The following is a 135,017-nucleotide window of genomic DNA, read 5'->3' as shown; positions in this document are numbered from 1 at the left end:
TCATCTGTTACATCATTCAATTTTTCCCCCAATGTGAGTATAGGCTATTTCTTCTTATGTCAAGAAAAGTCTTAGAAATAATTGCTATCACATTTCTGGTTCCCGTGATTGTGAGTGGATTGTAGAAGGTCCATGGAGAATATTGGTGTTCCTTGACTATTCATAGTAGACTAGAATATCTCAACTGCTTCATTAGGTAGTATACAACCTATTTCACAACCACATAGCCACGTATGAAACATTGGGTTAGCCAGCGTGCTCACTTAGATATAAGTTGACTCATTCTCTCTCAGGTCGCACTCACATTGTAAGTCTTAATTTAAAGGGCTGACAGTTTTGCACTTGAAATGAGTCTTAAAGCAGAGAGAGGTAAAGCCAAGATGGCAGAGTAAGGACAGGGACACACCTGAACACTCCTCCAAACCCCTCCATATATCTTTAAATAACGACTCTAAACCAATTCTAGTGTGGCAGAACTCACAAAAAGAGACAGTGAAACTTCCAGCCTAAGAAAACATAGAAGGTCATCAAGAAAGTTCTGTTGCACCAGAGTGAGAAAGGAGTGCAGTCCAGTGCAGGCTGTGCCAGTGCAGACCACCCCCAGCAAACCAGTAACAGTCCTCAGGGAGACTGAATCAGTGAGAGCAGTGCAGATTTCCAGACCTCTAAGCCCACAGAAGGAAAGGGAATAGGACACTGAGTCAGAAGAATATTTACAGGGGTGTCTTTGCTGGCACCAGGGGCATGACTGTATTGTATTTCCATGTCTGGGTTGCCGTTGTGAGTCTTAGTCCCAGTGCAAGAAGGAACATTAGCACAGGAAAGCTTGTCGCTACAAGGGATCAGGGACCCCAGTCACAGTTCCTGGCTTGAAAATAGTACTTGTGGTCTCTCCCAAAGTAGTGTACAGTACAGAAGAGTAGTATGCACATCTCTCCCAATCTCATACCACTTTGGAAGAGCCAAAACATACAGGTCCCCATGATTATTTCTGAAAAAAACTGCATTAAAAACCTGAAGTTTGGGACAGTGCCCCCTCTATATGGGAAGCAGTTGCCCACTTTAATATGAAGTTAAAAGTTAAAAAATAGGCTGGAAAATCAGCAAACAACAGAAAACAAATTCTGACCATAGAAAGTTAATGTGGTGACAAGGAAGTTCAAAACACACACTGAGAAGAAGAAAACGATGTCAAAATTCCTGTATCCAAAGCCTCAGAGAAAAATATTAATTTATCTCAGGCCATGGAAGAGCCCAAAAAGGATTTTAAAAGTCAAGTAAGAGAGGCAGAGGGAAAATTGGGAAGAGAAAAAAGAGTGATGCAAAATAATCATGGCAAAGAGTGAACAGCTTACTTAAGGAGACACACAAAATTTCCCCAGTTGATAAATGGACAAAGGACATGAACAGGTAGTTTTCAGACAAAGTAATCAAATTCAACTCCAGAGAAAGAACTGATAGAGCCTGAATGAAGATCAGAGATACTTTTTCTTTACTTTTTAAAATTTTTCTTGTTTATTTTTGTCTGTGTTTTCTTTCACTGAATGACTTACATGGAAATGTGTTTTGAATGACTCCACATGTATAACCTCTGTCAAATTCCTTGCCTTATCAATGAAAGGGGGAGGGGAGGGAACTCAAAATTTTGGAAAAAATAAGAATGTTAAAATTGTTTTACATGTAATTCGGAAAATAGAATATTAAATAAGAAAAAAGAGATCAGTCTTAAAGGAAATTAAAGATTCTGAAAAACAGAGGAAAAGTGGGTATATGATCCAACTGTGGGAGATGACCATTAAAGAGACACAGGGGCAAGAGATGAAGTGTGAAAGACTGGTAAGAAAACCTGTTTCGCTGCACCACAGCATGCATAAAGGGGAGTAATGTTCTAGAAAGATAGATTGGTGGCGTGGCTTTTAGTATCAGTGAACTGTCTATGGGGAAACCTTGGACAAACAAGTATGCTTTTTGGGGACAAATACTTGAACCATGTTTGAGAGAGGGGGAAATTTCTGCCCTTTCATAGTAGAGGAGTGAAATGGTCAGATGTGTACTTCAGATAAATCAGCTTATATCTCATCTATTACAATAGATTAGGGATAGAAGAGACTTAGAGCAAGGAGTCCAGATGAGAGGCTATTTCAGTATTCAGGACAAGATATTTTGGGGTTCTTAAATAGAATGGTGGCTGAGTGAATGTAGGGAAATAATCATATGTCAGAGATTTTGAGGAAGAAATTCAAGATTTGGTGACTGATTTGACATGTTGGGTAATTGCAGATTCAGATTGCAGAGTCAAATGTCATTGAGTTTTAGTGAATTTGGGTGACTGGAAGGATGATGTCACATTGGAAATAAGTGAGGAAATTCAGAAGTGGAACAGCTTTGAGTGGAAGGAGAATGAAAATGAAATCTTCAAGAAAAATTGGAAACTGTCAGTCTCTGTTCATCTGGTGTGGCTTGCTCCATCCCTTTGAAAATAAAGGGGTAATAATTGAGGATTGGCTGTTACCATCCAAGGCTCCATAACCCAGAGTTATTTAAGGTACATTTGCCTGCTGTAGCCACTCTATTGGGCAAAGTGTACTTCCCTGTTGTAAGCTATATTTGTAAATGTGCAGATTCCTAGTTAACATATAAAATAAAAAAAACTTAGAGGTCATCTAGAATGATGCCCTGTCCCTTTATTTCATAGATGAGAAACCTGAAGCACAGAAAGATTAGGTGAATTTCCCAAAGTCATACAGTAAATGATAGAATCATGATTTCAACTTAGATTCTCTGTCTCTAAATCCAGAACTCTGTTCACTCTACCACTTCTACCTAGTGTTCTTTCATCTACATTTCAGCCCTATGCACATTAGATCTAACTCTTCGTTTACATAATACTAATTAAAACGTTTTGGGAAATTCCTCCATAACTCTATCTTCTCTTCTCCACATTGGACTGTAACCTTTTCTCTAACTTTTCCTTAAAGGAGATGGTTCCTGATCTTTGCATCCACTCTATTCTGTCAAATCCACCCTGAAATATCATGTATAGAATGTAACACATTATGGCAGTACTGAATAGAGTGGTGATTATTACCTAACCTCTCTTAAAACCATAAGATACTCAAAATGCAACTTCCTTCTTTTATGAGCTCAGGGTCTGATTCTGTATTTGTTTGCTCCTCTGTGTGTGTGTGTGTGTGTTTGTGTGTGTGTGTGTGTGTGTATGTGTGTGTGTATGTGTGTGTGTGTGTGTGTGTATGTGTGTTCACCCCTAGTGGACACATAATGAATGCTTCCTTGAGAAGAAAAATGGAATGTTTTCAGAAGACATGGTAACACATAACTCAGTGGATTCATCAGCTATACAGAATTATATAGTGTTAATAAAATACTGCTTCAAAGGTAGTATATGTTACCATGATGCTCACTAACAAAATGTCAAATTGACTTACCTCAAGTTAACAAAGAACTGATTTACTTCCCTTGCCTAGAAGTTCTTAATCCTGCTACTCTAGGAAGCACAATGTTACTTCAGTATTACCCCTTTTAAAGTCCTTCTTGTTCCTTCTCTTTTTCTACTTCAGGGCATAAGTCCACAAATTGGGAAGATTTGAAAGAGTGTTGGTCTAGTGTTCTTCTGCCCCTGACAGCCAACTTTATATTTTGCTACAGTTTTTCAAGATGCTAAAGGAATTCCTTGGCTGAATTTGTAACTGTGTTTGGAAATTTAATAATATGAATGCTAATAAAAACCTACACACAAAATTACCTTTTACAAATCTTACTTTTATCTTTTCATTCTTGACCTCAAGTTAACATATAGGAATTTTTTTTTATATTTACTAATATTTCTTTGTTTTCTAAATTACTACTGTAAACTTTGTTTCCATGTATCCAATGAATATATATCTGAGCATTTCACTATGATGACATCTACTTTACTTCTTGCAATTCTTATTTCATGCAAATGATTGAAGGTCTCTTAACAGATATAACTTTGTATTCTGATTTCCAAAGAAATCCAAAAACCTGGTTAGGAATGGTGACCAATGCCCCTCCAAAAATAAATCTGGTTGACTTAGGAAAAGACAGATGGTCTTGGGGATTTAAATTATTGAAATTAGCAAAATGTGGACAGCCTAAAACTCATCTTGGTTTTTCCGATTCTCATCTTTTCCTGGAAAGAGCTGATTTTAGAATACTCCTTTAAATACCAGTTGATAAACCTCATTTCTTCCTTCTGCAGATTTATATTAAGCATGTAACTTCCACAACCAGTAGCCTCCATTTCTCAGGTAGGTGATGGTCATGGTTTGGCCATCAATATGCTTGCCTTTCACTGGATGTGTTCTTTCTACTTTTCATAAAACAGTCAGTTAAAATTGTGTACAAACTATTTAGTGAGATGGATGCTTGGGCATGGTGATATTAAGTGTATTCGTATAATTTTATCTTTACTGCCATGACTTATGTAGATGTCCCTGGTTCTGGGAATCAGTTGATACTGATATCATTTTTGGTTAACAAGGCTGGGGAGTGCTTGTTTTGGGCAATAACCTCGAAGACAATGCTGGGTATAGGATTAATACTGCCATCTATGGAATTTTCATATGGAAAAAGTGTCAGGTATGTGAGTACAGATGTGTTCTGCTGCAAAACTATGTATATAAATGAAATAAACATATCTTGTTTCCACTAAGAAATTCCAAATGCTGTCCAATCACAAGTACTCTACCTGCAATTAGGAATTTGTTTAAACATATTTAAAAATTTAAAAAAAACTTCATCAAAATTGGGTTTTCTTTGTATTTGTGTTTGTTTTGTATTTCCTGTGCTTTGTGTCAACGTATGATATCTAACAAGTTGTGGTGAAGATCTGTTACAAAACTTGGAGGACACTTGGCCATATAAGTTCGGCTTAATAAACATTGACAATCACCTAGTCTGTCCAAGGTATTGTATTAAATGATGAAGCATCAACAAAGATAAAATATAAACCCTCCAACCTCTCTACAAACTTATTAAAATAATGCTTTTTAATTTTTTTGTTTATTGGGAAAATAAAATCTAAAGTTTTTGAGTTGTTTTCATTGCCAAGCATTTTTGAAGGGGTGTTACAGACCTGGCTTGACTCAGGCCAGTCCAGTACTTCAGTTTTAGGAATGGAATGAAATGAAATTCTCATAGAATATCTATCAGTTAAAAAAATGCTTACTTACCTATAGAATGGAAAGAATATTTAGCTGTGAAGAATGTATGTCAATTACTTGAGCCTTATCCCTTGGATCCACTGAATTTTAAGGACAATTCAAATAACTCATAAGGAAAAAGCTAGCAGAGATGATATTTCAAGACATTAGGAAAAACAACAGCAACAACAACAACAACAACAAACTAGCCCTGTCTATATGACAGGGACTGCAGTAGTTATTACTCCTACCTATGGGGTAAAGAAAAATTTATAGGATAAGAAGTTCATTTTTAAAATGAGTAAATTATGTATGTGTATGTGTGTATGTTTAAATAAATATTCCTAAACAGAATTTGTCTTTACCAATTCTAACACTTCTTTCTTCATGCACTTCTGTTTCTCTTCAAAGTGCTTTACTTTATTATAAATATGAAACAATCTACATCTTGCTATGATGAGGTGAATACAATCAAAAAGTAAGAGGAAGACTTATAACAGTATGCCAGATAGCATAAGAAGCTTGCTAGAATTACCTTGAATTGGCATACAGAATGCAATGCAGAGGGTAAAGGCAAAACCTAATGGTCTAGTATACTTCAGTCTCCAACCTCCATAATCTCCTGAAGTCTCTGCATATTTACAAACTGCTCAAGATCAAGATTGTACAATTTAAATGAGTTCTGATCTCATCAGACTTAGTTCAGTCCCTTAGGAGTTAATGTACTCTATTTGAATGAAATGAAACACCTTGATCATTCAACAGGTATAAGAAAGACTTTTACTTAGCCACAGTAGAACTATATTGAATAAGGACAGGCACTGAAAACACCTTGAATTGATACAGTTGAGTAAAACTCCATTGCCAGAGTTGCCTATATTATCCACTATCCATCAAAAAGCAACTGGAGCTCTAGGTAGCTACATTTGACTTAGGTGACCACAAAGTGATAACAGCAGCCTGAGATTTGAGTATTGCAACTGAGTGAAGTCTTTCTTATCCATTTTACCTAACTTGAATAATAGGTAATTGGAACTATCTACTGGTCAAGTGACCAATAGATAGGTGGATTCTGTTAGGCATTGCTGTTACAAAAAAGGTAATTTGAATCTCAATCGTCAAACTGATTCTGCTAATATAGCTATAATTCTTCTCCGGATAATTTCTGTTCTTCCTTTCAAGAAATCTTTTGTTGTTGCTGCTGTTGAATTTTATGTAAAGTATGACTGGATTTTTGTAAAGATGAGGAAAAAAAACACTAATTCACTATTTCATGGAAAATATTTTGTATTATTCCTGGAGCACTTAATTATCTAGTAAACCCACTGAAAGTTTGAGCTCCCACATTTTTCTCAATCCCACCTGCATATTTTCAAGGGTCTTATGTCAGGGTATAGTAGGAGTAATACTCTAAATCCCAGTTGAAGAACTCATGCTCTCTTTCATTTTTCTGCCATATACTAATCTGTAGAACTTCTCTGATTTCTGTTTATTTTTTGCTTGAATAAATTGTTTTTTTTTTTAAAGTAAATATTTGATCACTATGACCCATAGGTAGTTCTGGCAAGGTGTGCATCAACCTCATCATCTATAAATGAACATACCCACAACATTCAATATTTCTCCATTTGCTGTAACCAATAGCTCCATGTATGGATGGTGTGGTGTTAGCTTGTGGAGAATTGCTTCCATTTGAACAGTCTTAGAAAGATTCTGAAGATGACCTGGCAAGATAAGGTACCAGACACTGAGATAATCTCTGGAGCTGAACTGCCAATCATTCAAACTTTATTGCATAAAGCACAAGTCTGATTGGCTGGCCATGTAACCAAATGCATGCATGTTTACCTAAAAGACTGTTTTACAGAGAAATTACACAAGCCAATCACTCACATGGAGGTAAAAAATAAGTGGTACAAGGACACTTCTCAAGGTGTCTCAAAGAACTTTAGTATTGACAGTGAGACAATGGAGATACTGCCATAGGACTAAAAAGTGTGGTTTGTCTCTTTAAAAAAAGGCACTGTACTTTGTGAGCATAGTCACACAAAAACAATGTGAGATGAGAAAATCTAGTGACTTCTCTATCCCAAATTTTCAAACAAATTATTTCTGTTTGACCTGTAGTAGAGCCTTCAGAGGTTGTAGTGGACTGATCAGCCACAGTTGAACACACTATGTCTTGTACCAAACATTGTAGTGATCCCACACTATCAGGGTAGAAAGGTTGCAGCCACATTGGCCCTACTGCACTGAGGACTCAAGAAGCCCTTATTGTTATTGTTGTTCACCCTTCATTTCTGAAGAGGACCAATGACATCACAATGTTGGGGTAAATTAATGGATGATTGGTAATGTCTTGACTTGCGTATGAACTGAACTTAAGTGATGCAGAGTTGCACCAATTTATCAGCTTGACCCTACTTGACCCTAATAGCATTTTATAGATTCTACCTCTGATGCTATTACTCAGCATCCTTCTCTTTTTGAAGTCAATTCCTGCAAGTTTATCACAAAATATAGGTGGGATTTGATATGTCCTGTAGGTCTCCTTTTTCTTTTTATTTTTTTGAACTTTTTTCTTTTTTCTTTGGGGGGGGGACTAGGCATTGGGGTTGGGTGACATACCCAGGTTCACACAGCTATTAAGTGTTATGTGTCTGAGGCCAGATTTGAACTCAGGTACTCCTAACTCCAGGGCCGGTGCTCTATCCACTGTGCCACCTAGCTACCCCAGTCTCTCCTTTTTCAATTTAATATTTTACTCACAGTCTTCTTTACCACTATAACTCCATTCCAACTACATTTTTTTATACTAGGGCTTCAATATGCATGTTGATATTTCTACCAATGCTGTTGATTCCCAAATCCTCAATGTATTCAACTTTCTTGGTCTATGAGAGACCTACTCTCAAGTCTCCTTTCTACCTCACCTCTTCACAGGGCAGATAATATCCATGACCTCATATTGACTTGCATGTTTCATTTCTATTATCAAGAACTCAGAAATTCTTTTATCTAATCAGAAACTCCCAATATTCCTTATTTCCTACAACTTACTTTACCCAAAACTTTATTTCAATCTCATCATGAGAATTCCTCTGACCCTCAGTATTTTTGCAAACCAGTGATGGGAAGATTTATGTGAGGATGACCATGCTCTCACTTCATTTTCAACCCTTCCCAGTCGCATCTATATTTGACCAATTCAACTCTATGGTTTCCTATATCCTTGTATCTCTTGCCTTCTCATCTGACATGTCAAATACTGACTTTGGATTGCTCTCACCTTCCATTTCTTCTGTATTTCCTTGAATGCTGCTGAATGAAACTAGGGAATATCATACAACCTATTGACTGCTTAGAAAATGTATGCTATATAATTTAATTGGATTATCATAGTAGCAAAGAAACCCTATACTTCTAACTAATTATGTATTCAACTCCCACAAAAAGCTAATTTAAATTGTTTTTTTATATATCATTAAACTCAGATACTTCTTCCCCCACCCTTAAAGTTAAATATTTTATCTCATACCTTTGTGAGAAAATTGAGGCTATTTACCATGAAATATTTCTTTTCCCTTTCTCTTCATCTTACAACTCTTTGGCATCATTCTCCAATTTCTGATGTAAAAGTGAACTTCTCCTTGACAAGACCAACCCTTCTTTATGTATCTCTGATTCTATACCTTCTTCTCATTTCTAGGAAAATATTCTGGCAATTTTCCCTCTCTGTATTCTTTAATCTCTTTCTTTCTATATGCTCATTATGCCCAACTTTTAAAGATGTTTAACTGACATCATTGAAAGCTCTTATCTAATCTTATATCTGTCCCCCATTTATTAGCCATATCCTTGAAAACACTGTGTATACATGTTACTTTCATTCTTTTTCTTCTCAAACTCTTCTAAAACCTCTACAATTTGGGGAATAACATATACACTCAATTGAGTATAAAAATCCATCTTACCCTGCAGGAAATTAGAGGGGTAGAGGATGAAAGAAAAGGGGTAGGGTTGATAGAAAATGCAGATTCAGGGATGTGGTAGTCATAAGTAAAATACTTTTAAAAAGGGACAAGGTGAAAGGAGAAATAATAGAATAAATAGGGGAATAGGATGGAAGAGAATAGAATTAGTTAAACAAAAATGGGGAGAAAAAGAAAGGAAATAACAAAATAGGGAAATAGATTCAAGAGGATCCTACCTAGGCTGAGTCCATGGTCCTCCCCAAAACTTTTCACAGGCACAGACAGAAGTTCCCAGACTGCAGCAAGTGCTATTTTCTACCATTGGTTTGATGAGAATTAAGACAATTATGCCTTTAATCAAAGTTCAAAACAAAGTTCCAGTCATGGGAATTTTTACCTTAAATAGAAGAATTTCACTAATCACATCTCAGGGCTTGAATATCCTTACTGATGTTTCCCTAAATGTGAACCTTTTATTCATCCTTTAGTAATAACTTAAAACTACACATATTCTGGAGCTTCAGGAATACAACAAATAGCTGAAAGTTAACTCATCATTAATATATTGAACTAACTTAAATATTTAAACCACCTCATATACTTTCACAATAGCCCAGAGTTCCAAATAAAAATTCACTGTTATAGTAAAGCTTTCATTTGTATTATCTGTTTTGTAACAAAATATGCCATATTAAATATGTTTTGCAAAAGAAAACAACAAAAAAAGAAAAGAACATCTAAAAAAAGTAGAATTGAACAAATTGAAAAAAAAGCACAAAAGTGTACTGAAGAAAATAATGCCACAAAATTACAATTGGGCAAGTTGAAGCTAATGACTCCAAGAGACATAAAGAAACAATAAATATATGCAAAAAGAATGAAATGTAGAAGAAAATATGTAATAACCTTATTTGACAAAAATGTGTTTTTGATACTTGAACGAAGAAGAGTAAAAACAGAAGAAGAAAACTGTAGAACAATTTCTTAGATTAGCAAGGAATAGCAAAGAAACTATAACAACATATCAAAAATGACATATATTATAACAAGGAGAAATTTATACCAGGAATAAAAGACAAGTCCAATGTTAGAAAAACTATGAGAATAAATTATGTCAGTAACAAAAACAACAAAAATGAAATTATATCAATAGATACAGAAAAATCCTTTAAAAAATACAAAACTCATTCATATTTAAAAAAAACTAGAGAGCATATGAATTAATGGAGTCTTTCTAAAAATAAGTAGTAACTATCTATAACTAACAAGCAGTTTTTGTAGATCAACTTGAACCTTCCTCATAAAATTGAGGGTGAAATGATATATATTAGAACTGTTTTTGGGGGTGGAGCCAAGATGGCAGAGTAAAAGCAGGAATTTGCTTGAGCTCTCCCCGAAATCCCTCCAAATGCCCCATAAAAATCGCTCTAAACAAATTCTAAAGCAGCAGAACCAGTAAAAGACAAAGTGAAACAAATTTTCAGGCCAGGCCAACCTGGATAGTTTGTTGGAAAGGTCTATCATTCCAGACTGGGAGGGAACGCAGTTCAGCATAGGCATGCAGGAAAAACAGACCTCAGGGAAGCTGGAGCAGTCATCAGAGGACCTAATCACATGCAGCTATGGTGGTTTTCAGACTTCTCAACCCCTGAACACCAAAGAGAACTTGGAAAGTCAGTAGAAAAAATCTGTGACTGTGGTGAGAGAGAAGATTGGTCCAAACTCCAGTGACAAAAGAGCCCCAGGGTGGCAGCTGCTTCCAGAGCTCTCAGCCCATAGATGAAGGGGTAATTGAGTGACTAATTAAAAGGAATTGCAGGGATCTTTTTGCCAGTGCTAAGGCAAGATTATCTTGCTTTTTCCATGCTTGGATTTGGGTCACAGTTTTGGGCAGAGGTCCAGGGTGAGGGGGAGTGTGGTTGTGGTGGACCTTGTAGTGACAGTTTCAAGGCAGAAAAGAGTGCTTGTGGTCACTCATAGACCAGACTGCAAGCCAGGAAAAGAGTAAACATGTCACCCCTGATCATACGACCTTTGAAGAACTGAAAATTTACAGATCCCTAGAAGTACCTCTCAAAACAGCTGCACAAAATACCCAAAGCTTGGGATAGTACATTCTCCACAAGGGAAGAAGACCCTTACCTTAACAAAGAGTATAACTTAATTAATTGGCTGGGATGTTAAGCAAGTTGTTCAAAAAGGTCAGATCATGGAATCTTTCTTACGTAACAGAGAAGATCAAAGCATACAACCAGAAGAAGAGAAAAAGAGTCAAAATTCCTACATCCAAAGCCTCCAAGAAAAATATTAATTGGTCCCAGGCCATGGAAGAGCTCAAAATGGATTTTGAGAAGCAAGTAAGAGAAGTAGAGGAAGAACTGAGAGTGATGCAAGAAAATCATGAAAAACTTAATCAATACCTTGCTAAAGAAGACCCCCCAAAAAATGATGAAGAAAATAACACCTTAAAAAATGGCCTAATCCAAATGGCAAGAGGTCAAAAAAGCCAATGAGGAGAAGAATGCCATAAAAAGCAGAATTAGCCAAATACAAAAGGAAGTCCAAAAGTTCACAGAAGTAAATAATTACTTAAAAATTAGAATGGAGCAAATGATAGGTAGTAACTTCACAAGAAATCAAGAAACTGTGAAAACAAATAAAGAAACAAACAATCAAACAAAAAAAAGATTAAAAAAAATTGAAAACAACGTGAAAATCTCTTTGGAGAAGAAACAACTGACCTGGAAAATAGATCCAGGAGAGAGAATTTAAAAATTATTGGACTATCTGAAAGCTGTGATTAAAAAAACAACTAGACATCATCTTTCAAGAAATTGTCAAGGAAAACTGCCCTGATATTTTAGAACCAGAGAGTAAAATAGAAATGGAAAGAATCCACTGATCTCCTCCTGAAAGAAATCCCCAAAGGAAAACTCCTAGGAATATTGTAGCCAAATTCCAGAGTTCCCAGGTCAAGGAGAAAATATTTCAAACAGCCGGAAAAAAACAAGTCAAGTGTTGTGGACACACAATCAGGATAACACAAAATTCAACTGCTTCTATATTAAGGGACCAGAGGGATTGGAATATAATATTCTGGAGATCAAATGAAATAGGATTACAGCCAAGAATCATCTACCCAGTAAAACTAAGTATAATCCTTCAGGAAAAAAAATGGATATTCAATGAAACAGAGTACTACTTTCAAGCATTCTTGATGAAAAGAGCAGAGCTGAATAGAAAATTTGACTTTCAAAAACAAGACTCTATAGAAACATGAAGAGGTAAAGAGTAAAAAGAAATCATAAGACACTTAATAAGATTGAAATGTTTACATTACTGCATGGAAAGATGAGACATTTTTCAGTATTAGTGTAGTTGGAGGGAAAAAAATGTATATGTATATATACATAGATAAATAGAGGGCACAATGTGAGTTGAAAATGAAGGGGTAATACATGGAGAATAAAATTAAGGGATGAGAGAGGATTATACTTGGAGAAGGCAAAAGGAAGAGGTAGAATGGGGTAAATTATTTCACATAAAACAGAGAATCAAAGGCTTTCACAATGGAGGGGAAATGGGGGAAGGTGAGAGGTAATGAGTGAATCTTATTCTCATCAGATTTGGCTTACGAAGGGAACAACATACACACTCATTTTGGTATGGAAAGCTATCTTAACCTATGGAAAAATGGGAAGAAGGGGACAAGAGAGCAGGGCAATGATAAAGGGCAGGGCACATTGGGGGAGGGGGTAATCAGAAGCAAACACTTCTAAGGAGGGACAGGGTGAAAAGAGAGAATAGAATAAATGGGGGGGTGGGGTAAGATTAAGGGAAATATACTTGGTTTTTCACAACATGACTACTATTGAAGTGTTTTGAATGACTACACATGTATAACTTGTATTGAGTGCTTGCCTTCTAAATGAGGATGACAGGGCAAGGAGGAAGCGAGGAAATGTGGAATCCAAAATTTTCAAAACAAATGTTAAACATTGTTTTCACAAGCAACTGTGAAATAAGATATACAGGCAAAGGGATATACAAATCTATCCTGCCCTACAGGAAAATAGAAGGGAAGGGGATTAAAAAAAGGGGGGGAGGGTAATTCCTTAAGAGTCTACCTAAGATGATGGATGTTCTAATAAACCTTGTCTTTGGCCGAAAGAGGGTTTGGGTTGAATTCTTTTAGACAGGACCCATGTGTTGTGATTTTGGGGTCCCAGCACCTCTAAAGCCCTAAACCTTATCATTTTGGTGGCCCATTTGGGGAAACTGCCTAACCCCAAATTCTTCTCTAAGTAAGACTTGAAGGTATGCAAGCCTCCCCCCTTCTTTCTTGCTCTGCAGTTAAGGCTTGGAGATATTTTTTGGGCAGACAGTTACAAGGCTGTCTCTCACATGGCCTGATGCTCTCAGGCTCTCAGTCCACTAGTTCGGTTTGAGGCCATGGACCTAGGTACACCTTCCACAGCATAGAGGACAAGGACGGACTCCTGTGTAGAAGTGTATGCCCAATTCTGTCAGTTCTCACAGTGCTAGACAATTGCAAAATTGCAATTGCTTTTTGGCTCCCTGAAGCTTACTTACTCCCTTCCCTCTATACCCCTGAATCCTCCTTCATGGAGGTTATGGAGAAAAGTTAGAACAGCTAAAAATATCTTGTCAGATTCTGGAGGCTTTGTGATTGATCATAAAGAGTTTTAAAACTCCTCCTTACAGCCCTGGTCACTCCTTTCTCCCATTCCCTTCCCTTGAGTCAAGAGGATATCTGTTAACCCCTCTCATAGGACAAGAGAGTTTCACCCTTTACCCTTCACCTTTGTTTATGCCCTCCTCCATCTGGGACAGGAAGGAGGGGGGAGGGGCAGCAGCTGCAGTGTGGGTCCCATAGGCAATGGCCTTTGGCCCTGGGGCAGCCTTTGCCTGGAAACATCACCCAAGTTCAGCTTATCTTGCTCAAGGTAAAGAAGCTAGCCTCCAAACTTGGATAAGCTCTGTTAAAGTTATAGTTTTAATTGTCAATGATGAGATGTTGATTCTCTGTTTAAAGCAATTTAGAAATGCATTTAACAAAATGGAAGTCACCTGATTGGTAATGGGTTTCTTCCAAGTTTCAAATGGGTGAATTTTTCATATCAGTTATATCAAGCAACTTTTCATAAATTGGTTACCACTAAAACAATTTGGCTATTGGTGGTTATAGTTTTAATGTGCAAACTTACAAAAGTGCTTGTGTGGGTTTTCTCTTGCTGAGAATTTGAAAGTCTAATGATTGGCTTTTTACACCAGGACAAATTTAAATCCTGGAAGAGTTTTTCCTAATCTCTGATTAGTGGAACTTGCTATTTGAGGTAAAAAAGCTCATGATTTTATTTTGAGTTATCTAATTGGTCATAATCCATCAATAAATCAATAATTCACCATCTGAGATATGCCACAAGCTACTCAGAGACAATGTGATACTGGTGGGAAGTCAGCATTGGGAAAAGCTGGGAGCACAATTTTAGCCTCAGTCTAAGATGGGAACCTCCTGGCTCAGTTTCCCCATTATGTTCCTTTGAAAAGGTATGTTACCCACCTTTGCTATTCCAGAGTCTGGCTATGAGGTGGATTTGATACTGCATGTTTGGAAAATTGAATTTTCTGAATACTAACAGACCTGAAGATGTTTTATCTTGTCATATCTGGGCCCTGTAGTCTTTTCTACCAGATTTGTGTCTTCCATACTAATGCCATTCACCTAAAGTTGGTAGCAAACAGAGGATACCACCCAATGTCCCCCCATGGCTCCCTGTAGCCAGCCTGTGCTTGGTTCCAGTCAACCTCCTCTTTGGAATCCCATTAAGGCAGGTACAGCCCTACATCCCTTGCCAACAGGAAGCAGTTTCACAAGCCAAGACTTTTGCCACTTACCACAAAAGAATTTGGGTCCCATTTGTTTGAGGGTGAGATGATGATGATGATGGGATCTAGACCCCCAAAAGGAAAAACCCTGGACTTTACTCCATGGCCAAATCTCTGGCGTTTGCTTGAGGCTATAATCCCATCAACTAGCCTTTTGTTACAGACCTCCCTATGGTCCCAGGCTACTTCATCCTTAATCCTAGATAGCCTCCGTTCTCCCTTGGCCATGTGGTCCAGGTCCCTGGAGTTCTATTACCTCATAGACTACTTGCCGACTCCCAGATCCCTCCCATAGGCTTTCTGTATATAAGATTCATCTTGTCTCCATTAAGACTCTCAGATTCTTATAATCTAGCCACTGCTTGGATTTTTACAATCTAGCCAATATCTCACAGACTCTCAGATTCCTCAAGAGTTTGCTAATGCGGCAGAGCTTTAATAAACCTTGTTTTGGACTGAAGAAAAAAAAATACAATCCATTCCCCAATTGATAAATGGGCAAAGGTTGTGAATAGGCAGTTTTCAGATGAAGAAACGAAAGCTATCTTTTGGGAAATGAAGTTCTCTAAATCACTTTTGATTAGAGAAATGAAATTTAAAACAACTCTGAGATAACACCTCACACCTATCAGATTGGCTAACATGACAGAAAATGAAATGATAAATGCTGGAGTAGGAATGTGAAATTGGGACATTAATGCATTGTTGGGAGAGGTGTGAACTGATGCAACAATTCTGGAGAATAATTAAGAACTGTTCCCAAAGGGTAACCAAACTGTGCATACCCATTGATTGAGCTATAACCTCAATAGCCTCAATCCAAAGAGATGATAAAAAAGGGAAGAGGTCCTACATGTGCAAAAATATTTGTAAGAGCCATTTTCATGGTGACAACATATTGGGAAAAAAAGGGGATGCCCATCAATTGTGGGATGGCTGAACAACACATTGTATATGAAAGTAATGGATAGCTATTGTGCTATAAGAAATAATGAACAGCCAGACTTAAAAAAAAAAAGCTAGTATGAGTTGTACAAAGTGATTCATAGTGAAATGAGAAGAACCAGGAAAACATTGTACATAGTATCAGAAATGTGTTATGATAAACTATGAAATAATAAGCTCTTCTCAGCACCAGAATTATCAAAGACAAGTAAAAGGATTATTGAAGGAAAAGCTATCCATATCCAGATAAAGAACTGACAGACTCAATGCAGACAGAAGCATTATTTTTTGCACTTACATTTTATTTTTTGTGCTTTTTTTTCTATTTCTTCTTTCATAACTGTGACTAGTATTGCAATATTTTAACATGATAGTACACACATAAACTATATCAAACTACCTACAATTTTCTGAAGGGGGGGGAGAGCAAGGAAGGTAGAAAAATTTGGAACCCAAAATCTTGTAAAAATAATGTTAAAAATTTTCTTCACAGGTAACTGGGGAAATAAATACAGGAATACATAAAAAGAAATACAAGTATCCTCCTCTTGTCTAGCTATGTAAACAATTTAGCTCTATTAAATATCATGTTCTCTTTTCCATTTGTATCTGCTTATGGTTCTCCTGGGTAGCTGCTACTATAAAGCATCACAGGTCATGGAACATGTAATACAGAAGGCAAAGGAGCTAGGAAAATATCCAAAATTTACTTATCCATAAAAAAATAAGTATAATACATAAAGAGGGAAAATGGTCATTTAATAAAAGAAAAGGATTTCAAGTTTTCACAAGAATACCAGAACTAAACCAAAAATTTTACCTCCTATATCAAGATCCAGGAGAACCATGAGCAGATACAAATGGAAAAGAGAACATGATATTTAATAGAGCAAAATTGTTTACATAGCTAGACAGGAAGAGGATACTTGTATTTCTTTTTATGTATTCCTGTATTTATTTCACCAGTTACCTGTGAAGAAAATTTTTAACATTATTTTTACAAGATTTTGGGTTCCAAATTTTTGTACCTCCCTTGCTATGGTGTTCCTTGGAGATTTTATTGTGAGATCTGTTTCCTGAGATAATTGGTGGATTTTTCCCCTTGTTTTTTAAATTAATTTATTTTTAGTTTTGCACATTCACTTCTATAACAGTTTGAGTTCTAAATTTTCTCCCCATTGCTTCTCTTCCCCCTCCTGAAGACAGCATGCAGTCAGATATAGGCTATAAGTATACATTCTTATCAAACATGTTTTCAAAATCGTTCCTCTTATAAAGAAGAGTTACGACCAATTGGGAAAAATCATGAGAAGGAAGAAAGAAAAAAAAAGAGAGATTAAATATTATGCTGCAATCTAAATTCAGACTCCATATTTCTTTTTCTGGAAATGGATATAATTTTCCATCATGAGTATTTTGGAGCTGTCTTAGATCCTTGCATTACTGAGAACAGCTAAGTCAATCAAACTTATTTTTCACACAATGTTACTGTAACAGTGTACAATGTTCTTCTGGTTCTGAACACTTAACTTAGCATCAGTTCAGGTAAGATTTTCCAGGTTGTTGTTGTTTTTGTTTTGTTTTGTTTTGCTTTTTTTTTCTGCATTCCTCCTGCTCATCATTTCTTATGGAAAAATAGTATTTCATTACATTCATGTGTCACAATTTATTCAGCCATTCCCCAACTGATGGGCATCCCATCAATTTCCATTTCTTTGCCACCACAAAAAGAGCTGCTATAAATATTTTTGTACCTGTGGGTTCTTTTCCCACTTATATGATTTCTTTGGGATACAGATCCAGAAGTTGTATTGCTGGGTCAAAGGATATGCACAATTTTATAGTACTTTGAGCATAGTTCCAAATTGCTCTCCAGAGTGGTTAGATCAGTTCAGAACTCCTCCAACAATGCATTGGTGTTTCAATTTTTTTTCATATCTTCTCCAACATTTATTATTTTTCTGTTTTGTCCTGTTTAACAATCTAATAGGTATAATGTGGTACCTCGGAGTTGTTTTGATTTGAATTTCTTTAATTGATAGCGATTTATTTTTTTCTCTTCTTCCTGTATACTTTATCTTTTTTTTATTTTTTGAATTCATTTTTCATTTTCAAAATTCACTTCCATAAGCTTTTGAGTTTCAAATTTTCTCCCCCTTCCTCCCCACCTCCCTCCCCAAAATGGTATGCATTCTGATATAGGATCTACATATAGATTCCTATTAAACATTTCTTTTTCACATTAGTCATGTTTTAAAGGAGAAATAAAACCAACAGTGGGATCCACAAGAAGGAAGAAACAAAACAAAAGAGAAAAAAAGAGTAGTATTCTTCTATCTAAATTCAATATCCATAGTTTTTTTCTCTGAATGTAGATAATATTTTCCATCATGAGACTTTTGCAGATGCTTTAGATCCTTGCATTTCTGAGACAAGCTAAGTTAGCCATCACACAGTGTGGCTGTTACTGTGTACAACATTCTCCTGGTTCTGCTTATTTTACTCAGTACAAGTACACTTCACTCCATACAAGTCTTTCTAGGTTTTTCTGAAGTCTGCCTGCTCATCATTTCCTAGAGCACAATAATATTGAAATACATTCATATACCACGACCTGTTCAGCCATTTCCCAATTGATGGGCATCCTCTCAATTTCCAATTCTTTGCCACCACAGAAAGAGCTGCTATAAATATTTTTGTACATGTGGGTTATTTTCCCATTTTTATGATCTCTTTGGGATACAGCCCTAGAAGTGCTTCTGCCTGGTAAAAGGGTGGGCATAGTTCCAAATTGTTCTCCAAAATGGTCGAATCAGTTCACAACTCTACCAACAATGCATTAATGTTCCATTTTTCCCACATTTTCTCCAACACTTTTGATTTTACTGCTTTGTCATGTTAGCCAACCTGATAGGTGTGATGTGGTGCCTCAAAATTATCTTGATTTGTATTTCTCTAATTAATAATGATTTAGAGCATTTTTTCATATGACTGACTATAAATAGCTTTAATTTTTTCTTCTGAAAACTGCTTGTTCAAACCATTTGACCATTTCTCACTTTGGGAATGATTTGTATTCTTATAAATTTGACTTAGTTCTCTATATATTTTAGAAAGGAGGCCCTTATCAGAAATGCTGGCTGTAAAAATTCTTTCCCAGTTTTCTGCTTCCCTTCTAATCTTAGCTTCATTAACTTTGTTTATGCAAAATATCTTCAATTTAATGTAATCAAAACTATCCATTTTATACTGCATAATATTCCCTATCTCTTGTTTACTCATAAAATCTTCCATTTTCAACAAATCTGACAAGTAAACTCTTCCTTACTCTCCTAGTTTGGTTATAGTATCAGCCTTTTGTCTCTATTGTCTACCCACTTTTACCTTACCTTGGTGTAAGGTGTAAGATGTTGGTTTCTGCCTAGTTTCTTCCTTACTATTTTCCAGTTTTCCCAGCAGTTTTTGCTAAACAGTGAGTTCTTATCACAGAAACTGGGGTATTTGGGTTTATCAAACAACTGATTATTGTAGTCATTAAATATCAGTGTCTTTCCACTGATCTACCACTCTATTTTTTAGCCAGTAGCAAGTGGTTTTGATAATTGATTTATAATAAAATTTAATACATGGTATGACTAGGCCACCTTCCTTTGCATTCATTTTCATTAGTTCTCTTTACATTCTGGACCTTTTGTTCTTCCACACAAATTTTGTTATTATTGTTTCTAGCTCTATACATTAATTTTTGGTAGTTTGAATCCTATCACACTGAATAAGTAAATTAATTTAGGTAGAACCGTCATTTTTATTATTTTAATTCAGCCTACCCGTGAGCAACTGGTAATTTTCTGATTATTTAGATGTGACTTTATTCAAATGAAAAGTGTTTCATCATTGTATTCACATAGTTCTTGGGTTTGTCTTGGCAGGTAGACTCCCAAGCACAAGAAGCTTGGTACAGTGTCTCATGTCCTCCAGCAGCAGAGCTTGACTTTAAAAGCCAGGAAATAGGCAAACATCATGAACAAAAAGCAGAAGTGAATAATGACTACAGATTCCTTCTATGGGGATAGGGAAGATCAAAACACAAATTTAGAAGAAGATAACATTGTCAATACATCTATATTCAAAATCTCAAAGTGGGATAAGAACTGGTTTCAAGCCCAAAAACCCTTCTTAAATGTGTACGCGAGGGATTTAAAAGTCGAATAAGAGCAATATAAGAAAAATTGGGAAAATGAGAGATACGCAAGAAAGAGTCAACAGTTTGGAGAAGGAAGGACAAAAAATGACTGTAGAAAACAATTCCTTAGAAATACAATTAGCCAAATGGAAAAAAAAAAGTGGTCCAAAAAGCCAATGCTTTTAAAAAAGAATGTCTTAAAAAGGAGAATTGGCCAAATGGAAAAAGAGGTCCAAAAGTTCACTGAAGCAAATAATTCTGTGAAATTGGAATCAAGCAAATGAAAGCTAATTACTTTATGAAAAATCATGAAACAATAAAATAAAAGCAAAAAAATGAAAAAAAAAAGAAAACTGTGAAATATCTCATTGAAAGAAAAAAAAACTACGGCCTGGAAAATAGATGCAGGAGAGATAATTTAAAAACTATTGGACTACCTGAAAGCCATTATCAAAAATAAAGAACCTAAACATCATCTTTAAAGAATGCATCAAAGAAAACTGCCCTGATATTCTAGAACCAGAGGGTAAAATAGAAATGGAAATAATCCACTGATCATCTCTTAAAAAAGATCACAATATGTATACTGCCACTAATATTATAATCAAATTTCAGGGTTCCCAGGTCAAGGGGAAAATGTTGCAAGCAGGAAGAGTGAAAAAACAAACAATTCAAGTGTCATGGAGCCACAGTCAGGATAAATCAAAATTCAGCAGTTTCTATATTAAAGGATCATAGGGCATGATTTGTGACATTTTTGGAGGTCAGAGTAGCTTGAATTAGAACCAAGAATCACATACCAAGAAAAACTGAGTATAATGCATCAGGGAGAAAATGGACATTGAATCAGATAGAGGATTTTCAAAAATTCTTGATGAAAAGACCAGAGCTAAAGAGAAAATTTGACTTTCAAATACAAGACTCAAGACAAGAATAAAAAGTTAAAGAGGAAAGGGAAATCATAAGAGACATAATAAGTTTAAACTGGCTACATTCCTACCTGGAAAGATGACATTTATAACTCATAAGACCTTATTCAGTATTAGAATATATAGAAGGAGCACATATAGACAGAGGGCACAGGAGTGAGTTGAATATGAAGGGACAATATCTAAAAAAATAAAATTGAGAAGTTTGAGACAAATGTACTTGGAGAAGAAGAAAGGAAGAAGTAGAATGAGGCAAATTATCTCACATAAAGAGGCAAGAAAAAGCTTTTACAGTAGAGTATTAGAGGGGGGAAGTAAGGTGGAGTAAATGAAACTTATTTTCACCTGAATTGGCTTGAAGAGGGAATAACATACACTCTCTAATGGGCATAGAAATCTATCTCACTTAACCTACAGGAAGCTAGGAGGGAATGGGATAAGAAAAGGGCAGTGGTTGATAAAAGGGAAGGCAGATTGAGGGAGGGAATAGTCAGAAGCAAAACATTTTTTGTGGAGGGGCAGGTGAAAGGAGGGAGGGAATTGGATAAATAGGGACTGGGGGAATAGGAATACAATTAGCAATAGTAACTGAAAAAATGGAGCAATTTTCTCTAATAAAGGCCTCATTTCTCAAACATATAGAGAACTGAGTCAAATTTATAAAAATAAGAGTTATTCCCCAATTGATAAATGATCAAAAGATGTGATCAGTTTTCAGATTAGGTAATTAAGGCTATCTATAGCCATGTTTAAAAAATACCTTTACTCACTATTGATTGCGTAAATGCAAAATGAAACTTTTCTGAGGTACTACCTCAAACCTATTAGATTGGCTAATAGGACAGAAAAAGTAAATGACAAATGTTGGAGGGGATGTGAGGAAAACGAGACATGAATTCACTGTTGGAGGGGTTTTAAACTTCTTCAACCATTTTATAGAGGAATTTGGAACTATGCCCAAAGGACTGTAAAACCATGTACTCTCTTTGACCTAGTTGATACCACTACTAGATTTGTATCCCAAAATCAATAAAAAAAAGAATAAAAGGAAAAAGATCTATATGTACAAAAATATTTGTAGCAGTTCTTTTCATGGGGTAAAGAATTAGTGCTTGAGAGGATGCCCATCAATTGGGGAATGGCTGAACAAGTTATGGTATGTGCTTATGAAAGGAATACCATTGTACTATAAAAAAAAAAGGCAGGATGTTTTCAGGAAAAAAAAAACTTGGAAAAACTTGCATGAGCTAATGCAAAGTGAAATCTATTGTGTACAAAATAACAGCAATATTGCAAAATGATAAGCCAGAAATGACTTAGTTATTTTTAGAAATACAATGATTCAAGACAACTCTGAAGGACTTATGAGGACAAGTGATCTAAGGAACTGATGACACTAAAAATCTCTTCCTTAAACCCAACTGAAGACATTTCTAATTCAATTTCAATAATTAATTGAAAGATAACTAGGTCCCACAAACAGTCATATTGCACCCAATTATTGTTTAAGATATAGAATGACTACACATTCAGATTGAAAGCAGTATGATCTTACATACTTACATTGTGTTCATATCTTTTACTGACAACTTGGTCTGATTATAGAAATTTGTTATAAAAGGAAAAGCAGGGATATAATGGAATCAATTGATCCTTAACAACTTAACACATATACCACTGGATAAAGTATCTTTAGCTCTTTTTGATTTCAAGTATGTGTCTTAGTTTGACAACTCTTCATGCAGTAACAATTCCAACTTATAGCCAGACTCAGGAAGAGCCAGGTGGGAAATAATTCTGTTCAAATGAACACAACAAGGAAACTTAGTCAGGAGGATCCCACCTTAATCTAATGTCAAGGTTGTCCTCTTGCCTTCTTCTCAGATGCAAACCTCCACCTTTCATAGCTCAGGATCACATATATCCTCTGAGTAGCTTGCAGCATTTCTTTGAATGGTGGATTACTCACCTAATGATTCATCAGACAAATACACCTGCATTCAGACCTCAAAATAAAATCAGTAACAGTCCCAAGAGTTTTTATCTAAAATAACAAGTTTATTATTCACAGTTTAGGGATAGATACAGTCATTTTTTCCTCTCATGGAGTCGTAATGAGCAATAAAAGTTTACCAGGATTCACACACATAAGAAATTTCACTTAACACTTCTGACTTGTTTTTTTTTTCTTTTCTTAATCAAATTTATATTTGTCCTGGTGTAAAGACCAATCATTAGAAAGCATATCTATACTGTACATAAACTTGCAAATCCTCAGCAAGGGAAGTCCGTTGTTTAGGAACTCATGTGCTTTTTTATCCCCTGATGTTTTTGCCCACATAGATGGTTTCCAGGAATCTGGCAAGTTTACAAAATAGAGGAATAGATGCAATTCCCAGAGAAAATGATCCTGATGCTTCTGCCAGCCCACCAATATACCCTTAGAGCTGTTGCATATTTTGCTCCCTGACATCATCCCCTCATTCAAAGTGGAAGAAATTAACCCTGCTATCTCCTCTCTTATTCCATGGTGGTCTGCTCTAAATGGATAGAACCAATCAGGATAAGGCTTTTGCCTCATTCTCTCCTTTTCAATGATCAATTTCAGATTTTAAAATTATGACAAAAGCCACAAATAACTTAGTTAATAATCTTACAACTTTCATAAGTGATAGCCAAATAATTCTAGATGAAACTTCCTCTTAACTACAGGTAAAGGTGGAACTATCTGGTTCCCTAAACGGCAGTTACAAAACATTATAAAACAGGATTAGTAGGGCTGATAAAATAATAGGTAACATGTATAGTGTTTGCACTATGCCAGGCATTGTGCTAGGCACTTTACTATTATGTGAAATAAACTGAGGTAACTTACTTAAGGTCATCAAATTCTCAAATTTCAGATCCATACACTTTCCCAGTTCGTCTTAACACCAAATAATGTAATAAATTCTGACTCATCTTAAGCATTAAATTAGGAGTGACACATTTCACTTAAAATGTGACCAGAATGAATTCAATTACACAGAATCTGGGGTTATGATTTTGATAGTATATCATATTTTACAGAAATGCTATTTGTTACAAACATTTCATATTATGGGGTCCATTATTTTCAGCCAATCCACTGGTAGAGATTGCAAGAATTGCAGTCTGATATCAGGATTTCATCTACCCCAATTATCATATTTAACAGCATGTTTTAAGTTAGTTCAAATGTAGGGTTCCACAATTTCTAAAAGAACCCATATCTTATGAATTTACTCATAAATCTTTAGGCTTTCTTAAAATGAATAGGAGTCACATATAATTTACACTCTGGTTTCCATTTTTAACACACATACCAATTTGAACACTAATAAAAGTGGCCAGTACTAAACGTTATTTTGTAAGACTCCTTAAATTATAACTAGATGTTCCAATCAAACTCAATTACTTTTTGGTTGTTTTCTGATTCATACAAACTTTCTTCTCTTTTTGTGAGCGAGGAAAGGGTTAATTGCCAATTCTATTCTTAAGTGTATTCTCTCTTCACCTTGTAACTTTCGCTGACACAGCCCCCCAAATCCATGTCTCTATAATAACTAAGATGACCTTCACTTCTCAATAAATCCATCACTCTGGGGGTTATGGGTGGGTAAGAAATACTTTTAATTCTCTTAAAACAAATTCTAAAGAATATTAAACAATCTACTTGTTAGTATTTATTTTCAACATTTATAAAAACATTCCAATCACCACACAGTCTGGGGTGAAAAGATTCCCCCACTTTCTCTCTTTTTTTTTTTTTGCTTCTGTCCTTCCACACTCCAGAACCTGGTCACCGTTCAGGAATGTAGGGGAATAGAATAAGACACAGAGGGATTTGCCAGCAAAGATTTTTTTTTTCTTTTTCCCCCCGATCTGACATTTCTCTCACTTTCTTCTACTTGTTTATACCAATCATGTCTCAAATAATCTTCACTTCACTGAGTATATTCTCTCTCTCTCTCTCCCTCTCTCTCTCTTTCTCTCTCTCTCTCTCTCTCTCTCTCTCTCTCTCTCTCTCTCTCTCTCTCTCTCTCTCTCTCTCTCTCTCTCTCTCCCCCATCTACTTACCTAGGGTGCTGCAGTCATCCAGGGAGGGAGGGAGTGATAGAGAAAGAGAAACTCTCTTTAATGCATACAGTCCTGTAAATCTTCCAGGGAGCCCACATCTTTTTACTTTCTTGTACACATTCATTTTTACATTTTATTTATTTTTTATTTTTTATATATTAACTTTTGAATTTTTTATTAATATATTCAGATTTATCAATAATCACTTCCATATGCATTTGAGTTCAAAATTTTTCTCACCCTTCCTCCCCACCACCCTCTCCAGGATGGTTCACAATCTGATACAGTCTATACATTTACATTCCTAACCAAACATATTTTCACATTAATGATGTTGTAATTAAAAATTAAAACCAATAGGAAGAGCCATCAGAAAGAGAAAACAAAACACAACAGAAAAGAAAAAAAAATAACAATTCAAGTTCCATAGTTCTTTCCTTGGATGTGGATAGCATTTTAAATTACGGGGCCTCTGGAGATGTCGTAGATCCTGGAATTGCTGGGAAGGATTAAGTTTATCAATATTAGTCATCACACAGTATGACTGTTATTGTGCACAACATTCTCTTGGTTTTGCTCGCTTCACTTAGCATCAAACCATACAAGTCTTTACAGGTTTTTGTGAAGTCAGCCTGTTCATCATTTCTTACAGCACAATAGTATTCCATTACATTCATATACCACAAGTTGTTTAGCGATTCCCCAGTTGTTCTCCAAAATAGTTGGATCATTTGACAACTCCACCAACAATGCAGTAGTATTCTAATTTTCCCACATCTTTTCCAACATTTATCATTTTCCTGTTTTTCATATTGACCAATCTGATAGGTGTGATGTGGTATGTGGTGTGATTTACATTTCTCTAACCAATACTGATTTAGAGCATTTTTTTTCATATGACTAGAGATGACTTTAATTTCTTCATCGGAGAAGTGTCTCTTCATATGCTTTGACAATTTATCAATTGGGGAATGCTTGTACTCTTACAAATTTGACTTAATTCTCTATATAATTTAAAAATGAGGCCCTTATCAGGGAGGCTAGTTGTAAAAATTCTTTCCCAATTTTCTATGTTCCTCCTAATCTTAGTTGCATTGGCTTTGTTTGTGCAAAAACTTTTCAATTTAATGTAATCAAAATTATCCATTCTGCTTTTCATAATGTTATCTATCCCCTGTTTGGTCATGAATTCCTTGGTTCTCCATAGACCTGATAAGTAAACTATTCCTTGCTCTCCAAGTTTATTTAGCATTTCAACCTTTATATCCAAATCATGAACCCATTTTGATTTTATTTTGGTATATGTTGTGAGATTTTGTTTTATGCCCAGTTTCTATCATGCTCTTTTCTAGTTTTCCTCCCAGTTTTTTTCAAAGAATGGATTCTTATCCCAGAAGCTGGAGTCTTTGGGTTTATCAAATAATAGATTGCTATAGTTATTGACTAACTTGTCTTTCATATTTAATCTATTCCACTGATACATCACTCTATTTCTTAGCCAGTACCAATCAGTTTGATGATTGCTGCTTTCTGATATAATTTAAGATCTGGAATTGTTAGGCCACCTTCCCGTGCATTTCTTTCCATTAGTTCCTTTGATATTCTGGACCTTTTGTTCTTCCAAATAAATCTTGTTATGATTTTTTCTAACTCTATAAAATAATGTTTTGGCAGTTTCACTGGTATGGCACTGAATAAGTAAGTTACCTTTGGTAGAATTGTCATTTTTGTTATATTAGCTCAACATACCCATGAGCAACTGATGTTTTTTCCAATTATTTGGATCTGACTTTATTTGTGTGAATAGTGTTTTGTAATCATGTTCATAAGAGTTCCTTGGTTTGTTTCGAGAGGTAGCTCCTAAATATTTTATGTCTACAGTGAATTTAAATGGAATGTGTCTTTATATCTCTTGCTGTTGGGCCTTGTGGGTAATATATAGAAATGCTGATGATTCATATGGGTTTATTTGTAGCCTGGAACTTTACTAAAGTTTATTATTTCAAGTAGTTTTTCGCTTGGTTCTCTAGGTTTCTCTAAGTATATCATGATGTCATCTGCCAAGAGTAACAGGTTTGTTTCTTCTTTTCCTATTCTAATACCTTCAATTTCTTTTTCTTCTCTTATTGCTAGAGCTAATGTTTCCAGTACGATATTGAATAACAGTGGTGATAATGGACATCCTTGTTTCACCCCTGATCTAATTGGAAATGCTTCTAACTAGTCCCCATTGCATATTATGCTTGCTGAAGGTTTTAAATAGATGCTATTTATTATTTTAAGGAAAATTCCATTTATACCAATGCTTTTGAGTGTTTATAATAGGAATGGGTGTTGTATTTTGTCAAAAGCTGTTTTTTTCTGCATCTATTGATATGATCATGTGGTTTCTCTTAGTTTTGGTGTTGATATGCTCAATTATGCTGATAGTTTTCTTAATATTGAATGAGCCCTGCATTCCTGGTATAAATCCTATCAGATCATAGTGTATTATTCTTGTGATGAGTTGCTCTAATGTTTTGCCAATGTTTTGTTTAAAATTTTTGCATCTATATTAATTAGAGAAATTGGTCTATAATTTACTTTCTCTGTTTTGACTCTTTTTGGTTTAGGTATCAGCACCATATTTGTATCATAAAAGGAATTTTGTAAGACTCTTCTTCATCTGTTTTCCCAAATAATCTATGCAATACGGAATTAATTGTTCTTTAAATTTTTTTTTATTCACATGTAAATCCATCTGACCCCGGAGATTTTTTCCTATCGAGTTTATCAATAGATTATTCAATTTCTTTTGCTGTGGGTTTAAGTATTTTACTTCATCTTCTGTTAATCTGGGCAACTTATATTTTTGTAAATATGTATCCATTTTACTAATATTGTCAAATTTGTTGACATATAGTTGGGTAAAATAATTCAAAATTATCATTTTAATTTCTCCTTCCTTGGTTCCCTGACTTCACTCTTTTCATTCTTGTTATTAGTAATTTTGTTCTTTTTTTTAAATTAAATTAACCAAAGGTTCATCTATTTTATTTTTTTTCTTTTTTGGTTTTTTCCCTTTTTTAAATTTTAATTTATTTTGATTTATCAACAATCACTTACATATACTTTTGAGTTGAACATTTTTCTCCTCCTTTCCCCCCCCACCTTCCCCAAGACAGCGCATAATCTCATATAGGCTTTACATTTACATAATCATTAAACATAACTTTCACATTAGTGAAATTGTGAGTAAAAATTAAAACCAATAAGAGCAACCATCAGAAAGATGAAGCAAAACTCAGCAGAAGGTAAAAATAAGTGTTATGATTTGACTTCTATAGTTCTTTCTTTGAATGTGAACAGCATTTTGCATCCCAAGGCCTCTGGAGATGTCTTAGATCCTCATAATGCTGAGAAGGGTTCAGTTTAACAATCTTAGTCATTGCATAACATAGCTGTTATTGTGTATGAAGTCCTCTTGGTTCTGCTCACTTCACTCAGCATCAGACCATATAAGCCTTTCCAGGTTTTTCTGAAGTCAGCCTGTTCATCATTTCTTATAGCACAATAGTATTCCATTACAGTCATGTACCACAACTGGCTCAGCCATTCCACAATTGATGGGCATCCTCTCAATTTCCAATTCTTTGCCACCACAAAGAGAGCTGCTATGAATATTTTTGCACATGTGGGACCTTTTCCCATTTGTTTGATCTCTATGGGACATAGCCCTAGAAGTACTTTTGCTGGATCAAAGGGTATGCACGTTTTTGTAGCCCTTTGGGCATAGTTCAAAATTGTTCTCCAAAATGGTTGGATCATTCTACAACTCCACCAACAATGTATTAGTGTTCCAATTTTCCCACATTTTCTCCAACATTTATCATTTTCCTGCTTTGTCGCGTTGCCCAATCTGATAGGTGTGACGTGATACCTCAGAGTTGTTTTGATTTGCATTTCTCTAATCAATAACTATTTACATCATTTTTTCATATGACTATAGATGGCTCTAATTTCTTCATCTGAGAACTGTCTTTCATATCCTTTGACCATTTATTAATTGGGGAATGGCTTGTGTTCTTATAAATTTGTCTTAATTCTCTACATATTTTAGAAAGAAGGCCTTTATCAGAAAGACTGGTTGTAAAAATTCTTTCCCAATTTTCTACCTTCCTTCTTGTCTTAGTTGCATTGGCTTTGTTTGGGCAAAAACTTTTAAATTTAATGTAATCAAAATGATCCATTTTGCTTTCCATAATGTTCTCTATCTCCTGTTTGGTCATGAATTCTTGTCTCCATAGTTCTGATAGGTAAAGTATTCCTTGTTCTCCCACTTTACTTATGATATCAGCCTTTATATTTAAATCATGAACCCATTTTGACTGAATTTTGTTTTATAGTGTGAGATTTGGGTCTATGCCTAGTTTCTGCCATACTCTTTTCCAGTTTTCCCAGCTGTTTTTTTTTCAAAGAGTAGGTTCTTATTCCAGAAGCTGGGATCTTTGGGTTTATGAAATAATATATTACTATAGTCATTGACTACTGTGTCTTGCATATTTAACCTATTCCATGGACCCACCTTCCTATTTCTTAGCCAGTACCAGGCATTTTTGATGATTGCTGCTTCATAAAACAGTTTAAGATCTGGAATTGCTAGGCCACCTTCCCCTGCAGTTCTTTTCATTAGTTCCTTTGATAATCTGGACCTTTTGTTTTTCCAAATGAATCTTGTTGTTTTTTTTTTAATCTATAAAATAATTTCTTTGTTAGTTTGATTGGCATGGCACTGAATAAGTAAATTAACTTAGGTTGGATTGTCATTTTTATTATATTAGCTCTGTCAACCTATGAGCAACTGCTGTTTTTCCAATTATTTAGATCTGATTTTATTTGTGTGAAAAGTGTTTTGTAATTGTGTTCATAGAGTTCCTGGGTTTGTTTTGGTAGGCAGACTCCTAAATATTTTACAATGTCTACCGTAAGTTTAAATGGGATTTATCTTTCAATCTCTTGCTGTTGGGCTTTGTTGGTAATGTATAGAAATGCTGATGATTTATGCGGGTTGATTTTATAACCTGCAACTTTGCTGAAGTTTATTATTTCTAGTAGTTTTTTTACTTTGTTCTCTAGGATTCTTTAAGTATATCATCATGTCATCTGCAAAGAGTGATAGCTTTATTTCTTCTTTGCCTATTCTAAATGCCTCAAATTTGTTTTTCTTCTCTTACTGCTACAGCTAATGTTTCCAGTACAGTGGTGATAATGGACATCCTTGTTTCACCCCTGATCTTTTTGGAAATGCTTCTAGCCTGTCCCCATTACATATAATGCTTGCTGAAGGTTTTAGATAAAGGATTTTATTGGTTTTTTTTTTATAAAACCATCTCAGTTTTCTTTATTAGTTCAATAGTTTTCTTAAATTCAATTTTCTTACTTTTCCTTTGGTTTTCAATGTTTCTTATTTGGTGCTTAACTGAGGATTTTTAATTTGTTACTTTGCCAGTTTTTTTTTCAGTTGTATGCCCAATTCATCAATCTCCTCTTTTTCTATTTTGTTTTTGTAAGCATTTAGAGATATAAAACTTCCCCTAAGAACTGCTTTCACTGCATTCCGTAAGTTTTGGTATGTTGTCTAATTATTGTCATTCTCTTGAATGAAATTGTTGATTGTTTCTATGATTTGTTGTTTGACCCAACCATTTTTTAAGATTAGTTTATTTAGTTTCCAATTATTTTTTTAGACTATCTTTCCCTGGCCCTGTATTACATATAATTTTATTGCTTCATGATGTGGAAAGCATGCGTTTAACATTTCTGTGTTTCTGCATTGGACTAGGAGGTTTTTTTATACCCTAGTACATGGTCTATTTTTTGTATGTGCCAGGTACTGCCAATAAAAAAGTATATTCCTGCCTATCCTCATTCAGTTTTCTCCAGAGGTCTATCATACCTAACTTTTCTAATGTCCTATTCGCCTCCTTAACTTCTTTCTTCTTTATTTCATGGTTGGATTTATCTAGTTCAGAGAGGGGAAGGTTGAAGTAACCCACTGGTATAGTTTTGCGGCCTATTTCTTTCTGTAACTCCCTGAACTTCTCCTCTATGAATTTGGATACTATACCATTTCTTGCATATATGTTTAGTAATGATATTACTTCATTGTCTATGGTGCCTTTTAACAGAATGTAGTTTTCTTCCTTATCTCTTTTGACTAGATCTACTTTTGCTTTTGCTCTGTCTGAGATCAGGATTATTACCCCTGCTTTTCTTGATTCCGCTGAAGCATAATATGTTCTTCTCCAGCCTTTTACCTTTATCCTGTATGTGTCAATCTTTTTCAAATGTGTTTCCTGTAAACAATGTATTGTAAGATTATTGTTTTTAATGTATTCTGCTATCTGTTTCCATTTTATAAAGTTCATCCCATTCATTTTCACAGTTGTGATTACTATCTGTCTTTTTCTCCAAACTTTTTTCCCTGTTTATGCTTTTTTTCTCCTTTCTGCTTTCCCACCTCACTAGTGTTTGCTTTTGACCACTATCTGCTTCAGCCCCTCCTCTCTTCTATTAGACTTTTCCCTTTTCTTCCCATTTACCCTTACTGCTTCTTCCCTCCCTTCTATTCTCCTCTCCCTTTTCTTTCCCCTTTTCCTTCCTACTGCCTATAGGACCAGTGAGATTTTTATATCCAACTGATTATGTTATTCCATTCTTGAGCCAAATCTGATGACAGTAAGTTTCAAACAATGCCATCCCCCCTTCTTTCCCTCTGCTGTAATATGGTTTTCTGTCTTTTCCTGTAATGTAATTTACCCTTGATTACCTACTCCTTTCTTAGTACATTTTCTTAGATCAGACTAATCCACTTACTTGGATCCATTTAACCAAGTCGATTAGATTTTTTTATTATTATCACATCAAAGTCAACTTATATCCACCCCCTTTATGTATAGTCCTTTAACATGGTGTAATAACAACACAGTTCTCAGGGTTTGCAAGTGTCATCTTCCCTTGTAGGGAAGTAAACAGTTTGCCTTCATTAACAATATATTGTATCTTTCTGTCCCATTTACCTCTTAATGCCTCTGTTGAATCTTTTACTTGAAGATCAAATTTTTTGTTGAAATCTGGTCTTTTTATCAGGAAGGTTTGGAAGTCACCTATTTCACTGAATATCCATCTCCCATGAAATATCATGCTCATTTTCACTGGGTAGTTGATCCTTGGCTGCATTCTAGGCTCCTTTGCCTTATGGACTATCATGTTCCATGCTTCACAGGATTTTAATGTGTAAGCTACAAGGTCTCGTGCAATCCTGACTGTGGTTCCAAGATATTTAAATTGTTTCTTTCTGGCCACTTGTAGTATTTTCTGTTTGATCTGGTAATTTTGGAATTTGGTTATTATATTCCTTGGCATTTTCAATTTGGGATCTCTCTCAGGTGGTAAGCAGTGGATTCTTTCTATCATTATTTTACCTTCTGGTTCTAGGACTTCAGGGCAGTTTTCATTTCTGATTTCCTGAAAGATACGTCCAGGCTCTTATTTTTTTCATCATGATTTTCAGGTAGACCAATGACTTTCAAATTGTCTCTCCTGGATCGATTTTCCAGATCAGTTGTTTTACTCAGGAGGTATTTTACATTTTCATCTATTTTTTTTTCATTTTTTTTCTGTTTGACTGATTCTTGCTCTCTCATAGAGTCATTAGTTTCCATTTTTCCAATTCTAATTTTCAACAATTGCTTTCTTCTGTTAGTTTTTGTAGTTCCTTTTCCAATTGGTTAATTGTATTTTTAAGAGATTTGTTTTCTTCAGTTTACTTTTTCTTTACAGTCGGCCAATTGTGTTTTTTAGGGTCTTGTTTTCTTCAGTGTATTTTTTTTTCCAATTAGCCAATTGTATTTTTTAAGGACTCTTCTACCTCTCTCATTTGACTTTAAAATCCCTTTTGAGCTCTTCTAAGAAGGCTTTTTGGGCTTCAGACCAGTTCATGTTCCCTTTTGACGTTACACATCTGGGTTTGTTGACAGTGTTTTCCTCTTCAGAATTTCTGTCTTGATCTTCACTCTTCTCATGATATGAATCTATGGAATATTTCTTTTTATTCATGTTATTTCTTTATACCCAGGTATTCAGATTGAGCTCTCCTACTGGGGAGCAGAGGGCAGTGACCCAAGCTTCTTGTGTTGGGAGCCTAGGTATTGGTCACTGGCTTTCTGTGCTGGGGACTTTATGTTCGCAATTGGAGGCTGTAGGGTTCTGACAGCTTACCTAGTGTTGGGCTGGAATCAGCAAGGCTGGAACTTTCAGGCAAATTGAGGTTGCTGAGGTACTGGGAGACCATTTGCTGTAGAATTCCAAGGCACCAGGATCTCCTCCTGGTACGCTAAAGTGGGGCTTTCCCCTAGGTGGCTGGGATGCCTCTCATTCCGATACTCCTCCCCTTCTCCCAGAATAGCAGGGGCCTTTCCTGTTAATCTCTAAAGCTACCTGGGCTACTGCACTGCTGCTTCCCACCTTTCTTCTGGTTCAGCTCTTCCAAGGCTTTTTCTGGGGTGATGTTTTCTGGGTTTTCAGAGGTTGATAGGGGAGGGTGAGAGAGACTACCTTTCTCCTCTGTCATCTTGGCTACAGGAAGCTGAAGTCCCTCTCTTGTCTACATTCTTACCTCACTTCAGTAAGGCTAATCCTCCAGCCAGCATTTCTACATGTTTCTTTTTTTTCTACCTTATCAATTAAATTCCCAGCAGGAAAAGCAGTGGCTTTCCACATGTCTCATTCTAACTGCATTTCCTCCTGTATTCTCCTATCCTCAGTTCTCAGTCTAGGACCTTGGTAGTGGCTTCCCTCAACACTATGAGAAAGAGTCACCCCACATCAGTGACAACTCATTTTCCTTCCTTACCTAATATGATGGAAAATAGTTGCACCTAGAGGGTCTCTATGCCTTTTTGCATTTTGAGGTCATCCCCATACTTATGCATTTGTCCACATCTGTCCAACACACAGACCATCCCCCACATGAAGGTCACACACTATTGAGAAAATCTACTCAGCTTATCCCCTTCTCCCTTGGTCCTTTCTTCAGTATCTTGTTGACACTAATTGTGAAGTCCAACATCTTTCTGCACTAGGATATTCTTGGCTCCTCAAACAGACAAGTTATTTTTATGCCAAAGAAAGAAGCCAGGACCTCCAGATTTATTATAGATAGCAATTTAATTAGTCGGGTTACTTGCATTATGGGCTAGTCTGAAGCAGCTGCCAGACAAAACAGTTCCAATAATGGACTGATATCCACAAAGACACCAGGAAAGACCTGTGTTAGTTACACAAGTCAAACAAAGAGAGGAGGAGCTATTGAGGGCTTCACTGTGGATTGGTGCATATTTTTGGGATTTTCTTCTTAGTAATGAGCTCACTTTCAAGATTGGACATTAAGCCAGAGCTGTTGGATAAATGCCAAACACAGGGTTGTGTACTCATCATGTACTGGTCACTGGATCTGTGTTGCGGCTTTCATCAGTCACAGTATTTAAGTTATAATTTTCACCACTCACAGTGTTTAAGTTATGGCTTTCACTTCTTTACGTGTTTTATGGCTTTTCTCCAATAGGGACCCCACAGTGTCTATCTCCAGATACAGTTACGCATCACCAACTCACCATCTGCCTAATGAATATTACACATTGCCTATGAAAGAAAATGGAATATTATCTCATAATAATGATGTATCATGAAATATATTGATATGTAACATAAAAGTCTGTGACTATAAAAAAATAGAGACATACCACTCCTTCTCCCCCTCTCTCTGAAATTACCAACATGAACATTTTCATGTGTAAAGACAAACATAAAAAGGATCTTGTATTTAAAATAGGATATCCCTACCTTATGCAATTTATTAGGTATTTAAAAATATGGCAAATTTAGTTTATTTCTTCATTTTTTCCCTTCTGAACTTCTTTCTTCTAGAAATTTAAAAAAATATTTCATTTACAGTACTTTCTTCCTTTTCTTTTTCTGACATTATGCATCCCCTATCTTTTCCCCAATTTTGTCCATTGCTCTCCTATAACAAATAACACTAGCTAATCAAAATAAATTCACACATTGACCATATCTGAAAATGTATAATCTCACTTTTTACCTCAAGACCATCATTTCTGTGGCAATTATTAGGAAACATGATGCATCACTAATCTTCTGGAAACATTACTGTTCATTACATTATCAAGTTTCTCAAGCCATTCAAAGCTGTTTTTTTTCCCATTAAATTTTATAGTAATTGTATACATCATTCAGATTTTGTTTATTCTGTATCATTTCCTACAAGTTGTCCTAGCTTCCTCTGAAAGCTTTTTCTTGCCTCTAATTATAGCGCATTCTATATTCAAATACCAAAACTTGTTCAGTAATTACACAATGGGCAACCACTTTATTTCTGTTTCTTTCCTACATTACAATATTTTTTCTATTAAAGTTTTTGTATGTAGGTTTTTTTCTATAGTTTCTTTGGCATATGTGCATTATTGTAATATGTTTCTAGTTCAAAGACCAATAGCAATTCACTCGACTTTAAGCATCTAGTTTCAAGGTTTTTTTTTTTAGAATTCAAAAACAAAACTCATCCAACAATAATTTTTAAATGATCTCTCCAGGATCTTTTTTTCCAGGTCAGCTGTTTTACCAATGAGGTAGTTTATGTTTTCTTCTATTTTTTTCATTCTTTTGTTTCTGTTTGACTGATTCTTGATCTCTCATAGTGTCATTTGTTTCATTTGTTTCTACTTGCCCAATTCAAATTTTTAATTAATTGTTTTCTTCTTTTTGATTTTGTATTTCCTTTTCCATTTGGCCTATTTCACTTTTTATGATGTTTTTCCCTTCAGTGAGTTTTTGTGCCTCCATTTTCATTTGGCCAATCTCACTTTTTAAGGAATTGTTTTCATCAGTGTACTTTTTTTCCCATGTGGCCAATTATATTTTTAAGGACTTGCTTTCTACAGTCATTTTTTGTCCTTCCTTTTCCAAGTTATTGACTCTTTTTTGCATATTTCTCATTTCTTTTCCCATTTTTAATTTTATCTCTTTTATTTGACTTTAAAATTCATTCTTGAGGAGCAGCTAGGTGGCGCATTGCATAGAGCACGAGTCCTGGAGTTAGAAAGAGCTGCGTTTAAACCCGGCTTATAAACCTTACTAGCTATGTGATCCTGGGCAAGTCACTTAACCCCAATTGCCTAAAAAAAAAAATAAAATCCTTCTTGAGCTCTTCCAAGAAGGTTTTTGGGATTGAGACCAGTTCATATTTCCCTTTGAGGTTTCAGATATGGATATACTGACAATGTTGTCCTCCTCTGAATTTGTGCCTTGATCTTCCTTGTCCCTGTATAAGAATCTGTGATCAGTGTCCATTTCTGCATTTGCTCATGGTGTTTGCCTATTTCCTGACTTAAAAAAAAAGTGCTCTCCTGCTAGACACAGGGGGCAAAGACCCCAACTTTTTGTTCTGAAATTCCATTGGCTTTGTGTGCTGGGACCTCAGGTATTAGAAGTTGGAGTCTGTAGGGTTCTGGCAGCTTACCTGTTGCAGAACTGTGGTCATCAACACTAGAGCTCTCAGGATGGGAGTGGAGAGTCTGGCCCCTGGGGACATCTGCTATCCTGGCCCTTGCACTCACATTTTTGGCTCTTGTTCACCCAGGCCTTACACACATATGCTTGGCTTCTTCTCACCCAGGCTTTGTATTCATATGTTGGCTGCTGGAAGATGACTATCAGTCTGGATCTTTGCCTCTTGTGCTTTCCAGAGTTGTGCTGAGGCACCTGAATATTTGGCTTCTGGAAAACACCAGCACATGTGGTGGTACTCTGAGCTGATGTCCCCCAATTCCCCTGTCTGTACTGAGATACTCAAGGCGGTGCTGGTGTTGGCACTTGCCTGCTTCACCACCCTGGGCCTTAGGATCTCTCCCTGGTATACTGAATTTGGGCTTGCCACTTGTTTTGTTAGGATGTCTTCCATCCTGTACTGCTCCCCCTTCCCCAGAGCAACAGGGACCTTTCCTATTGACCATCCCAGCTTCCTGAACTATAAGACTGCTGCACCCCATCATTCTATGGCTCACCTGTTCCAGGGCTGTTTCTTTTTTTTTTTCCTGGGGTGATATTTGTTGGGCTTTCAGAGATAAATAAGGGAGGATGAGAACACTTTACTTCCTACTCTGCCATTTTGGCTCCTGGAAGCAGAAATCTAAAGAAAGCTTTGAGAATAGTTTGTTATAGCTAGTATAATTTTACTGTATGTTTCTCTGTACAATGTAATCATTTTCTTGCTTTATTTGCTTAAATACAATCCCATTTGCTAAATTATTTATCTTCTTAAACTATATGTGTATATATATATATATACGTATATATATTCTTAGTATTTCTTTGATAATTCATATTTTCAAATATTTTTGTTTGCCTACAACATGATTAGCTTATTTTGTAGATGTTCACTTTAACTCTTTCAGGTACATTTCCTTAAATAACATATTGGATTCTATTATATAGTCCAATCCAGTACCCTGTTCCATTTTATGGTTGATTTCATATCATTCAGGTTCGTTGCCATGAATGTTACTTAAGCACAGCTCTCTATTATGCCCTTTTATAATTTTCCCTTTTTTCCCTCTTTCCCTACCTCAGCCTTCAAAAAATAAGATATTTATGACTGAGAACACTTAGAATGCTCAAGGAGGAATCCATTGTCTTTTTCCCCAAACCTAGATTTTTTTTTATCTTCCTATTTCTGTCAAGGGTACCATTATGCTTCTATTCACCCAGGTTTTCAACCTAAAGGTCTTCCTTGACTTATCACTCTCTCTTTACATGTATTTGAGCAGTTGCCAAGTTTTATCATTTCTTTATCCACAATACTTCTCATGGATATTGCCTTCTATCTACTCACATAGTCACTACTCTAGCTAAGTCCCTTCTTATCTCTCACCTGTATTATTGTAATTGCATTCAAATTGAATTCCTTACCTCAGATGTCACCTTGTTACAATCCATTATCCACCAAGATGCCAAAATGTTTTCCCTTCATTGTAAGTCTCATATTTTCATATACGTATGCCATTCAAACTAATGATTCAGAGAGGTTAAGAGATTTGCTCAAGGTTAAATAGCATTAGGGAAAAGAAAAGAACCTACATCTTAGTTTTCCTAAGTTCCAATTTAGTGCTCACTATTAAATAGCATAAAACTAATCCAATCCCTGTCCTTTTAGCAATCAACTTACTAAATAAATTTGGTTTTGGCATGTTTCTTGTGGATAACAAAACTTATTGAATATCTCTGTGATAATAATATTTTTTTCATTGAAATGAATGTAATTTTCAAAATATTATTTAAATAAAGTTCATTTTATACTTTTTGCTTAGAAGAATGTGTCAGGTGATTTATGATGCTTGAGTTTGTGGTTATTGAAATTAGGTTCCAGTGATTGAATGCGTTCTTTTCAGGATAACTGATTACAATTTATTGAATAGTCTGCTTTTAGAGATAGATAACAAAATACCCTATATGTTCTACTATTGTCCAAAGTTTATCAAAAAGCCAAACTTTTTTATTTTTTTAACCATTGAATGTCCTATCAAGTAGTCATGAGAGAGAGAATATATATAGGAACCATAAATTTTCTTTCATGTCCCTCTCTTTTCCACAGTAATACTCCACCTTTTTAGGAAACCTTGTTTACACCTTATAATTTAGAGACATTTCTCCAAAACAGTCAGGACCATACTGGGATTGGCTAAGAGAATAAGAGTTCCATCATTATTATTGGACTTCCATTCATGAAACCTCCAGTTTTGAAAACCCTAAAAATACATGAAATTAAAGACTAGAAAATAAGAGTCCACATTAGAACCATTTGTTTGATTCAATCCTGTCACAAAGATGTTCATTGAGCTTGTTTCGGTAAAAGCATGACAAAATATAATGGAAGAGTCCTGTTCATCTACCCAGAGTGCAAACAAGTATTTTATGAATGTTTCCTCTTTAGGCCCTATATGGTAAGACATTAATTAACTTCTGTAACAGATTGGAATTGGAATTCAAAAGACAATCCCTGGGGCAGCTAGGTGACACAATAGATAGGGCACTGGCCCTGGATTCAGGAGAACCTGAGTTCAAATCTGGCCTCAGACACATAACACTTACTAGCTGTGTGACCCTGAGCAAGTCACTTAACCCCATTGCTTAGCCAACAAAACAAAACAAAACAAACTACCCCTGGGTCAGTATTTGTCAAGTAAAGAAAGAGAATCACGTTTCCCATGAGTAAGACAATGTAGTAGTTTTCTCTGAGTAGTTCTCTCACCTGCTAGTGAGAAAACTATGGTCGCATGGTGCTATGAATTTCTATATCTGTTGTGTATCTACTTTCCTCTTTTTTTTGAAGTACTATAAGAAATGGAAACTTCAAAATTGTGAGCTTGAAAGATCAAAGGAACATAACATTTGCAGGTTCGGGAATCCATACCATAGTTTACCAGTGGCCAAACCTGGTGAAGCCCCAGTTTAGCTACAAGGAGAGAATTGTCTGACCCAGCAGTGGATCAGCCATCAACCAAGACACTTTGTCTTGCAAGAAAGGAGTTGGCTGCAACATTTTGAAGTTTCTGAAATTGTAGCAATTGATTGAAGTTTGAATTTGCTCTCCCCATGGAGTCAGGAAGTAGAGGTGAGAACACACCCAGTTGAAGGGGAATTTTGGTACTTGAGCTAGATCGTTTCTGTAAATATCCGATTGTAATAGCTAAATGATGCAAACTGATTAAATTATTATGAGAACTCAATATAATATCAATTTATGACATAAAGGAAATACTAACTATGACTAATGAGTAATAACTGGGGAAATACACTGGAATTTGGGTTCAAGCTAATAATATTTGGGAATGTCCATAGTCCCTCAGATGTCCTTCTAGAGTCCTGAGAGAGAGTAATAGCCAACAGAGCTCTAGGAAACTGACTTGCCAATCTCTGAGTATGAGTTGTGTAAAAGACTCATATTTTACATATGGACTACATGACTACATGTGATTATGTGTGTGTACACACACATGCAAATATATGATCATGCATAAATACAGTATTTTAAAGATCAAGTCAAGTTTTATATCTTACATTGCATTCCATCAATTTGTAGCAGAAGAGATACATGTGGTTGTTCTTACTTAAGAATATAGAAAAATATTCTGTTTTTCAGTGCTTCTAATTATAGCTTATATTAAACATTTGTTTTATGTAAACAGGTAAAAGTAGCAATTCAGTTCCACCTATCCTCACCCTGTTGAAATAGGCTTCTATTATAATGAACCTTGAATTTTCATCTGTCTTTGGAAAGAATTTACACATTAGTAAACTGGTGGCTTCTTGAAGTATTGAATAGAAGGCAATAAATCTGCTGTTTAAAGACCAAAAATTAAGAACTGCAATGAAGGTTATAGACCATCTAATCCAATTCACTCATTTTACAGGTACAGAAACTGAAGCCTGGAATAGTTATGAAATTTGTTTAATAAAACTCTTTAAAACTGAAGGCTGAATTAATTTAAATGCACAAACATTAGAAAACATTTTGACACTGAAATTACACAGATATTTCTAAACAATTTGCTCTTCTGAAAGAAAAAAGAGATTTACTAATGCCAAAAACCTAATTCTGCAGTGATGTGATGATAAAAATGTGTATTGATGTAGGACATTTTGACATAAAAGTCTTTCAAATGTTCTTGGAAATTTTAATTTTTTTAGCATTTCCCAGGAAACCAATGAAAAAGAATGAATATATAGATACAGTTATGCATTTTTGAAAGAATTATAGAATTAACCTCCTATGACTTAATGGTTAAAAGATCCCAAAAGAATTAAAACAAAGGATCATTTTATATCAGTACTTGCACTGAAAGATTCATACACTCTTTGGCTTGTTCCATCCCATTCCACCTCCCACATTTAGGTGAATAAGTCCCAATAAGGTGAAATAGGATAAAATATTAAAGAGCTTTGTTAAATTTTTTGTCAGTTTTTTTAAAAACCATATCCATTATTATGGTTTTAAAGACTCATCCTAACTTTTTTTGTGAATCTTATGATTTCTTAACCAATGTTAATGTGATGATATTTTTATGAATATGCTTGTTTTGACCCTTTTAGCACAGAGTAATTTTATTTGCCTTTCTGTATTTTGCAGACTGAATCTGAGCAGGTTAAACTTGGAAATGTTTTCTTATTCACTTTTCAATTGATATGTTTCATAGAAGACTCCCATATTTCTGGAAGGTGAAATCCTGAGTTAATGTGTATTTGAGACTGCAGAAAAGACACTGATGAGGCAAAATATATGCAAGGATAGTGACAGCATATGCACTGAGGACATTGGAGAACATGACATGTAAAGGTTTGCTAAAATAACTGGAATGTTTAGCCTAGAGAAAAGAAAACTTATGGAATATATGATAGCAACATTGAAACATTTACAGAACTGACAAATGAAAGATGATCTAATGTTATTCTGCTTTGCGTGGTCATGAGTAGGAGCAATAAGCAAAAATTACATAAAGAGATATTTCCATTCAATGTGAGAGGGGAAAAATTAAAAAGCTGAACTGTAAAATTATGGTGAGAATCATGGAAAGGTGTCCATATCACAGAACATCTTCAAGTGGAGAGTGGGTGATCACTTCTCATTGATGTTGTAGAGGGGTTTTCTAAGCAGATATGAGATGAACTATATAATCTATAATACTCTTTTTAAAATACAAATTTTATGTGATCTATCGTATCTTGTGAAAGTCATGACATTTGCAGTAGAACGGAATAGTTGATAATAAAACTTGTATCAGAAAAATGCAAGTATTTTGTTAATTAGATTGTCTATATATTTTTTCTATTTACAAGATTAAATAATCTTCAAACTTAATTTTAATAATGTCACTCTCATGTTCATGAACTTTGAACTTGAGATTTTAGAAGTGATAAGCTTGATTGTATAGAAACAATATAGCTATATTCTGTGGTCTTTAATGTTATATCCAGAATGCTTAGTTTAATTATGAATTAGCAGTTCATATCACTTCTTACAATATTTTCAGTGAATGGGTATGTTAAATCCTTCACTGATGGAAGGGAAAGGACTAAATGATATCTTAAGATTTCTTTCTGCTTCAGATGTGTATTTACTAATTCCTGCTGTAACTGTTTTCAGCCTAATTTTTTTTTTTGCTAACCCAGCTTTCCTCCCCATAACACATATGGCACACTACTATTTCTATATCTTCTTCAAGTTTAATTTTTTATTTGAAAAAAAATGATTGTGCATAATTACTTTAAAAAATTGCCAACTGCGTGGCAGGCAATATGCTAAGAGCAGACAACACAAAGAAATGTAAGCAAGAATCCCTGATTTCAGGGAATTCACAGTATAATGCAAAAGATAAAATGCAAAGAATTAAGTACAAAACAAGGTATACACAGGATCAAGTGAAAAGCACTAGAATTTAGAGGGATCAGTAAAATATCTCTGGAAAATGGGAATTTAGGTGGCAGAAGCCACAAAAAGATGGAGGGAAACACTGTCCTAATACAAAACAACTTATATGGTCAGGAGGAAAGGTCTGTCCAATTGGGTGAGAGTGGAGTAAAATCCAGCAAAAACCATGCCAGCACAGCCCTGACCCCAGCAAAAAAGGAACAGGCCTTGGAAGCCACTGAATCAGCAGCAGCTGCTTCTGGAGCTCTCAGCTCCCAGATGGTAAGGATGTTGAACAACTAGTGAGAAGGATATTACAGGTGCTCTTTGCTAGAACTAAGGCAGAACTCTGTTGCTTTGCTCATGCTGGGATCCGGGTTGCATCCTTAGGTGGTATCTCAGAGTGAGGAAGAACACTCAGAGTGGAGTAAAGACACTTCTCACACTTCCAAGGAAGAAATGTTCAATTGTATTGTCTCAAAGAACAAACCACAGGCTGGGGGGGTAGTGAATACCTGTTTAACATTATACCACCTTGTAAGAACTGAAAACTTACCTGATTCTAGGAGTATCTCTAAAACAATTCCACTAAACCCCTAAATCTTGGGACAGTGAAACCTCCATGCTGGAAGCAAAACCCTACTTTGACAAAGAATTAAAACTCAAGTAATAGGAACGGAAAAGGAGAAAACAGAAGAAAAAGATTCTGAGCATAGAAAGATACTATGGGGAAAAGAAAGATCAATACTCAAGCTAAGAAGGATACAATGAAGTCAAAACTTCGACATTCAATACTTCGAAGAAAAATATGAATTGGTCTCAGGCCATGGAAGAGATCAAAAAGGATTTTGAAAACCAATTATGGGGGGGCAGCCAAGATGGCAGGGTGAAAGCAGTGACTTACTTGAGCTATCCCCCAAACCCCTCCAAACACCTGTAAAAAATGGCTCTAAAGAACTTCTAAAGCAGCAGAAGCCACAAAAAGAGAGAGTGAAAAACATATCTAGCCCAAGACAACCAGGATGGTTTATCAGAAAGATATATCATGCCAGGCTTGGAGAGGAGTGCAGCTCAGTGTGAGCATGCAGGCCACAGCAAACCTGGAACAGGCTTCTGGGGAGTGAATTACAGACAGCTGTGTTGGTTTCCAGACTTGCAAACCATGAATGCCAAAGACAATTTAGAAAGTCAGTGGGAAAAGTCTGTTTTTGCAGTGAGAGAGAGAAGCCCTAAGCACAGCCATGGACTGGTGGCTGCTTCCTGAGCTTCTAGGCTACAGACTGAAGGGGAATTGAGTGGCTGATCAGAGAGGCATTGCAGGGATCTCTTTGCCAGTGCTGAAGCAGGAATCTCTTGCTTTGCCCATGCTTGGATCTTGGTCACAGTTCTGAGGGGCAGTCCTGGGGCAAGAAGGAGCCCTGGTATTGTAGAGCTTGGAGTGTCAATGGAGAGTAAATTCCCCTCACAGTTACAAGAGAGAAAAGACTGCTTACACCAGAGCTTAGCCCAGGAAAGCAGTAAACACCCAACCACTAACCATACCAACTTGGAAGAATTGAAAATTTACAGGTCTGTACAAGTATTTCTGAAAACAGATGTACAACCCCCCAAAGTTTGGGACAGTACATTTTCCACATTGGAAGTAAACTCTTACCTTAACAAAGAGTTTAAAACTCAAATAATTGTCCGGGATGATGAGAAAGCAATGTAAAAGAGTCAGAATTATTATCTTACTTTGGTGAAAAAGAAGATCGAAACATACAACCAGAAGAAACAAGAAAGCCAAAGCTCCTACATTCAAAGCTCCAAAGAAAAATATGGATCAGTCCCAGGCCTCAAGAGGGATTTTGAGAAGCAAGAAGAGAAGTATAGGGAAAACTAGGAAGAAACATAACAGTGAGGCAAGAAAATCATTTAAAAAAAGTCAACAGCTTGCTAAAGGAGACCCAAAAAAATACTAAAGAAAATAACACCTTAAAAAATGGCCCAACTCAAATGGCAAAAGAGGTCCAAAAAACCAATGAGGAGAAAAATGCCCTAAAAAGCAAAACTGGCTAAACAGAAAAGGAAGTCCAAAAGACTACTAAGAAAATATTTCCTTAAACATCAGAATAGAGCAATTGGAAGCTAGTGACTTTATGAGAAATCAAGATACTGTAAAACAAATCCAAAAGAATGAAAACATAGAAAACAATGTGAAATATCTCATTGGAAAAACAACTGACCTCTAAAATAGATCCAGAGGAGAGAATTTAAAAATTATTGGACCCTCTTAAAGCCATGATCAAAAAAAAAGCCTCGGCATCATCTCTCAAGAAATTATTAAGGAAAACTTCCCTGATATTTTAGAACCAGAGGGCAAAATAGAAATTGAAAGAAGCCACCGAATTACTCCTGACAGAGATCCCCAAAGGAAAACTCCTAGGAATATATAGCCAAATTCCAGAGTTCCCAGGTCAAGGAGAAAATATTACAAGCTGCCAGAAAGAAACAATTCAAGTATTGTGGAAACACAATCAGGATAACACAAGTTTAGCAGCTTCTACATTAAAGGACCACAGGGCATGGAATATAATATTCTGGAGGCCAAAGGATACAGGAGTACAACCAAGAATCACCTACCCAGCAAAACTGAGTATAATCCTTAAGGGGAAAAAATGGTCATTCAGTGAAATAGAGGACTTTCAAGAATTCTTGATGAAAAAACCAGAGCTGAAAAGAAAATTTGACTTTCAAATACAAGACTCAAGTGGAACATGAAGAGGTAAACTGTAAGGAGAAATTATAAGAGACTTATTAAGGTTGAACTGTTTACATTCCTGCATGGAAAGATGATATTTATAATTCATGAGACCTTTGTCAGTATTAGGGTAGTTGGAGGGAAAATATATATGCATGTAGATAGATAGATAGATAGATAGATAGAGGGCACAGGGTGAGTTGAAGATAAGGGTCATATCTGGAGAATAAAATTAAGGGTGAGAGAGGATTATACTGGAGAAAAGAAAGAGAGTAGAAGGGTAAAAAAAACAAAAAGAAAAGCTTTTACAGTGGTGGGGAAACAGGGGAAGGTGAGAGGGAATGAGTGAATCTTACTCTCATAAGATTTGGCTGAAGGAGGGAATAACATACACATTTCATTGGGTATGGAAATCTGTGTTACCTTACAGGAAAATAGGGGAAGAAGGGGACAAGAGAGCGGGGGGATGATAGAGAAGAGGGCAGATTGGGAAAGGGGGAAATCAGAAGCAAATGCTTCTGAGGAGGGATAGGTCAAAAGAAATAATAGAATAAAAGGGGGGACAGAATAGAATTAAGGGAAATAGAGTTATTTTTTCACAATATGTCTACTATGGAAGTGTTTTGCATAATTGCACATGTATAACCTATACTGAGTTGCTTGCCTTTTCAATGAGTGTGGTTAGGGAGGGAGAAAGGGAGAAAATTTGGAATGCACAGTTTTAAAAACACTTGTTTAAAAAAAATTTACGTGCAACTGGGAAATACAGGAAATGAGGTACAGAAATCTGTCCTGCCCTACAAGAAAATAGAAGGATTAGGGGACAAGCAGTGTGGGGGGGAGAGAGATAAGAGAGAGGGAAGACTACGGGAAGAGGTATTCAGAATACATGCAATCTTGGGGTTAGGGGAGAGAAGGATGGAGGTGAAAATTTGGAACTCAAAATCTTATGGAAGTAAATGCTGAAAACTTAAAACAAATAAATTTATATAAAAAAATAAAATAAAATAATAAGAAATTATCAAGGAAAACTGGCCTGATATTTTAGAAGTAGAAGGCAAAATAGAAATTGAAAGAATCCACCAATCTCCTCCTGAAAGAGATCCCCAAAGAAACTCCTAGGAATATTGTGGCCAAATTCCAGAGTTCCCAGGTAAATGAGAAAATATTGTAAGAAGCCAGAAAGAAACAATTTAAATACTGTGGAAACACAATCAGGATAACACATGTTTAGCAGCTTCTACATTAAGGGATCTCAGGGCACTGAATATAATATTCTGGAGTGCAAAGGAGGTAGAATTACAAGCAAGAATCACCTACGCAGAAAAACTGAGTATAATCCTTCAGGGGAAAAAATAGTCATTCAGTGAAATAGAGGACTTTCAAGCATTCTTGATGAAAAAACCAGAGCTGAAAAGAAAATTTGACTTTCAAATACAAGACTCAAGTGGAACATGAAGAGATAAACAGGAAAGAGAAATCATAAAAGACTTACTAAGACTGAACTGCTTACATTCCTCCATGGAAAGATGATATTTATAACTCATGAGTCCTTTGTCAGTATTAGGGTAGTGAGAGCAGAAAAATTATATGTATGTAGAGATAGATAGATAGATAGATAGATAGATAGATAGATAGATAGACAGAGGGAGAGAGAGAGACAGAGAGAGAGAGAGAGAGAGAGAGACAAAGAGAGAGAGACAGAGACAGAGAGAGAGAGAGAGAGAGAGACAGAGACAGAGACAGAGAGAGAGAGAGAGAGAGAGAGAGAGAGAGAGAGAGAGAGACAGAGAGAGAGAGAGAGAGAAGACACAGGGTGAGTTGAAGATGAAGGGGTGATATGTGGAGAATAAAATTAAGGGGTGAGAGAGGATTATACTATGAGAAGGAGAGAGGGAGAGGTAGAATGGGGTACATTATCTTGCACAAAACAGACAAGAAACGGTTCTTACAGTGGAGGGAAACAGGGGAAGGTGAGAGGAAATGAGGGAATCTTATTCTCATAGGATTTGACTTAAGGAGGTAATAACATTCACACTCAATTGGCTATGGAAATCTGTCTTACCCTACAGGAAAATAGGGGAGGAAGGGAACAAGAGAGCAGGGGGATGGTAGAGAGAAGGGCAGATTGGGAAAGGGGTAATCAGAAGGAAGTACTTCTGAGGAGGGACAGAGTCAAAAGAAAGACTAGAATAAATGGGGGGACAGGATAGGATTAAGGGAAATAGAATTAGTCTTTCACAACATTTCTACTATGGAAGTGTCTTGCATAATTGCACATGTATGGCCTGTATTGACTTGCTTGCCTTTTCAATGAGGGTGGGTGGGGTGGCAGGAAGGCAGAAAATTTGGAACCCAAATTTTAAAAAAAACATGTTTTAAAAAAAGTTTCCACATGCAAATGGGAAATAAATACAGGAAATGAGGTACAGAAATCTATTCTGCCCTACAGGAAAAAAGAAGGGGAAGGGGATAAGAAAAGGGGGGGAGATGGAAGGGATGTCAGACTAGAGAAAGGGGTGTTCAGAATGCATGCCATATTGGGGTGGGGGGAGGGTCAAGGTGGTGTGAAAATTTGGAATTCAAAATATTGCAGAGGCAAATGTTGAAAACTCAAAATATATACATTTATATTAAAGTAAAATATAAATAAATAAATAAATAAATAAATAAATAAATAAATAAGATATTTGAATATAATGAAATACCTATATGCTGTAAGAAACTACAAGTATTATAAATATAGAGAAGCATGGAAAAGCATACATGGAGTGATGCAATGTAAAATAAGCAGAACCAAGAAAACAATATACACAATGAAAAAAAAATGTAAAGAACAACCATAAAACAAATGAATGTTGCAACATTCCAAAAACAAATGGTTTCAAGTGGCTGTGGGGGAGACATTGTACCACTCATTACTACCCTTCAGCTTGAGTGTCTTTTCTCTCTCTGTGACAGTTATACTTTGCTAGACAGTGTCTTAGGGAGTCACAGGAGTTGAGATTCCAACAGTAGAGAATATTGGTAAGACCTATTTCATACATAGGGGCAAGACCTTTGTTTTACATGGGGATTATCTTGGAAGAACATAACTTTTTTCTCCTCTTTTCAAACTAAAGAATCAGATGAATAAAATATAAAAACATATATTATAGTTTTATTTTGAAGTAAAATTTTCTAACCTACTATCACTGGTTTTTCCCCTATGGTTTAAAAACATGTACTGCATCAAGACAACCTTTGGTCTTTTCAGATAATCTTATATTCAAGTACTTTCAAATTTGGGGTGATATTATTCAATCTGGTATATTTCTTACTGTTTTTGATGTGATGGTGGAAATAATTCGGTTTAACTTTAAACTTTTTTGTTTTTTAGTAATACATAAAGAGACTGAAACCTAAGCTATCTTTAATAGGAGAGCATATAAATTATTTGTACAAAATCATGGAGCATATTATTGCTCAAAAAAAAAAAAGAGTAAAGGAGAAAATATCAGTAATCATTTGCCAAAGCCAATTGCTGCTGTCAAGGTCCTCAGAAACATCAAGAAGAATGAAGTCTTTACAGAGAAATAAAAGTTCAACCAAATGTGCCCTTTGGTGTGCCAAAGGTGACCTTTCCTAACTACTTGTGTTCTTAGAATGGATTAATTTTTAAAGGATAAAGATAGATTAATGATGAAGCAATTTACTTATGCACAACATTCTCTATATATAATTAATAATGTTAAATGGGTATTGTACCTAAAGTATCTGTGAACTAACTTTACAAACCTGAAATATCTATTTTAATTTAAAAAGCAAACTCCCAACCATAGATTTTCCAGTCAGCTTTTTTTCTAAGCATTTTAAACTACAAGGTTTTAAATAACTTATTCCCCCCCTTTGTAAAGAATAAACTTTTAGAGTAAGCTTCGGATTGATACCGAAAGGAGGCAAACAATTGTCACTCATTTAGGAAGTGGCTACAATATACTATGAAGTGGAGCCGTAGCTACTCAGGTTACAAGATAATTGGAGGGAAGAGTGTCTTACTAACTTCTGTGGCAAAATACTTCACTTTCAACTTAACCAGTTTTCTGAAGGCATTTTCTTTTAGAGCTCCTTTACTTTGGTACTAACTAAAAAATTATTTAAAAACTATCATGAAGTATTTTACTCCCAAAACTTGGTGAAGAACAGGGGGTGGCTAAGCAATGGGACTCTTGTTTTTTTCCCAGTTAATTTTAAATGTCAGCAGGCTACTACTGCTGTTTGTCTCACACTTTTAGATTTGTTATTAAAGTGCATGTAGAATTACCTTATCATTAAAAGTGTAATGATTTATTCTAATGTTCTATGTCATTAGAAAGGCATAATTACCTATTTATCTTCAACAGTCATTGGAGTCAGTACTTAGCCATTGATTATTTTTTCCCTTATCCTTTATTAATGCCCTCTATCAGTTAAGGGACCTGTCTACAGTGTAAGTCACTGGGAGAGTTACAATGGATCTAAATGAATGAGAAGATATATTTCCATAGTGTTTCCTAGATAGGTAAGGGAAAAGACAATAATAATGATAGTAATAAAACTATAGTATGTAGTAGCTTTATTTCTAATATTAACTTTGAACAAGAAGGTATTGAAGTTGCATAAAGAAAAAAAGAGTGACACATTTGTACTGAGAAGAACTGGTCTACCAGGTAGACATTAGACATCTCTGTTATGGAGAACTCAATTATATGGATGATAAGATTGAGGAAATGGGGAATAGAAGTAGGCATTTTAATTTGAAATGGACCATGAAGCTGTCCCAAAGTCTCTAATACAGTAGTTTTTGTGTCTTGATTCTCTGATTGCCTAAGGAATTTGTTGCTTCCCTATTCCACTAGAGATACATCATGTATCATTTCTTTCAACTATGTTGGGGAGCAATTAAGTGCTCTAATGTTTTCTGCTTTAATAATAACTACTGTTCATGAAGGAAAGCAAAGATCATCTCTGGCTCTGTGGAAATATTTGAATTTTAGTTTTTCAAATTATTTTTTCTATCTTCTTAATTTTGAGGTTTATTTATTATACTTTGTGACTTTCCTTTAATAAAAAAAATTTATTTTAACTTCATTAGGCTTCTAAATCATAGTATATCAACACATTTTAAAACATAAGGGATTTAATTAATAAGGCTTAATTTATCAGAAAAAAGTATTCCTTTCTCATCCTTCTTGTTTAATGTTCAATTTCTTTTTGAATGTATGTAATTTTTTTTCTTCAATGTCATTTTTTAAATCAGCATATTTGTATGCAGGAATATTGGTGGTACATGCTATTTCAGTATAGTGGAAGCTCCCTTCATAACTAGAAACCATAACTTAGCTAATTAAGTGAATTGCTCATGAAAATATAACAAGCAAGATTTAGAGGTAGAATATGAACCCATGTTTTCCTGACTCCAATCTTAGCTCCCTGTTCATTATCTCCACCCACATTGCAAAAATTTTGCTGTTATCTTGTGTGAATTACAAAACCTGAGAAATATTTAATGACATAATAATCAGCTGCCTACTCTCCTTGATTGGAAAGTTTCCCTCAGGATAGTTGGTAGGAGTATATTTCTATTCATAATAGATTGATAAAAGACTACTTTAGAAACATCTAATTTATTTCTTTTTCTTCATAGTCATTAATAGTGTCTACTTTTTTTTTGATTTCCATATGATATTTAAATTTTGAGTAACATTTGGAAAACATATATGATTTGCCCCCTTAGAATTTTAGTTGATATTAGTCCTTTTAGTTATTTTTTTTTAATGTAAGTTGGGAAGTCAAGATGATGGAGTAAGAAGTAAGTCGCTCTTACCATCCCTTATTAACCTCTGCAAACTGAAAGAATATTGCCCTTGGAAAAACCCTGCAATAGCTGAACCAGAAGAAAGATGGAGTGGAGTAATCAAGCTGCTGTGGTAGCTTCAGGGATTGCTTGGGGGAAGGGGAGCAGTACATAATGGGAGGCATCCCTGAAAGCTAGCAGAAAGCCCCACCTTAGCACACCAGGGGGAGATGCTGAATCCCAGGTGGTGTAGTAGGCAAAAACCAACACCAGGACCCCTTAGTGCCTCACTATATGCAGGAGAATCAGTGGAAACTGGCTCAGAAAACCACCACATGCCTTGGTTTTCTACAGCAGTCAAGTCTCCCAGTGCCTCAGCAAAACTCTGGGAAGAGCTACAAGAAGGAAAAACATCCCAGAACAGTAAAAGAGCCATCTGAAAAGAGCCAAAGAAAGCAAAAGAAGAGAAAGGAAAGGCCGAGGTCAGCAGGCAACCTAATAGGACCAGACTACCCAATTCTACCCCTAAAGTTTCAATATTGATGATTCCTGCCCAACACCAGGTAACCTGCCAGAACCTTACAGCCTCCAACTGCCAGCAGTTGAGCCCCCAGCATGCAAAGCCAGTGACCAGGCCCCAGGCTCCCAGCACAAGAAGCTTGAGTCAGTGACCCCTACTCCCTAGCAGGAGAGTTCAATTTTTTTAAAGGCCAGGAAATAAACAAGCACCATGAGCAAATGGAAACAGAGATTCTTATTATGGGGACAGTGAAGATTAAGGCAGAAATATTGAAGAGGAAAACATTGCCAACAAACCCACATTTGGATCCTCAAAATAAATATGAACTAGCCTAAAGGTCAAAAAGTCTTCTTGGAAGAGCTCAAGAAGGATTTTAAAAGTCAAATAAGAGAGGTATAAGAGAAAATGGGAAAAGAAATGACAGGTACGTAAGAGAGAGTCAATAGTTTAGAAAAGGAAGGACAAAAATTAACTGTAGAAAACAAGTCCTTAAAAAATACAAATGGACAAACTGAAAAAAGTACACTGAAGAAATGAAGTCCTTAAAAAACAGAATTAGTGAAAGAGAAAAGGAGATATGAAAACTCACTGAGGAGACAACTCCTTAAAAAATAAAATGGGACAAAAGAAAAAGGACATAAAAAATCTAATAGAAGAAAACAATTTGTTAAAAACCAGAATTGGGCAAATAGAAGGTAATGACTCTATGAGAGAGATTGAGAATAGAAAACATTTAAAAAAATAGAGGAAAACATAAAATATCTCTTTGGCAAAACAACTGATCTCAAAAATAGATCCAGAAGAGTGAACTTAAAAATCATTGATCTACCTGAAAATTGCAATGAAAAAAAGGCAGCATTTTTCAGGAAATCATAAAGGAAAACTGCTGTGAAGTTCTACAACCAAAGGATAAAATAGCATTACAAAGAATACACCAGTTATCTCCTAAAAGGGGTCCCAAATTGAAAACTCCAAAGAATATGGTAGCCAAATTCCAATATTACTAGGTCAAACACAAAATACTGAAAGCAGGCAGAAAGAAAGAATTTAAGTATCATGAAACCACAGTGGGGATTACACAGGACCTTGCAGCTTCTACATTAAAAGATTGTAAGACATGGAATACAATATTCCATGAGACAAAGGACCTTGGATTGCAACCAAAGATCAACTACCCAGCAAAAATGAGCATAATCTTTCAGAGGGGGAGATGGACATTCACCAAAATAAGGGATGTCCAAACATTCCTGATAAAAAAACCAGATCTCAACAGAAAATTTGATCTTCAAATAGAAGACTCAAGAGAGACATAAAGAGGTAAATGAGACAAAAAAATCAAACAATGACAACAACATGTTATTAATAAAAGTAAACTGTGTATATCCCTACAAGGGAAGATGACACTTTTAACCCTGGAAAAATGTAGTTATTACAGGATTTTAAAGTGGTATACATGGGAGAGGATAGGTATAAGTTGACTTTGATGTAATGATAAAAAAAATGTAATTAAATAGGTTAAATGGATCTAAGAAAGTGGATTAATCTGCCCTAACCCATAAAATGTACTGAGAGAAAAGAAAAGTGGAGGCAGACAAAGGTAAATTATTTTACAGGAAAGGGCACAAAAACCTATTACACTAAAGGGAAAGAAGAGAGGGAGATGATCATTGTTTGAACCTTCCTCTTATCAGATGCGGCTCAAGGAGGGAATAACATAATCAGTTAGGGATAGAAATCTAACTTGCCCTAGAGGCAGTAGGAGGGAAAAGAGGAAAGAAAAGGGAGGGGTGAGAGAAGAGAGGGAAGAAGTACTAAAGGTAAAGGGGAAGACAAGGGAGGGGGCTAATAGAAGAAAGGCGGGACTGAGAGAGGTGGTGGTGAAAAATAAAACAGTATTGAGGAGGGAAAGGGAGAAAGTAGAAAGAAATGTGTAAACGGGGGGGATGGAGAGAAAGATACACATAGTAATTATAACTGTGAATATTAATGGGATGAACTCTCCCATAAAACAGATGAAGAGAGTAGAATGGATTAAAAACCATAATCTTATAATATGTTGCTCACAGGAAACACATTTGAAATAGCGGGACACACACAGGATAAAGGTAAAAGCCTGGAGTAGAATATATTTTCCTTCAACTAGAGTGAAAAAATAAAAAGCAGAGGTAGCAATCTTGCTCTTAGACAAAGCAAAAGCAAAACAGATCTTGTCAAAAGACATAAGTAAGGAAAGTACATCTTGCTAAAAAGTGCCACAGATAATGAAGTAATATAATTACTAAACATACATGCACCAAATTATATAGTATCTAAATTATTAGAGAAGTTCAGGGAGCTATTTCAGGAAGAAATAGATAGCAAAACTATACTAGTGGGGGACCTCAAACTCCCACTCTCTGAACTAGATAAATCTAACCACAAAATAAACAAGAAAAAATTTAAGGAGGTGAATAAAATATTAGAAAAGTTAGGCATGATAGAAGTCTGGAGAAAACCATATGTAATAAAGGGCCACAAAAAGAGAGACTAAAAAATAATTGGAAACTAAAAGATCTAAACATAAAAAGTGAATGGGTGAAACAACAAATCATGAAAGCAATCAATAACTTCATTCAAAGGAATGACAATAATGAGACAACATACCAAAATTTATATGATGGAGCAAAAGCAGTTTTTAAGGGAAGTTTTTTTTTTAAATCTCTACATGATTAGAAGAAAATAATAAAAAATACCACTAAAAGAGTAGAAAAAGAATAAATAAAAAATAAAATATCTGCCAAATTAGAAACACTGAAAACCAAAGGACAAATGAGTACAACTGAAATTAAGAAAATCATTGAAATAATAAATAACACTAAGACCTAGTTTTATGTTAAAAAAATTAGATAAACTTTTTATTAATAAAATTATAAAAGGAAAAAGTAAACCAAATTACCAGTATGAAAAAGAAATGGGTAAATCCAACACCATGGAAGAGGAAATTAAAATAATAATTAAGAAGAATTTTGCCCAACTGCATGCAAGTATATTTGACAATCTTAGTGAAATGGATGAATATTTACAAAAATATAAATTGCCCAGATTAACGAGCAGAGGAAGTAAAATACTTACATAATCCCATCTCATAAAAAATAAATTCAACAAGCCATTGATGAAATCCCTAGGAAAAAATCTCTATGGTCAGATAGAATTACAAGTGAATTCTATCAAACATTTAAAGAACAATTAATTCCAATAATGTATAAGCTATTTGGAAAAATAGGTGAAGGAGTCTTACCAAATTCTTATTATGATACAAATATGGTACTGATAACTAAACTGGGAAGAGTCAAAACAGAAAGATAAAATTGTAGACCAATTTCCCTAATGAATATAGATGCAAAAATTTTAAATAAAATATTAGTAAATTCATTAAAACATCTTATCACAAAAATAATACACTATAAGCAGGTGGGATTCATACCAGGAATAGAGGGCTGGTTCAGTCTTATGAAAACCATCAGTGTAATTGTCATATAAACAACATAACTAACAGAAACCACATGATCATCTGAATAGATGAAGAAAAATCTTTTTGCCAAAATATAACACCCATTCTTGTTAAAAACAGTAGAGAGCATAGGAATAAATGGAGTCTTCCTTAAAATAATTACTAGCATCTATTAAAACCTTCAGCAAGCTAGAAGCATCTCCAATAAGATCAAGGGTGAAAGAAGGATGTCCATTATCATCACTGTTTTTTTTTCCCAGTTTTGGAAGGCTTTATTGTTTTCATTTATATAAATATATATATACATATATATATGTGTGTGTGTGTGTGTGTGTATATATATATACACACACACACATATATATACATATGTATATACATACACACACATATGTGTATGTATATATATTAGTTTTTGTTTGTTTTTAATTTATGTATGTTTAGTTTTCAACATTTACTTCCACAAGATTTTGAGTTCCAAATTTTCTTCCCATCTCATCCCTCTCTCCACCCCAAAATGGCATACATTGTTTATATCCCTTCCACTAATCTGCCCTACCTTCTATTTCTTCCTCCCCCCTTTCTCTTATCCCCTTCCACTTCTATTTTACTGTAGGGCTGGTTAGATTTCTGTACCCCATTTCCCGTATTTCTTATTTCCCAGCTGCATGTGAAAACAACATTTTTAACATGTGTTTTTAAAACTTTGGGTTCTAAATTTTCTCCTTTCTCCCTCCCCACCCATCTTCATTGAGAAGGCAAGCAACTCGATACAGGTTATTCATGGGTAGTCATGCAAAACATTTCCATAGTATTCATGTTATGAAAAACATAACTATATTTTCCTTAATCCTATGCCACCCCCATTTATGCCATTCTCTCTTTTGACCCTGTCTCACCTCAGAAGTGTTTGCTTCTGATTACCCTCTTCCCCTATCTGCCCTCTCCTCTATCATCCCCCTGCTGTCTTGTCCCCTTCTCCCCTTATTTTCCTATAGGGTAAGATAGATTTTCATTCCCAATTTAATATGTATGTTATTCCCTCCTTCAGTCAAATGTGATGAGAATAAGATTCACTCATTCCCTCTTCCATTCCCCCATTTCACCTCCACTGCAAAAGCCATTTCTTGTCTGTTTTATGTGAGATAATTTACCCAATTCTACCTCTCCCTTTCTGCTTCTCCCAGAATTATCTTCTCTCACTCTTTAATTTTATTTTCCAGATATCACCCCTCCATCTTAAATTCACCCTGTGACCTCTAGCTACATATATATATATACATATATATGTATGTATGTATGTATAAATAAAAAAAAAAATTTCCCTCTGATTACCGTAACACTGACAAATGTCTCAAGAGTTACAAAAATCATCTTTCCATACAGGAATGTCAATAGTTCAACTTTAATAAGTCTCTTATGATGTCTCTTTCCTATTTACTTCTTCATATTTCACTTCAATATTGTGTTTGAAAGTCAAATTTTCTATTAAGCTCTTGTCTTTTCATCAAGAATGCTGGAAAGTCCTCTATTTCCCTGAATTTCCTTTTTTCCCCCTGAAGGATTATACTCAATTTTACTGGTTAGATGGTTCTTGATTGTAGTTCTACCTCCTTTGCCCTCCAAAATATTATATTCCATGCCCTGTAAACCATTAATGTAGAAACTGCTAAATATTGCACTATCTTGATTGTGTTTCCATAATATTTGAATTGTTTCTTTCTGTTTGCTTGCAATATTTTCTCCTTGACCTGGGAACTCTGGAATTTGGCTACAATATTCCTACAAGTTTTCCTTTGGGTATCTGAGGAGGTGATTGGTGTCTTCTTTCCATTTCTATTTTTGCCTTCTGTTTCTAAAATATCAGGGCAGTTTTCCTTGATAATTTCTTGAAAGATGATGTCTAGGCCCTTTTTTTCATCATGGCTTTCAAATAGTCCAATAATTTTTAAGTTATCTCTCCTGGATCTATTTTCCAGGTTAGCTCTTTTTTTTTTTCCAATGAGATATTTCACACTGTTTTCTGTTTTTTCATTATTTTGGATTTGTTTTACAGTGTCTTGATTTCTCATAAAGTCACTAGCTTCTAATTGCTCTATTGAAATTTTTAAGGAAGTATTTTCCTCACTAAGCTTTTGGACTTTCTTTTCCAGTTGGCTAATTTTTCTTCATAGGGCATTCTCCTCATTGGCTTTTTAACCTCTTTTGCCATTTGGATTAGGCTATTATTTAAGGTGTTATTTTGTTCAGTATTTTCTTGAATCTCCTTTAGCGGGCTGTTGACCTCTTTTTTCATCATTTTCTTGTATCATACTCATTTGTCTTCCCAGTTTTTCCTCTACTTCTCTTACTTGCTTCTCAAAATCCTTTTTGAGCTCTTCCATGGCCTGGGACTGATTCATATTTTTCTTGGAGGATTTCTATGTAGGAACTTTCACTTTGTTGTATTCTTCTGGTTGTGTATTTTGATCTTCTTTCTTACCAAAGAAAGATTCTAATATCTGACTTTTTTTGTGCCTTTGTTTGCTCCTGATCCCAGCCAACTACTTGACTTTTACATTCTTTCTTAAGGTAGGGGTCCACTTCTAGAAGAATTCCATAAGTCCCAAGCTTCTGGGTTTTTTTTTTTCTTTTCAGCTGCTTTCAGAGATCCTTCTAGGGACCAGTAAATTTTCAGTTCTTTGAAGGTGGTATGATAAGGGGCAAGGTAGTTACTCCTTTCCTGGCCTGTGCTCTGATCTATGAATGACCAGAAGCACTCTCTTCTGCCTTGTAACTGTGTGGAGAATTTCTTCTTAACCACCCCAACAACCTCCACCATGCCAGCACTCCTCCTCACCCCAGGACCACCACCCAGAACTGTGACCCATATCTAAGCACGGGCAAAGCAAGTTAATCCTCCCTTATCACCAGCAAAGAGATCTCTGTAATCCCTCTCTGACCAGCCACCTGATTCCCTCTCAGTCTGTGGCCCAGAAGCTCTGGAAGAAGCTCCTGCCGTAGGCCCATGCTTGGGGACTGGGACTGGGATCATGCTTCTCTCTCACCTCAGTCACAGAATTTTCCCACTGACCTTCTAATTTGTCTTTGGTGTTTGTGGGTTGAGAAGTCTGGAAAGTGGCACAGCTGCTCATCATTAAGTCCTCTGAGGCCTGTTCCAGGTTCACTGAGTTGTGACTTGCCTACATGCCCATGCCAAACTAAGCTCCTCTTCCAGCCCAGCATGATATAGTTTTCCAATAAACCTTCTAGGCTGTCTTGGGCTAGAAATTTGTTTCACTCTGTCCTTTTGTGGGTTCTGATGCTTTAGAAGTTGTTTAGGGCTATTTTTTACAGGTATTTGGAGAGATTTGGGAGAGCCCAATGAAGTCACTGCTTTTATTATGCCATCATGGCTCTGCCCCCCTCAGCACTGTTATTTAATATTGTACTGGAAACATTAGCTTTAGAAATAAGAGAAGAAAAAGAAATTGAAGATATTAAAATAGGCAAAGAAAAAATAGAGCTGTCACTCTTTGCAGATGATGAAATGATATACTTAGAGAAGCCTAGAAAATCAAGTAAAAAAGTATTTGAATTAATAAACAATTTCCACAAAGTGGCAGGCTAAAAAATAAACCCAAGTAAATTATTAACATTTCTATATGTCACCAACAAAGCCCAACAGCAACAGATAGGAAGAGAAATTACATTTAAAGTTATTGTAGACACCATAAAATATTTAGGAATCTACCTACTAAAACAAACCCAGTAACTATATGAACACACTTACAAAACTTTTCACAGAAATAAAGTCAGATCTAAATAAATAGAAAAAAAAATCAGTTGCTCATTAGTAGGCCAAGCTAAATTAATTAAAATGACAATTTTGCTTAAGCTAATGTACTTATTCAGTGCCATATCAATGAATTACCAAGAGGTTATCTAATAGAGCTGGAAAAATAATAAGATTCATTTGGAATAAGAAAAGGTCCAGAATATCGAGGGAAGTAATGAAAAGAAATGAAGGAGAAGATGGCCTAGCCATTCCAGATCTTCAATTGTATTATAAAACAGCAATCATCAAGACTGCTTGATACTGATAAGAAATAGAGTGATGGATCAGTGGAATAAGTTAAGTATGCAAGACACCAGTAGTCAATGACTACAGTAATATATTATTTGTAAATCCCAAAGAACCCAGCTTCTGGGATAAGAACTACTCTTTGACAAAAACTACTGGGAAAACTGGAAAAGAGTATGGCAGAAACTATGCATAGACCAAAATCTCACAAGATATACCAAAATGAAGTAAAATGGTTTCATGACTTAGATACAAAGGCTGATACTGTAAGCAACCTGGGGGAGCAAGGAATAGTTTACCTATCAGATTTATGGAGAATAGAAGACTTCATGAATAAGAAATAGAGAACATTACGAAATGCAAAATGGATAATTTTGATTACATTAAATTGACATTTTTTTCCACAAACAAAGCCAATGCAACCAAGATTAGAAGGCAAGTAGAAAATTGGGAAAGAATTTTTACAACCAGTGTCTCTAATATGGGGCTCTTTTCTAAAATATATAGAGAGCTAAGTCAAATTTATAAGAATACAAGTCATTTCTCAATTGATAAATGATGAAAGAATATGAACAGGGAGTTTTCAGATGAAGAAATTAAAGCCAAATATAGTTACATAAAAAAATACTCAAAATCAATATTGATTACAGAAATGCAAATCAAAACAACTCTGAAGTACCACATCACACCTATTAGATTGGCCAAGATAACAAAACAAGAAAATGAGAAATGTTGGGGAAGTTTTGGGAAAATTAGAATGCTAATGCATTGTTGGTGGAATGGTGAAATGATTCAACCATTTTGGAGAGCAATTTGGAACTATACCCAAAGGGCTATAAAAATGTGCATACCCTTTCACCCAGCAATAGCGCTTCTTGGGCTATATCTCAGAGAGATCATACAAATGGGAAAATGACTCACATTTACAAAAAGTATTTATAACAGCTCTTTTTGTGGTGGCAAATAATTGGAAATTCAGAGGATGACCATCAACTTGGGAAAGGCTGAAGAAGCTGTGGTATATGAATGTAATGAAATGTTATTGTTCTATAAGAAATGATGAGCAGGTGGACTTCAGAAAAACTTGGAAAGACTTGCATGCCCTGATGCTAAATGAAGTGAGCAGAACCAGGAAAAAGCTGTATACAGTAACAGCCATATTATGTGATGATTGAAGTTGATAGACTTATCTCTTCCCAGCAATGCCAGGATTGAAGATATCTCCAAAGGTCTCATGATGGCAAATGCTATCCACATCCAAAGAAAGAACTATGGAGTTTGAATGCAGATCAAAACATACTATTCGCTAATTTTTCTTCTGTTTTGTTTTGTTTTCTTTTTCTTGTGGTTCCTCCTATTGGTTCTAATCGTTTATTACAATATTACTAATGTGAAATTATGTTTCATAGGAACATATATGTACATCCTACATCAAATTGTTTGCCATCTTGGGGAGAGTAAAGGGGAGGGAGAGGAAGAAAAAGTTAAAACTCAGAAGCTTATGGACATGATTGTTGATAAATCAGAACAAATTATTAAAAGTAAAATGTAAGTATTTTTAAAAAATGGTTACATTTCAGATAAGATGTATCTCTTTATTATTCAATATGAAAATACAGAATTTTTATGCTTGCTACTAAGCTTTGAAGTCCAAGTTCTATTGAATCACTGAACTGTCTATTTTAACAATAAGACTATTTTAAGATTGTACATTACCTAGTCTCAGAAAAAAGAACAGAAGCAAATAAAGGTATGAAACCATATCACTGAAGAGAAGAGACATAATTCTTACAATTAATTTGGAAATGATTGAGGAAGTAAGAAATATATATTCATGGGTGTAATTGTATCTTATTTGGCTTTAAAAATAAGTGACTTTTCTTTTTACTAAATTTTACTTTGATCCAAATGTTTTCTTTTTCTATTCAAAAAAAGAAAAAAATATTCGAACCAATAAACATATCCAAATCAAATTCCAATATTGTTCATATCTAAAAGTATATGGCTAATTCTATTTGATTTCATCTGCTCTCTGTTAAGGTTGTGGCTGAAATTATTCACCAATAGTTCTTTTGAAGCATAGTTGGTATTTTATTGATCAGAGTTCCTAATTATTTATAAGTTGTTTTTGATCATAACAATTGGGGAATGGTCAAAAAAAATTATGGTATATGAATGCTATTGAGCGTTAAGATTTCATGAAATGAACTATTTCAATTATACTAGGGAAAATTTGTTTACAGAGATATGAGTGAAGTAAAAGAAAACCAGGGAATACTTTTTACAATATTTATTTCTTTCAGGTGAAACACCTATATGATTACTATTTAAACCTAAATAGAATGATAATATAACTATTTAGTGTAAAGTTACACTTTAAGATATTTTGAAAAGTTTTAAAAACTTGATAATGATGGATATTTAAGGATTTTTATTTAGATTTTTATGACTGAAAGTTAGAATTTGAATTAAAATAATTTGATGAAACATCCCTTTCTCTTTATCTTGTACCATGAAAATATCTTTCTCTATATTCTCCTCCTTCAGACTATTGTATGTTGAACATGTGGCAATTCTTGTCAAGGGAAATCCCTCTACATGCATCCTTGATATTTTCCTCTGCCAATTTTTTTTCATCAAATTATCCCCACTCTCACCAAAATATTCAATTTATTTAATCTACTGCCTCTTTCCTTACTGCCAAAAATATGCCATGTTTGTCCATCCAAATAAGCAGATAAATAAATAAATGGATGAATATATAATAGATGTGTATAAATAGCAAACAAAATAAAGAAGTGGATAAGTAAATGGATGGATATATACATAAATATCACCTTACATGGTTTGTCAACTACTGCAAGCTATCACTCTACATGTCTATGATGAGGATGATATGTCCACCCCAAACCTCTCCTGATTTCAAGTTTCCAATAACTAACTTACTTTTGGATGTTTCAAATTAGATGTCACATAAATATCTCGAGTTCAACTTTTCCAAAGCAGAACTCATCATCTCTCTGTGAAAAATGTTCCCTTCTTCTGAATTTACCTATTAGTAGTGATGGTACAACCATTTTCCAGTCATTCAAGATAGCAACTTTTGGTCATCCTTGATTCCTCATTTGTACCTATTCCAAATACCCAATATATTGCCAAATTTTGTCACTTCTAAATTCAGGTCTCATATATAACTATATAAACACCAGTTTTACAGCATATACCAAGATAAGGTCAAAATGGGTACATAGCTCAGACATAAAAGGCTGTATCATGAACAAAACAAGAGAGCAATGAACAGTTTGCCTGTCAGATGTATGGAGAAGGAAAGAATTTATGATGTAACAAGTGATATAGAACATTAAGAAATACAAAATGGATAGTTTTGATTAATTTAAATTACAAAAAGTTTTTACACAAACAAAACCAATGCAACCAAGATTAGAAGTAAAGCAGAAAGTTGGGAAATAATTTTACTGTTTCTTATAAAGATCTCATATAGAGAACTGAGTCAAAATTATAAGAAAACAAGTTATTCCCCAAACAATCAAAGGATATGAACAGGAAGTTTCCAGATGAAGAAATTAAAACTATTTATAGTCATATAAAATTTGCTTAATTATCATTGATTAGAGAAATTAAAATTAAAACAGTAAAGCAGAAAGTTGGGAAATAATTTTACTGTTTCTTATAAAGATCTCATATAGAGAACTGAGTCAAAATTATAAGAAAACAAGTTATTCCCCAAACAATCAAAGGATATGAACAGGAAGTTTCCAGATGAAGAAATTAAAACTATTTATAGTCATATAAAATTTGCTAAATTATCATTGATTAGAGAAATTAAAATTAAAACAGTTTTGTGGTGCCACCTCACAGCTATCAGATTTGTTAATATGACAAAAAATCAAAATGATGGGTGTTGGAAAATATGCGGGAAAATTGGAACAAAAATGCAATGTTGATGGAGTTGGGAACTGATCCAAGAATTCTGGAGAGTACTTTGAAACTATGCCCAAAGAGTTATAAAATTGTCCATACTCTTTGATTCCAGCAATACCACTACTAGGTCTTTATCCCAAAAAGATCATGAAAATGAAGAAAAGACCCATATGTATAAAAAATATTTATAGAAGCTCTGTTAGTGGTGGCAAAGAATTGGAAATTGAGGGGATCCCAATCAATTGGGGAATGGCTGAAGAACTTTTGATATATTAATGTAATGGCACACTATTGTGCTATAAGAAATGATGAGCAGGTAGATTTCAAAAACACCTGGAAATAATTAAATGAACTGATGCTTATTAAAGTCAGCAGAGCCAGGAGATTGTATACAGTAAGAGCAATATTGTATGATGATCAACTGTGAAAGACTTGATTTTTCTCAGCTATACAATAATCTAAGATAATTCAAAAAGACTTATGATGGAAAAAACTGAATGCAAATCAAAGTATACTTTTCTTCGCCATTTAAAAAGATCTTTCTCTTACTTTTTTCCATTTTTTTCTTATTCTTTCACTACTATATCAGATTGCTTGCCATCTTGGATAGGGGGGAGGGGAGAGAGAGATAGAGCAAAAAAAGACTATGGGACTCAATATCTTATAAAAGTGAATGCTAAAAACTTTCTTTACAAGTAATGTAAAAAATGAAATATTATTTAAAAATTGGCCATTTCAACCACTGTAGAAAGTAGAGAAATTTAAGGGTGACTTGATAGTGTGTTATATTTTTTTGTGCCCAATTTTTCTTTCTGACTTAATTCTTTTGTTGTTGTTGTTGATGTGGCATTGGCCAATGTCCTTCCCAAAAGAAAAGGTGAAGACACTTGAAGATTTTCTTTACACATGCAGGTAGTTACAGAGAATGAAAAGTTCTTAAATGAAACCAAAGCAAGTTTTCAACATTGGTAGGGGATTTGAATTTGAAAATGGTTAGAGGTTTCACAATAAGGGAGAATGGAAATGTTGCTCAGAAGAGAAAGAGAAGGAAGACAGGTACACAATTAGAGCTGAAATACAGGTAAGAAATTAATTTTGCAGAAGAGAGAACTAGATACTCTGAGGGGTGAGAAACTACATATCCTCCCAAGAATGAGAAAATAGAGCCAGAGAAGTTAAGAGGGAGTAGATCATCCATTATTGGGCAAAGAGTATCAGTGGTTGGTGAGTCCCTGCTCAGTAGGTCCTAAGACACTCATCTGTATACTGTTTAGAAACAAAAGAGACTATATATATTTATCAAAAAATTGTGAAAAATAACATGTCTTTAGATTTGTGTTGACATAAACAAAACTACCAGAAGGTACCCAAAAAAATCTCCAGAGATTAAGAAGTCTTAGTCAAGAAACTGAAGATCAAAACTACATAAGCTGCATTTTCCTTAATTTCCAATTGTAGGTAAGGGATAGAAAGGAGAGAAAAATAATTTAGGAAGTGAACAAACAGCTATATAAGAAAGAGTTTTCTGAGATTTCATTTGAATTTCTAGTGATACATACACATACACATATATGTGCATATATACATATATATGTAATCACATGTATGTGTATATATATGCAAAATGAAAGGTAGAGCAATTAGTAGAAGTTTAAAGTAGCCAATTTTGTTATGATGTCACCCGCAAAATTTCCTAACACTTAGGAATTTCCAGTATTTGAATGGGCCGTTTTGAATGGTGGGACCTTCCTCACCCCCTGAAGGTCATCAAGCAGATGATGGAGGCCCACTTTTCAGGATTCACTTTATATATGGATTGAAATAAATGGCCACTAAATTTCAAATTCTATGGTTATTTTTCCTTGGCTTGGAAGTATTTATGTTTCTTATATTGAGAAGGAAAAAGAAAAAGGAAAAAAATGGAACATAGGTATTGGGTCAATAACCAAAAAATACAAATACTTTCATTAATTTCATTTCATTTATTTCATTTATTCTTTCCAATTTTTGTTTTACAGCATCTTGATTTCTTATAAAGTCAATAGCTTCTAATTGCTCTATTCTAATTTTTAGGGAAGTATTTTCTTCAGTAAGCTTTGGGCTTCCTTTTTATTTGGCCAACTTTGCTTTTTGATCATTCTTTTCCTCATTGGCTTTTTGGACTTCTTTTGCCATTTGGGTTAGGCTGTTTTTTAAGGTGTTATTTCAGTATGATTATTTATGCCTTTGAAATGGGTAAATTTTAGAAATCAGTGCTTAATTTGTTGTTTTCCTGATTGTCTAGATATAAGAATGTGTTGGACAAACATTAATTATATGTCTTTAACTTAAAATTATCATATATTTTTGTAAAGATTCTTGTTAAATATCTACTAGCACAAGACTGCATCTAATCTCTCTCAAACATTCTTGAAATAATTAGCATGGGAACAAAGTGGTTTGCCCTGAATCCTAAGCAAGCAACAACACAGAGATGGTGCAGGGTAAAAAAATAAGGTATGGAATCAAAAATTATAGTAACACCTAGAGTGTCATGTGGGGAGCTCAATAAATGTTTGATATTAGAGAGATCCATCAATCTGGAGCACAATGAGATCAGGTGTAACACCAATACTCAATTGTATTCCAATTTTCTGACACAGAAGTAACCCCAAAATTATAAACTGTGCTCATCATAGTGGAGATATCTATTCTAATATCTTTGTTCAAATGCTACCATAAAGTAGGTGATTAGAAAACATTTATCAACTGATTTAAGAATCTAGATGCTGAAGTGTAACTAATGTTTGCATTTAGATACAATCAAACTTTTTGATTATTTTGGATTTTTGACATCACTTTGACTTGAACATCTCATGTTTTGAAATATACATTTATAATATGAGGCCTTTGAGGCTAATATATCTCTAGGAATTATGTATACACTGAAGTGGAAATGTGCCAAAAACGTCATTTCAAAGATGTCATTCACAGTGAAACAAGGTCCTTAATGGTTAGTACATGGCATCCAGAAATGCCAGGAAACTTTCAAGGATAAATTCTGGTACTTACTTGACATAGTGGATTGATACATGTAACATTTCACCCAAAGCTAACCAACAGGTCTCTGTGTTAGGCCCTGCAGGAAACAAAGATGCAGAAAGTGTCTTTCCTCATGTTTCAATAAGGGATCTCCTTTTGATGCTTTATTTCAGGCAGAACCTAAACAGAAAATAGAAAAAGGGAAAAATAAGAAAAAATAAAGCAGTGAGAGAAGATGAGGTAATGAAAGAGAAAAAAGAAAGAGAAGTTGCTTATAGTTTAAGAGTTGCTTACATTGTTTGTTTTTATGTTTCTCATAATTCAGTTTATTTTTATCCCACTGCTATTTGTTTATTTTCTCTACCTGATAAAATTAATATAATAGATAAGAAATGAAAGCTTGGGGACCTGATTGCTAGCCCAGCCTGGTTGTGCCACTATCTGGCTGTGCTATTTTCTTTGGCTGCAATTTTCGTATCTATAAAATGAGGGGATTGAGAATGAAAATATTCAAGGATTCTTCCAGTTCTAATATTCAATAGTCCAATTATCTGTAAATATAGTGTGGGTGTATTGAGGATATAAAGTTATGGAAGTCATCAGAAAACCTAGGTACTTAACAAATTAGGAACAAGGGGATTTGCCGCACCCTTAAAGGTAATATAAGATGCAAGAAATAATTTTATCTAGCCCAAAAATTCCTTTCACTGGAGTTATCACGTTCAAGTGAAGCACATTTTACTGCGCATAGATTTTTATTTAAATTGGAGAGATGGTTCAAGCTGGTTGTACCACATACATGTAATCCATCAGAAAATTTTCACATAAAATAAAATTAAATATTTTTAAAGATAATGTTGCATTGTTATTTTGCTCCATTTTTAAGCAAGATTCACTCATTTCCTCTCACCTCCCCCCACTTCCTCTCCACTGTAAAAGCTTTTCTTGTCTGTTTTATGTGAGACAGCTTACCCCATTATACCTCTCCTTTTCTCCTTCTCCCAGTATAATCCTCCTAACCCTTAATTTTATTTATTATGTGTCACAGTTTCCCCTTCAATTCATACTGAGCCATCCATCCATCCATCCACCTATCTATCTGTCTGTCTATCTATCTATCTATGTATCTATCTATCTATCTATCTATCTATCTGTCTGTCTATCTGTCTCTCTATATATCTATGCATATTTTTCCCCTCCAACTACCTAATGTTGAGAAGGGTCTCCTTGAATTACAAATATTATCTTTCCATATAGGAATGTAAACAGTTCAACTGTGATAGGTCCCTTATGATTTCTCTTTCCTGTTTCCCTTTTTATGCTTGTCTTGAGCCTTGTATTTTAAAATAAAATTTTCTATTTAGCCCTGGTCTTTTACTCTACCATCTTGGCTCCACCTCTCTCAGAGTTGTTTTAATATGCATTTCTCTAATCAGTAGTGATTTAGATAATTTTAAATGACTATAGATAACTTTTATTTCTTTGTCTAAAAACTGGTTGTTCGTATCTTTTGACCATTTATCAATTGGGGAATGATGAGTGCTTTTTTTTATTTTTGTAACTTTGATTTAGTTCTCTAATTATTTGAGAAATGAGGCTTTTATCAGACATAATTGTTGAAAATATTTTTTCCCCAGTTCTGCTTTCCTCATAGTTTTGGTTGCATTGGTTTTGTTTGTGCAAAATCTTTTAAAATATTATATAACCAAAATCATCTCTTTTACACTTTGTTATGTTCTCTTTGTCTTTTTACATTCTAAATCTTAGCTTATACATAAATCTGACATATAAACTATTTCATGCTTTCTTAATTTGCCTATGGTGTCATGCTTTATGTATAAATCATGTACCCATTTTGGTATATGGTGTGAGATGTTGTTCTACATCTAGTTTCTGCCATGCTCTTTTCCAGGTTTCCCATCAGGTTTTGTCAAATAATGAGTTTTTATTCCAAAAGCTTGTATCTTTAGGTTTATCATATTACTATGGCCATTTACTATAAGGTAATTTGTCATTCAATTGGGAAGTGACTAAACAGGCTGTGGCATATAATTATAATGTAATATTATTGTGCTATCAGAAACGACAAGCATAATGATTTCAGAAAAACTTAGAAAGTTTTACATGAACTGATGCATAGTGAAGTGAACAGAATCAGGAAAAATGTTGTACACAATAAGAGCAGTATTTGTTTAGTGAAGAATTGTGAATGATATGGCTATTCTCAGCAATGTAATGATCCAAGACAATCCCAAGGGCCTAATAATGAAGCATACTATCCTCCTTCAGAGAAAGAACAGACATTATTTGAATACAGACTGATGCATGCTATTTTTCACTTTATTTCTTTGATTTTTTAAAAAAAATTATTAAAGTCTTCTTGTACAAAATGACAATTGTGGAAATATTTTATCTCATTGCACATATATAACCTATATCTGATTGCTTACTGTCTCAGAGAGGAAGGAAGGGAAGAAGGAAGGGATGAAATTTGTAACTCAAAACTTTAAACAAAAATGCTTTAAAATAATGCTCTTTATAAACCTTAAAAATATGTAGACCACACATAATACAAGTAAGAGCAATATTTCTTTATTTTCACATTTTATTTAGATGAAGCAAAGTTTCAATTAGTCAGTTAGATTAGATTAGTGAAAATCAAATTAGATTAGAAAAAATCAAGAGCACAAGTACAGAGTGGTAAGGCATGTCTATATAGCAGCTCATATGACAAAAACTTGGAAGTTCTGAGGAACTGAAAATCCAAAATTCATCAATATTGGGATATGACTGCAAAAATTTGCATATGTCTTTAGGCTACAATAACAGACAATTAACAGAATGAGGCTGATTGTAGTGCCAATATATACAATGTTAGTAAGATCATTGATGTTCAATTCTTGGTACCACACGTTAGAAAGGATATTAAGAAGATGAAACATATCCAGAAGAAGACATCCAAGATCTTGAAAAGGACAAGAGAATACTTCAGAGGTGGATTTATTGAAGGAATTAGAATGTTAAGCCTAGATACAAGAAATCTGAGGCAAACCTGATAGCTATTTTTAACTACTGGAAGTGATGAACAGGGCACAGCCAAGATGGTGGAGTAAAAGCAGTGATCTAGAAGAGGCTTAAGATAGGTATATCAAATAAAGGCTATAATAATAGTCTATACAGGTAGAGTAGTGGCTATGTGAGAGCTGAAAAAGGGAAATTTCCTAGAGATATTGTGGTAAAATAAGATTCAGGAACTTATTGGACAGAGGTAATGAGGGTTATTACAGAGGTTATTCAGGGTTGTAAAGCTGGGTGAGTAGATTTGTTTTGCTTCACAGCAATGGGGAAGTTTTGGAGATTGGGTGGGTTTTCAGAGAAAGATAAATGAGCTGTGTTTTAGAGTTTGAGATTGAAATTACTATGGGGACTCCCTTCCTGCCCCTGGCTGTTCCTTCTGTGCCAAAAGCACAGCCTCAGCCTCAACTCTCTAAAGATAAGGCTCATTCCTAAGACCAGGGTGGCAGAAGTGTGCGCCCCTCTAGGAACTGGAGCCCAACAAGGACTGATCTGCTATGGGAGAAGTCTTAGAAGGGCAGAGCTGGAGATTAGTCCTGCTGCACAGGGTCCCCACAGGACCCTTCTGTGGTCCAGAAGGAAGGGATTCCATTGGCCTGTAGAAAGGACTCCTTGAAGATGGTAGAGTTTCCAAATCAGGTTTAGGCCTACACAAGATGGAGAGAGAACCCAGCTCAAACTTGGTATTGTGGTACTTGAACCAACATTAAGTTTCTGAATTTATACTCTGTTTACTCCTTCAGGAGAAGGAACTGGGAAGCTGATAGTCCTTGGAGGTGGGAAGAATCCTGTATCACCCTCCTCTGGCTTCTCTTACCTGTCCCATAATAAATAAAAGAAAATAAAATATTTTGACCCTTCCCACAATGCATTATCTAGCTCAAATTTTCTAAGGCACCATATAGCCCCAAAGAGGTAAAAGAAAGTCCAAAGAGAGCAGATGGCTTGTCCAAAGTTACATGGCAACTTTGCAGAAGAGTAGAATTCAGAACCTGCAGCCTGGCTGCAGATGGAGAGGAGATAAACCTGGGGATGAAGATCCTGCCCCAGAAACATATCAACAATGATGAGATAGATATGGTCTGAATGTAGTAGTCATTTACAATGTACCCAATGTACCCAATGTACCCAACACCATGGGAAATACAGCTGAATCTCTGAATTGGATGGGATCTCAGTGGCTCTTTATTCCTTCCACAACATCTTGGACAAGTATAATCCAGCCTTCACTTGAGGACCTCCATGAATGAAGAATGTGCCCCATTTAGAGATAGCCCATTTTGTTTTGGGATAGCTCTTATTATAAGGAAGTCTTCTAAATCACTCTGCCATTTCTACCTGTTGAGTCCTGTCCTGTCCTGTAGACCCAAGTAGTACCAGTCATAAGGAAAAATTATATCATGCTAACAGCTATCCAAAAGCGGAGTGGGGGAAACTGAAGAGGGAATGGAGTTCACCCTCTAGTCTTCCCTAGAAGACCCAGACTGATCCATATGACTGACTCCATGATCCAATGGATTGTAGAAGGAATTCTTGGACCACTAAAGAAAGAACTTAGCAACTCTGAGAATCAGTGACTGTATGAAGTCAAACCCTTCTTCAAAGGACAGCCTTTCAAATGCTTAAAAAGTGTCATCATGTTCCCTCTCCAAGTTTTCCTTTCTTCATACTAAATATTCCCATTTCCTTTAACTATTTTTCATGTATCACAGGTCCTTCCCTATCCACATTGTCCTGTACCAGATATGCTCTCTTGATACATGCACACACAGCACTCTGGATGGGGTCGGACTAGGGCCAAGATCATGGTGTCTCTCCCCTCCCTAGTCCCAGACATTATTCCTTACTGCAGACATACTTCCCATTTTTGGCCACTATCACAGTGTTGACTCACTGAATGGCTTAAGGAACTGAGGGTTGGTTCAGTTGGGGAGATGAAACTTAGACATGTAAAAACTGAATATCTATGCCATATTATGTGACTAATCAATGCCTAATCTAGTGGCAAGGCATTTAGAATTGGCAGTAAACAGAGTCAGGACTAGAAATGAGTCAGATATGAAGCCACCTTGGGGACAATGAAGGACACTTATTTATATTCACTTTTTTAGTTTCTTTTTTCTTTCTGACTTAAGAAAGGAGAGACAGTGAGTCTGAATGGGTAGAGTACTCATCTCAGAGTCAGGAGCACTTGGGTTTGAGTCTAGCCTCTGACGCATGCTGGCTGTAGGTAAGTCATTTAACATCTTAAGGAACTAGGGAATTCTCTAAGACCATAAAAGTTGTGAAGATAGTGCAAATCTGCATTGGCAGAGAGAGTTTCCACTTCTGAGAGTTACCTACATCATCAAAATCACTATTCCCCTATCCTTCCCCTCTTCTGATTGTTTTATTAATGTTCATCTCTCTTTTATTTTTATCAGTCTTTATTTATTTTAATAGTATTTTATGTTTCCCCAGTTACATGTCAAGACAATGTTTGGCATTCATTTTGGAAAGATTTTGAGTTCCAGATTTTTCTTTCTCTCTCCATCTCCTCCCTTCTTCCTAAAACGTTATGCAATTTGATACTGGTTATACATGTGCTATCACCTAAAACATATTTCCACATTGGTCACAGTTGTGAAAGAAGAAACAGATCAAATGGTAAAACATGAAAAAAAGAATAAAGTAAGCAAAAAAAAAGTAAAATAAAAAAGAAGTGATTGTGGGACATTTTGTATGATATGAAATGGGAAATTTGTGATGTAGCACTAGAGTGAAGGAAGAGACTAGTACTAGAAATATAGATCTGAGAGTTATCTGCATAGAGATGGTGATTAAACTCTTTGAAACTGATAAGGTCATGAAGTGAGCAAAAAGTATGGAGAAGAAAGAAGAAGTTGCAGGACAGAATCCTGGAACATAGACATAGTTATTGGAAGTTAAGGAGAGTGTGAATGAGGAAAAAAATTGAAAACTCACCCAAAATAACAGTTTTGTTTTGTTTTGCTTTGTTTTGTTTTATCAAGTGGCAGACAACAATGTAGAAGAGACAGAACAATAAAAAAACAATAAAGATTAGAGAGGGTGATATGATAGTGGAGGCAATCCATTGGAGAAGGAGGCAGTAGATTCAAGGGTGTTTCTAGCCAAGTTTGTAAGGGCAATGAGAGAGGTGATCTCTTCATCAAAGACTGGACTAAATGGAGGAAAGAATTGGTGATGACATCAAGAGATTGTGATATGAGGAGGATGGAATATAAGAGAGTTTATGGTAAATGGACCCAATGAAGCCTTTAGTTGTGATTGTAGAGGTAGGGATTGCTATTGGAAGACAAAGGAAATGAAGAAGGTTTGAAAGAGGCCCTGCTAGGAATAGTTGAAATGGAGCAGAAGGCAGGTGTCAGAAGTTAGAGAGGTAAATTTGTTCTTTGGTAGATTGTGATTCAGTATCACAGTCTAGGGAAAGTCAAAGGTTAGAAGTCCAAGCAGAATAACACTGAATGAGAAAACTCTGATGATGAAGGCAAATGAGTAGAAAGCTCTTTTTTTGTTCTCAGCTGGTGCTGGAACCTGCCATAGTGGTCTAGTATTTCTCTACTTTTTTTTTTTTCAGCAGGAGTAGAGGGGACTATACCTACACAACAGGAGCAGTAGCCATCTGGGTTATATGAGCCTGTATATAATGCATACAGTGCTTTTCAAACCTCAAAATATTTGCATATTGATAAATAACTACATGCTATTTTATATAACAATGCTTCAAGTAATGGAGAGAATGTATTGATGAGTTACTTGAGGTTAGTGTGCAAAACTACTATGATTTCTACATTGTGAAAGTGAAATTTTCTTAAAAAAAAACACTGAACAGAATTTTGTCCCTAATTTCAACCTTTATTAATTAATGAAAGTATAACTTAAATAATAAATTGAGTTAATTAATATAACACTGCTCCTCTCAACACGTGCAAATGTGAAAGTGATATTTTTAGGTCACATAAAAGGACATCTTGATTTTTTTATTAATTAATTTTTTTGAATGATCAACAATCACTTCCATAAGCTTTTGAGTTTAAATTTTTTCTCCCCTTCCCTCCCCACTTCCCTCCCCAAGATGGTGTGCAATCTGACATAAGATATACAAATACATTACTATTAAAAATATTTTCACATTAGTAATGTTGTAAGTAAGAATTGGAAGCAATAGGAGAGAACACCACAAATAGAAAACAAAACACAACAGAAGAAAAAGAATAGCAAATGGTATGCTTTGATCTGCATTCAAATGCTAGAGTTCTTTCTTGGGATGTGGATACAATTTCTGTCATGAGGCTTTTGGAAATATCTGAGATCCTTGTATTGCTGAGAAGGATTAAGTCTATCAATATTACTCATTGCACAGCATGGCTGTCACTGTGTAAAATGTTCTGTTCATTTCACTCAGCATCAGACCACACAAGTGTTTCCAGGTTTTTCTGAAGTTAGCCTGTTCATCATTTCTTATAGAACAACAGTTTTCCATTACATTCATATACCACAACTTGTTTAGCCTTTTGGCAGTTGATGGGCATACTCTCAATTTCCAATTCTTTGCCACTATAAAAAGAGATGCTGTAAATATTTTTGTACTTGTGGGCCCTTCTCCCATTTCTATTATCTCTCTGTTATATAGCCCTAAAAGTGCTATTGCTGTGTCAAAGGGTATGCACATTTTTATAGCCCTTCAGGCATAATTCCACATTGCTCTCCAAAATGGTTGGATCATTTCACAACTTCACCAACAATACATTAGTGTTCCAATTTTCACAAATTTTCTCCAACATTTATCATTTTCCTGTTTTGTCATGTTGGTCAATCTGACAGGTGTGAGGTAGTACCTCACAATTGTTTTGATTTGCATTTCTTCAATAAACAGTGGTTTATAACATTTTTTAACATGACTATAGATGGCTTTAATTTCTTCATTTGAGAACTGTCTGTCCATATCCTTTGACCATTTGTGAATTGGGGAATGACTTGTATTCTTATAAATTTGATGTAGCACTCTACATATTTTAGAAATGAGGCCCCAGAGAAAATGGTCATAAAAATTCTTTCCCAGTTTTATACTTTCCTTCTAATCTTGTTTGCATTGGCTTTGTTTCTGCAAAAACTTTTCAATTTAATGTAATCAAAGTTATTCATTTTGCTTTTCTTAATGTTCTCTGTCTCCTGTTTGGTCATGAATTCTTCTGTTCTCCATGAATCTGATAGGTCAATTGTTCCTTGCTCTCCCAGTTTGTTTACACTATCAGCCTTTACATCTAAATCATGAACTCATTTTGACTTTATTTTGGTATATGGTGTGAGATTTTGGTCTATGCCTGGTTTCTGCCATACTCTTTTCCAGGTTTCCCAGCAATTTTTTCAGAGTGATTTCTTATCCCATAAGCTGGGGTCTTTGGGATTAACAAATAATAGATTGCTATAGTCATTGACTACTGGTGTCTTTCATATTTAACCTATTCCGCTGCTCCACCACTCTATTTCTTAGCAGTACCAAGCAATTTTGATGATTGCTGCTTTATAATACAATTTAAGATCTGGAATAGCTAAGCCACCTTCCCCTGCATTTCTTTTCATTAGTTCCCTTGATATTCTGAAACTTTTGTTATTCCAAATGAATATTTTATTATTTTTTCTAATTCTATAAAATTTTGTTTGCTACTTTGATTGGTATACCACTGAATAAGTAAATTAGATTAAGTAGAACTATCATTTTTACTATATTAGTTCACACTACACATGAACAATGGATTTTTTCCTAATTATTTAGATCTGACTTTATTTTTGTGAAAAGTGTTTAGTAATTGTCTTCATATAGCTTCTGGATTTGTTTTGGGAGATATTTTATAATACCTACAGTAATTTTAAAAGGAATGTCTCATTTTATATCTTGCTGTTGGGCTTTGTTGGTAATATATAGAAATGCCTATGATTTATGTGGTTTTATTTTTTTTTAATAGAGCAATTGGAAGCTATTGTTGTTACTGTGTACAATTTTTGTTCACTTACTATTTCTTAAGTGGTGATGTAAGTAGTATTTACTGTTTCATGGTCTTCTATTTAAATTAGATTACAGACAGCAAAGAAATTTATGTTTTGTATTCCACAAGATTTTGTGTTCCAAATTTTCTGCCCATCCCTTCCCTCCCACCATCACATGAAAGCCTGCATTCTGACTTTCCTTTCACACACCTGTTTTCCCTTCTATTACCAAACCTTCTCTTATCTTTTCTACTTTCATTTTCCTGTAAGACAGATTTCTATACCCCTTTGCTTGTGCATCTTATTGCCAAGTTGCATGCAAAAACAACTTTCTAACATTACTTTCTAAAAATCTGAGTTCCAACTTCTCTCCTCTCTTCCCTCCTAACCCACCCGTATTGAGAAAGTGAACAATTTGATATAGGTTATACATGTGAAGTCATGCAAAACAGTTGCATACTAGTCATGCTGTGAAATACTATATTGCCTTCCACCCTATTGCAGCTCCCATTTGAACTATTCTATCCTTTGTCTCTGTCCCTCCTCAAAAGTGTTTGTTTCTGATTATCTCCTCCCCCAGTCTTACTTCCCTTCTATCACCCCTCCACTTCTTATCCCTTTCCCTACTACTTTCCTGTAGGGTAAGATAAATTTCCATACCCAATTGCATGTGTATGTTATTACCTCTTTGAGATAATTCTAATGAGAGTAATGTTCACTCATTCTCCCTCAACTCCCACCTATTCCCCCTCACTGTAAAAGATTTTCCTAGACTCTTTTATGTGAGATAATTTACCCCCATTCTACCTCTCCCTTTCTCCTTCCCCAGTACATTCCTATCTTACTACTTATTTTCTTTTTCAGTGATCATCCCTTCATATTCAACTCACTTTATAGCCTCTGTCTATATGTATTCCCTCCAACTACCCTAATAATGAGAATGGTCTCATGGGTTACAAATATTACCTTTCCATTCAGGAATGTAAACAGTTCAACTTTAAGAAATCCCTTATGATTTCTCTTTCCTGTTTCCTTTTCATGCTTCTCTTCAATCTTACATTTGAAAGTCAATTTTTTTTTTTCTATTTAGCTCTGGCTTCTCAAGAATGCATTAAATTCCTCTGTGTCACTGAATATCAATTTTTACCCTCATTGTTTATACTCAGATTTCCTGGGAAGGTGATTATTGGTTTTAGTCCTAGCTCCTTTGACCTTTGGAATATCAAATTCCAAGCCCTGTGATCCCTTAATGGAGAAGCTGCTAAATCTTGTGTTATCCTGATTGTGTTTCCACAGTTCTTGAATTGTTTCTTTCTCCCTGCTTGCAATAGTATCTCCTTGACCAGGAAACTCAGGAATTTGGCTGTTATATTCCCAGGAATTTTCCTTTTGGGATTTCTTTCAAGAGGTGATCAGTGGATTCTTTCAATTTCTAGTTTGTCCTCTGCTTCTAGAATATCAGGACAATTTTCCTTCAAAATTTCTTGAAAGGTGATGTCTAGGTCCCTTTTTGGACATGAATTTCAGGTAGTCCAATAATTTTTGAGTTAACTCTCCTGGATCTATTTTCCAGGTCAGTTGTTTTTCCAATGAAATATTTATTTCACGTTACCTTCTATATTTTTCCATTCTTATTGTTTTGTTCTATATTTTCTTTTTTTCTCATGGAGTCATTAGCTTCCACTTACTCTATTCTAATTTCTAAGAAATTATTTTCTTCAGTGAGCTTTTGAACTTCCTTTTCCATTTGGTCAATTCTGCTTTCTAAGGCATTCTTGTCCTCATTGGCTTTTTGGACCTCCATTGTGATTTGGTCTAGTCTATATTTCAAGGTATTATTTTCTTCAACATTTTTGGGTCTTCTTTAGCAAGCTGTTGACTCATTTTTCTGACTTTCATCACTCTCATTTCTCTTCCCAATTTTTCCTCCTCTTCTCTTACTTGATTTTTAAAATCATTTTGGGGCTCTTCCACGGCCTGAGGCGAACTCATATTTTTCTTGGGGATTTGGATGAAGGAGCTTTAACTTTGTTGTCTTCTACTGTTTGTGTGTTTTGATCTTTCTGGTCACCAAAATAAGACTCTACAACATGATATTTTTCACTCTGTTTGCTCATCTTACCATATATTTCTTTGACTTTTTAACTCCTTGTTAAGGTGGGCTCTGCTTCCAGTGTGGAAGGGATACTTTCTGAAGCTTTAGAGATTTTTTGCAGCTATTTTCAGAGATACTTCTAGGGACCTGCAAGTTTTCAAGTCTTCCAAGGCGGTATGATCTAAGTGAAGGTGTTTACTCCTCTCCTGGCTTGTGCACTGTTCTATAAATGACCACAAGCACTCTTTCCTGTTCTGGAAATGAAATGAGGGTTCTCTCTCCACTGCTGCCACAAACTCTGCTGTGCCAATGTTCCTACTTACCCCAGAACTGCCACCAAGAACTTGGACCCAGATCCAAGCACAAGCAAAGTGAGAGAATACTTCCACTGTGCTAGCAAAGATATCCCTATAATCCTCTTGTGACCAGCCACTATATTCTTCCATTGTTTGTGGCCCAAGAGCTGCAGAAGCAGCCACTGGAGGCATGCTAGCACTGGATTATGCTCCTCTCTCACCCAGCTTTAATAAACCTTTCCCGCTGACCTTCTAAGGTGTCTTTGGCATTCATGAGTTGAGAAGTTTTGAAACCACCACAGCTGCCCTTGATTCAATCCCCTGAGGCCTGCTCCAGGTCGTTTTGGACCTGGTCTTTCCCTGCTCAGCCCATGCTGAACTGTGCTCCTCACTCTGCCTGCACAACACACCTTTCCCATACACTATTCAGGTTTTCTTGGGCTAGAAATTTGTTTCACCATGACTTTTTATGGGCTATGTTGCTGTAGAATTTGCTTAGCATAATTTTTAAAAGTACTTGGAGAGATTAAGCCAGTCCTTGCTCTTACTCCACCATCTTGGCACTGCCCCAGAAAAAGAATGAAGAAAAAAAAGGAACATTTCAGTCATAAAAAAATACTCTAGAAACAAAATGCTTCAACTTTTTTTCTCAATTAGTATTGCACCTGCAGTTATCACTTGTTTAGAATAGACCTGTCTCAGGTATAAAAGATCTCTATATGAACTTGTAAGTGAGTTATATTTATACACTTCTATCTTTTTTAGCAGAAAAGTTGATTTCCTGTAAGTTGTGCCATCCATGTTTCTTGCATTACTGTGCTATGTCATACTTCAGTTCATAGGAATAGGATCTAGACTATTTGTGAAGTACTCTGAAGTGAGGAAACTTCCCCAGCACAGTAAGTTGGTGTGTTTTTTTTTTTTGCCACTTATATACTTAGAGAGTTGACACAGCACTGAAATGTTAAGTGATATACTCAAAGTCACAGAGTCGATATATGTCAAATACAGGAATGGATCAAAGGTTTTCTTAGGCTAAAATCCAGGTCCGTGTTCATTATTTCATACTGTTCGTTCATATGTATGTATGTGTGTCTGTGTGTCTGTGTGTCTGTGTGTGGAGAGAGAGAGAGGAGAGAGAGAGAGAGAGAGAGAGCGAGAGAGAGAGAGCCAAGATAGTCATTCTCACCCTTCCCTATCAACCTATGAAAATCCAGAAAATATCACCCCAGAAAAAAAAAAAAACCTAGAACAATTGAACTAGAAGAAAGATAGGGAACAAGATTGCAGCAGCACAGCAAATGGGTCTCCCAGTGCCTCAGCAAAAATAAGGGAAGCAGAACTACAAAGGGCCCAAGGTGGATAAGTACCCTGCAGCATTCATCTGAAAAGAGCTGAAGAAAGCAACCTAGAGTCTTCCTAAATTCCCAGCCTTGCTAATTCCAACCCAACATCAGGTAAGCTGTCAGAACCCTGCAGCCTCCAACTGTCAACCAGGAGGAGATCCTGAAGCCCAGGTAGTAGAGCAGACAAACACCAACACCTGGACCTCTGAGTGGCTCAGTGAGGGAGGCAGAACTGGTTGAAATCATCTCAGAACACCATCAGGTGCCCCAGCACTCTACCAGAAAGGAATCTCCCAGTGCATTAGCAGAAAGATGGGAGGCGGCATTGCAAGGGGCCTCAGGCAGATAAACATCCTGCCACACCCATCTAAAAGGAACTGAAGAAAGTTAAAGGGAAAGAAAAGCAGGCAACCTAGAATTACCTGAAATCCCCAGCCTTGCTGATTCCAGCCCAACACCAGGTAAGCTGCCAGAACCGTACAGCTGTCAATTGTCAACATAAGAGGCCCCAGCACACAAAGCCAGTGGCCAAGACCTAGGCTTCCATCACAAGAAGCGTGGGTCAGTGCCTTCTGTTCCCCAGCAGGACAGCTCAATCTCTTTAAAGACCAGGGAATAAAGAAAGCATCAGTAAAAACAAATGTACCATATATTCATATTATGAGAAGAGCGAAGTTTAAGACAGAAATTCTGAAGAGGACAACATTATCGACAAACCCACATCTGCAACATCAAAAGGGAATGTGAACTGGTCTAAAGCCAAAAAAGCCTTCCTAGAAGAGCTCAAGAAGGATTTTAAAAGTCTCATGAGAGAGGAAGAACAGTCCTTAAAAAGTACAATTGGCCAATTCAAAATAAAGTACACTGAAGAAGACAAGTCCCTAAAAAACACAATTGGCCAATTGGAGAAGGAAGTAGAAAAACTAACAGAAGAGTATACTGAAGGATACAAGTCCATAAAAAACACAATTGGCCAGTTGAAGAAGGAAGCACAAAAACTAACAGAAGAAAACAATCTGTTAAAAAATAGAATTGGAAAAATGGAAACTAATGACTCTATGAAAGAGCAAGAATTAGTCAAACAGAAACAAAGAAATGAAAAAAAAATAGATGAAAACATAAAATACTTCATCAACCTGGAAAATCAATCCAGGAGACACAATTTAAAAATTATTGGACTACCTGAAAATCATGATGAAAAAAAGAGCCTGGACATTATCTTTCATGAAATCATAAAGGAAAATTGCCCTGAAGTCCTAGAACTAGAAGATAAAATAACCATACAAAGAATACACCACTCACCACCTGAAAGAGATCCCAAATTGATAACACCAAGGAACATATTAGTCAAATTCCAAAATTACCAGATGAAAAAGAATGTACTGCAAGCAGTCAGAAAGAAACAATTGAAATATCATGGAACCACAGTCAGGATTACAAAGACCTTGAAGCTTCTATATTAAAGACTGCAGGGCGTGGAACATGATGTTCCATAGTGCAAAGGGGTTTTGGATTGCATCCAAGGATCAACTACCCTGCAAAAAGGAGTGTGATTTTTCAAGGGAGGAGAGGGATATTCAATGAAATAGGGCACTTCCAAACCTTCCTGATAAAAAGACCAGAGCTCAACAAAAAAATTAATCTTTAAGTACAAGATTCAAGAGAGACATAAAAAGGTAAATGGGAGAGAAAGACACAATGTGTTGTTAATAAGGGTGGACTGTTTAAATCCCTACAAGGGTAGAAGACACTTGCAACTCTTGAGAACTGTATTGTCATTACACCATGTTAAAGGAGTATACATAAAGGGGGTGGATATTAGTTGACTTTGATGTATTGAAAAAAAAATTCTTATCAAGTGGGTTGAATGGATCCAAGTAAGTGGATTAGTCTTATCTTAGAAAATGTACTGAGAAAGGAGGAGTCAGACAGGGGTAAATTACATTACAGGAAAAGACAGAAAATCCTATTGCAGCAGAGGGAAAGTAAGAAGGGAAATGAGTATTGTTTGTACTTTACTCTCATCAGATTTGGCTTAAGAGGGAATGACATAATCAGCTAGGTAGAGAAATCTAATTTGTCATACAGGCAGTAGGAGGGAAAAGGGGAAAGAAAATGGAGGGGAGATAGAAGGGAGGGTAGAAAGAATAAAGGTAAAGGAGAAGAAAAGGGAAAGTGATAATAGAAGGGAGGAGAGACTGAGGAAGAGGTGGTCAAAAGCAAAACATTAGTGAGGGGAGGAAGGAGAAAGGAGAAAGAAAATCATAAACCAGGGGAAAAAGAATGGAGGAAAAGACACAGATAGTAATCATAACTGTGAATGTGAAAGGGATGAACTCTCCCATAAAACAGAAGTGGATAGCAGAGTGGATTAAAAACTATAATCCTACAATATGCTGTTAACATTAGAAAAGTCAGATATGATAGACCTCTGGAGAAAACTGAATGGGGGACATCTCCAGAGGCCTAGTAATGGAAAATGCTATCCACATGCCAAGAAAGAACTATGGAAGTTGAATCACTGTGTTTCTTTTCCTCTTCTCTTTTGTTGAGTTTTGTTTCCTCTTTCTGATGATTCCTCCTGTTGGTTTTAACTATTACTTACAACTTCACTAATGTGAAAATATGTTCAATAGGAATGTAAGTTTATAGCCTATATCAGATTGTGCACCACCTTGGGGAAAAAATTTTAAACTCAAAAGCATATGGAAGTGATTGTTGATAAATCAAAATAAATTAATAAAATAAATTAAATATAATATATATATATATATGTAGATATGTAGATAGATAGATAGATAGATATACACACATATATAACATATATACTATATATATATATAATATATATATATATATATATATATATATATATATATATATATATGCATATACACATGTGTATACGTATAGAAATGTGTATAGACCCACACACATACACACACACACAAGATATATACATATGTATGGGACCCAACCAAGTATTTTTCATACCTATATGGCTCATAGAATTCTTCTAGGCCTAATTCCTGTAATTTTTCCTGTAACATTTCAAAGATCTGTGGTTTCTTCAGTATGGTGTCTGCTTCCAGTGATGCATATATCTAGAACACTCTAATGGATCTTCCAAATTATAGTGAAAACAAAAATAATCAAAATACTCCAAATTTAACCTGGTGATGACCTTCTCCACACACTTGCTAGGTTGCTATTCAAATGACACATTACTGCTTGGTTTGTACTGCCAACCTTTCAAAAATTATAAACTCTGCCAGAGTTTGTACTCTGCTGGTATAATATTCAAAATCTCAGGGTTTTTTTTTCCATCCTACAATGAAGTATGAGCATAGAATTTCAATCAATGCACAATGTATCATTTTTTCCGTTTTAAAAAAAGTTTGCTGTATTACTTAAAAAAAACTGAGAATTATATTTCTTACATGATGAAGAACATATTGATGGGGCCAATATCCCAGGTTACATGATCAAGATCTGGAAACAGGAAAGAAAGAAATCCCTATATTGCTCAGTTAGGCATGTTTAGATGAGAGATTAGATGATGCAGTCATATGTTATCCCACTTCACAAAATCTTCTTTATTTCCCACCAATTCTGTGAGGCAATCTTCTGCAGCTATGCACTTTGAGACATCTGGAGTCTTTTGAAAGAGAATGGAGGTATTTCTCATGTGATCCTTAGTATTTTCCTGCAAGTTATCTTGATCTTCTGGAGCCAGTAAAATAGGGAAGATAGAAGAATATCCCTTTAGTCCTAATTTGGAATATGGACCAGTAATACTTAGGTCTAGACAAACTAGAAACTTCCTTGCTTTCAGGAAACCAAGGTCTACCTTCTTTCTTTAGAATTCCAGACCTCTTATTTTCTTGCTGTATTCTTTGTCATATTCATATCTCTAATCACCATTTCGACCTCATATTCACTTATGTCTTAGATTATGAACACAGTAATAATAATGATATTCACTGATAGTTTGTCCCATAAGTTTTAGTGAAATTTTAAGCTAAAGGTTTTAATATATGAACAACCACAATACATGTACGTGTGTATATGTATAAACATATATATGCATGTTTACAAGAGGGAGTGAGGGAGAGAGAGAGAGAGAGAGAGAGAGAGAGAGAGAGAGAGAGAGAGAGAGACATTTTAAATATATGCATATATACAGGACTACGGGCAAATCTTTTAACCTGTTGGGGACTCAGGTTGTACAGAATAATCTCTAAGGTCTATTTCAGCTCAAAATCTAGGACAATCTCGTATTAACCTCAAAAGAAGTCTATGATTTTGCTACCACAGGCATTCTTATCCATACTTTGCAGATGAAGAAAACAATTGTATTACACTGACTATTTAATATCATTTTTGCCTTAAGCATAAGCTACTAGAAGTATGGTTTTTCTTTGGAGACATTTTTCTATATACTGCCAGTGCTTACATATAATTTAAGCACTGATAATAAAAATATTTATCTTTTCTTTTGTTGCTTAGATTTGATTTTGCATCTAATTTTTTCACATCACTCAACTTGTCTTAATTTTTCTCTGCTCTATATTTCTTGTCTTGGACAGTTATTATCCCAAAAATCAAGAGTTTATTATTTTCCTGATGCCTAGGGATTTATACATCAATTACGTGAATGCTAATAGGAATTAACCACATAAATCCTCAATACAATGTGGAAAATGTTGAATTCCTATATTTTAGTTCACAACCTTTTTATTTAAATATCCTCAAAATTTCTTTAGTGCTTACGATTTTATTGAGAGGATACAATCTCGAATCTTCCACAAATGAACAAAACTGAGGTAAACTTAGAGGCACATCCCATTCCATTAGAGTTACCATTTTATTTTTTCACAAGGCTTTCTTTCACCATTTTTTCTTTCTTTTTACTTTATACAACTTGATTTTCAACTGGAAGTCTCCCATTAATGCACCTTCATTCACATGCCCTTTCTGCTCAAAAGACACTTGAAAATTCATTTCTTCAAAGACTTATCCCAGTCCAGTTGCCAAGAAGAAAAGGAAAAGAAAGAAATGTCTTGTTCTCTGTTTTATTCCCCTTTCTCATGAATTTATGCAATGATTTTAATCTTTACCAACCTATTTCCTAAGATCAGCAATATTGATGATACTATGTAAATGAACAAGATAATTTTTACATTATATTGTAATTATTTTACTTCTTATGTCTACGTTTTTAACTAATAAATGTAACCATTACAAATGGAGCCTAGTTGCTAAAGAACTGATGACTATGAAAACATAGTGGACAATATGAACATTGGTTGCATATTCTGTTAATTTTTATAATATAATTTAATATTTGAGTCATATTTTAGTAATATTTTCTTAAACACTGCTCCACAAAAATTTGAAAAAAAAATCTAGGAATTCAAATTAGCAAAATGTGTTACAAAAAAGAAACACAAAAATGTTTTCTCAAATGAGTAGTTACTTAGGAATTTCAGTGTATATGTATATATGTACGTATGCATGTATGTATGTATATCTATAAATATAAAATCACCTTGGCAGTTAGCGTTCAAATAAGTAAGTAGTTCCAAAGAATAGATACAGAGCATACGCAGGTCAGATAATACCAAAATTATATGTAAGATCACTTATCAGTATAAAGGAAGAAAAAATAAATATTAATAACAAAAAGAATCAAGCAATAATTTTTTTTTTCTGTGTTAGTCATTATTTACAAATCTGGTGTTCAGAAAACATAATAACAAGAATAACAAACTTTTCCCTGAAAGTTCATTCTAGTCAAACATTTCGTTACTAAGTTACCTGGGAAACTCTTTTAGGCTTAAAATGTGTTGCTATAACCCATAAATTCTATTAGAAGAGAAAGGAGAGAGGTATATTCCCAGAGTAAAGGGACTTATGGATATTTTGGAGCAAAATAGAATTAAAGCCCATTTCCTATGAGCGAAGGACCTTGGATTACAACCAAAAATCACTTACCAAACAAAACTGAGTATAATCCTTTAAGGTAAATTTTAATGAATTTATTTTGATTTATCAACAGTCAGCATAATATGCAATCTAATATCAATTTTAATAATCTTTCTGAAAGAGAATATTGATAAATTAATTCATTATTAAGTGAGGCTGGAATCTACTACCATAATAAAAAATCCATAGTACTACTATATCTTTCATAATGAGCAAGATGTTTTAGTGTGAAATGTTTTAAAATATCCGTGGTCTCTGTGAGAGTATTGAAGTAAATACTACCACGTATTTTTAAATATATGTCTTTTTCAACTCCACCCTCTCAAAAACATAGAACATGAGAATCAACATCTACCAGGGAGGAGAGTTTTATACAAATGAGTTTTCAGTTACAACAGGAAAAAAGTCATTAGTATAAGTATTTTTTCACATAGTCTTCTTATACCTGCTAACATAGGGCTCTGAAGTATAAATTATGGGAAATAATGGGAAATTCTAATGGAAAAAAAAAACATGTATGATTTCAATGAGTAGAGGTTAGTAGAATATAATGAAAAGAGGCCTGAATTTGAAGACATGGGGCTTCAGTTTGTTTGTTTGTTTATTTTTTTTCAGGCTCTACATTACTTGTTTGGCTTTGAGCAATTAAGAATCTTTTTGATACCAGCCTTCCTTTTCTGCATATAAATATGATCCTGTGGAGTATTTTCAAAATTATAATAATAAATTGGGTCCCCCCAGGACAACTTCCCCACGTTCAAGGTACTATATGCACCTGTGCTCCTAACTTTCATCTCATGAACCCCTACCACTGTATTTATCTTTAAATTATCTTATAATATCAACCAGAGTTCTGACAGTATATTATAAACATATTTTATGAAGATCTGGCTTTGATTTTTTTTAAAATGGCAATTACAATAAAATAAAATTATAGATCAATTTTATCATTGGATATGCATATAATAATAATGGAACATTACCAATCTTAAGGAAGTCTGATGCTAGTAGATAGAGCCAATTTAGAATCCAAAATAACTGGGTTTAAATCCTGCCTCCGACAAGACTGTTTTAGCCTTGGAAATTCATTTACCCTCTCAGTGTCCCAAGCAAAGAAAGAATATAAAGAAAACAATATCAGTACCTCAAGAAAAGTATTAATCAATGTTGATACAATAATATGAGAAGTAATTAAAGAAAAACATGCTGAATCATTAGAACAAGAGGGGATAGGAGAAATAGAAAAAAATCACCAAACATCACCTGAGAGATATCTTATGAGGAAAATCTATAGTAATATTCCAGCTCAAGGATAAAATATTATGTGAAACCACTTAAAGAGACAATTTAATAATGTAGTAACATAATTATAATGACCAAAGACCTATTAGCAACTGTACTGAATGGCTGGAGGTCTTTGAACTCTATACATCAAAGAACAAAAGGACTGGAGTTGAGGCCAAAAATATCATACCCAGCAAAGTAAACCGTAATCCTGTATGAAAAATGGATATATAATGAATTGTTAGATTTTCAGGATTTTATTTAAAAAAAAAACTGAATTTAAAGAAGATTTGAAAAAGGACAGAGGAGTCAAGATAGAGGCAGTGACTTCCTTAAGCCTTCTTCAAACTCCTCTAAATACCTTTAAATAATGACTAAAAAAAAAATTCTAGAGCAGCAGAACCTACAGAGGGAGTTAGACAGTTTTCCTGCCCAAGATAGCTTAGAAAGTCAGCAGGAAAGGTGTGTTGGACCAGGGTGAGAAAGGGAAACACTGAATTTCAGTACTGTATATTGGTACTCAGGAAACCAGAAGCAGATTTCAGCATGACAGAATCAGTGGCAGCAGTGTTGGTTTCCAGACCTCTTAGCCCATAGATGCCAAAGACAAACTAGAAATTCAGCAGGAAAGGGGTGTCACACCTGGGTGAGAGTGGAGCAAAATGTAGCATAAGCCATGCCTGTACAGCCTCATCCTAGCAAACTAGGAAGAGTGCTTAGTAGTCACTGGAGGAGCAACAGCAGCCACTACTTCTGGAGCTCTAAGTTCACAGACGGTAAGGACATTGAACAACTGAACAGACACAGGTTATAGGGGTCTCCTTGCTAGTACTTTGTTAGTATGACTCTGTTATTTTGACCATAATAAGATCTGGATCACAGTCCTGGGTGGCCATCCCAGGGAAGGGAAGAGCAATAGCACACCAACATTTGTGACTAGAGTGAAGCAGGGACCCTCCTTCACAGCTCCAGGGCAGAAAATAGTTCTTGGGGCAACTCAAAGCCCCGAGCATAGGCCAGGAGATTAGTGAACACTTCTCCTTAGATCATAACACCTTGGAAGACCTGAAAACTTAAATTTTCCTAGAAGTTTCTCTGAAAACAGATGCACAATTGCCCTAATTCTTTGGACACTGCACCCTCCACCATGGAAGCAGAGCCCTACTTTAATAAAGAGTTAAAAGTCAAGTAATAGGCTTAGAATATGAGCCAATAGAAAAAAAAATTCTTACCAAAGAAAGTTACTATAGTGAAAAGGAAGATCAAAACACAAAAACTCAGAAAAAGACAACAAAATCAAAGCTCCTACATTCAAAGCCTCCAAGAAAAATATGAATTATTCTCAGACCATGGAAGAGATCAAAAAGGATTTTGAAAATCAAATAAGAGAGATAAAGTAAAGGTTGGGAAGAAAAATGAGTGTGATGCAAGAAAATCTTGAAAAATGAGCCAACAGTTGAGTAAAGATGACAAAACATACTGATGAAAATAATACCTTAAAAAATGCCTGAAGAAAATAATTCCTTAAAAATGAAAATGGAACAAATGGAACTTAATAAATTTATGAGAATGCAAGAAATAATAAAACAAAATCAAAAGAATAAAAAAAATAAAGAAAATGTGAACTGTCTCATTGGAACAAACAGTTGAGCTGGAAAACAGATCCAGGAGAGATCGTTTAAAAATTACTGAACGATCAGAAAGTCACAGTCAAAAAAGAGCTTAGATATCATCTTTCAATAAATGATCAAGGAAAACTGTCCTGACATTCTAGAGCCACAGGATAACATAACAATTGAAAGAAACAACATATCTCCTTCTGAAAGAGATTCCAAAATGAAAACTGTCAAGATTATTATCACCAAATTCCATAGCTACCATATTAAGGAGAAAATATAGGGAGTAGCCAGAAAGAAACAATTCAAGTGTCATGAAGCCATAATCAGGATAACACAACATATAGCAGCTCTAATATTAAAAGATAGGAGGGCTTGGAATATGATATCCCAATGGGCAAAGGATCTTGGATTACAAACAAAAATCACTTACCAAGCAAAACTGAGTATAATCCTTCAGGGTAAAAAAATGGATTTTCAATGAAATACAGGACTTTCAAGAATTCTTTTTTTTAATTAATTTATTTTGATTATCAATAACACTTCCATTAGCTTTTGAGTTTTAAATTTTTCTCCCTCTCCCTCCCCACCTTCCTCCCCATGATGGCATATAATCTAATATAGACTATGCATGTACATTCCAATTAAACATACTTTCACATTAGTGATGTTGTAATGAAGAATTAGAACCAATAGGAGGAAACACCAGAAAGAGAAACAAAAGAAGAAAAAAACAGCAAATAGTATGCTTCGATCTGCATTCAAACTCCATAGTTATTTCTTTTGATGTGGATGGCTTTTTCCATCATGAGGCCCTTGGAGATGTCTTAGATCCATGTATTGCTGAGAAGAGTTAAGTCTACCAATGCTAGTCATCTCAGAACATTGCTGTTACTGCGTACAATGTTTTCCTATTCTGCTCACTTCACTCAGCATCAGACCATAAAAGTCTTTGCAAGTTTTTCTGAAATCTGCCTGCTCATCATTTCTTATAGCACATTAGTATTCCATTACATTCATATACTACAACTTGTTCAGTCATTTCCCAATTGATAGGTATACTCTTAATTACCAATTCTTTGCAATCACAGAAAAAGCTGCTATAAATATTTTTTTTACATATTGGTCCTTTTCTCATTTGTGTCATCTCTCTGGGACATAGCCCTGGAAGTGCTATGACTGGGTCAAAGTGTATGCACATTTTTATGATCTTTGGGAATAGTTTCAAATCACTCTTGAAAATGGTTGGAATATTTCACAATTCCACCAACAATGCATTAGTGTTCAAATTTTCCCACATCTCCAACATTTATAATTTTCCTCTTCTGTCAGGTTGGCTAATCTGATATGTGTGATATGATACCACAGAGTTATTTAGATTTGCATTTTTCTAATCAATACTAATTTAGAGCATTTTTTCATATGACATGGATGGCTTTAATTTGTTCATCTGAGAACTGCCTGTTCATAACCTTTGACCATATATCAATTGAGGAATGAATTGTATTCTTATAAATTTGACTTTATTCTCTACATATTTTAGAAATGAGGCCCTTGCCAGAGACATTTAATTCTAATATTATATAGCCTATTTGGGAAAAAAAGGTGAAGAAGTAGTCTTATCAAATTATTTTTATGATACAAATATGGTGCTGATATTTAAACTGAGAAGAATCGATACAGAGAAAGCAAATTATAGACCAATATCCTAATGAATACAGATGCAAAAATTTTAAATAAAATATCAGCAAAAAAGATTATAGCAACTTATCAAAGGAATAATACACTATGACCAGGTAAGATTTATACCATTAATTCAGGGCTGGTTCAATATTAAGAAAACTATCAGTATAATTGAGCATATCAACACCAAAACTAACAGAAACCACATGATCATCTCAATAGATTCAGAAAAAGCTTTTGACAAAAAACAACACCCATTCCTTTAAAAAACATTAGAGAGCATAGGAATGAATGGAGTTTTCCTTAACATAATTAATACAATGTACCTAAAACCTTCAACAAGCATCATATGTAATGAGGACAAGCTAGGAGCATTTCCAATAAGATCAAGAGAGAAACAGGGATGCCTATTATCACCACTGTTGTTCAATGTTGTACTGGAAACATTAGCTTTAGCAATAAGGGAAGAAAAAGAAATTGAAGGTATTAGAATAGGCAAAGAAAAAACTAAGCTATCACCATTTGCAGATGATATGGTGATATACCTAGAGAATCCTAGAGAATTAAGTAAAAAAACTACTTGAAACAAGGAACAAAATGTTTTCTTCTCTAAAGTTAAGGTTGTTGTATTTGCAGAATATAGTTAATAAAAGGCTCAATAAAAGCTTAATAAAAGTTAAATGGCAGCATTATAGTTAACAATCAATAATAGCACTTCTTTCAGTATATAATTGTGCATTAGTAATATGTTTTAACTTTGCAATCTCTATATTTTAAGACACATAAACAGATTACTTGTTATCAGAAACAATATTAATAGACTCACAATATCCTGCTATACCTGTACTTAACCCATTGATGAATGTCATGAGTGCTGAAGGAATGGGGTTAAATCTAACAATCTTTTGAAATACCTATGAATAATTAGTAAAAAAGGTTAATATCTTAAGAGATGGTAATTATCAATATCAATACAAACCAGAAAAAATGGTAATAGCAATTTGCCAGTCCTCTAAGAGGAAACAAGAGTGTCTATTTGCCTTTTATTATAAGGTTGATTAATAACAGAAAGTAAATTCCCTGTAAGTTAAAAATTATAGGGGACACTGAAGTACTAAGAATAGCACCTGGTACCTTCATTTAAAGAAATATTGTTGAGTTGAGCTTCAGGAATTTTTCTGTTCAACTAAATAAAGCTCCTGTTTTGCTTCAGGAGTTAATGTCCTAGGGAAATTTAGATTAGGATCTCCTCTAAATGTAAAAAAGAAATTAGCCAGTTGTTCTGTAGTAATTTGGAATGGTGGTGAAAACTAATTAGTATCCTGTAAAAATTTTTGAAAATCATTAAGTGCTTCACTGTTGTTTTGGTGACAATATGACCTAGGTAGGAAAATGGAGATTTTTCTTAAACTTTTTCTTGGGCTATAATAAGCCCATATTCTTGTAAAGCTAATTTAGGCTGAGGAAATAAATGTGTGTTTTCAGTGGAACAGCTACAAAATATGTCACTATATAGTGTATTATTTTTGAATTGAGAAATTTTTTCCTCATTAGTTGTATAGCTTTATTAACAAAATTTTGACACATTGTAGGGCAGTTTTTCATTTCTTGAGGAAGGACTGTCTATTGAAACGTGCTTGCAGGGTGTTCTGCATTAGCACCAGATATTGTAAAAGTAAAACAACATTTGTCAGCTACTTGCAGTGGAATGGTAAAAAAGTAATCTTTTAAATCAATAACTATCAAAGGTTAGGAAACATAATTCTTAATGGGTGAAAGGAGACTTCATTAACAGCTCAGAGGTCATGAAACATCCTCCATTTCTCTGACTTCATTTTAATTAAAAAACAGGTGAATTCTAAGGATTTGTAAAGAATTCTATATGTCCTTTTAAATGTCTTGTTCAACTAATTGTTTTAGTATAAAAAGCTTCCTTTTTGTCAAAAGCCACTTTTCCACCCAAACTAACAGCTCCCCTAAAATGTAAAATATCATGGCCCCACAAATTAAAGGGAATTGAGTTTCAGCTATCCATTATTCTACTAAGTTAAAATTCACCTTAAAATAATTTATTAGTGGTGATCTACTAGGCAGGTTAAAGCTAATTAATATCTTTAATAGTTTTTAAAGAATCTTTCCTATTTTGTAATATTTTGGGGTCTAATTGTAGACTGTGAAACAATATGTCTAGAGTAAGCAAAGGGCAATTTCTTTTGTGCCTTATCAGTAGTAATTATAAATTTTTGAGACTGAAGAGCTTGTTAAAGCTCACACATTAATAAGGAAAATTCGCTAAGTTTATCATCCACATAATAAATTATTTTTGTCTGGGAATATCTCTGTCTAACAAGTTTAATAGTGTTATGAACAAAATTTTTGCACATGGTAGAAAACATTCATTTTAAAGGAATATAATAGAAAAACTCCAAATACTGATTTAATACAGATGACTACACCCAAATTAAACTCAAAACAAAAATAGTTATAGTCCTAAGAGTCTTTTACCTTAAGCACTAAGTTTCACTAATCATGGCTTAAAGCCAGATACAGTTAATTTTACTCCCATTGAGTTGTAATAAGATTTAGTAGGACTCACATATACAAGAGATTTCACTTAACATCTTTCTTTTTTGAATTTAAACTCATCTGTTCAAAAGCCAATTATTAGAAATCATTTCTGTCTATTGTACAAAAAGTTCCAACTTCTCAGCAAGTTAAGTTCATTGTTTAGGAACTGCATAATGCTAACAAGTTTTTCTTTGTTTGTTTGTTTTTTCAGGGCAGATGACCTTGCCCACAACAGATAGTTTCCAGGAGCCCTTGCAAATTTTCAAAGTAGAGGTAATTGCCTTATGCCCTTCTTTTTCACTCATAAGTAATAAAAAATTCTAGGTCTTAACATTAAAACAGTAACTTCAAATAACTTAATTAACAATCTTGTAATTTTCATAAGTGATAGTCAAATTGTTTTAACTATAACAGTTATAAAACATTAAAAAGTAAAATTAACTGGACTTGATAAAATAATATAGCTGGTTTTTATGAAGCTTTCCCATTGTCTTTCAGTCTTTTTTCATTCACATTTTAATAACATCTAAATTATTAAATATTGCTTGACATAACACAAAACAATACAAAAGTTTACCAATTTGTAACAATACTAGATTTCTAAAACTTGAAACAAACGTAATACTAATTTGAATGAGCTAAATTACCTTTTGATTGCATTCCAAATACATAAAAAACCTTTTCTTTATGATCTGAGGGGGGCACCCTCCTTTTCACTATTCTCATTCTGTCTCTCACACCCCAACTTGGCCAAGGTTAGAATGAGAGAGAAAGGAAAAGAATATTTTCCAACAACCTATCTTTGATAATCTTTCAACTTTACACCCAAAGCTTTGGTCAGGGCTTTAGAATGCAAAAAAGAAAGATAATTTTTTAAAAACAATTCTCAAAAAGTTTCAAAACCTTTTTACTTTCAAAACCTCCAATCACACTGTGCAAATAAATTACACCTTCCTGAAGCTTGCTACACATACTCCTCTCTCCTACATGCTCAAAATCCCTTGCCTTTTACCAATCATATAACCTAAATAATAAAATATTTTTTCTCTCCTTCATATAGTGAGAATATCATGCCTTTATAATAGCTAATTTTAAGTCCATGGGCACTTCTTCCCCTCTGCTTTCCGCCTTTTGTATTGCCTCTTCTCACAAGCCCTTGCATTTTAAATTTCTCCCAGGCTGTTATTTAACTGAAGGTGTATACACATTTTTCTGTTGTTTAGGAGAATGCACATTTGTCTGTTGCACAGGGGAATGCACATCTCTCACATCTTTCTCATCCTCCTCAACAATGCTCAACTGTTCCTCAAAGGCCCTATGCATTTCTTCTTCCTCATATGTTCCTGCCCCCTTATCTACCTGAATCACTTTCTCAGCTACTAGTACTTTCTCCGGGGGCATAAGACATATTTTTAACACATTACAAACTAATAAGGTAGCAATCAAGAATGTACCAGGGACCTCCTCTCTGTAGTATTCACTCATTTGCTTGCCTGTAATCTCCCATTTCTCTAAATCAATTATTCTTTCTTGTGGAAATCATGTGCATTTTTCTACACATTCTAAAAATTCCTGTAGCTGACTGTTTAGAATAATTTTCTTTCACTATTTTGTTTAGTAATCTCAGGTAATAATCTTTATCTCTTTTCCAACTTTGTACTTGACCCATACTTTTCGATTCTAAGGGAGCATCTTAAGATGGAAAGTATGTATGTGGGCCATTCCAAAGCAACACTATTTCTTGTGCTTGATCTCCTTTTCCTTATTTTTCTTATGCTCTAATTAATGAGACTATTTCTAAACTTTTCTTCTAATCTTTTTCTTATTTTTTTCTAATCTCCCACTTAAGCCTGGTGGTTCACCCTTTTAGCCCTAAAACTGCTAAGGAATAATTTGTAATGACCATTGCTGCCTTTACCTTGAATCCACAGCGTCCAGCTGCCAAGGACCTTGTTCCACAACATAACAGCCGCCAAGGGTTTTCTTTTCTCTGGAACATAAGGGAGCCACCTTTCTCAGACTTCCAATGCTGTCACTGTTCGAGGTGCCAATGTTGCTAGCAATAAGATAATACCCAGAACAGGAAGGCGCGAAATAAATGTGAGACATGGGCCAGGCGCATCAGTAAGGACTGACTCAGTTTATTCATCTGATGGTACAGGTTATATAGATAAAATCTTAGCCTAGCTACAGAAAAGTCCTCCCCTTGAGACACTCCCTGAACATCTGCTGATAACTGACAATACGTGTTTTCTCGTAATCACAGTTCCTAGATTGGGATGTAAAACTCCAAGACTTTTCCCTGGCACCTAGGTGTCACTTGCATAGAGGGGTGATATGCAAATCTAAGGTTCAGAGAATGAGACAGAATGTCTCTTGAATCTCCCTTGCAAAGGGAGATTTGGAGAACCTTGCCTTGAGCCTGGGAACAGGTCAAACTTTGTCCTGAATCTAAAACCAGCATAGGGCCAATGCAGCTGGCCCTCTACACTCTAGTACATGATCAATTTTTGTGTATGTGCCATGTACCTCCGAGAACAAAGTACATTCTTTTCTATATTCATTCATTTATCTCCATAGATCTATCATACCAACTTTTCTAATATTTTATTCACCTCCTTAACTTCTTTCTTGTTTATTTTGTGGTTAGATTTATCTAGTTCAAAAAGGGAAAGTATAGCTTTGCTGTCTATTTCTTCCTTTAACTCCCTGAACTTCTCCTCTAAGAATTTTGTTGCTATATCATTTGGTGCATATGTGTTAAGTAATGATATTACTTCATTGTCTATGGTGCCTTTTAGCAGGATGTATTTTCCTTCATTATCTCTTTTGATAAGATCTATTTTTGCTTTTGCTTTTTCTGAGATCAGAATTAGTACCACTGCTTTTTTTTTTTTTTTTTTTTACTTCAGCTGAAACATAATTTATCCTGCTCCAGCCTTTTACCTTTACCCAATGTGTATTGCTTTTTTTCAAATGTGTTTCATGTAAACAACATATAGTATGATTATGGTTTTAATCTGCTTCCATTTTATGGGAGAGTTCATTCCATTCACATTCATAGATATGATTACTGTCTTTGTCTTTCTCACAATCCTTTTTTCACCCCTGTTTATGCTTTTCTTTCTCCTTTCTCCTTTTCCCTCCTCACTAGTGTTTTGTTTTTACACTGCCTCCCTCAGTCCCTCCTCTCTTCTAATTAGCCCCTTCCCATTTTTTCTCATTTACCTTTACTACTTTCTCCCTCCCTTTTATCCCCTCCATTTTCTTTTCCCTTTTTTGTCCTACTTCCTGTAGGGCAAATTAGATTTCTATACTTAACTAATTATGTTATTCCCTTCTTGAGCCAAATCTGATGAGAGTAAAGTTCAAATAATGCTCATCTCCCTTCTTTCTTTCCCTCTGCTGTAACTAGATTCTGTGTCTTTTCTTGTAATGTAATTCGCCCTTGTCTGCCTCCTTCTTTCCTTTTCTCTCAATAGATTTTATTAGATCAGATTAAACCACTCATTTGCATCCATTTAACCCACTTGACTAGACTTTTTTATCATTACATCGAAGTCAACTTATATCCATCCCCTTTATGTGTATCCCTTTAGTCTGCTGTAATAAAAATAGAGTCCTCAAGAGTTACAAGTGTTATCTTCCCTTGTAGTGACATAAAAAAATTTGCTCTTATTAACAACATATTGTATCTTTCTGTCCCATTATATTTTATGTCTCTCTTGAGTCTTGTATTTGAAGATTAAATTTTCTGTTGAGCTCTGGTCTTTTTGTCAGGAAGGTTTGGAAATACCTATTTTGTTGAATATTCATTTCTTCCCCGAAAGATCATGCTCACTTTTGCTGGGTAGTGTATCCTTGGTTGCAATCCAAGCTCTTTTGCCTTAAGGAATATCATGTTCCAAGCCCAATGGTCTTTTAATGTAGAAGCTGCGAGGTTCAGTGTATTCTTGGCTGTGGTTTCATGATATTTAAATTGTTTCTTTCTGGCTCCTTGCAGTATATTCTCTTTGATCTGGTAGTTTTGGAATGTGGATACTATATTCTCTGGCATTTTCTATTTGGATATCTTTCAAGAAGTGACTGGTGGATTCTTTCTATGGCTATTTTACCCTCTGGTTCTAGAACCTAAGGGCAGTTTTCCTTTATAATTTCCTGAAGGTTCAGAGAATGACACAGAATGTGTCTGGAACCTCCCTTGTAAGGAGATTTGGAGAACCATGCCTTGAGCCCTGTGGGTTAAGCCTGGGCACAGGTCAAAGAGCCTACTGTGAAGGCTCTTTTTTTCATTTTGATTTTCAGGTAGACCAGTAATTTTTAAATTGTTTCTCCTGGATTGTTTTCTCCAGGTCAGTTGTTACATGAATGAGGTATTTTACGGTTTCATCTGTGTTTTTCTTTTTTTTTGTTGTTTGCTTCTGTTTGACTGATTCTTGTTCTCTCATAGAGTCATTAGCTTCCATTTGCCCAATTCTAATTTTTTTTTTAAAAATGTTTTCTTCTTCCCCATTTGGCCAATTTTATTTTTTAGGGATTTGGTTTTTTCAGTGTACTTTTCTCCAGTTAGGCAATTGTATGTTTTAGGGACTTGTTTTCTTCAGTGCACTTTCTTTTTTTTTTTTTTTGCAGTTGGCCAATTGTATTTTTTAAGGACACTTCTACCTCTCTCATTTGACTTTTAAAATTCTTATTGAGATCTTCTAAGAAGGCCTTTTGTGCTTCAGACCACTTCATATTCCCCTCTGAGGTTCCAGATGTATTTGTTGAAAATATTGTCCTCTTCAGAATTTCTGCCTTGATCTTCACTGTTCTTATAACTGAATCTGTGGTACACTTCTTTTTACTCATGGTGTTTCTTTCTTCCTTGGCCTTTAAAGAGATTGAGCTCTCCTGTTGGGGAGAAGAGGAGACTGATCCAAGCTTCTTGTGTTGGGAACTCTGGGCCTAGTCACTGGCTTTGTGTGCTCAGGACTCTGATGTTGGCAATTGGAGGCTGTAGGGTTCTGGTAGCTTACCTGGTGTTGGGCTAGAATCAGCAACACTGGCACTCTAGTGGTAGCATTGGGCAGTCTGGCCCCTGGGTGTTGCCTGGTTTTCCTTTCCTTTTGCTTTCTTCAGCTGCTTTCAGATGGATGTTGCAGGATGTTTATCTTCCTGGGGCCCCTTGGAGAACTTCACAGATTTTTTGCTGAGGCACTGGAAGACTGTGGTAGAATGCTGAGGCACCTGGTGATTTCCTCAGCTGGTTTCCACTGGTTCTTCCACCCTCTTGAGGCATTCTGGGGTCCAGGTGTTGGTGTTTGCCTGCTCCACCACCTGGGTTTCAGGATCTCCTCCTGATATGCTGAGGAGGGGCTTTCCACTAGCTTGCTGGGATGCCTTTCATTCTGTATTGCTCCCCTTCCCCCAGGGCAAGAGAGTCCTTTCGTATTAATCCATTAAGGTACCTTGGCTACTGGACTGCTGCACCCCTTCTTTCTTCTGGTTCAGCTCTTCCAGAGTATTTCCTGGGCAATATTTTCTGGGCTTTCAGAGGTTGAAATGGGAGGGTGAGAAGGACTTATTTTTACTCCACCATCTTGGCTCCTAGAAGTGAAAGTCAGAAGTGTAGTTTTTCTCCTTGATGATTTTTTGAAAGATGCTGTCCAGGCTCTTTTTTCAATCACAGACTGCAGGAAGACCTATAATTCTTAAATAATTTCTCCTGGGTGTGTTTCCCAGGTCAGTCATTTTTCCAAAGAGGTATTTTTTATTGTTTTCTATTTTTTTATACTTTTGAAAGTACCCTCCTTGAGCCCTTCCAAGAAGGCTTTTTGTGCTTGAGATGAGTTCATATTCCCTTTTGTTATTTTTGTATGTGAGTATACTGACAATGTTGTCCATTTTTGATTTTGTGTTTTGATCTTACCTGTTGCCTTAAGAAGAATCTATGGTCAGCATTTTGTTTTGTTTTGTTTTCCTTTTTCCTCACTATGTTTACCTTTTTTTCCTGGTTTTAAATGTGATCTTTTCTTCAGGGGCATAAGGAGCACTGTCCTTAGCTACTTGTGCTGTAGGACAGGGGCCTAGTCACTGGACTTGTGGGCCTCAGGTGCTGGCAGCTGGAGCATGTAGGTGCCAAGTAGCTTACCTGGTGCTGAGCTGGAACTGGCTGTGGTGGCTGATGTGTGCTGTGGTCAGGTGGGCTTTTTTTGTTTCCTTACTGCTACATTGAAGGTCAGTGAGTGGGAGTGTGGTCTGGCCAGTGGAGGATGTCTATCCACCAGGAAGTGCATTGAATCACAGGGAGGTTCACCCACTGGAGGACACTTTCCTGCTGGTGCACACGGTCCCTCTCCAAGCTGGACTTTCCTGCTTACTCTGCCTATGCCAAGGCACGTGGTGGTCCCTGTATTGGTGCTTGCTTGTTCCATCATCCTAAGGCTCAGGGTCTCCCATTGGGTTGCTGAGGTGGGGCTTGCCTTGGCTTGTCAAGAGACCTTCCATCCTGTTCTGCTCCCCTTCCACCAGAGACAGGGAGATTTTCCCATTAATTCCCCAAGCTTACTGGGCTAAAAGATGGCTGCACATGATCTTTCCACTGGCTGCATTGTTTCGGGATTTTTCCTGTGGTGATATTTTCTGGGTTCTTTGCTGTGTATAAGGGACAATGAGAGTGAGTTCTTGCTTACTCCACCATCTTGACTCCTAGAAGTTCACTCTCTAAGAAAATGTTTTGCAGAATACAACACATATAACCTATACCAAATTATTCTTTTGAGGAATGGGAAAAGGAAGAAATGGAGGAAACTTAATCTGAAACACAATTTCTTTTGAAATGAATGTAAAAAATTGTTTTACATGTAATTTGAAAAAAATAAAATATTTAAAATTTCAAAATTTTAAAAATCATTGGATTGTTATATTATGTCACCAGTTCTGTAGATTCTGAAATGCCTCTAGTATTTCTATCCTTTCTGCTAATGAGTTTAAGTTTATATAGTTTGTTGGGGTTGGGGAGAGATTACACTACAACATGTAAGGAGAAAGTTAAAGTAACCTAAATCAGTGCCCAAATATGCATCCGTATTATCTAAATTTGTTTAAGGAAAACTAGTTTCTTGGCTTAGAAAACCAGTCTCTGTATTCATTAACATTTTGTGCACCATGTGGCTCATAGTACATGTGCCATCTGTGCCTTCTCACCAGTCAATATTTTGATTTGAAGAATATCTGGTTTTTGTTTTTTCTTCCTCCTCTTTTTTTTTTTTTTAGTAAGAGTGCATGTTGTAAGACATCCCTAACTGCTTAAGATACGATGATTTAAAGGAATGTCATTCTTATAAATTATTTTTGGGGGCAATTTACATCCTTTTGTTGAAATTCTAAAAAATGTTCAGTTAAGCAGAAAATTTATCAATAGGCAACTGATTACTGGGATAGCTATTTTAGATTAGATGCTTAATTCTGTAACCATTTAGGTTGATGAAGAGGATGAGCAGCTGCTCTGCCCACCTTTCCTGCTGTAGTTGTTTTTCTTTTTCCTCATTTTCATTGCAGAGTTCATTGGTCCATTACTTTTTAATATTAAGAATTAGAAGAGTTCTTAGAAATCAATTAATTCAATTTGGTCACTTTCCACAAGAGGAAACTGAGGCTCATTGACATTGAATGCCTTGTATAAGTTCATTCAGGTATATAAATGTTTTGTTTTCAATCCAGGTTTTCTGACTCTTAATACTATTATTCTCTCTTAAACATTGACATGAAGCCAGAAAAAAAAACAACAACTGTATTTTCCCATTTCTCATGCCTTAGTCTTTGCATGCCCATCCCTCATTTATTTGTTTTACACACACACACACACACACACACACACACACACACACCGCATTTCTTAACAAGGTGGTCTTGAAAAGCAAAAAAAAACACATGACCTTCCCAAATCACATTCACCTGGGTATGTTTAGGAGCTTTTCCCATTTTGAAAACATTTCATTGTGTAAATAACAGTGGAGTGACCAATAATGAAAGATAAATCTGGGTTAGTTGAGACAAGGTTCAATATCATTGAACGTTATTCTTGGCACTGAGGAATTAAAAAAAATGCTGTGAGTCACTCCTGGGAATGGAGCCATGACGGTGGAGTAGAAAAAGGACTAAGGTGAGCCCTCCTGACTTTTCTCTCCTATTTTAAAATAATGCCTCAAATTGAATTCTGGAGTGGCAGAGGCAATAAAATTTCACAGTGAGATAATCTTACAGCCTAACCACCTAGGAGGTCAGAAAGAGAGATCTCTGACATGAGGGCAAAGTTTGGCCCAAAATGTCTTTGAAACACCAGTGGTAAAGCTAGGTGGTGGTTAGAGAAACAGCAGCAACTTTGCATCCTCCTAAACCAGAGGTAATAAGAATGCCTGGCGATAGGTCAAAAAAGAGAATAAAGAGGACCCTTGTGTCAGCAATGATTATAGGAGCATATACTGTTTGGCAACTCCATGGACTATGCTCACTGCTGGGTCATAGTTCAAGGACAGAGAGAAGTTTTAGTCAAGATGAAGTGAAGTTCCAAGTCCAGTATCATATCTGCTCCAAGAAATCAGAGAGTCTGAGAAGCAGTATGGATTACTATCCCAAAGCATGAGATGCCCTTCCTGGATAAGGATCATAGTGCAGACAAGCAAAGCAGACAAAGACACCTCTGCCCAGTTCACACCAGTTGTGAAGCACCAGAATTTTCAAACTGCAGAAATATCTCCAAAAATAGCATTACAAAAAAGCCTAAAACTTAAGAAAGTGCCCCTGGTTGCTGGGAATAGAACCCAATATTAAGAGAAATGTTTCAAACCAAGAAAAAGGGTGGGAAAATTAGCAAATTAAAAAATAAAAGAGTGCAAGTATTGCAAGTTAATATGGTGACAGGGAAGATTAAAACACAATTCAGAATACAATGAAGTGAAAACAGTTACAAAGTACAAAAGAAAAGACATAAATAGGACACAAGCCCAACAAGAATTCCTGGAAGGGATAAAAAAGAATTTTTTAAATCAAATAAAAGTGGTAAAGGAAAAATAGAAAAATAAATTAAGCAAATAAAGGAAATTATTAAAAGACAATTATCAGCATGGCAAAAGAGGCAAAGAAAATGCTAACAACAGTAAAATCTTAAAAACAGCATTGGCCAAATGGGAAAAAGGGTCTAAAAGCTCAGAAAAGAAAATGATTTCATGAAAACTAGAATTGGAGTAGTGGAAGCTAATGACTCCAGGAGACTGGAAATAAAGCAACTTAAAAATAATTTTAAAAAATAGAAGAAAATCTAAAATATTTCATCAGAAAAAATGATTGACCAGGAAAATAGTTTTAGGAGAAATAATTTAAGAATTAGTTAATTGCCTGAAAGTCATCATTAAAGAAAAAGTCTATATATCATATTTAAACAAATTGTTAAGAAAAACTGCCCACAAAGTCTTGAACCAGAAGGTAAAATAGAAATCAAAGGGTCTACTAATCATCACCGGAAAAAAGAGTCTAAAATGAAAACTCCCAAGAATATCATAGCCTAATTTCAAACCTCCCACATCAAGGAGAAAATACTTCAAATAATGAGAAATAAATAATTTAAATAGCCTGGAGTCAAGGTCAGGATCACACAAGAATTAGCAGCTTCTATATTAAAGGATTGCAGGGCTTGAAGTCAAAACACCTGAGATTACAACCAAGAATTACTTGCCAAGAAAATTTGAATTTAAAATATGAGACTCAAGAAAAGCATCAAAAGGTAAGCATGGGAGAAAAATCATAAAAGACTCAATAGAGTTAAATTGTTTACATTTCTACATGGGAAGATTGTGTGTATCTCATAAGAACTTTATTATTATTAAAGCAGTTAGAAAGACCCTACATAAAAAGAGGGTGCAGGAGTGAGTCGATTATGTTCGTATGATATAAAAAACAAAATAGATGGACAACAAAGAGGAAACCCCCAGGAAAGGGGAGAAGGGATAGAAAACATAAGGAAAATCATCCCACTTAAAAGAGGCTCACAAGAAAGAGATTTTAGAATGGAAGAGAAAATGTTGGTGGGGACAGTAAATGCTAATGTGTGGATGTATGTGTGTGCACACATACATCCACACACATATATATGTATACACACAATTAGTAAGAAGAATCTATCTTATGTAACATAAAAGAAGAAAGAAAAAGATAAGAAAAATAGTGAGGTAAAAAGGAGGGCAGACAAAAGAAGTCCATGGTCAAAAGCAAAACAGTCATAGGAGGGACTGGATAGAAAGAAAGGATGATAAGAAGAAGAAAATAGGCTGTATGGAAATGTAATTAGTAATCATAACTGTGAATGTAAATGGGAGGACCTCACCCATAAAGTGGAAGTAGATAGCAGAATGGATTTGAAACCAGAAAGTAACAATCTGTTATTTACAAGAAAGAAACTTGAAATAGAGACACAGAGAGTTAAAATAAGGGTATGGAGCAAAATCCATTCTATGTCAGCTGAAGTTATAAAAACAGGGGCAGCAATCATGATCTCAGAAAAAAAACAAACACAAAAATAGACGTAATTAGGCAGGATAAGCAGAGAAATTTCAGCTTCCTAAAAGCAACCATACAAAATGAAGTAATATTAATACTAAAAAATACATCCATCAAATGGCATAGCATCCAAATTCTAAACAAAACAAAACAAAACAAAACAAAAAAAACCACACCACACAACTAAAAAACAAGTTAAACAAATTACAGGAGGAAATGGAGAGTGAAATTATGATAGTGTTAAAACTCAACCTTCCCTTCTGAGAGCTAGATAATTTTAACCACAAACTAAATGAGAAAAAAGTCAAGGAGAGGAATAAAATAGTAGAACAGTTAGATTTGACAGGCCTCTAGAGAAAACTGAATGGGGATAGAAAGGAGTATCCTTTTTTTTTAACTCAGCTTTATATTGCACCGATACAAAAATTGATTATTAGGGCATCAGAATTTTATAACAAAAAACAGAAAGATTAAATGCATCCTTTTCAGATCATAATGCAATAAAATTGTATCTAATAAAGGATTCTAGAAGCACAAATAAAGTGTAAATAAAAAGTTAATAGGAAATTAAATAATCTAATCCTTAAAAATGGATGGATAAAAGAACAAATCATAGAAAAAGTCAATTATTTGTTTAAAGAGAATTACAGCAATGAGACAAAATTCCAAAGTTTATGGGATACAGCTAAAGCAGTAATTAGGGAAAGTATTGTATCTGTAAATGTGTACATCAACACAAGAAAGAGCAGATCAATAAATTGGGAATGCAGTTAAAAAAATAAGAAAGTATCAATTAGAAATTCCAAGTAAAAATCAAAATAGAGTCCAGTTCTAAACTGCAGCTCCCATGTATGAATGCTTCTCACTTTAATAGAAATAAAACAATAGATGCAACCTAATTCCATTTGTCTTTCTTAGACCAAACTCTGTAAAATTGACATATGCAATCTATACCTTGTGCTAAACCCATAACCAATAGGTGTCTTACTTATGCCTTTTCCTTCGGCACGATTAACCAAAACACAAACTAACTACTCCCCATCCCCCAGAACAAGAAGGGACTTTCCTATTACTCCCCCAATCTTCCTGGGCTACAAGACTGGTGCACCTAATCTTTTTGCTGGCTCAGTTGTTCCAGCGTTTTTCCTGGGGTGATATTTTCTGGGCTTTCAGAGGTCAATAAGGGAGGGTGAAAGTGATTTACTTTTTCCTCCAACATCTTGGGTCCCAGAAGAAGACTAGAATCTCTTAGGGAAACTATATGTTTATATATGTATGTATTTAAGTATTCAAGTATGTATGCATATATGTTTATTTGTGTATATACATAATATATATATGTATATATATGTATGTGTATATATATATATATATATATATATATATATATATATATAGAGAGAGAGAGAGAGAGAGAGAGAGAGAGAGAGAGAGAGAGAGAGAGAGATCTCCATGCTTAATTTTGGCCTTGGGGTGGGGGAAAGAGAGGAGGAAGGGGGAAAAAAGAACAAAGTAAAAAAGGTATGGCAAAGAACAAACAGAAACCTACAAGGAAACAAAGAAAAGATGGACAGCTTTTAATATAACATGCAATATTTATTATATAGCCTTTCTTGAAATGGAAAGTTATTCCTATGTATTCTGAATCCTCTTCAATGTTCTTTTTTGCACATGGCATGTTCTTTTTGTTTTCTTATTTTTTATGTAAGTTTAATATTTAAGTTTCTATTTAATATTTAATGTTTTAGAATTTATCTAAAATAAAAGAAAAAAGAAGAAAGAATATGTAGAAACTATCATAAAGAAAAATCAACTGTGAACATTTTTGGAATTATTTTGATAAATGAGACCTGAAAAGCATTTGAAGTATAAATTCTGAAGTTGCCCTCTGTTATTATGAGGAATATATTATTACTTTTCACCTCAAACGAATTGGAATCCCAAAGTTATAGCATGTATTAGAAGACCCCATGTATAAAAATCTTTTCTATGCTTAGATTTGATTTCTATGAAGAGTTTATTAATTATCACCTCAAAAGCACAGTGAATGTCTAGTTGGGGGAGTGGTTCAGTGGCTGAGGAGAGTGTGAGGCAGCAGCAAATGTTGAATAAATAGATCAGAGAGACTTTTTAACAACTGGACAAATTGACTCTTATCAAATAATATTCTTACTTTCCCTCTGTTGTTTTAAAAGTTTGTAGTGTAAGTAAAATTGAATAATGTTGTTAAACAGCTTACCTCATCTAGACACAACTTAAATGCTTGTATTATTGTGTGGATGGAATTCTAGCCCCAAGACTAGAAGTTATACAATTGAAGCAAGATTTTTTAATTTTTTTCTCTTGCTTCACCTTATGGTTTTTAAAGAAAAGTATCACCTATGGAATATATCTTGGAATACCTGGTTTCCACTTATAGCTGAGTCAATATTCAACATTAGCCAGCAGCAAATTGTATTAGCAAAGATGTTGTACTTTTTTTTGCTCAACTCAAATACAAACATAATTTATTTCCAAAAATCACTTTGTGTGTTTTTTTTATTTTTTAAATTATTCCATAAAGAGGTAACTGATTCATTGAGATGGACCCAGGCTAACCTGATGTTTGATATGCATCTCAGCTGAATTTGGGGCCAACTCAAATTTTTTTAGATTTTTTGGGGGGATTTGGGGGCCAGGCAAAGGATAGGTATGGGGGTAAGATGAGAGATATCCCTGCATTCAGAGTAGTTCTTGAAATATTTCTTGTGATGGAACTGAATTTTTCTCTGGAGTTTGCCTTCTTAATTTTTTTTCACTTCAAGGCTGAGGTGTTTCCAGAGAAAAATGACTGACTAATTGTGTAACTTTTGGCAAATCTTTTAATCTCTGCATGCCTTAATTCCTTGAACTACATAATGAGGATAATTTGAGGATAAAATGGAGATAAAGAGCCCATACAGTATTTTTAATAATAATAACCTCAGGATTTTTTGTGAATAACATATAAAATAATATTTGTAAAGTGCTTAGCAATTGCCTGACATATAGTTATGTACCAAATGTTTCTTCCTTTACCACCCACTCCCCTTCTAGTAGGACATCCTAGCTAAGGTTATAAGATTTACTGATGAGTTAATGCATGAGAAAAGGAAGATGCCTCTAATGGATAAACTTGCCAGCAAAAGAGCTACTAAGTGTTTATGGTAGGTGACTTAGCCATCAGTACTAAGTATGAAATAGACTTACAAACAGTCTTTGCTGGAGACAGCCTATACTGTGTACCAACCACATGTGTGTTCCTTTGATATCATCAAAGTCAGATCCAAAGTCAAAATTTGCTCAGTGAAAAAGTTTCCATCAATTGATCTTTGAATGTCTTATTTCATGTTTCCCAGTTGTTTTATACACTAACTGTCTCCACCTACCACGGTGTCCTTGATTTTAAAAACATAGTAGCAAAATTATATTTGTAAAATGCTATATGATTTAATATTAATTTCTCTAAAATATCTTTTTATTACAACCACAAAAACAAGTATATGAGCTACTTTTTGGAATTATGGGAATAATCTGTGAAAGCCCTGATTATATAGCAAAATAAACAATCCTGTGCTAGATATGGTAACACTAGCCTGTAATCCCTGCTACTTGGCAGGTTAAAGCTGATGGATCACTTAAGTTCAAGGAATTCTGGGATATAGCAGGAATGAAGCCTATGTATTCTCACTTAGACCAGCATGAAAATGGTGAACCCCAGTGGTGGTTGGGTCATCAGAGTACCTAAGGAAAGAAGGGTGAATCAGTCCAAATCAAAAAAAAAAAAAGAGGAGATTAAACCTTCTGGAATGATCAGCACTGAGACTGAACTAATAAATGACACCAGTTCTTCCAGGTTCAGTGTTGTGTGGAAACCCAATCTCAAAAAATAAATAAATAATTCTTAGCTTTTTAATCCATCGTTTAATTTTAAATGATAATAACCCTTTATTCTTCTCAAGTTGTGTGATGTACAGTGAACATTTTTCTCAGTACAAATTTATTATTCAGAGAGGGCATCCTAGATAACTTCTCAAAGGCCTTATCTTTTGATACCAGGTAATGAAAATTTTAGGTACAGTTATGCCTTACAATATTATTCTGGAACGACCTGATTTCTATCAATGAAGGGAGAACCTACACTGACAGACTTTGCAGAATTATGGAGTTCACTAGAGTAAGACAACAATAATTTTTACAGTAATATCTTCTTATTTTTGTGTAAGGGTATAAGAGGTCTGTCAAAGTAGATGGCCATCTTACTGCAAATTTTAGTTTTAGTGAGTTCTCTTGAGCTCAGAGAGGTGAAATGACTTGCCTGTGATAACACAACTACATACTGTCAGAGGTGACGTTTGCATCTATATCATAAACTGACTCCAGCATTTCAACCGCTTTGCCATGTTAATAAATAAGTAAAATATGTATTTAAATGTGAAATCAGCTTCAGTAGCTTCTCTTACAATAATACTGTTTACTGTATCGTTAAAAGGCAATGAAATTCTGGTCAATGTTGATTCAGGTAGACAATTTATGAAGAGCATGTTAGAAGATCGAGTAAATATTGTTCCATAGAGGCTGTTCACTGTGATTTTTGAAAGAACAGAAGAAAAAGGACTAATAAAATTAATTTCCTGAGAGAATTTTGTTTAACACATATCTTGTTAAAATCAGAAACTAAAAGAAAAGACGACTCTACAATTAGAAACACTGAGATAAATAAATGGTGGGACTATGTTTTCGGAATTGTGAAGCCTGCAGTTGCAGTAATTATTAAAGTTGACTTTCACTAAAGTGATATTTCTCACCAATGATACCCTGTAAATAATTGTACATTTCTTGTGTAGTTTGTTGTGTTGTTAATAAATAAAATTAATATTTAACCCTAGAAGATTACAGGGATACACACACACGCACACACACACAACACACTCATCACAGGGGTGTGTTTGTTTGTGTGTATATGTGTATGTGTGTAGTGTTACTCTCCTATGATATTCCATTTCCCAACTCTATGACTTTTCATCAGTGGTACCTCATGCTTGGAATCTTTTCTCTTCTCACCTCTGCCTTTTGACTTCCCTATCTTCCTGTAAGACTAAGCTTGATTCCCACCTTCATGGTTATGCAACAGTCCTCCACCCAAATTGCTATGGTCTTCCCTTTCAGATTACTTCCCATATATGTTGTACATAACTTGTATGTACATAGATGTACTCATTTTTTATTTCTCCATGTCTTGTAAGCTCTGCAAGAGAAGGGATAATTCTTTTTCTTTGTATCCCCATTGCCTAGCATAGTGATTGGCACATAGTAAGTCCTTAATAAATTTTTTGATTAACTATATCTATATCTATCTATCGAAATATAGATACATTGCTAGTCATCTAATACACATACACATACGCATATAAGTACATATATGAATGTATACACTATCTTTCATTAATTTATACTCTGATGCCTTCTCAAGGTATATAGTTGAACTGAAAATGTTGAAAGATAGACCAGTGAAATATAATATGAGGTTGTTTTTAATATGTTGGAAAAGATTTTGGTAGGATCCTATCAATAGATTGAGTCCATTTTTTTTTTCTTTTTGAGGACCAATAGAGTGAAGGGTATGAGACACATCTCCATTTGGCAGACTATTTGGTAATCACTTTTTTGTGATTTTTACAAATGAAACAAAATATAAAAATAAAAAATGGGCCACCATCTTGGGATCCTTCCTTTTCCTCTATATTGATGTTGGCAGAATGTTAGGAAAGAAAACAACTTGGTGGTAATAGTCAAATAGCAGTTAAATGAAATATTTGATTTAACTGTTGTTACTATAAAAATGAGATGCTTGCCCAATGAACAGAAATGTCAATATTGCTGAAAAATTTATTGTTATAAATGAAATAAGAAGACAAAAGGAAGTTTCAGTTAAGTGGAAGTATAAATCAAAGCTCTTTCTAGGAGAAGTAAAAAGTTAGTTGAGCAAGTTTTTATAAACTATTCCAAGGCAATAAGAAATATTCCATGTGATATTCAGTCACCATGTATTATGGTGTGAATTGTAAGTATTTGTGAAAAAAAATACCACAATAAAAATAATTTCAGCTAATACAACAATATTGTTTTCTGAGGGTGATGAAATAGACATTTTATAATGAACTTGATAAAGTCTTCTAACTTATATCAACATATACACTTGTGGTTGATAACTTCAGGGTAAAGATTGGAAATGTAATGGGGAGAAATACATGATAAATAATAGCTCAGAAAGAAAGAATAATGGAATCCAGAGACTGAAGGATTGCAAAGAAGCCTCCCATCTGTAGAATTAATAATTTCTTTGAGAAAATAATAGTATGTGCTAGATGTGGCGAGCATCAAATGACATAAAATGAAATTTATTTTATTTTAACTTTATGAACTTTTTTAAACATGAGAGTTCATTGTGAATGATATTTTTGTGTACAGTCATACCATTGACTCTACCTGATTAAGACAATTAGTAAAAAGCAAGAGAAAAATATAATAATGATAAAGATACAAGCTACAATTGAAACAACTAAATTCTAAGCTCTTTAAGGGACTAATTAGTCATCAAAATTGGGAAATGGTAAAGAGAAAGGATATAGCCATTGATTATAATTTTAAATAAAGAGACCAGAAGATCCTACAATATAAATACCAGGGTTAGAAGAAAACAAAATAAAAAAAAGCAAAACTGTTTTACTTGCCAAATGGAGAGAGATAACTGCCAAAGGCCACTTTAGATTATAATAGACACTCATTTAAAAAATCTTATGAAGAAGGATGAGGGATGATTCTGAATATTGTTATCTCATAATTAAAAAAAAAGATAAAATCAATTTAAAGAGAGTATATCAAGATATCCAATTAAATAAAGTCATCCCAAGGGCATTAAAGAAGAAAGCAATGAAAAGAAAAATGGAAAAGATTGGAAAAATATTTTAACACTTTATTTTCTTTATCTTAGAGAGTTGGAACCAACTCTCTTGGACTCTCACATCACAGGCCCAGATATTGTTCTAGGGGAGATAGAAATGCTACTAGCGAGAACAGATTTTACCAAATATGTAAAATATATAAAAAATGCTAGTGTGATATAACATCTCACACTTTACAGCATATCCAGTGAGGGGAAAAATGACAAAGGCTTGCAAAAAATTCTTGTAGTTTATTAATATTGACAAAAGTGAGTTGAGCTACAATCAGTATTCTCAAACTATGTTCCTAATCCCCCACCAATCAACTGATTAACAAACATTCATTACATGCTTACTATGTGCCAAACTCCATGCTATATAAAAGCTTTATGGAAATCACCTAATCCATGAACATGAGATATGTTTAGTTAATTCTTATCAAGTAACATATAGACTTTCACAAGAAATATTCAACAACGAACCATATCTGTATCATTTCATAATTGATAGAATGACGTAGAGATAGGCTGCACTGTAATTTCTGTTGATTATGGAAACTCATTTGCTTTCGTAGAACAAATTGTTTCTTTGCAGAGTATTTTACATTAAGCTTTGGGCCATCTATACATCAAAATCACTCAAAATTATCTATAAAATATAACAACAGAAAAAATCCTATTCAATGACTCTCTGATCATAGACATCAGGTATGGCATAAAACAATGAAATACATACACATCAAAGGTGCCTAGTATCGTGATGCAGGAAAACTAATTCAGTTTTCAAATTGAAAATTTCTCTGTGAATGCTGAGACCTTATTTTCTGTTTGCATCAAGTCCAGTGCATTGCAGAGGTTACTGGAAAAGATTGATAATCACTCAAAGAGTTGATCTGTCCGTATACATGTGGATGAAGAATATCTATTTTTCATATTAGAATATATATTTGGACGTACAACCTATAGTCCTTTTTCATCACTATGTATATCTGGAAGAGATGCTACAAATAAATAATTTAGTCCTGAGTGGGACAAAAGGTGGGTTCTTGACCCCTAAGTCTCATAATCTATCACCTACAACACCTAACTTTTATAGCCTCACTTTGGGGCAGAGTGTATTACAAAAGAAAACAACCATGATTTCCAATCTCATCTATCCTCAGGGTTGCAGATTTCTGGTTCTGATGCTTTTGCATTGTTGCTGCCAAGAATTACTCTATATCTTTTGCTACATTATTATGTCTTAGCTCTCAAAATACCCACTTCAAGTTCACCACTAATTGTTTCTTTTGACTTTTTCAACTTTTGCATTTCAACATGTTTCATGAAACAAGATGTTTCAACACCTTTTTTTTTTCCTGAAAGATGTGGTGTGAGAGTTACCTCTCTGCCTCAAAGATAGTTTACTTATATGAATGCATATATGTGTATATAAACACATACATACATGTACATATCTATATACATGTATATGAATACAGACAATTATGTGTATAGGCATAAAACTGGCTTATCTTAGATATAGATACAAATATTTACATATAGAAAATTTTAGATAGACAGATAAACGTGCATATTTGTGTGTGTATGTATGTATATATATATATATATATACACATGCATATATAATACATAAATAATTGATTTACAGTTAAAGAAAGGATATCATAAAACATCTAGTCCTTTTTTCCCCTTTTAATAATGAGAACAATGAGATTCATAAAGGGGATGAATGGAGCTTATCCAAGTGAAACACAGGGAGGTGTCACAATTGGGATTCCATTCCAGTAATATTCCACTAAACCAGTAAATAAAAATTCTAATTTTCAACTCTCTTAGGTTAACATTCTAAAAACTAAAGTATAAAATATCTCCTCCTGATTTCAATCTCTAAGTATTGTACATATTCGTGTAAAACTATAAAACAATATTCTGCTGTATTATACATATACATACAACACTGAGGCCCTGAGGGTAAAACTTGGTATATTTTCATAAAAGAGTAACAATTATACCATTTCCTTTAACTGAACACGATGTATTCTAAAATATTATGGACTAAAATTTCTGGTTAGAAGCTGTTTTAAATGAATGTCCTGTATATTTCTTCTTTAAAAATATAGAAAGAATAATTTTCATTATTTGTTTTTCTACCCAAATTATAAAAAAAAGAGAAACACAAGTCTTCCTACCTGTCTTCTTTTTAAAAGGAAGAATAGTCCATCATAATTCAGTTCTTGCAGCATCTATATTAAGTACTTTGAAATATAAAGTCTTACCACAAAATTGATTCAATTAGACATTCTATGAGCATACCCACAGTACTTTTTAAAATGGTGATTAGGAAGATTATCAAAACATTTAAGGGATATTGACATAGAAGTATTCATATTACATATAGTCCATAAGCATTCTTTCTCACCATAAAGGATTATTTTTATACATTGTCTTACCTTTCTCATGGGATGTAAGATCAGTCAATCAATCAACATTTATCAAGAACCTACTACTATGTACCAGGCAGACAAAATAAAACATTTTTTTAAAGATGGAAAAACAGTATATTAGTAAGTACATGTATGGATTTTTCATTGGTTTCTCTTTCCCTTTAATTTTTCTTTCCAACTAAGGTCCCAAACTCTTTCCCTAGGCCTAGGATTACTGAGTGAATGGAGTTCAAGTATGCATTACTCGTCAACTTTGTGGCCTTCATTTTTACTGCATTCACATAACTATTATTGATAGCTACCATCATTTTCTAATTGAACTTCCTAATGAATCATAGTTAAATGCTCTTCTGTAATATTCTTCACCCATATAAATGGGCACTTTGGCAACAATTTGGATTCTAAGGATTGGCCCATTAAGATTCCACTAATTTCTCTCATCATCTATTTACCCTTTTTTGCCAATTATTCCTTCACTGTATCTCTCACATGTGTCCCATGTATCCATTCACAGATCACCGCCCAAGTCTTGGAAAATAAAATATTTTTTAAAGTATTACCAAGAATACTTATTTACTTCTTTATCTGTCTATGAATGAAAAGCTATCAAGAATGCTCAATAAAGTCAGACTTAACTTTACTAATATGTAAATGCCTGATCTTTGACCTTGTTTTAGAGTTGGCTTCTTTGTATAAGTCAAAACAAAACTTAATAATTACTAGCCTCTAAAAGGCTGTTGTTTTTTTAATTTGATAGAATTTAACAAAATATGTTTTTACTTTGACAATTCTAGAACTATATTTATTAGGCTGGGAAAAAGAAATCACTGGAAACCTAATCTACCATGACTAAAAATAGTTATTTGATTCCATGGATTTTTTTTCTATTTTTTGACATACTTTGCAAAATTCAGAATAATTTGTCTTTGCCTCTTACCCTATCTCTCTGTTTCTTTCTCTTTCTATTTTTCTCTCACATACATTATGAGGAATTCAAATTAAGGTGAAAAACATTGGTTTAAGCATTTATCTAGGTTAATAACCTTTATATTTGCCTTATTGTTTTGTGTTTTCATAGTTCTTACCACTTCCTTCATCGCTGTTAACATATGAAATTTTTTTCAAAACTATTTATTCATCATTGCTCATGATGAGGTAATATACATTGAAATTATTTTAATCATTCTCAAACACTGTGCACCTACTTTGGTTTTGGTTAGTTTTTTGTTTTTGTTTTTGATGTTGTTTTTTGCTAACATTAGGTCTGTCATCAACATTTTAAATATATGGGACTTCTTTTTCCCTTGTCCCTCACCTCCTTCGGATATATGTCTGATAAAGATAATTTTTCATCATTGAGTATGGATACTTTAGTGACATGTTTAGCATAATTAAAAATGCATCTTGAAGTGTTCATAAAGATAATGGAAGCATAATATTTCATTGTATGTGGAAACAATCAGATCTGAGAGTTAAAGGATTTGCCTTCTCATTCAATCTTCTCATATGCAGTCTCTGTCAGAGTCATATGTAGTCTCATAGAGGGACTTGAGAAAATTAAATTGCATGAGTCTCAGTTTTTTCATTTGTCAAATAGGAATAAAATCATCTCACATTTATATAATATTTTATGGTTTTATCGAGGTTTTCAAATAGAGTATTTGAGCCTCACACGTGTCATGTAAAGTGGACATTGTAACAATATTCCTTCTCACATTACAGATAAGGAAACTGAGATTCCAAGAAATTAATTTACTTTCCCAAGATCACAGATTATCATTAGTGGTAGAATCCAGGTCCTCTGATTGTGAGTCTAGTGCTCCTTCTACAATATCATGCCTTGCCCATTTGCTTATCATGTAGGTTTTTGGGGAGAATTGCCCTAATAGGTTCATATACCCAAATGGATTTATGAGAATATGAATATGAATTTTTTATTGTTTAAAAAAAACTTTGGACATTTTATCCATTGTTTCTTTTATTTTCTTTTGCCATTTAAACTCTCATTTGTTATAGGTTTATTTTGCTTACTTCCTTCAGATGGTTTTTATTAACTAGTCTTATACTCCTCTGTACAGCTCTGATTTGCAAGATAATATTTCTCATAATTTATCATCATTCTTTTCCATAAGTTGTTTTAAATGAGTTTTTATGTGAAATGGGAAGTTCATTTGTCTGTTATCCTTCTGTTTGGCAAGTAGTGAAGATGGTTCATGATTCAGGTAATTTTAAAGCTCTTTTAAATAAATTAATCAATCAATTAAAGTCTTTTAAACCAATTAATTTGTAGAAGTTAAATTCCTTTATGAAATAATTGTTGTTGTTGCTGTTTAGTCTTTTTTTCAGTTATATCTGACTTTGATCTCATTTTTTATTTTGTTTTTTAGTTTTGTTTTCCTTCTTTTAACTTATTTTTATTTCTCAACAGTCACTTACATAAGCTTTTGAGTTTTAAATTTTTCTCATCCTCCTTACCCTCCTCCCTTCTGATATAGGCTCTACATATACATTCCTATTAAACATATTTTCACATTAGTCATGTTATAATGAAGAATCAGAACCAATAGGAGGAAAGAAAGAGGAAACAAAACAGAACAGAACAGAAAAAAAGAGCAAATAGTATGCTTTGATCTGCATTCTAACTCTTTCTTTGGATGTGGGTAGCATTTTCCATCATGAGAATTGGAGATGTCTTAAATCCTTACATTGCTGAGAAGGGTTAATTCTATGAAAGTTAGTCATCACCCAATGTGACTGTTATTGTGTACAATGTCTCTTGGACCTACTCACTTTACTCAGAAGCAGTCCATACAGGTCTTTTCAGGTCTTTCTGAAGTCCATCTGCTCATCATTTTTTCTTTCTTTTTCTTTTTGATTGTCAACTGGGGTTAAGTGACTTACCCAGGGTCACACAGTTAGTAAGTGTCAAGTGTTTGGTGTGAGACAAGATTTGAACATTTGAACTCAGGTTTTCCTGACTTCAAGGCCAGTGCTCTATCAACTGCACCATCTAGCTGCCCCTCATCATTTCTTACGGTAAAATAGTATTCCATTACATTCATAAACCACAACTTGTTCAGCCATTCCCTAATTAATGGGCATACCCTCAATTTCCAATCCTTTGCCACCACAGAAAGAGCTGCTATAAATATTTTTTGTACATATGGGTTCTCTTCCCACTTTTATGATCTCTTTGGGATACAGCCCTAGAAGTGCTATTGCTGGGTCAAAGGGTATGCACATTTTTACAGCCCTTTGGGCATAGTTCCAAATTGCTCTCCTAAATGGTTGGATCATTTCATAACTCGACCAACAATGCATTAGTGTTCCAATTTTTCCATTTCTTCTCAAACAGTTGTCATTTCCTGTTTTGTTGTTCTGTTTTGTTTTGGTTTTTGGCAATGATACTGCAATGGTTTGCCATTTCCTTCTTCAGATAATTTTACAGATGAGGAAACTGAGACAAACAGAAATAAATGATTGACCAGAGATATAGTTAGCATATGTCTGAGGCCAGATTTGAAGTCAAGAAGATGAATCTTTGTGACTCTAGGCTCAGTATTCTATCCAATGTGCCACCTAATAGCCTTATGAAATAATTGCATTAGATTTCTTTTCTTTCATCCATGTTCCACTTTTTCATCATGACTACTTTGCTTTAATAGTCACAATGTAGTCATTTCAGTTGCACAACACCATTCTCTGTTGTGGAAACTAACAACATTTCTATGCAAACAACGTCCTAAAGAAGAGAATCAAATTTTACTGTTCTTTAGCTATTGTTTAGTTTTTTACCCAAGTTAAATTTATATAGGAACATTTTTCAGGAAATCAAAGCTCTATGCAAAGTTATAATTTCATACTATGAGGCTAGTATAATTTAATACTAAACAAATATTTTGGCTAATCCTTTTTAGAGGAATTACTTGCAAACAAAGTTACAATTTTTAACTTATACAAAACAGATATTTCCTATAGTTTCCTTTCTGATTTTAGATCAAGAAAATATCATTTTAGTAGACATAATAATCACACAACAATATCACTTTTTCCTCTTAAAATTTCCTTAAAAGGAATTTAGAGGCAGAGCCAAGATGGTAGAGTACAAAATGTTCTCAATGTTCTAAAAAAAAAAAAGAAAGATAAGAAAAGAAAAAAGAGAAAAAAAATCTTTAAAAGAAGGCCTTAAATCAAATTCTGGAATTCAGAGTCAACAATAGTACAGAGTAAGATATTCTTTGAACCCAAGACAACTTAGGAGGTTGGAAAGTTTTGTGACACAGTGATGGAGGCTGGCCCCAAACTTTCATGGATGAAACAAAAATTCTGGAACCAGGTAGTGCCAACAGAGGCAACAGCAGTTTTGGGATCTTTCAATACAGAGACAGTCAGGGGACCTTGAAACTGCTTCAGAAAGAGTTTACAGGAGACCCCTGTGCTGGCTCTGGACACAGGACAAGACACTGAAAGCTTCATTGCAAAAACCCTTTTCTGGGTCGTAGTTCAAAGGCAGAGAGGAATAGGGAACAAGCGCCCTGAAATGCAACTCTTTGGTAACTCCATTGCCTATACTAACTTCTGGATCAGAGTTCAAGGGCAGAGAGGAGTTTGGCTGGTCAAGAGGGAGTGGAAGCCCTGAGAGGAGGTATCATTTTTTGTTCACAAGGAATCAGAGACCTTAAGGAAAAGTATCACTTGTAGTCCCAAGGAATCAGTGGCCCCAGTGGAGCAGTATCAATATAACCAAAAAAAAATGCAATTCTATGCAAGTTAATTTACTTATTCAGTGCCATATCAATCAAACTGCAAAAGAATTACTTTGTAAAAGCTAGAAAAAGTTGTAACAAAATGCAATCTGGCTAAGAAATAGAATGATCGATCAGTTGAATAGTTTGGGTACACAATACACAATAGTAAATGACCACAGTAATCTCATGTTTGATAAACATCTAACTTTTAGGGTATGAATTCAGCAATTGGAAAATAATTGCAAGGAAAATGGAAAGTAGTTATGCAGAAGTTAGAGCAACATCTCACATTGTATATAAAGATAAGGTTAAAATGGATAGATACTTTAAACATAAATAGTAATAATATAAATAAATAAGGAGAGAACTGAAAATGTATATGGTATTCAATGGATAAGGGAAGTGTTTATAAAAGATAGAGAGGATCAATGGAAGTAAAAGAGTTACTTTTTGATTACATAAAATTAAAAAGTTTGTTTTTCTGCACTAACAAAACTAATGGAGCCAAATTTAGAAGCAAAACAAGAAACTAAGGAGGGAGGATTACAGCAAATTTCTCTTATTAAGGCCTCATCTTTCAAATATACATGAAACTGAGCCACATTTATAAGAATAAGAACCATTTCCCAGTAATTAGTAGTAAAAGAATATGAACAGGCAGCTTTCAGAAAAAAAAACAAAACTCAATTTGTTGTCCAGTCATTTTTTAGTTGTGACCAACTCTGGGTTTTCTTGGTAAAGACCCTGTATTGGAAGATGGGGGTAGGTAAATGGAGGAGGAAAGGTGGGGATGGGGGGGCAGGCAGGGGAAGAGGGGGACTTGAGAAGGACCTCAGTTGAGTTAAGCTAATCCTACATGTGAAGGGATCTCCCTGCTTCCCAGGCTCCTTCTCTGTGTGAGATTCAGTGTAGCTCCGGAGTGGAGGAGGAGAATAAGGAAGAGGAGGAGGGAGCTCTTTGGGTTTGTAGCTGGCTGCTGCTCTGCTAAGATCACTGTGGGGCTTAATTTTGGGGGGTGGGGAGTGGAAAGCCCTGAGATATGGGGGCAGATGGGAGATAAGCCCTAATAACTCACAACACGACCTTGGCAAAATGTTCATCGGTGGCCTGAACTGGCAAACCTCACCAGATAGACTTAGAGACTATTTTTAGCAAATTTGGAGAAATTAGAGAATGTATGGTCACGATAGATCCCACCACCAAACGCTCGACAAGCTTCGGTTTCCTCACATTTGCCAAGCAATTAAGTGTAGATAAAGTATTAACTCAACCCCATCCTGAATTAAATTCAAAGATGATGGACACCAAAGTTTCATTTCTGAGTTGAGCACAGCCCAAGATGGTCACCAAAGACATAGAAAATCTTTGTAGTCAGATTGTCTGGGAATACAGTTGTAGAAGATATAAAACAATATTTTTAGCAGTTTGGCAAGGTGGAAAATACTACGCTGATATTTAATAAAGCCAGCAACAGGCACAAAGGGCTTGACTTCCTCACTTTTAAGAATGAAGACATTTTGAAGTAAGTCTGTGAAATATATCCCCATGAAATGGAACCGACATGCATAAAAATATTTATAGTAGCTCTTTTTGTGGTGTCAAAGAATTGGAAATAGAGGAGATACCCTTCAACTGAGGAATGGCTGAAAAAGTTGTGGTATATGGATGTAATGGAATACTACTGTCCTATAAGAAATCTGGCCTCAGACATATAATACACACTAGCTGTGTAACCCTGGGCAAGTCACTTATCCCATTCACTAGCCCCCCAAAATTAGAATTGGGCAAGTGGAAGCTAATAAATTTATGAAACCTCAAGAATCAAACAAACAAAATAATAGAAAAAAATAGAACATGTAAAATACATCATTGGAAAAACAAATGACCTGGAAAATAGATCCAGGAAAAATCACTCATGAATTATTGGTCTACCTTAAAGCCACGATGAAAAAAAGTGTCTGGAGAACGTCTTTCAGAAAAGATGGCTTGGAGATCCAGCACTAAGTGTCCTTACTAGTTGATCTGTGCTGCTGCTAAAACCCTTCCCACTGGCTTACCTGGACACCATGTGTTTGGGCATGCTCTCAACATTTACCCTTTTTTCTCAAATAATTACAAGTTATCTTAAGCTGGGAAAATTTTTCACTCCATATTTTTGAGTTTCTTCTTTCCCCAGAATCTGTTAAGAGGTTAAACTTAATTCCCTCTCCCCTCAGGTCCACTAGGGAGAGCTCAGGCAATGTCCTGGCTCTTCTTTCCCCCATCTTGATTCCACTGCCATCTTTCAAAGAATATTTTAAAAAATCCTGATATATTAGAACTAGAGGGTAAAATAGAAATTGAATAAATCCACTGCCTGAAAGATATGTCAAAATTAAAACTCCCAGGAACACCATAGCCAAATTCCAGAGCTCGCAGATCAAGAGACAGTATTACAAGCAATCAAAAAGAAAAAAAAATCAAATATCATCTACCTAAAATCAGCATTACACAGCATTAGACAGCTTCTATATTAAAGAACTGGAAGATATGTTATATGATATCCCAGAAAGCAGAAGAGTAAGGATTATAGCCAAGAATCACCTACTCAGTGAAATATAATGTAGTATTTCAGGGAAAAAATGTACATATAATGAAACAGAGGACTTTCAAGCATTTCAAATTAAAAGATCAGAACTGAATTTAAAAAAAATTGACCTCCAAACACAAGGCTCAAGGGAAACATAAAAAGGTAAAAAAAAAATAGGAATAAGGAAGAGAAAACATAAGAAATTCAACAAGTTTATATGTTAGGATAACATGTGTAACTCTTAATAATTTTATTACTACAAGAGCAAATATGAGTATATGTAGATAGATGGTGTGGATATATAAGGCAACTTTGATAGATTGATACTCCTCAAAAGAAGCCAAAAAATAAAGTGGTGAGAAAGAAAATTGAACTGGAAGAAGAGAAGAGAGATTTAATGGAGTAAATTATCCCACATAAAAGAGGCATGAAAGAACTATTATAATTGATGGGAAGATGGGGGTGGGCAAATCTTAAACCTTACTCTCATCAAAATTGGTTCAAAGAGGGAATAATACCCATACTGAGTTGAATATAAAAATGTGTCTTACCCTATGAGGAAATAAAAAAAGTTATGGGAATAAGAGAAGGAGAAGGGGGGGAGCTGATAAAATAGAGAGTGTGTTGGGAAGGTGGTGATTGGAAGTAAAATGCTGGAGAGGAAAGAATGGATAGGGTTTAAGAGACAGAGGTAGATAAACAAAGGAAAAATAGCAAGGAAGAAGATAATGTTAGTTATTATAACTATAAATATGAATGGGATGGACTAGTCAATAAAATATAAGTGTTTAGCAGAATGGATTAAAAAACAGAATTTTACAACGTGGTGTTTGCAAGAAACACTTTTGAAGCATAGAGATACACACAGGTCAAAGTAAGGGACTGGAGTACTATATATTATGCTTAAACTGAAGCAAAGATAGCTGGAATAGGAATCATGATCTCAGATAAAGCAGATGTAAGAATAGATCTAATTAAAAGAGATGAAGAAGAAAACTCTATCTTGATGAAAGGTAGCATAAACAATGAAATCATATCAATACTAAACACATGTGAAACAAATTTTACAGCACCTAAATTTTTTAAAGAGAAGTTGAATGAGTTACAGGAGAAAATGTGTAATAAAACTGTACTAGCAGTGAGCCTCAACTTTTCCTTTCCAAAACTATATAAATCTAATCACAAAATAAACAAGAAAAAAGTTAATGAGGTGAATAAAATTGTGTAAAAGTTAGATATGATATATCTTTGGGGAAAACTGAATGGCAATAGAAAGGAATATGCCTTTTTTTCTCAGCACTACATGACACCTACATAAAATTTCAACAAGTGTTAATACATAAAAAAAATCACAACCATATGCAGAAAAGCAGAAATAGTGAATGCATCCTTTTCAGATTACAATGCAATACAAATGACATTCAATAATGGATAGTGGAAAAAGTCACTAAAATTAATTGAAAATTAAATAATCCAATCCTAACAAAAACAACTGGATCAAAGAATGAATCACAGAAATGATTGATAATTTAATTAAAGAAAATGACAATAATAACACAACATACCAAAATTTATGGCATGCAGCCAAAGTGGTACATAAGGAAAAATTCATATTTCTACATGTTTACATCAATAAAATGGAGAAAAAAGCAGATTAATTAATGGGACATATAACTTAAAAAAAAAACTAGAAAAAGAACTAGTTAAAAATGCACAATTAAACACCAGATTAGAAATTCTGAATATCAAGAGAGATAACAAAATGGAAAAGAAGAAAACCATTGAACTAACAATAAAACTGGAAGAAAACCAAATTAACATTGTCAAAAATGAAAACGGTGAATTTGCCACCAGTGAAGAAGAAATTAATTAAAACAATTGTTATGAGCTACATTTACCCAATTATATGCCAATGAATATGACAATCTAAATGAAATGGACGAATAGCTACTATATATATATATATATAACCCAGCTTAACGGAAGATGAAAAAAAAACTTACATCACCCAATATTAGGAAAAGAAATTAAACAAGTCATCAATGAACTTCCTAAGAAAAAAATTCCCAGTACCAGATGGACTCACAAGTGAATGCTACCAAACATTTAAAGAACAATTAACAGAAAATATGTAAACTATATGAAAAAAAGGAGATGTGAATTGACTCATACAAAATTCCGTTTATGACACATTTACGGTGCTGATACCCAAACTAGGAAAAGACAAAAGAGGGAAATAAAATTTGACCAATGAATATTGATGCAAATGCTTTAAATAAAATATTAGCAAAGAGATTACAGTAACTTATCATGAGGATATTACACTATGAGTAGATGGGATTTATACCAGTAATACAGGGCTGGTGCAACCTTAGAAAAACTACCAGCATAATTTATAATAATAATAACAAAACTAAAAAAAAATCATGATTATCTCAATCGATGCATAGGAAGTCCGACAAAATACGTCACCCATTCCTATTATTTAAAACACTAAAGAGCATAAGAAAAAATGGAGCTTAGCTTAAAATGCTAGGTAATATTTATTGAAAATTGTCAGGAGACATTACATATAATGAGGATAAGCTAGAGGCCTTCCCAATACAATCATGGATGGAGCAAGGATTCCCAGTATCACCATTAATATTTAATATTGTACTAGGAAGATTAGTTATTGCATTAAGAAAAAAAAGAAATTGAAGGAGTTAGAATAGGGAATGAGGAAATAAAGCTATCACTCTTTGAAAATGATATGATATTATGCTTAAAAAATCCTAGTGAATCAACTAAAAAAATTACTTGAACTTATTAAGAACTTTAGCAAAATTGCAGAATATAAAACAAAACTACATAAGTCATTGGTATATCTATATATTACTAACAAAGTCCAGCAGCAAGAGATAGAAAGAGAAATTCCATTTAAAATAACTGTAAAGAATATAAATTCTTGGAAGCTTACCTGCCAAGAGAAACACAGGAACTATATGAACACAATTATAAAATAGTTTTCACACAAATAAAATGAGATCTAAAAAACTAGAAAAGTATAAATTACTCATGGGTGTGCCAAGCCAATATAATAAAACAGTTGTACCTAAACCAGGCTATTTATTCAGTGCCATACTAATCACACTATCAAAAATTATTTTATGCAGCTAGAAAAAATAATAACAAAATTCATATGGATGAACAAAAGTTCAAAGATAGGAAAGGAATAATTTTTAAAAATTCATAAGAAGTTATTCTAGCTATAATAGATATCAAATTGCATTGTAAATCAACAATTATTAAAATAACTTTACAGGGTCAGAAATAGAGTGGTTGATCAATGTAACAGATTAGGCACAAATGGCATTATAGTGAATGACCATAGTAAAAGTATATGATAAACCCAAAGATCAAAGCTTTTGGAAAAAAAAACTCATTATTTGACAAAACCTGTTGGGAAAACTGAAAAAACAGTATGGCAAAACTAGGCATGGACAAACATCTCACACCATATACCAAGATAAAGTCAAAATGGTTAGAAGATTTACACATAAAGGGTGATGCTACACACAAATTAAGAGGGCATGGAATAGATTATCTGTCAGATTTAAAGATATAGTATCATAGAAGGCATAGAGAGCATTCCAAAATGTAAAATAGATAACCTTGATGATATAAAATTTTAAAAATGCACAAACAAAGCCAATGCAACCAAATTTGAAGGAAAACAGAAAACTGGGGAGAAATTTTTGCAAAAAATACCCCCTGATAAAAGTCACATTTCTCAAATACTTAGAGAACTGAGTCAAATTTAGAGAGCTACAAGTCATTCCTCAACTTATAAGTAGGTAAAGGATATGAACATGCAGTTTTCAGATGAAGAAATCAAAGCTATCTAAAGTTATACAGAAAAATGCTCTAAATCACTTTTGATCAGACAAATGCAAATTAAAAAAGGAAAACTCTAGGCACCACCTCACACCTATAATAGTGATTTATATGACAAAAAGGAAAATGTTGGATGTTGGAAGGGATGCTGTAAAACTGAGACATAATGTACTCTTGGTGAAGTTGTGAACTGATCCAAGTGTTCTGGAGAGTATCTCAGAACTATACCCAATGAGCTATAAAACTGCACATTTTTTGTTCCACCTATATCACTACTAGGTATGTATGTCAAAGACATCCAGAAAAAGGGGAAAAGAATCTATTTACACACAAAAAAATATTTTTAACAGCTTTTTTTTGTGTGTGGAGGCTAAGAATTGGAAATCAAAGGGATGTCCATCAATTGGGAATTGGCTAAAAAAGCTGTGATATTTCATCATTACAGAATATCACTGTGCTATATGAAATGACAAGCAGGATGGTTTCAGAAAAAATCTGGAAGAACTTTATTGAACTGATGCATAGTGAAGTGAGCAGAACCAGGATGTTGTACACAGTAATAGCAATATTGTTTGATGAAAAACTGTGAATAACTCAGCTACTCTAAGCGGTACAATGATCTCAGACAATTCCAAAGGAGTAGTCATGGATATTATCTGCCTACAGAGAAAGAACTGATATTGATTGAGTACTGACTGAAGCATGTTTTTTTTAATGGTCTTTGTTTCATTTCTTGTTTTATTCAAATTTTCTTGGACAAAATGAGCAATATGGAAATTTTTTTTACATAATTGCACATGTATAACCTTTATCTAATTGCTTACTATCTCAGGGAAGGGGAGGAAATGGAGGGAAGAAAGAATAAAATTGGGAACTCAAAAGTTTAAATAAAAAAGCCTAGTAGAAAGAAAATAATCCAGAAAAAAATAGTGTTTCTTAGATCTGTATCTCTATCAGGCATAAACAAACATTTCAGAATGAAAATTTAATTGTTCATAAAAAATGAGCAAATCATTATGTTGGCAATGCAATTGTCATGCTGTGAGCTATTGTGATCACTTAATTATCTAAGTGACTGATAACTGAATGAGCCAAATTCAGCAACTTTCCATTGAGTCATCCTAGGTCACTGGAAGACCTTGCTAGGTGTGTCAAAATGGGGCATTTTCTCTGCTGTTAATGAGATTTTAAGATATCATTATTGTTAATTATTATTAATATATGTCTTTCATAATAAATATAAATTAATGGAAAAAAATCATAAAAAGACAACATGTGAAAAGAGCTACAAGCTAATCCTCAAACTAAAAACATATGCAAAATGGACATAAAAACAAAAATTCCTGGGAAAGCTAAAAAAAAGAATAGTAGAGAAAAACGTATGAATAGAAATGTGAGTGGTGCAAGAAAATTATGAAAAAGAAAGTAATAGGTTGGTTAAAGAGACGCAAAAAGTCTAACATTTTAAAAAATATAATTGGTCAAATGGTAAAAGAGGCAGAAAAATTTAATAAAGAAAATATTTACTTAAAAATCAAAATTGGACAATTGGAAGTTAATTATTTCATGAAAAATTAAGGAACAATAAAACAAAGTCAACATAATCAAAAATAAAATGACATATGAAAATTTAGCATTAGAAAAATAATTGACCTGAAAAACAGTTTCACGTGAGATACTTTTAGAATGTTTGTACTACCTGAAAGCCACAATAAAAAGAATCTAAACAGTATATTTCAAGAAATTATAATTGAAAATTGCCTCAATCTTAGATGCAGAGAGGAAAAAAAAGAAATTGAAAGAATTCACTGACTGCCTCTTGAAAGACATCCCCAAATGAAAACCCCCAGGAATATTATAGCCAAATTCCAGAACTCCCGGTTCAAGGAGAACATATTGCAACTAGTAAGAGAGAAATCATCAAAATATCGTGAAGCCACAGTCACCATAACGCTAAATTTAGCACCTTCCACATTAAAGGAGCAGATGGATTGTAACATGATGTTCTAAAAGGTAAAGGAGATATGATTACGGTCAATCATTAACTCATTCAACAACACTGAGTATAATCCTTAATGGGAGAAAATGGTCATTTAATAAAACAGTGTGATTTCAAGTATTCCTAATGAATAGACAAAAGTTAAATACAAATTTTGTCATTCCAAAAAAAAAAGGCCCATGAGAACCAGAAAAAAGATAAACATGAAAGAGAAATCCTAAGGGACACAATAATATTATTATTATTATTTTTAAATTCCATAAGGGAAAATAATTCATGTATCTCCTCAGAATTTTGTCATTATTAGGGCAATCTGTGTTTGTGAGTTGATCATGTTGGGATGATCTCAAAAAAATAAAGGGAGAAAGAAGAGGGATGTAATGGGAGAAGGGGGAAGGGAGAGGCAGAATGGGCAAAAATATCTCATATAAAAAGGCATGGAAGAAAGAGCTTTTACAATGGAGAGGAAAATGGCAGGGTTGGTAGTCAACACTTGAACCTCACTATAATTGGTTCAAAGAACAAATAATGTACATATACACACACATATGGGTTTGTACTCACATGCGTGTATGACTATGTGTGTATATATGTATACACTTATGCAATATGCATAAGTGTATATATGTATACACTTATGCAATATGCATACACACAGAGGTTTATATATATATATATGTGTGTGTGTGTGTGTGTGTGTGTGTGTGTGTGTGTGTGTGTGTGTATCTGTGTATGTTTGTGTGTGGCTACACTACCTGGTGAAGGTGATTAGAGAGAAGTATCCAAAACTCATCTGTTTTTATTCTGACCTGTACTTTGTGATACAGCTAGAGCTGTATCAATATACAGAATCCTCCACACCACCTGAGCCCTTCAGCAGGGCATGGAGCTGAGAAACTAGTAGTTCATGAGCCAAGTTGATAATCTGGTGTTCAAGGAGTTCCTGAAGTGCAACAGTCCCAAAATAGAGAAACAGATGGCCAATTGCAAGAGAGTCCAGGGGGCATGTGAGTCTGTGATGGATTACTTTGGAGAGAATCACAAGATGAGACTCCATCTACATTTTTCTTTGTGCTCAGTCACTTCAACAAAGCTTATAAAAATGGAGCAACAGGTGAAACAGTGTTTAAAAAAAAAAAGAAGCTGCTGTCCAGGAGGCCAGGGCTCCCATCACAGCTGAAGGGGAACCCCTCTCAATTCCAAGCAGCAGCAATACATTAAAATCATTTGAAAATTTAAATATCCCTAAAGAATGCGTGTGTCAAACAAATAAAAGAAAAAAAAAAGAATGCATGTGTCAAAAAACTAATGATAAAAACCACAAGTAATTTCATTAAAATAATGACAACAATGTGAAAACATCAAATTCTATTTTTTTGGAATTTCTTATTTCTTTTTTATTTATTTTTAGGAAAATTTTCTATTTCTAAATGCTGTCATTAATAAAAGATAAATACCACATTAATATTTGGGCATACAATTTAAACAAACAAAAATCCCTTCAAAATTAATAAATTTAAAAAAATAACTCCAATGAAACACTAAAAAAAGTTCTGAAAGTTAAAGTTTAATTAAAATTGATTGTAAAAAGTCAAACTAATAAATAAAACTGAGTTGTTTTATAAAATAAAAAAGAGCAAATTTTGCTTACTTTGATTAAAATAGAAAGAATAAAACCAAATTACTAGTTAGAAAAAGATGAAGGGGGTAAATGTTTCACCAATAAAGAAAAAATTGAATCAATCTTTATAAAAGATTTCATCCAATTATATGCCAATAGAACTGATAATTGAAGTGAAATGGATGAATATTTTTAAATAAATTTTCCAGATTAACTGAAGAGGAAATACATTAAATAAGAACAATACATTAAAAAAGGAAAAGATCCCAAAGAAAAAATCCACAGTACAAGAATGATTGACCAGTGATTTCTACCAAACTTTAAAGAACAATTAATTAAATCAATATATAAATTATTTTAAAAAATAGATTAAGGAGTTCTTCCAATTCCTTCTATGACTCAAATATTTCTTTAATTCCTAAACAAAGGAGAATAAAAATGGAGAAATAAAATTACAGATAAATTTCCTTAATGAATATTGATGCAGAAATTTTAAACAAAATTCTAGCAAAGAGATTACAGCAATATGCCTCAACGATCATGGAATATGAATACGTGGTAATTATACCAGTCAAGTAGGATTGGTTCAATATTAGGAAAACTGTCAGTATAAATTCTCAAATCAATAACAAAACAACAAAAATCAATATGGTTGTCTCAATACATAAAGTAAAAGCTTTTGACAAAACACAACACCCTTTTCCATTAAATATATGAGAGAACATAGCAACCAATGAAATGTTTATTACACAAGATACCAAAATTAGTGACACCACCCCTTAGGAGCACTGGAATGATCCAGGGGGGTGGTAATAGACTAAGGTGCAGCTGGGGGCACTGAGTAAAAATAAGGACATGGTGAAACACAAGGAAAGAAGACAGGAGAAGAAAATTTTGAAAAATCCTACATACATATTTTATTTATTTTGTAAAAGAGTTAAAATCATAGTGATTACATTATTTTCTGAATAAACATACAAAATGTAAGTTATAACGAAGCAATGGTCAAGTTCACTGATAGGTCTTAACAAGCAAATGTTGGCAGGTGAACTTGTCGTGCATTGTCGGGAAGTCCAGCATGCATTGGAAGGCATATGAGCGTTTAATGTCTTCTTTACAATATCTTCCTATACAGTTACATGACACAATACTGAATCATCAAAATTTCAATCAAGAGTTTATAACTCAAGTAATTGGCTGGGATCATGAGCAAGCAGTGCAAAGAGAGTCAGACTATATTATCTTACTTTGGTGACAAAGAAGATTAAAATACACAACCAGAAGAAGACAACAAAGCTGAAGCTCCTACATCCAAAGCCTCTGAGAAATTATGAATTAGTCCCAGGCCTTAGCATCCAGAAAGAAACAATTCAAGTCTTGTGGAAACACAAGCAGGATAAGACAAGATTTAGGAGCTTCTACATTAAGGAACCGGAGGTCATGGAACACAATATTCCAGAAGGCAAAGGAGTTAAGATTAAAACCAAGAATCACCTACCCAGTAAAACTGAGTATAATCCTTTAGGGGAAAAAATGGTCATTCAGTGAAATAGTGGACTTCCAAGCATTCTTGATGAAAAAACAAGAACTGAATAGAAAATTTGACTTTCAAATACAAAACTCATGCGGAATATGAAGAGATAAAGAGGAAAGAGAAATCATAAGAGACTTATTAAGGTTAAACTGTTTACATTCTTGCATGGAAAAATGATATTTGTAAATCATGAAACCTTTCTCAGTATTAGGGTAGGTGGAGGGAAAAAATTATATGTATGTTTAGATAGATAAAGATATAGATAAAGATCAGATATAGATATAGATAGAGGGCAAAGGGTGAGTTGATGATGAAGGGGTCATATCTGAAGAATAAAAATAAGGGGTGAGAGAGGATTACTGGGAGGAGAAAGGGAGAGGTAGAATGGGGTAAATTATCTCACAAAAAAACAGAAAAGAAAAGGTTCTCACAGTTGAGTGGAAACAGGGGAAGGTGAGAGGGAATGAGTGAATCTTATTTTCATAGGATTTGGCTTAAGGAGGAACAACATACAAACTTATTTGGATATGGAAAGCTGTCTTACTCTACAGAAAAGTAAGGTGACAAGGGAACAAGAGAGCAGGGGAATGATAGAGAAGAGGGCAGATTGGGAAAGGGGGTAATCAGAAGCAAACACTTCTGAGGAGGCGCAAGGTCAAAGAAAGAATAGAATAAATGGGGGGGATAGGATTAAGGGAAAAAGAGTTAGTTTTTATAACATGACTACTATGGAAGTGTTTTGTATAACTGCACATGTATAACCTACATTAAGTTGCTTGCCTTTTCAATGAGGATGAGTGGGGAGGGAGGAAGGGAGAGAATTTGGCACCAAAAACACATATTAAAACAATGTTTTCACATGCAACTGGGAATTAAGAAATGTAGGAAATGCGGAATAGAAATCTATCCTGCCCTACAGGGAAGCAGAAGAGGAAGGGGATAAAAAAAGGGGGGGAGAAAAAAGAAGGGAGAGCAGACTAAGGAAAGGGATATTCAGAATTCATGCCTCTTGGGGTGGGGGAAAGGTGAGATGGGGTGAAAATTTGGAACTCAAAATCTTGTGGAAGTGAATGTTGAAAACTAAAAAAAATAGGCCTTTAAGAAACTAGAATATCATTCTTTCAGACAACATGATATTTTATTTAGAGAACACTAAAGAATCAAATAAAAACTAGATACAATAATTAACAACTCTAGAAAAAGTTTCAAATATAAAATAAACTTCCATTAGTCATCTACATTCTTATATATTAACAACAAATTCCAGTGGAAAAAGAGTGAAAAAAAAATTCCATTCAAAACAATTGCAGATATAAAATGCCTTGAAATCTACCTGCCAAGCAAGTCCAGGGATTATATGAAGAAAATTATTTTCAGCCATTTCAGTTGTACGTGATTCTTTGTGATCCAATTTGGGATTTTCTTGGCAAAGATGATGGAGTTGTTTATCATTTCTCTCCACAGTTCATTTTAGAGATGAGGAAATGAGGCAAAAAAAAAAAAGGCTAAGTGACTTGCCCAGGGAAATATACCAATAAGTTTCTGAGGCCACATTTGAACTTGGGAAGGTGAGTCTTCCTGACTTCAGGCCTAGCACTCCATTCACTGTGCCACCTAACTGCACCATGAGCAAAATTACAATACACTTGTTGCACAAATAAAAACAGTTGTAAGCAATTGAATGCTGAGTCAATAAAGCAAAAATGTCCCGAAGCATTAGAACAAAAGGAGAAGGCAGAAATAGAAAAAAGTAATACATCAATCACCACCAGAAAGAGATCCTATGAGGTAAACCCACAGCAATATTATAATTAATTTCTAAAATGCCCACCTCAAGCATAAAATATTATGAGAAACAAGGAAAAACATAAATTGCATATGGTGATGCCACAATTTGAATGAAATAAGACCTCTTTGTGGTGACAATAAAAGAACACAGGTCTCAGATTACTATGTATAGAAAAGCAAAATAACTGGTGTTTCAGCCAAAAACATCATACCCAGCAATATTAAGCATGACCCTGAATAAAAAAGGAGAATTTTTAATGAATTGCAAGACTTCCTGGATTTTGTTGCAAAAAGAACAAAACAAAAACAAACCAAAAAACTGAACACAGTAGAAAATTTGACATGCAAAGTCCAAAACAATAAATAAATACAGTGAACTTCAAAGATTAATTACAAGGTACACAATAAAGACAGACTGTATTTTTATACAAGGAAATATAAATTGTAAATCTAACATAGGTATTGGATAGTTCAAAAGAAAAATTGGAGTAAACATGAATATGGTGCAATACTAAAAAGTAAACTGTTTAGGAAAAAATAAAAAGAGGCAGAGCCAAGATGGCAGAGTAAAAGCAGTGACGTCCTTGAGCTCTGCTCCAAACCCTCCAAATGCCTTTAAAAAAATAGCTCTAAACAAATTCTAAAGCAGCATAACTCTGAAAAAGACAGAGTGAAAGAAATTTCTAGCCAAGATAGCCCTGATGGTTGAATGGAAAGGTGTATCATGCCCGGTGGGGAGAAGAGCTCAGTTCAGCATGGGCACACAGGAAAGGCAGGCCTCAGCAAATCTGGAGCAGGCCTCAGAGCACTGAATCAAAGGCAGCTGTGGTGGATTCTAGACTTCTCAACCCATGAATGCCAAAGACAACTTAGAAGGTCAGTAGGAAAAGTCTGGATCTCTGATGCTGAGAGAAAAGCTCTGTTGTGGACTCAGCCCCAACCCCTGAGCATGGCCCCAGAGATAGTGGCTACCTCATGAGCTTTGGGCCCACAGACTGAGGAGGAATCAAGTGGCTGATCAGAGGGGGGATGGTAGGGGTCTTTCTGTTGGTGCAACATTCTCTTGCTTTGCCTGTGCTTGGATCTGAGCTTTAATTAAAAGAGGAAAAAGGCAATCTACATTATATGTCAGTCATAATAATCAATATTTTAGACTGTTTAAAATATGCAGACAGTATAAGGTTGGACTATTTCTGTGATTTAGAAAATGATGAGTTAGTAGACTTAGAAAAATATGGAAAAACTTGGATTTATGAAGACATTATCCATCCACAGAGAAACAGAGGACATAGATGCATATGAACATGTAGGTTTATAAATCAGTTATTAAAGATATCTAAGCATATGTACATGCATGTATACATGTACGTACTTATATATGTGTGTATGTCCATATATTTATATACTTACATTTATCTTAGTATATATGCATGTATATATGTATACATATATAAGTATATATACATATAAGTTTATGCATGTATACGTACATACATATATATATATATATATAGTTTCTGACATACTCTTTTCCAGTTCTCTCAGCAATTTTTGTCAAACATGGAGTTCTCATCGCAGAAGCTGAGGTCTTCGGGTTCCTGAAATAACAGATTGCTATAATATTTGACTACTGTAACCTATTCCACTCATCCACCATTCTATTTCTTAGCCAGTACCAAGCAGTTTTGATGATTGCTGCTTCATAATACAATTTAAGATTTTAAATGTGTATGCCACCTATCCTATTTCTTTTCATTAGTTCCCTTGAAATTCTTGACTTTTGTTATTCCAAATGAATCTTGTTTTTATTTTTTCTAGGTCTATAAAATAATTTTTTGGTAGTTTGATTTGTATAGCACTGAATAAGTAAATTAACTTATGTAGAATAGTCATTTTTATTATATTAGCTCAGCCTATTCATGAGCAACTGATGTTTTTCCAATTATTTAGATCTGACTTTATTTGTGTGAAAAATGCTTTGTAATTGTGTTCATATAGTTCCTGCATTTGTTCCTGGTGGTAGACTCCTAAATATATTTTATAGTGTCTACAATAAGTATAAATGGAATTTCTCTTTCTATCTCTTCTGTTGGGCTTTGTTGGTAATATATGTAAAAATGCTTATGATTTATGTGGATCTATTTAATAACCTGCAATTTTACTAAAGTTGTTAATTATTTCAAGTAGTTTTTTACTTGATTCTGTAGGATTCTTTAAGTATTTCATCACATCATCTGCAAAGAGAGATAGTTTTATTTCTTCTTTGCTTATTATAATACTTTCAATTTCATTTTTGTCTCTTGTTGCTAAAGCTAACATTTCCAGTATGATATAGAACAACAGTGGTGATAGTGGACATCCTTGTTTTACCCCAATCTTATTGGAAATGCTTCTAGCTTCTCTCCATTCTTTTTGATACTTGCTGAAGGTTTTAGGTTAAATGGTATTTATTATTTTAAGGAAGACACCATTTATTCCTAGACTGTCTAATGTTTTCAATAAAAATGGGTGTTGTATTTTGTCAAAAGCTTTTTCTGCATCTATTCAGATGATCATGTGGTTTCTATTAGTTTTGTTGTTGATATGATCAATTATGCTGATAAGTTTTCCTAATGGTGAACCAGCACTGCATTCCTGATATAAATGCTACCTGGTCATAGTATTCTTATGACAAATTGATTTAATCTACTTGATAACACTTTGTTTAAAATTTTTGCATCTATATTCATTACAAAAATTAGTCTATAATTTTCTTTCTTTGTTTTGACTCTTCTTGATTTAAGTATCAGCACCATATTTGTGTCATAAAAAAAGAATTTGGTAACAATCCTTCTCTTATTTTCCCAAGTAGCCTACTGGAATTATTTTTCTTTAAATGTTTGATAGAATTGGCTTGTAAATTCATCTGGCCCTGGAGATTTTTTTTTTTCCTAGGACATTCTTCAATGGCTTGTTCAATTTATTTTTCTGAGATGGGGTCATTTAACTATTTTATTACCTCTTTGGTTAATCTAGGCAAGTTATAGTTTTGTAAATATTTATCCATTTCACTAAGATTGTCAAATGTATTGTCATACAGTTGGGTAAAATAGTTCCTAATTATTGTTTTAATTTCCTATACCTTGGTGGTGTATTCACCCTTTTCATTTTTGATACTGGTAATTTGGTTCCCTTCTTTCTTTCTTTTTTAATTAAATTAACTAAAGGGTTATCTTTATTTTTTTTATAAAAGCAGCTATTAGTTTTATGTAATAGTTTAATAGGTTTCAAAATTTGAATTGTATTAATCTCTGCTTTTATCTTCAGCATTGTAATTTGGTATTTAACTGAAGATTTTTAAATTTTTTTCCAGGTTTTTTTTGTACTTTTTTCTAATATTCTATTATTTTAGGGAATTGGGTTAATTAACTTGCCTAGGGTCACACAGCTACTAAGTGTCAAGTGTTCAGTCTAAGGCCAGATTTGAACTCAAGTACTCTTGAATTTGGGGATGTTGAGGTCTCCCACTCATATAGTTTTTCTGTCTATGTTTTCCTGTAGCTCCCTGAACTTCCCCTCTAAGAATCTGGATGCTTTACCATTTGGTGCATATATATTTAGTAATGATATTACTTCATCATCTATGGTACTTTTCAGCAGGATGTAGTTTCATTCCATATCTCATTTGAAAAGATGTATTTCTGTTTTTGCGTTGTCTGAGATCAGGATTGCTCCTCCAGCTTTTTTTTAAACTTCACCTGAAGAATAATATATTCTACTACAACCTTTTACCTTTACGCAGTACGTGTCACTGTTTCTCAAATGTGCTTCCTGTAAACAACATACTGTAGGATTATGGTTTTTAATCCATTCTGCTATCCACTTCTGTTTTATGGGAGAGTTCATCCCACTCATATTCACATTTATGATTACTATCTGTGTCTTTCTCTCCATCCTTCCCCCCCTCACCACCATTTATGCTTTTTCTTTCTCCTTTCTCCTTTCCCTCCTCACTAGTGTTTTGCTTTTGACCACTGCCTCCCTCAGTACCTCCTCCCTTCTATTAGCCCATTCCTTTTTCTTCCCCTTTACCCTTAATACTTCTTCCCTCCTTTCTATTCCCCCTCCATTTTCTTTCCCCTTTTCCCTCCTACTGCTTATAGGGCGAGGTAGATTTCTACCACTAACTGATTATTTTATTCCCTTCTTGAGCCAAATCTGATGAAAGGAAGGTTCAAACAATGCTCATCTCCCTCCTTTCTTGCCCTCTGCTGCAATTGTTTTTTGTGTCTTGTAATGTAATTTACCCTTGTTTGCCTCCTCCCTTCCTTTTCTCTCAATGCCTTGTCTTAGATCAGGTTAATCCACTTACTTGGATCCATTTAACCACTCTATTTGTTTCATCATTACATCAAAGACAACTTATATCCACCTTCTTTATGTATACCCATTTAACATGGTTTAATAAAAATACAGTTCTCAAGAGTTGCAATTGTCATCTTCCCTTGTAGGGATGTAAAGAGTTTGTCTTTTTTAACAACATATTGTAACTTTCTGTCCCATTTATATTTTTATTTATTTTTTCACTCTTTCTATTTTTGTTTGACTGATTCTTGCTCTCCCATAGAGTCATTAGCTTCCATTTCCCCAATTCATATTTTTAAC

The 135,017-nt window shown here is 34.6% G+C and overlaps 1 pseudogene; it reads left to right on the top strand.

Moving 5' to 3' along the window:
* Positions 1-42,833: 42,833 nt before the first annotated feature.
* Positions 42,834-118,602, top strand: LOC110197093 (RNA-binding protein Musashi homolog 2 pseudogene; annotated as a pseudogene).
* The last annotated feature ends 16,415 nt before the right edge of the window (positions 118,603-135,017 follow it).

Source organism: Phascolarctos cinereus, unplaced genomic scaffold (genome assembly GCF_003287225.1).
Source record: "Phascolarctos cinereus isolate Bilbo 61053 unplaced genomic scaffold, phaCin_HiC Scaffold_7;HRSCAF=346, whole genome shotgun sequence".
In the NCBI taxonomy this organism is placed as follows: Eukaryota; Metazoa; Chordata; class Mammalia; order Diprotodontia; family Phascolarctidae; genus Phascolarctos; species Phascolarctos cinereus.
The sequence above is the reverse complement of the archived record's forward strand: the minus strand, read 5'-3'. Positions and strand labels throughout refer to the sequence as shown.